Source organism: Alosa pseudoharengus, unplaced genomic scaffold, assembly GCF_046254945.1.
Source record: "Alosa pseudoharengus isolate Yale_2024_CS ecotype anadromous, Long Island Sound unplaced genomic scaffold, YU_APseudo_1.1 YU_APseudo_1.1_scf_8, whole genome shotgun sequence".
Lineage (NCBI taxonomy): Eukaryota > Metazoa > Chordata > Actinopteri > Clupeiformes > Clupeidae > Alosa > Alosa pseudoharengus.
Genome location: NW_027468870.1, coordinates 13,939,430 through 14,074,185, shown reverse-complemented (window position 1 = coordinate 14,074,185; position 134,756 = coordinate 13,939,430). Strand labels below are relative to the sequence as shown.

General features: G+C 40.9%; 2 protein-coding genes across 3 annotated transcripts; one reads left to right on the top strand and one right to left on the bottom strand.

The window, feature by feature from the left end:
- Window positions 1-13,255: 13,255 nt before the first annotated feature.
- On the bottom strand, window positions 13,256-99,394 carry rad50 (RAD50 homolog, double strand break repair protein). 2 transcript variants are annotated; one of them, XM_076273483.1, is made up of 26 exons: window positions 99,337-99,394; window positions 97,956-98,117; window positions 96,711-96,794; window positions 95,914-96,065; window positions 94,743-94,928; window positions 93,010-93,214; window positions 92,610-92,738; window positions 91,436-91,601; window positions 90,844-91,037; window positions 90,175-90,381; window positions 89,768-89,950; window positions 89,249-89,406; window positions 85,579-85,754; window positions 84,804-85,047; window positions 80,016-80,205; window positions 67,713-67,839; window positions 64,009-64,202; window positions 58,122-58,232; window positions 57,861-57,953; window positions 57,659-57,772; window positions 57,044-57,171; window positions 53,929-54,153; window positions 20,643-20,728; window positions 14,310-14,452; window positions 13,956-14,089; window positions 13,256-13,633 (listed from the first exon to the last, which is right to left on the bottom strand). In XM_076273483.1, the coding sequence occupies exons 2-26, from the start codon at window positions 98,082-98,084 to the stop codon at window positions 13,447-13,449; spliced, it is 3,945 nt and encodes a 1,314-aa protein (XP_076129598.1). In that variant the 5' UTR covers window positions 98,085-98,117; window positions 99,337-99,394; the 3' UTR covers window positions 13,256-13,446. The 2 variants fall into 2 exon arrangements, with proteins under 2 accessions (XP_076129598.1, XP_076129599.1); XM_076273484.1 differs by lacking the exon at window positions 99,337-99,394 and adding an exon at window positions 98,964-99,057.
- Window positions 99,395-112,951: 13,557 nt separating this feature from the next.
- drd1b (dopamine receptor D1b) lies at window positions 112,952-114,331 on the top strand. Its single transcript, XM_076274083.1, has one exon. It carries the CDS (start codon window positions 112,955-112,957, stop codon window positions 114,329-114,331), a length of 1,377 nt encoding a protein of 458 aa, XP_076130198.1. The 5' UTR covers window positions 112,952-112,954.
- The last annotated feature ends 20,425 nt before the right edge of the window (window positions 114,332-134,756 follow it).

Genomic DNA, 134,756 nt, shown 5'->3' with positions numbered 1-134,756 from the left:
CGGCAGGATGCGGCGGGACGCTGCCCGACCACGCGGAGCGTTGAACGGAGATGCAGGGGAGAAGACGGGGGGGGGGAGGCAGATGCACCCGTGGAGACCTGTTGAGGCATCCGGCAGGAGCGTATGGCGCACAGAAAGCACCTCCAGCACAGCACCCCCATGCCCTCCGGAACACCCCGGGGCAAGAAGCCTTGAGTTGCAAATAACAGCGAGAACAGAGGGCTCTGCCAGACAAGGAGGCCACAGAGGTGGGGGTTGCCAAAACAAAGTGCCCGCACTCAAAGTGTGTATGAGCTTGTGTGTATGTATGTCTGTGTACTGTGTGTGTGTGTGTGTGTGTGTGTGTGTGTGTGTGTGTGTGAGAGAGAGAGAGAAATCTTGAGATATTAGGGAACCAGGAAAGCGGATAAGTTCAAAGTGGGGCTACCTCGCAGTGCCTGAGGCCAACAGATAATTTGCATTCACTTCAGTGGTCTCTGGAGAGAGGTGAAGTGATATTTCACATATACCCAACAGCACCAGCCCAGTCTGCCACATGCCTTCTGACTTCACCACAGCTACGCAATTCGCAATTTTTAACCTACATATAAACATACACTGAATGTACTGTACACGTTCAGCATTTGTTAATAAATCATGTTCACTTACTGTAAGTTTAGAGAAACAGTCATACATGTTTATGATGTAAATATGACTTGACAGAAATGTATTGACAAAATGAGTGAGGGTCTGATAAAAACATCCATCCATAAAATCAAATAGTGCCCTTATCTGTCATAAAATTATTAATTCATGTAATTAATTATTAAACAATGCTAAATTATTCATACATAGAGAATAATTATAATTTAATTGTTAGAGTTAGTCAGCGTGGCAATGAAGTAAAATGACAGATAAACAGTTCATGGGGGCCTGCCCTCAACACACTTATGTTTACAATATATGTTAATGCTTTAAACACATTTTATTCAGCATTCCCTGTAATTCAGATAAACCACAGCTGAGATTTGACCACTAACAGCTTCAATAAAAAAACAATTCACTAAAAAGTTGATTTTCTGCATGTACCATTGTGCTTTTACATCTCTGTCAACAGAATACACATGGATACATTTGCTCGTCAAATACTTACTGAAACAATTATTGAGTATAAAAATATGAATATTCTGTCAGAGGAATCAAATGTATAATACAGTCATTTGAGTGAATATTACAGTGCTACATCATTAAACATCACTGACTTTACACTCCAGTGTACATTAATCATTTCCATACTTTCTATGGTTAGGGCTGTGCGATTTGGGGAAAATATCTAATTGTGATTTTATTGTGATTTTTCTGACATATACTGTATAGTGATATGATTTTTGAATGTCAATGAATTGATTCAGTTCACTATTCCAAATATATCTTTAATTTGTGCCACCCCTGATTGGTGAGCACGCCCGCTATATAAGAAGCACAGCACCCCTGACCGACTGAAGCTCATCAATCAGAATTTCTATGCCCTTCACACACTATGTACACCCACCAACATGTAGTGGCAAAGTCAAGGAGGACGAAATAAATATGTGACAAAATTAACCGTGCACGATTATTTGTAGCTTTTGCAATTAGGTAATTGCGTCGGTTTTAGGTAATTGCGATTACGAATTGCGATAATTGTGCAGCCTTAGATACCACTATTAATACCCAACAATAAAGTCCATGGAGGACTGTGTTAAGGAGGCCTGCAGGGTGGAGAGTGAGATGCAGGCCTGTGAAGGTGGGCTGCAGAAGGCCAAGGTCAGTGAAATCAGCATTAGGCGGTACTGAAGAAAGGAGGCTGTCATTTTTCTAACAGTTCCGAGGGTGCAGATCAAGCTGCGCTCGTGTTAGGCACAACCAAAGACCATTTAAGGCCTCTCATAGGACTACCAGGGGCAGTGCAGAGACCTTTGAAGGGGCAGGGGCTCAAATTTAAAAAAAGGGCACATGGAACAACATTTTCAGAAAACATGTTAACTTTATTTAAAACTTAATTTTGATTACAACCCAATAGAGAATACATAGGCTACATGCAAATTATATCAAAATAAAACATTCCCTAGCTAGCCTATAAAGCTTTAATCATCTGAACCTGAGCTGGACATTTTTCAGTTCTGAAAATTCAATAGGAGTGCATGTACTGTAGGCCTACTGTAGCCAGGGCACAGACATGTCTTTTCAGTTTTCATTAGGCTATTTAAACATGTTGCTTGTTTTTTAAAAAATATATATATTATTACATTGTGTGATCAATATGCCAGATTAAATGCACAGGGGTGCAAATAGCATACACTGATATTTGTACCAGACGAGGTACTAATAGAACACATTGCTGTGTGCACCGGGGTACGAATAGCATACATGGATATTTGTACCAGACGAGGTACTAATAGAACACATTGCTGTGTGCACCGGGGTACGAATAGCATACATTGATATTTGTACCAGATGGGGTACTAATAGGACACATTGCTGTGTGCACCGGGGTACGAATAGAATTCACTTCTTATTGCACCAGGGTACGAATAGCATACACTGCTAATTGTACCAGGGGTGCAAATAGCCTTACCCTTTCAGTTTTCATTAGGCTATTGTCTACACAGAGATCATAGGCTATAAGGCTACATCTTATTGATTACATTCAAAGCTAATTTTAATAGCCTAGAAATCTAGACGCACCCTAGCGGCAGCCAATATGTTATTGCCTAGTCTGGCTTGTCAGGCTATAATTTTAATGTTTATCACAGTGAACTACCACCATTAGCAAGCTGGTGTCTTGCAGATTCACGTAATTCACGTGTGCGTGTGGCCACTGAGTGAAATAACGCGCAATGTAGCCTACTGTAAACAGAGAACGACGTGTGGAGTTGGGTTAGTTAAACAACTACAGTAGCCTATGTCGTCGGCTTATGACAATTTAGAAAAGGTTTGCCTACCCTGTTTTATGAACTAGGTCTACTAACCTAAGCTACTATAACATAGTAACCTAAACAGAATATGTTGAACGTTCAGCCTTAGATTTTCGAAGCTGCCAGGTTATTGAAATGGATGGACTATGACATGGTTAAAACGGGTTTGATAGCCTACTTCATTAAACACGAACAACTTTAAACATTTTATTCTCTATCTCTAAGCTGAATACTATTGCATGTTCAGATAGGCTAACTGCCAAGTGACCTTACCGTGCTCCCAAACGTCTCCTGCAGCACTGTGCCCTGCTGTCCCTGCGTGCACCTTCTGAGAGTTCACTGAATGTATGACGTCACGGATTGGTGGCCGCGAGGCATTTCAATTAACACAGAAAATTGTTATTTTTGTAAATTTCTAATTTCACAAACTATTAATGTGACATTTTAGCGAATATTCACGTTGGAACTAGCGGAAGTATTAACAATTTTAAAAAGTAAAAAACGGGTCTTGTCAAAAGGGCACTTGGACATCAAAGGGGCAAAAGGGCAGGTGCTAGAGCCCCTGTAGCCCCCCTTCTCTGCACGTGCCTGAGGACTACCATCACAACACTCCAAAAAGCTGCAGAGAGATTATAAAACATGTGCCATAAGTATTTCTCAGAGGAAGAGAGCGACATCCTCAGGAAGTCATAGGCCCACCGTGAGATGTGACTGCAAAAAGTTAATGGTTTATGGATGGGAAATATAAGAGGCGTAGTTGTTGTAGCATCTGCATTTTTTTACACAGTGGTCTGTTGGCGAAATGGGAGCTCTGAGAGGGACAGAAAGAGGCTAAATAAGCTGGTTAAGAACACTGGCTCTGTTATTGGCTGGGTGAGAGGAGGATGTTGGACAAACTTGCATCCATCCGTCACATGAAAAACATTAATAGACCCTTTCAAGAGAGTTCCATTATCAGCATTATAGTTGGCCCCACAAGGCTTCCGTTTTAACATTCCTTATGTTATCTTAATGCAGAGGAAGTAGATTGGGAACCAAATAGAACGTTCAAGCATTGTTTTTGTTTTTATTGTTGAAAGGGTCTATTCTTATCTTACACAATAAAGTAAGGCATTTTTCACCACTTTTATTAAACCTTGCGTCCAGGGGTGTGGCAATTAACGACATAAGGTGTGGTCTGGCAAATGATTAAAAAAATCTCTAGGCTATCAAAAATCATTACACCACTGACCAAGAAAAACCTGTCAAGGCGCATATAAAGCACAGCTAAAGATGCCACTCTCACAAGATGTAAGCAGCAACTCCTCTGAAGGATAAATATCCTTAGGATTTATTTTCAGTCAATGGAACATTATTGGGGTGTAAAAGTGTTACTTTTTTCAGGCTAATGGTTTCGATGGTAACCCCTTGTCAGTCAATAGTGAAACAAATTAACTGTGTAGAAATGTTTTTTCATTGAGACCACAGTGAAGTTACATTGCGTATGAGTTTAAATAATAGGCGAGTGCAGATGTATGTAGGCTATATTTTGCTAGTCACAAACAGGTTTCATAGAGTTTCACGTGCAAGCAGAATCCTTCAAATGCGGCGCTGACTATACTGATGCTCTATTTGAAGTTGCGCTGCTTGCTGTTAAAGGGAATGACAGATGTCATTCTCATTGGTTTAAAGGATGTTACACCCAAAACACACCCATGACTGATTAAGAAACATAAGAACCCTTTTGCGCCCGTGCCCACATCACATTATCACGTCATTAAATCACACAGTTAAATTTCTGATCACCAAGATAGGGCCCTATATCTGAAACTGGGTGTGTAAAATTAGACTAACACTAGGGAGCGGTGTTGAGCAAAAAGTCTGCTGCTGAGGCTTGTGCAATGAGCTCAGGTATCAACGCTTGAGGGAGACGGTGAGTTTTCAAATCAGTGGGTTAGGAAAGCAGGGTGACTTCACTGAAGTTTTTTAGGGTGGGTCGCCAGACAAAAGGTTAAAGAACCGCTGGTCTTGGCTGGTAGCAGCCTCTTCAACTGACATTTCCAACATGGGTATTTCCATAAGATCATCACTCAATGCAAAATCAAATCTGTTATTAGGCTAACTGAAATAAAACCATGTCAATCTCTAGGTATGGTGAAGGGTATGTGATGATGTGGGGCTATTTTAATTCCAAAGGCCAAGGGAACTTTCAGGATGCATAGTATCTTGGATCCATTAAATAACTGACCATGATGGGGGTGAGTGCGACTGGACGGAAGTCGTTAAGGCTTGTTGCAGTGTAGTGTTTTGTTACTGGCATACGCCATAACACTCTACTGCAACAAGCCTTAATGACTTCCGTCCAGTCGCACTCACCCCAATCATCATTAAGTGCTTTGAGAGGCTGGTCCTCGCCCACCTCAAGACCTGTTCCAAATAAAAATCTGCCTGCCTCTATGGGAATTTAACATAGGGGTATGTATACTTATGAGCCTCTGTATTTTAAGGAAAAACATTTATTTATTTACGGTACATTATTCATTCACATTTCTAATTTTTTAAGGCATTAAGAATTTCCAAAAGATCTCTCTTTTTAGTCAACTTCAGCATGTGTATGCTAAGTGTATGTGAACTTCTAGTTTCAACTGTATTCATACCAAATAAATCTCACATTTATGGGTAATTTCACAATCAGGGTGAGCGCTTTGTTTCAAAACGGTCAAAAATTAAATCTACAATGTACAAATGTATTTTTTTTTGTTTTACACATTCAATATATGTCTGTAGAAAGATAAAAAAAAGTTGTTTCAAGGCATAGGCGCATGGATAAACACTCAAACACTCAAGAAGGGATGATATCGGGGAAAAAATTATTAGATTGTCTGTCTACATAAGGAAATAAACCCTACTCATGGGTAGTACACAGTCTGTCCTGCAATAAATATTAGTATTTTATATGTGAATTTGGCGTACCTTATGCATAATTAAGGTTTTTGTGGCAAATACACCCATTTTTTTAAAAAAATATTCTTGTGTAATTTGTTTTGCACTGAATAGCCATACCACTTTTAAATGATTACTTGTCTCTCATTTGAAAGCATCTGATGTTGTTAGACAACTGTAAAACAAATTGGATATATCTTGATTGAGCTGTGTCTGATGGACTGCCAAATATTTTGAGTTGGAGGTTGGAGTAGACATTTTAGTGGACAATTTTTTTGGATAAAATTAGGGTATCACTGTGCATGTTTTCACAGGTGCATAATTATGCTATTTCAATTGCATTTGTAATCACAATTGTAAGTTCAATCAACTGTGCCTCACCCTCTGCGGTAAGAAGGTAAATAGAATCAAATGGGTTTCAATTTCATTAATGAGCCTTTACATTGACTAAAAACCCTGAAAGTGTCAGGTTCAACTGAGGGATTGAACAAAACCACAATCACCTGTGAATTCCATGACAAAACCCCATGATCAAAGCAGACAGGGCAGTGTAAGTGCATAATCTAAAGAAGAGAAATCCCTCCAAATATGAACAAATGGCTAAAAGGGACAGAGATAAGGGTCACCAACGTAAGGGTCTTATGATATGAAAACATGACTGTTGATTCTAATCTTTTGAGGGGTATATAGCTTGCCTGCCTGGTAAGCCAAACTCATTCATGAGTGAATAGTCTGGTCACTCACGATTGGGAATCCTTTACAATGCTAGCATGGTGATGGGCGTAGAAATATCATAAACTTTGAAATAATTGGTCAATCACATTGATCAGAGTCACCTAAACTTTACAAACTATAAACAGAATAGGCAGTCAGGAAACAATGTATGTGAGCTTACTTTTGGTGTAAATACATTCCTGCATTTTTCCAACTACAATTTTTTATGTTTGCAGTTTTGCAGGCATTGCTTCTACCATTTACCACAGTCAGTTTTGATTTTGTCATCCCCTCTCGTTGTTGATTGGCATGACATTTTTTTGTTTGACGGAAACTGACTAGACTAGACTAGACTGTTCCAGACTAGTATCTCCCTGAAAGGAGAAAGGTGGGCGTGGCCAGGCTAGTCTATAGCACCACCTAGTAAAATATGTTTGTTAACTGCATGATAGCATTACACAAGATAACTTCATTCTGATGTTCAAATTGGTTCTGGGCATGTTGTTGGGAGGTTGTTGCTTGGTATGAAGTATAGCAAAGGTATACCCTCTGCCAAATGGGGTCAGTCTGTTGAGCTCTTTCTAAGACTAATGTCAAATTTTTGTTGGACGGAATTGTTACCTTTACTTACAACACCCACTATGTCTGTTAACATTATGTGTTCACTAAACTCAAGGCCGTATGTCATGATGTCAACATTGGGGGGGGGACCAAATCTGTAGTGGGGCCTGGGGGATCCCCAAACAGAACTTCAACACAGAAGTTCACTGAAAAAAAAAAACAGCAAAGTAAATCCACCAGTGTGCGGTGATCCTTTCCCTTTTTTGAATCTTATTTACGACTGCACCTCACCAGCACCTGAAAGGCTGTGCATTGCTTTATCCTTTTTAGAATTTCAATACAATTCCTGCCATGCAAAAATATTATTAAAAATCACAAACAAGTCATTAGTTAAGTCTGTCAATTAGGGTATGCCAAACTTTTGACGGACATAGGCATGGATGGATTATGAACCCCTGGGCACAGATGCTAAAAGGGGTACGGGGGCATGCTCCCCCGGAAGATTAAAAAAAAAAAAAGACCTTTTAAATGATGACTTCTGGTGAGTTTTGAGGAAATAAAAGAGAAGGGTGGAGAAGAAGCGACTTCACGCAGAGGCTTGGGCATCAGGGCCCCCTGAGCTCTTGGGCCCAGTAGGCCCATTCAGTAATCCATCCCTGTATAGACACATACCCTGTGGTATGACTCCATTTGTCTCCAAAATGTATATTTTAAAATAAACTACAAACTAGAGTATCTTTGTTAACCTCTATATTACACAGAATGCAATAGCTCTTTGACTAATTACTTACACGTGAGTTGTTTTTATTATTATTAACTAAGGCTTAGACTCAGGTTTGGAACTATAGCCTAAAAAGATTTTGTATTTTGATTTTATTATGCTGGCTGCTAATCAGTTTTGAAAGGGACAGAATAGGCTACTAAGACAGGCACCTCTTCTGTCTGACTCACCCATAGATATACAGTCTATGGACTCACCTAACGTTACCCCATGCATTATAGCTTGGTTTCTGACAGAAATTACATTTTGTGGCAACATGTAGAAACACTACTACAGCCTTTATTTGGTGAATGGAGGTGCAAATTCCTTTCTTTGGTTATTGTCCGTGATTCACATTAACTGTAGGCTATCAACGCCAGTGCATTGTAAAAAAAAATTCCCCAAGTTGTGTGCCGTCGCCACATTTGAGTCTTAAGTTTTGCCTGCATGGTTGCGCGATTGAGTGCGCCTCTACAGTAAATGTAACATGCAAGATGCATCAACGATTTCTAAGAGGTCTATATATTGGAGCAGCCGTGGCCTACTGGTTAGCACTTCGGACCTGTAACCGGAGGGTTGCCGGTTCGAACCCTGACCAGTAGGCACGGCTGAGGTGCCCTTGAGCAAGGCACCTAACCCCTCACTGCTCCCCGAGCGCCGCTGTTGATGCAGGCAGCTCACTGCGCCGGGATTAGTGTGTGCTTCACCTCACTGTGTGTACACTGTGTGCTGTGGGTGTTTCACTAATTCACGGATTGGGATAAATGCAGAGACCAAATTTCCCTCACGGGATCAAAAGAGTATATATACTTATACTTATAAACAGGTTCATTTCTGACATATAGTAGGGGGGCCTATGTGTCTAATTTGGGGGCTTGTGGGATTCGCATGTTAATTTTTGGAGAGTATTACATCTTTGTTCTAGGGGTTCTTAAGAGTAAAAGAAAATGTCTCCATTTTTTTGAAGGTTTTGAAGGACCCAAATCAAAGGTCAAATTCAGAAAAGGTCAAATTTGGTGTTTTGTCCATAAACCTCACATTGCTGGTATTATGGCATAGGGTTTGGTGCCAAAAAGCAAAGATATTCTACAAGGTAGTGTGCAAAAGTGGACCACATAAACAATACAACATTATATAACATTTTCAGGCTGATGATTGATCTCTTTAACAAGAAATTGTGCCTAAAATGCTCAAAATTATCCGCTTAAAAAAATAATACTTCAATATCAATGCATGCCTATTAGTGTGCTTGAGTGTAGGCCTAGCCTGCTCTGCCAGTTCTTGTCTACACCCATTCAGTGCACAAAGTGCAGAAATCTCTGTTAATTCAAGTTTAATAGACTTTTACATAGCTAGTACCTGCTGAAGTCTGTAAGGTCTTCCATAGCCTATGTAAGTGTGAAGAAAAGAAAGGGTAAAAGGATCAGATAGACAAACAGACAGGTGAGTGTGTGCGTGTGTGTGTAAGAGAGAAAAAGAAAGAGAGACACTAGCAGTGACAGTTGGCTGTTGATAGCTGGCAGTTATAGAATTTAGAATATTAAATAATCTGAAGCACATAGTGTTCTGTTCTTCATGGTTGGTGATATTAGTGAGTGAGCCTAGCCTTCTACATTTGAGCAAGCACATTTTCATAGTTCATGGTGGCACAGTCTAGTTAGGTTATATTCTGAGGTGTGTCTTTCTGTTAGGTGATGGCACACATATTCTCTACACCAAAAGAAACAGATTTTGGGCTATATAACCACTGGCAGATATGTGAGGACTGCACCATGGTGAATGACCCATCACTAGAGACATATGCCAAATTTCTTGTTTTTGTCCATGAGAGAGTATGTAGATGGTGATCACAGATCAGCCAATGATTACAACATTACAGTGCAGTTATTTATAACAGAACAAAGCAGTTTGGCACAGGAACTGCTACAAATCCACCTGTAACAGTGAGCATCTGGAGCATGCTAAGATTCGCTACTAGAAATCATGTGAAGCAGGCAGGACTCAATGTCTTCAGAAAAGACGTGGTAGACCATGTTCTGAACCTGCAGCAACACCTGCAACTGCATCAAGTCCATCTAGAGGGACTTTGTACACTTGTTCAGCAGCAGCTGCTGCCAGCATAGATAAGTGCTTCTTCTGTCAGAATCAGACAAAAGAGCGTCTTCATAAGGTGTCCTCTTTCAATGCAGGCAACCAACCAAGAGATATAAGTAATATTTTGAAGTCAATGACTTTTAACAGGTAGCCAGTGTAAAGATGCTAGGATGGGGGAAATATGTTCATATTTTTTGTGTGTGTGAGCAGCTGCATTTTGTATAAGCTGTAAGCTCTTTAGACAGGTATTATTACAGCCAGTGTATAGAGCATTGCAATAGTCTATCCTTGAGGGGACAAAAGCATGGATTCATTTCTCGGCATCTGGTAAGGATAAGGACTTCCTTATCTCTGAAATGTTCCTTAAATGGTAAAATGTTTTGGTGATCTGTTTTATGTGATTATTTAGTGCTAGGTCCTGGTCAATTATAACTCCTAGGTTTTTAACACTTGTGGATGAGGTCAGTGGAAGATCACTATATGTAGCCTGTGATGTGGATAGGATATCCCTCATCTTTTTAGAACCTAAAACCATGACTTCTGTTTTATCGGAGTTCAAAAGCAGGAAATTATTCGTCATCAATGTCTTTATATCTCTTATACATGTGTCAAGTTTGGCTAACAGGGTTAATTCATCAGGTTTTATGGAGAGGTATAGTTGTGTATCATCTGCATAAGAATAATAAAAGCAACAGGGGCCTCAGTACTGAGCCTTGAGGCACTCCATATTTTACCATAGTCTGGATAGATGGTTTATTATGGACCTGTACAAATTGTTGACGGTTAGGAAGGTATGATCTAAACCAATCGAATGCTGAGTCTTTGATGCCTAAGTAGTATGTCATGGTCTATGGTGTCAAAGGCAGCGCTGAGGTCCAGGAGGACCAGTATTGATACAAGGCTAGGTTTTTTGAGGGATGGCTTAATAACAGATGTCTTAAACGATTGCTTTCACATGTCATTTGTAAGATGTTACAAAATGGCCTGATGCGGTCAAATTTTCTGTCCATAGTATAGTTTTACCATTCTTTTTTCCAGTTATCAAGGTGCTCCTAAGTCTAGCCATTAATAATAACATATAATGTTGGAATATTATGACATTTTTAGGGGTACACAGGCCTGTGTTTGAAAAATGTCAAGCGCGCACCCTGATTGTAAAATTACCCTTGTAACATTTATCTGTGTCATTAAATCAAATAAAAAAAACATTTCCTTACAAAGAACATTTGGAATAATATTGTATTGGTGTAAAAAATGTTAACAGGAATACATAAATACACATATCTCAATATATTGTTAAAATAAAAATATTTCTAATAAATTAAAAGACCAAAACGAAATTGCACATTTTGTTTCACAAATGGCATTAAATATCAAGAAAGCCTAAGATGACAGTTGTTAATGTAGCTGGGCAAAACTTTTGGAGATTTTGGGACAGCCGTGATACAAATTCCGGACACACTCGCCTAAATCCTCCAGAAAACCGTTCAGCGTTTTCTCGTCAGTCTGATCCTTAAGCGTTGTACCGTGACAAGTTCCCTGTGAAATAAAACATTAAGCCACACACCATTAGCATCTAATGGATAAGATAAATGCAACACTAACAAAGCAACTGAATTGATACACTACTCGTGCACTTAACTGTCAATTAGAACAATATCTGCCCTGTATGAGCTCTCCATCACTGAACTTAATGGAAGTTAATAGCTGGGCAGTAACATTTTTGGGGATCCTGTGATTTCTCTAAGTATTAGTGTCTAATAGTAACTATTAGTCAGAAAAGGTAGGCCATGGGGATATCCTAATATATACGGTATGTCCTGGTACAACACACAAAAAAAGAGATATGAGGAAATCAACTCTTACATTGTGATGTACACTGTAGGCATTCAAAGCCCGTGTCACATTTGAAACCCCCTGTGTGTGACTCAGGATCACCTTGGCTTTGCATAAAGTTGCAATCTGTGAAAGAAAAGAATTCATGTTCATTGACGAGCAAAAAATAAACACAACTTTTTAGCTTGAAGCGCAAAAAAGTGAACAAGCTGATTGAAAAGACTGGTTCTGTGTTTGGAAGTACTCTGGAGCCGCTAGAGTTGCTTGTTGAGAGAACAATATGGCACAAATTGCTCAGCAATATGAATACTTCCATTGCACATATTGTCCAGACAGTGGTGTTTTCAGCAGAAGGCTCCTTCAAGGATAGTGCTGACTACTGGCTATGAACCAAATTGCTCCAAGGGGATATTAAAGACTATACTATACTAAAAAAAAAACTGTTGTAATAAGGACTGCTAGAGTCAGCCATTCCTGGCTGCCCATTGCTATAACAATATATTACGATATAGATATATACAATGACTCCCCATATGCTGGGAGATAAGTTATCTTCTGAGACAATGCAATGGATATGTTAATAGTTGCAGCTGTAACACCATAATTTCCCTTTGGGGATGAATTAAGTATCTAATTATCTAAAGTGTCTCACCTTGCAGTGCCCCTCATGCTCATTCTGCTCTTTTAGCTCCATGACAAACACTGTATTCAGGTTTAACTGTAAAGCCAACAGAAAAGGAAGAAAGAAACACAAGACAAACATGAGATCTTTACTAAAGCAATATTACTACACAACCACTTCTGTGCCACAGGTGCCTACAGGAAATAAAGACAAAACTCACCGCTGTGTCATTCTTGCTCTCTGCCACCTTGTCATAGATTTGTCTCAACAGTTTACACTCTGTCATAGAGGCAGGAGCTCCACTGGCAAAGGCAGCAAGCAGGCTGAGGAGCACGGCGGTTAGCATCTTAAGTTCTGGCTGTCAAGCTACAGTTGTGCTAAGTGTTTTGTATCCGGGTTTTGCTTTAGCTAAGTGCACAGCTGTCTACTTTCTGGCCTCCATCTGCCCTCTTTTTATATACTGATGAGGAGGAGAATTCTGCAGGTTCAGCCCTTATGTAGAGCATCCTCTTAGCTGTGAGAGCACTAAGGATCTTGATGGAGATCTGGTTTGATAATTGTACATCAAAGAGACAACACCAAGAAGTCTTTTTCTCTGAATACCGGATTAGAGTTATGAGAATGACCACACTTTTCCTTTTCCTTTTAAGTTTAATTATTGGTTTTCATTAAACTGTACAGACACTTTATGCAATATGTGACTGGTGACCTACTGAAATCATGGCTAAATATATCCACGCTTACTTCTTGTAGTCCAAAATAGATGCAAAATCTATTTGAAGTAGATCTTCAAGGAAATTAACGAAATCACACAATCAAAGTTTTTGTTTTAATTCTGTTCATATTTTCCATGGCAAGGCCACTTCTTATTATGGTATAAGACACTTCCACAAATACTTCATTCAATAACATCGACAAGTGAATCATTAGTTTCACATTAAGTGCAAAAAGGAACATGAACTGCAGCTAAACGGCTAACTACACAACCTCAGAGTCTTTTTTTAGTGCAGGTAAGTATTGACAGAGTTGATATCACACTTGGTGATCTCTGAGCACTGCTCAATATTTTTCTTTATTCTGTAGAAATACTGCATGTAATTTGAGCGACCCAGCAGCTCCACAAAGTCTTCATCATGAGTGATGATGAGCAGCTGGAAGTTGCGTTGCTTCTGTCGAATCTTTGTGATTCTGTTGTAAAGCAGAAACAGAATTATGAAAGGAACTGAACCCCAGACCAGCAACGGGCTTGTGAATAACATGAGTGAACCTCACAACCTAATTACAAAGTTGAGATAGTAAATAACGATTGTTATCTATCCATAGTTTTGATTTCACACATTGCTCTCCCTCCTGGATCCTTCCTCTAAAACATGAACAAGTTCTGTCTAGCTCGCTTGAAAAAAGCACTGTGCAACTATTCTTTACATCTCTGAACTCAAAAGGTACACATTGATATTCCAAGACCTGAATGAAGGAGATTAGTGTTGATGTCAGGGTGCTCTATACTCACTCTATAAGTGCATGAGCAAGAGACTCAATGTTCTCACGGTCCAGGTTTGTGGTAGGCTCATCCAGGGCCAGGATGCCACAGTTGAGGCAGAAGGTTTCTGCCAGAGCCAGCCGGATAATGAGTGAAGCCAAGACCTGGGGGTTTATGCATTGTATTTGTTACATTATTATATATTACAAGGGTCAGTGTCCTAGAGCAACTTGGGGTTAAGTGCTTTGCTCAAGGGCACAACTACATGCTAGCCCATTAGCAAAATACAGTAATGTGAGGAAGTAACACCTATGCACTGTGTTGCCCAGATATTAAACCTGGTGTTAAGGTCAGTTGTTGCTTGCATACAGTTTCTTCAAGTACCTTCTGTCCAGCACTGCAGCGACCTCTCATGTCGAGCGCAGCATCCCCCTTAACCATCACCACGCGGTATTTGTAGATCCTCCTTTTGTTCTTGGCAGACTCACTCTCATCCATGTCTGAGCGGATCTCCACATACTCAATATCTGCAAGAGTAGATGCTACGTTTCAGAAGTTGCTGAGATTGGCAACAGCAATCCAAAACAATTTAGCCTATTTTTTTTTTTTTATAATGGTCTGCTAGTCTATGACATTTTGCTGTGCTGTGAGTGGGATCCAGAATCTACTACATTTCACATAATTACAAAATAAATCTTAAAGGTATACTATGCAGTTTTAGGTTTCCCCCTAGAGTGACGAGTTAACAACAGAAAAGGGTGTGTAGTGTATACACTACACATTAGTACTTCAGCTGAATTACTTCATAAGAATAGAGTGCTTTACAGAGTGAACTCTGTAAAACTCTGTAAAGTGCCATGAGATATGTGTAATGTTTTGGCGCTCTATAAGTGAAATTAAATTAAATTAAAAAGAATATGCTGTATAATAAAGCTACTAGGCAGTAATTACACATTAATTAAAGCATCTATGTTACCCCCCTACCCCACCCAACATTCTAAATAATTTGTATACATCATATTGTTATGTAGCATAGCCTTATTATACACTATCAATACATAACAACTTTTTTTCATGTAAAATATGTGTAGTGCTTCACATGATTCACGAATTTATCTTACTACTATGTCTCAATTCAAAATGGCTGATGGCCCTACCCCCTTGGTGCTTCCCTACCCTCTTGCCCTTGTGTATATCCTTAGGAATATGTAGATGTTGCATAATGGGTCTTGAAATGTCCACAAGAACCCATATAAATGGAATACCCATGTCATTTCATCCAATATAAGTTGTGTAGACGTATAGCTCTTCTTATACACACCAATTGAATTTAAATAGCAAAGATTTATATGTTTGTGTAATTATTCCATATTTAGTGTAATCATTCCATATCAGAGACCATGACATAGAATCCAAATGCAATCATGAAACTTCATTGTGTTACCTTTCATTTGAGACCAAAATGATGCTTCTACACAAAGGGGTTCATATTCAGTAAGCCTTTGATTGTCAGTATGCATTTTGGGCAACCAAAAGTCCTATGGGGAGTTTCCATTAGGCATTTTACAAAACGCATGAGCATACCTTTGCAAACAATGGTCTAAAGTACTCATACTTTCGTTCTATATTGATCTACTTTTACACACCTGGGGGGTATTCCATCAACCTCGCTAAATGCCAAACCTGGCTTATTTCGATAAGTTTCGCTTAGGGCTGCATGATTATGGCCAAAATGATAATCACGATTATTTTGATCAATATTGAGATCACGATTATTTATCACAATTATGAATTAATTTTAGTCACAAAAAAAAAAAAACATATTGGACTTGCTATCTGGCTCACCCAAATTCTTCCCCTCGCATTTACTCCCCAAAATTACTGCAAATATAGATTGACTGCGACTTCCAAACAATTTTTTTGTGCGTGCTACTTTGTTAATATTTGGGGAAACGTTAACGGCAACACAGTAATTACAACAAAGTTATTTTGTTGTAGAAAATTAATTTCTTAATCTTCTTAAGAAATACTGTTTGTGCTGTCACTTTAACCCTTAGAACCCTAAGCTTTTTTTAGGGCATTTTCACTACATTTATTCATAAGGATTTATTCTGGTCATTGTATGTGCATTGTTTTTTTTTTTAGCAGAGTCTAGGCTATCCATTTCATGTATTAGTACTAGCATTGATTTTATTTAGATTTTTAAAGAATTAAAATATAAAAAGCGTATTATAAAAATTCTTATATTTTGAAAAAAAGGTGTTTCTTTGTTGAACAAATTGGGATGCAATGTGAGCCTTGAATTGGATGCCATGCAGGAATTTGCTAGGATCTCAAAACCGGATTATAAACATGCTTTGCCATAGAGAAACACACGATAGCGTTGGATTATAAACATGCTTTGCCACAAAAACAGACAAAAACGTGGGGTAAGTCCAGCTATATGAAGTTATTATTTTGCTGTCACTTCGTCTGTTTTATAATCCAGAAGGATGTACTTGGTATCAAATAATAGCTCTGTGTCTCCTCTTTCATCTGACATGCGTGGCATATTTATCCGATCACTGGTTCGCGAGTAATTCAAACGAGAGTAATGGGTGCGCAGGTGAACGCAGAGAAGTATAGACTATAAATATGATGCAATTTGATTAAATTTCATGATTTTTTACATTTTCATACTTGATCGTACAGACAAGTGTGTAGTCTCGTTGGAAAGCCCCACTTCTGCTCTGTCACGCAATAAAGGTTTCATCTCACTGCGATGAACAGTTATGGAGCAATGTAACATAGAAGAAAGGGTGTGTTTTTTGACGCACTTTGCGTCAATCGGGTTCTAAGGGTTAAGACCCTTTGCCAGCTTCACTCAAATAGCCTATGGCTAGTGCTGTGCCTAAGGCTGTGCCCTCTTGCAGTTTATAAATTGTCAGTAGTGGAAACTGTTGCCATTGCACTCTCTCCCTCTCGTGCACGCTCAAATGCGTTCCCAATTAAATGGAGTAGCATAACGTAGTTGGATCGGCTGCAATGGAGATAATATGTATCTCGATGTAACAAGCTGTTTTGACATTGACATTGTAAATGTTCTTTAGGAAGAGTGTAAAGCAGTTTGCAGTAGCCTAAAGTTAACCTAATTAAATGCTTGGCAGGCCGGATTAAAGTGTGGCGGGCCGGATCTATGATAAACTAATAAATGCTAAGATATGACTGACGTGTAGGCTACATTTTCATTATTGTTCACTCGTTTTGAGTAGGCTGTCTTGAAACGCATACATTGTAGGTTGCACATGTAGCTTATAAAATACTTGAATAAAATTCACTGATCCCGTCGTTAGCTTATAGCCTATATCGGAGGAAGCAAACAAGGACTAAAAGTTAACGTGATAAAAAGACATGTGTGGTTTATGTCATGTGATGTGTTTCACGGTATGAGTGGAGAGCCCTGCTTTGCTTATGTTTTTGGTTAACTTCACTTGCCTGAAATCCGAAATATTTTCGAACAACGGATGATCCGTTTCGAGGGACAAGCTCTTGGCCTTATGCTGTGCCACACATTTGATTTTTGATCGTCGTTTTTTTGTATAGTCTAACTAGCCTACTAATAGTTAACATAATGCTTCTAGTCCACAGTGCATCCGGCTGAGCAGTGCAGGGAACAGCTGTCATTGGTAGGCTGCATGTATGGTCAGACGGGTTTAAGGAGCGCTTGATTTGTTTTGTAGCGGAGCATTCTATGGGTTGCCAGGTTGGTTCTATGGGTAGAGCACACATTTTTAATATCGCTCGATCACGCAAATTTGATCGTGGGAAGCCAAAATCGTGATCGTGATTAAAATTTGATCAATTGTGCAGCCCTAGTCTCGCTAATTTTAGTGAGAATTCCGTTCCATTAATAAGGTTAACGTGAATCCCAGCTTGGTAACTATGGGAATTTATGCCACAGAACTAACCTACTCTGTGGCAGGTTAACTTTCAAGCTAAATTAAGCTGTGTTCAATCAGTCGGAAAACGAGTCCAAAAAGATGGTTCCGTCAACCTGTGCTTTCGTCACCTGTAGCCTACAACTTCAAAAATAGAAGTAGGCCTAGAAGTCTAATGTTTTTTCCGACAGTGTCACCAAGCATGGATTTACACATCCACTTGCTCCAAAGAATTTATGAAGATTATGCGACTTAAAATGTTTTAACTTCTTGTGCATGTGGTTCTAGGGATCTTGCTACTCTACGTCATTTACGTTCGGTGGTGGTGTAACGTGCAGCGAGACGACACAGCAAAGGAGTTACATTCTTGCGTGTTCACAGGTTCGCTTCCCATACGAAGTATTAAGGCTATATAGCTTATCACCTTGATAATGACATTTTTAGTTATACTCTTTAATGAAAGACATATACTGTTGATAAAGGGTCATGCACATTTGGTAGGCTGTTCATTGACAGTAATATGCTTTGCCAGTGGGCTATATTATATCTGATGCAAGCCAAAGGATGATTCTGTAGCCTGTAGGCCTATAGGCAGCTAATAATTAAAACTGCTTCATGTGTCGACGATTGTTCATGAATGTCAAATCAACTGTGTGCTACACAGATTAAATACTAGGCATAAATGACAAATTGAAAGCCATATTGCATTTCAGATAATTATATTTCAAACACTTTGGGACCTATTGGGAGACAATACTATTATGTTGATACTAATTTATTTTATGACCACCTACACCTAGATAATAATTTGGAGTGAACTCTTTTACAGTAATCTAAGAATGTAGGCTATAGATAGTTTTGAATATCCATATGCCAAAGTTGTTTTTAGTTTATACTATTTATTCATTCACTCGTTTTGTTCAAGCATAGACTGTATGACTGTATAGAGTGAAGCTAATCAAACTTGCAATTTATTTCAAACCATTAGCATTGTTGTTTTAAATGTAGGCCTATGCTTTCATTATTCTCAAATTTATGTAGGCAACTATCATTTTTTTTTCTCTCAATGTTAAATTTGATGACTTTCGAAGGAAAATCCTGTAGATGGCGCTTGGCAAATCGAACAGAAATCGTCTAGTATTGTCTTAATTTTACGACATATATTCTCTTTTCGTCAATCTACTGTTTTGGTCTACTGTTCTACCTTGTGCACGAGCAGAGATAAAGCTGAACTAAACCTCGCTTGAATAAACGAGGCCAAGATGCCGCTAACTTCAGTTAATGGAACGGCTTCAGCCCCAAGTGAAAGTCTACGCTAGTTCAAGCCAGGCTATTTCTGTTAAGCGCCGCCTTTATTAGCAAGGTTGATGGAATACCCCCCTGGTGCTAGGGCTCAGTTGTGTTTCTAAGTCATATCAAGTGACTTAGAGGGCTGTAATGTGGTCAGAAAATAACAATAAAATACAATATTCTAGCCTCTGTAACTCTGTGTCAGTACATCACACGGCAATTCTGATTGTTTCCCAAGAAACTAGTATCTCAGCATTCCAAAGAGGTCAAGCATTTGATTACAGGCCAAACTAAGTGGGAACAGTGGCCTCTGAAGCAGGAGCTGTGCAATTTCAGGCACAAAACTTGAAAATTGGTATTGAGAACCAAGTGGTTAAAGCAACACTATGCAGGTTAAGGTATTTTTGGCGACTGTAGAGCTCCCTGTAGAGCTTTATATGTTTCTCTGCTATTGTAAATAGCAAACTTCCCATGACTTATCCTCCCTGTACACAATCCAGATGCTTTTGTTGTGGAGGTGAAGGATTAAGAGGTTTTTCCTTGCCACTGTTGCCATATGGCATGCTTTTAGGGGGTTAAGGCTGCCAGTCTTCCGGTCATGTTGTGTTCCTTAAACGTCTGTATATAAAGTCATATAATCACAACACATACTAAGAACATACTAAAGCTAACCGCTTAAGAGTCCACATCAATGGGGCCTAAGCATTTATTAGCCTAAGCATTTGTTAGCAAAGCCTATAAATATATATACTGTATACTACTAAGTATTTCTGAAACAGCCAAAGCAATGAAGAGGAATGACTGATTCTTTTCCATAATTGTGTTACATGTTCCAAATATAAAGGTCTTTGAACTGCATTCTGTGTATGATAGGTGCTATACAAATAAATCTTCTTCTTCTTCTTCTTCTTATTATTATTATAACAACAGGCAACAACGATCTCCTAGGAGCTACAGTATATCTACTGACAAGGTAATGTTTCACGGTTCTCGGGAGATTTGGTGGTCTGCCGTTCTTGGAAGTTGCATGGCTGGTTTTCTCGGTAGGGACTTGCTACGTCTATGCTCTATAGCGGTGCTAAGTGAACGATTCACCTATAAAAGTTTGTTTACCATAAAATTGGCTTCGTAAAGGTGAAAATCTTGCATAATGTACCTTTAAAATACAAAATCATTATTTATGTTACATATGTTCATCATTATTTTATTTTTTTTAAAGTGGGGTTAAGCTGTTGGGGAGTTGCATGGCACATTGTAGCAGAAATCAGACGAGTCATGAGTACAATAACGGAAGTTGACTTGAAAAGAAAGTTTGATGTCTTTATAGAAGTTTCCTGGAATGAACTAATCATGCCATTAATTTGGGCATATCGGTAGGAAAACATTGCGCATTATGTGCCATACAAATGAGAGTTTGGGAATTTCCCCTTGGGGATCAATAAAGTATCTATCTATCTATCTAGAGCGCGATGTCTCTCATCATGACATGTATGTTTGTGTGCAGCAAAACCTTGTCCTCGGTAGGTGTTTCTCCACAGGTCCCGAATTATCTTGTTTATTTCCTCCATCTTCTTGCTATGGAACTTCATAATTGTCCTGTGGACCCAAAAATGCAAGTATGTAAAACACTGACACCAGCAACAGGCCTGGCAGCTCAAGTCACATCAGAAAGAAGTTTGAATCCCTCTAGCTGCAATGCCAGTTGTGAAAAGAAACTTAACCAAACCACATCATTAATCTGACACTTTTTATTTTGTCATGTCAACAATTTGTGCAATCAAAGCTGCTCCCTGATGGTTCACAGCAACAAAACTATTCATGATATAAATTCTCTTTTTTTCAACACTCAAGGAAACTTGCACATGGTCATTAGGCTGAGCTGAGGCTTCATATTTTACTTACTGGGTTGTGGGTTGTGCACAATTCAAACTGCAATTCTGCTTCCTGTTTGCTACCTCAATTGAAATGCAAGTGAAATTCAAGAATTGAATTGGAATTTAACACCTCACAACCGCGTATAAACTTCTGTTCAATATTTGAACCTGAAGCATAGACGGTGGCGCAGTAATATCAACGTGCAATGAGTCTTCCAACAGAAATCAATGGGATTTTACAAAATGCCAAATAAAACACGACAGAAACTGTATTTCGCTACGCTACTTGTTTTGGAACATCAACGAACACCACTAACCATTCAAAACTGTGAGTTGCACAGTTTTGAAAACAAACATTAAGGGTTGTTTTAGGACATGTTTGAGTATGCCTGTTGGCAGCCACTCTAAGTAGTCAAAGGCGTTTCAAAACGAGTCAGAAAAGTCGAGACAGGACCAATTGTCAAAATTTCGGTGTCCACCACTCTAAAATGAAGAGGAAGCACTGGGAAGAAAGTTAATGTTTTAAATAGGCCACATCAATACAATTTATAATATATGAAGTGAAACTGGACGAGCCAACAACCTCTAACTAGTTTTAGGCCTACTCATTGTTAAATTGCAATGTGAGCGGCAGCCAGCGGGGGAGGATACGTTGGCAGGATTGTTTAAAAAGCAACCACAACTACATTGTGCGTCTGCCCTGATTCTGATACCGTGGCGGTAGTAATTTTGCCATGGTGGGCCGCCATGCTAAAATCAACGTAGAGAAAACACTGATGTGTGCTCCAACATGTCACTTTCTTGGTGTTTATCTACCGGACATGAGAACAACTTTGGAGTTGTTTGGAGCTAATAGTGGACTACAGGAGGCTGCAGTGTTGAAAGTCAGCTGCTTCAGATTCCTTGGAGTTAACATCAGCGAGGATATGAGCTGGTCACACCATATATAGGTGTGGTCACCAAGGTGGCAAGACAGCGGCTCTTCTTTCCTCGTCGGCTATGGAGGTTGGGTATGGACGGTGAGACACTGACCAACTTTTGTACCATTGAGAGTATCCTGACTGACAGCATCACAGCATGGTATAGTAACATCATATCACGACATCGCTACAAATACAGTATGCGATTAAAATCAGCGAACATCAATGTATAGGCTACGTAGATAAATAGATAGATTGATAGATAGTTTATTGATCCTTTATTGATTGTTTCAGTGACGCTTGGTGAAACAGCAGGGAGTGGATGTTTTCGGTTTAGATGCTTGTTCCCTTCCTTTTTGAGTATGTAATGATACCAAAACTTTACTTGAAAACTTTAGACATTCTCTGCCATTTATGGACATCTTGACTCCGCCATCGCACCAACTAAATTCAGAATGTATCACACGCTAGTGGTGTGCTTCCTGAACAATGGTCCGTGTGGAAAAATCAGATCCCTGCACGTATAGTGCGCGGAATTTAACGAAGCTTCGAAGCAGTTTTTGCCTCGAGTAATTCTTGTAATCGAGTTATTCGAGTAACTTGATGAATCGTTTCAGCCCTACATACAATTAAGTGGTAGTATGAGCGTTCATTCAATGCATGCACGTCTGCGCGAGAGAAACTCGATAACGTTGGTAGCAAAGCGCTGCTTCAACCTGTTTGAAGGCTATTTAATTATGTAACAACATTTAATAGAACGACGTGGAATCTTGCAACTTCCATAAAAACAGAGCAGAGACATAATACACTGTCTAGTATTGAGTATTGTATAGTCAAATTTAAATATAACGTGGCCAAATCATAATTAGTCTTCCTGTTAAAGATCTCCAGATCAGTGATTTCACCTCTACTCCACAAAGCTGGTTTCTCCTTACATTCAGGCATTCGAATGAAATTTCATTAAAAAGCATGTCAATATGTTTTCCATTTGCCTACCAGTGTATGATGCTTGCATTAGGGAAACATCCCAAAACAATGGCACCAATATAATTGCTGTTGTTTTGAGAAGTATTTCTCATGCAAGCATTACGCAACCATGGAAAAGCATACAATGCAACTATTGTAATTATATTTTACATTAGTAAAGCAGTCCTCTAATGTGCATGTTTTCACAATTTTTTGTGAACAATGTTAGCACTTTAAACATTAACTGCTTTGAAGTGCATGTATAACAATATAGCATAACAATAATATTTGTGATAATAATGATAATAATAATGATAATTAAAGCAACAATAAGGGAATGCTGTCCCCTCAATGCTAATGTAAACCCTGGTTGGATAAGGATTCAAAATTGGATATGAAGATGAAATCTGACGCATAGTTTCAGTGTTAAAACTGATAAAATAATTGCTGTGGTTCTGTATGGGCTGTGGCAACAATTTTGGAAAATAATAGCTCGCAGCAACATATGGAAAAAAATAACTATGAACCAATTCATTTTTTGGAACTGTGAACTTAGTTTAAAAAAATTAATTATGAACTATAAACTGAACTAGTTCATTTTAAAATGTATGAACTGAACTTTGAACTAGTTCATGTAGAAAGTGAACTTTCCCAACACTGCATGTAGCCAAGTCATCCTATCAGACATCTATGAAACATTGTTCGTACCTCCTCGCACAATCACGTTTGTCCATGGTTCATGTTATTAGGACCAATCTCGCATGCTATTTATTTAAGAAGTAAATAGGAAATTTAGCTAATTTTACACAGAATTCAGTGCTTCATTACAAGTAGACTGTTAGACCTATTTGTTTCAGGTTGCTTTCTCACCAGCGGGACTACACCAGAGTTTGCTATATGATGCGGAATGAGACCACCTCTTTTTGGATGTCTCAGACCAATTAATTTAGTGTGCACTTGAGTGTGATTGTTGAGGTTCTTTCACTGCAGAGTTTGGTATGAACTGGCAAAGATACATCCCACTTGTTGTAACTTGTTCTAACAGAGACAGCCCAGTGACAGGTAAGATTATGTAAAACTAATGTCCACAGCACTTTTGTACACACCCCATCTATATGCCCAGCACTTTTGTAAACAATCAGCACAACCATAATAATTTTATATATAAAGAAAAAGGTCACCACTGTAAAGGGTTGAACTGGAGTTAGCTCAAGCTAAAAATAGCTCACAAAACAAGAGCATACTTGCAAAACACAACATGTCAAAATAATAACTGTTACATGCAGTTAATTATGCTTACATGCAGTCATAACTGAAGTTAAAATTCAAATAACTGCACAGGCCTAGAAAAAGTATCTCTCAGTTTGCCTTGGGCGGAAGCTATGCTAAGTGACATCTGCCTTGACCTAACCTGTTGAAAACGGCAGAGATCTACAACCAATGATTCTCACACTGCTAATTTCCTTGATTCTTGGGTGTATAGTTGTCATAATCTCAAACGACTGCAGTGCTACAGATACGGTCAGAAACCACCTCGGTGGAGGCGACAGGATGATGACAATCTACCCCAGTTCCATTATGGTGCTGTAAGCAGTTACTTCCTTTGAGAATGCTTCTTGCTGAGCCAATGAGTCATATAATTTTGATGACGCATAACTAAAAGTACAGTCCATGATTCTAATGAAAGCTTGTTGAGCTCTGAGCTCAAAAGCCAATCAAATTTCTCCCCTCACCTCCGTACTCCTGAAGTAATGTTTTAATTGCCTTGAATAGTGTGCGGCTGAGTCCAAGTCACTTTATTCCCTATTAACAGAGCCAGGATTCTATATAAACACTAGTTTTTTTACTACATACACAGAAATAAAAAAGCTAGAAAATCCAAAGGAGTTATTCACTTCATATCACAAAAGTACATTGGATTTACATAAGGCTACATGATTATAGGCAAAATGACAATTAGATTATTTTCATAAATATTGACATCAAATGATATTTTATGACAAAAAGTAACTGCTGTAAGTTGATATTTAGCCTAGGGCATGTTCAAAAGGTAATCCATCCACCATTGCATTGATTAGGACCGCAGTGCTAGCAAAGCGTTAAAAAGGTTTAATCTTTTTTTTTTCTTCCAGATTTTTTTTTCTTCAGTAATTTTGTGTCAACGATTCCCGGGACACTGAAAGACCAGGCTGCGCACTAAACTGGGTGGGCATGTAGCCCAACAAGGATGACAAGGAACCATTGGTTTGATCTGCCACACCCGGCCCCCCGAAAAGAGGGTGGGCAAGACACAGTTTTCTGTGAATATCCCGAGACCCGTAGGGCCAAGGATGACCAACTTTTTTTGTATGTTGGCCTCAAGGGGCCATGTCAACCCATCCCATATCCACTCATTTGAGGCACGCCACCTAGTTAAAAATGATAAAGCAAAAACGAGGCGTTGTAATGGCAGGTATCTTTGGCTGACATGCTCAAAACTGCACAGAATTTGAAGTGTAGGATCATTATAACACCCTCTGAGTGCATGCCAGGTTTCGGGGAATTCTGTTCATGGGGGGCCATATCAGCTACACACATGCATGCACCTCCCCCCCCCCACGCACGCACGCACACACACACACACAAATTTGTGGATGCCCGCATCAAGGGCTTGTGGTTTGTATGGTTATGTTGCTGTGGATCATAAACGGCCAGAATAATGAAGAGGAATGACTGGAAAGTTTGTTGATATTTGTTGCTAGAGAACTCATCATACGTTGGGAGGGGGTGGGTCTGAAATGGCAGACACCGCTGTTGAGCCTTCTAGAGGTGTTGTGGACCTAATTCACCAAAACATAGATGAAGGAAGGTGTGTGGATCATAACCCCAGTGAAATGCTCTTGAATGTTACTCTGTTGGTGATGTTTGCTTTGCTCTCAAGGGTTGCTTTGTTGGTGAGTTTGCTTTTGATGGTAAATAGGCTTGGTTGTTGATTGGCCGGCAGTGGGTAATCCCCTATCTATAGCACTAGGAATTAAATGCCTCTCTTGTTTAAATCCAAAACTGGGTCCTTTGAATCACTTTCTTTTACCTGCTCTGGTGGTTGGCTGTTCACTAGCCTGGCTAGCGCCACCACTTCTCAATGAGACGTGGTCTGGGAACCAAACGTTAATTTTCTCGTATTTGAAAAAAATGCCCAGATCCGTTTATTGGGTGCCACGGATGTCTATCAAATGCGTCTGTGCATAGCTCATCATCGTCTTGCTTTCCCCCTTGTTCTGTGATTGGTCCCCTATCTCAGGCGAAAATTTGCTCCATGGTCTCCAGGCTGCCTTAGCAGCGTGAATCAAATCGCGCGCAAGGCAGCATGGGAACACCCAGGCTAGCTGTTCACAGATCTTATCTGTAAACCAATGATTTAAAGGGTACTTTGTAAAAGTTCAGACCTAGAGAAGAAATTGGAAGTTTAATTACATGTATGTTTTCAATATGCATTGCTGGGGGGCATTTAAATGTTATAAATGTCTAAAAGTAATACATGTAATCAACATTGTTTGTTGACAATATTCTTGAAAAAAATGTGTAATGTCTAAAGTCTGATGGAAGAACCCTTCACTTAGTCATATATTTACTCATTCACTCACTGGATTACATCACTCAGTGTAAAGCCACAGAGACCCTGAGAGGAAGTGTCTGTCAGAGCTGACGAAACGCACTGACAAGACAAACAGGTTTTCCACTCTTTGGTCTCTACGGTCCATATTTGGGAAAGCGCACGGACATCCTGATGAATTAGCTTACACACTTACATGACTATATGACTATAAAATGCAGAGACGGTGAGAAGAGCAGATGAAATGCCTGGCTAAACCTTATTAGAATACTTAATGACATACATGTTTTTTGGGAGAAAGACAGCTTGTCATCACCGATAGAACTATAAATTCTTCACTATGTCAGGAACATCTGCAGGGGAATATCAGGTTGTGTCAATGAGCTGAAACTCAACAGAGGGTTACTTTGGAAGGAGAATAGTATGCTGTAGCACTGAATGATTAAGGCAGAGGAAGGTTCAAGATTCAAGAGATTTATTTGTGACCTTATTGGCAGCTATATTTGGGGGTCAAGCAGCGAAGCAGCGAGGCACCATTAGTGATTCTACGTATTCTTATTATTATTATAACGAAACGCTAATTTGCCATTGAACCATACAGTAAAAAGTTGGGAAATTTGGCACATTCATTCGGTACGGTCATATGATTAATTTCACTAAGTTTCATGTCAAGTGCTCTAGCGCCACCAATGTGTCCAATATTGCATTACATCTATGCGCTTAATGTTTCAACCTTACACATTGAGGTATATTTGGAATCCTTGGATGAGGCCGAACTAAGAGCTCTTATTGCATTTTGAATCAATTTCAGCTTATTTATTGTCTTAAATGGCCTATGAAAATACCATTACAGTAATTGACCCTTGAGACATGAGACTCCTTAGTCAATCCTAAGGGGAGGAGAGCAGTATCTGGAGAGGGGTTTATATCTTTCAATGTCCTGTGACACACCTGAGGAAGTTTGTGCAAAAGTGTGTACATACATACTGTGCACAAAAATACATATTTGTAATAAAAGTAATATTTTCATGCCCACAATATTGCATTTCCTGCATATTAGGCTAACTGCAATTAATTCCTCCAGTTTTGATATGCAGAGAACTGCAGTTTTGTCATTTGAAGTTGTTCAGTTGTTAGGGCTACCTGAAGTTGACTAGATAAAAATTATAGTCTGTTTTCTGATGAGTTTGCAAAACTTTGATTAATCGTAATCATGATTCACAAAATGGATTAATCATATAAAGGGTTCAGATGCAAAAAACAGTAAAAATCCACACTTCATTGGTAGACTTCCGAGGGCCCTGACATTTAAAACGAGACATTGATAACTTTGAAAAAGCACTGGTAGTTTATTTACAACACGATTTATACAGACAATACCTTCAGGAAGTTTACCGTTCGCCGCCTTGAATTTAGTCATGATAAGTCGAGCAACGAGTACGAATGGACAGGTATGATAAGGGATCAGATTCCAAAAATAATTCAGTAGAAATGCATGGATTCTAGTTGCTTCCAACTGGAATCCATGCATTTCCACTGAATTATTCTTGTAAATAAAGTACCAGTGCTTTTTCAAAGTTCTCAATGTCTCGTTTTAAATGTCAGGGCCCTGAAAGTCTACCAATGAAGTGTGGAGCTACTTTGAGCCAAGTAAATGGTGTAAAACAGTGATTTATTTGCATGGCTAGGCCGATGCCCGAGGCACCCCCATCGAAAAACTTGTTGATAGCATCGGCTAACTAGCGCCAGATTTCGGAGTGCAGGGGACAAGCTGAGATGAGCTATGTGACAAAAGTTCACACTCGGTATCATGTTTCAACACACTTTAGGTCAATATCACACCGAACTTCTCCTTTAACCCCAAGTTGCTCCTGGGACAATATGATCTCTTGTAATATAGCTGACATATGTAAGTCACTTTGGTCAAGAAGTGTCTGCTAAATGTAATTTACATGTACACGCTTTTGCAAGAACCATTTTCATGGTCGCCACAAAATCCAGGATACATGGGCGTCCACCAAGTATGAAATTGTTGAGTGTCTGGATGGAACTGGCACACACTATAAGATCAGGCTGTATGGCAAGAGGGCCCCCTTAAGACCATGCATCGCTCTGAGCTTTTTTTCTTAAACCTGTTCCCACCGGTCAAGATTCATCCAGCCCACCAGCACTGGCTGCTCCACAGCCTCATGGGGGTATCGGGAGGGAGCCTGGCCTCGGTAACCCTGCAGTTGGAGACCCGTTGAGGGTAGCCATAGTCCACACCAGGACTAGTGTTTAGCATCACAGTGACCAAGATGGTGTTAACTTTAGCCTTGACCAACTGTCCCAGGCTCATTTTGGAGAGCGTACCAGATGTCCAACCCCCCACAAACTCCGACGTTCTACTCATAATACTGCCGGACAGCATTCAAACCCCTTCCACCTCCCACAGTCTGATGAGTTCTCTGCCAGTGTAGCAGAAGTAAATGTTTCCCCCGTCCCCTTCAGGCCTTGGCAGTAGATAGGTATGCTACCAGGACGGTGGTGAACTTTAAAGCCAGTATGTGTAAAGGCAGACCTGCAGCGCTGGCGCACACACGCCCACCCGTGGGTGGTGATCATATATGTAGCTTCCTCTCTGGGAGAACAATGAACATTTGAATTGTTTGGGGCATGGGTGCTTGTGGTTGTTGTCGTTGGAAGAACATGGCTTTATTCTTCATTCTAAGACTTCATTGCTTCTCTCGCACGCCCGGCCTGTTGGCTGTGTCTGACCAATGTTTTCCCTCGAGTTATTTGTTTTTTTGTATTAGTTCAGGCTGTGAGAGGGCCATCCGTGGTTTGTCTGACTGTTTGTTTGTAACTTATATCTGTGGTTTGTCTGTTTGTTTGTAACTTATATTGTTTTGTTTGTTAATTTTGCCTACTGCTACTTAACTATAACCTGACTCTCGCCAGATGAATTTCGTTCCGCCGAGCTCCACTCACATCCATCTGGGATCGCTTCCGTTGAGAATGATTTCGGCACCAGATTTTATGGTAGAGCCAATCAGGACACAGGGCGGGAGTTTCATAGATGTGACGTAGCGTAGAAGCGACTGTGAGACTGTTCTCAGTGTCACGGGTTGGCTTCGATGTGAGTGGTTGAAGTAGCACGTCAATAGATGACGAACAAGTGGCTTATCCAATCATATGCAAGGATTTTTGATAAGGCCAAGCCTTCTGAAACACCACTCCAATGGATCAATCCCAGATGGATGAGTGGAGCTAGGCGGAACGAAAGAGAGTCAGGTTAACTTAAACTACCCATGCCTATGACAGCTAGTGGTGTACTGTGTTGCCTGTACTATTATAGATTATATAAGACAAATTTCTCTTCAAGCAACACCAAAGCACTTTTCCTCTGTCGCACGCATGCTATTTGTTTATCCAGCAGTAGATGTCCACAGACAAGGTAGAGTATGTTGGATGATTTTATGAAAGTATGATGTATTGCGATCTGGCAAACTTACATAGTGCGGTTATAGCCGATAGAGGGCCGCGAAGTGCAGAAGTGCCATTCACCCTTAGCCTAGAAATCTAGACGCACCCTAGCGGCGGCAAATTAATTTGCTCAGCTTGTACGTCTAGTATCGAACCATAGGAATTTCTATTGGCTTAACACCGTGGATGACGGCCAATCACAGCGCTCTATTTCGTTAGAGAGTCTTAAGGCGGGCTTAACAGGATAACGACATCCTGCGACGGTGAACAACAAGGAAGGTGGCTATGGCAAACGAAGAGCGGTTGTTTAAATCGGTGTTAGCGTCAACTTTGGAGGAGTTGGACTTGTGCTTTTCTTTGAAAGTAGATCAACACAATGCACTTAAGTCATTCCTTTCGAAGAAGGATGTATTTGCCGTTTTGCCGACCGGATACGGATATGGTCGTAGCGCTGGCCTATTGCATGCCTAGGCAGTTTGAAAGACAATTCTCTGCCCGCCCCTTGGATTAAGCGAGGTGAATGATTCGATGCCAGACTATACATGTCAATGATATAGGATGGCCCGCCAGGCTAATTCACCCTGTTACGAGTTGATGAACCACTGAAACGATTTTAGAAACATTATTTTAAGGTACAAAAAACTCTTTGGTGTTGCTTTAAGGTACTGTAGACAATAGAATGACATGGCAGGTCAAGGAAAGCATCAAGAAAGCAAAGATTAAGAAATCATTTTTGACATAGGCAACAAGGGAGGTGGTGTTTTTACTCTTTTAAGACACTCAAAGTTTGAAAACTATAGATATTGTTTTAGAACCAACAACCTTTCTACATTATCTGAGGGTTTTGTGTGCAAAAGGTGGAATTGATTGTCAAAAAATTTGAACATGTGAAAATCACTTTTCGGACTAGATATCAGGGTTTCCGTTGTCCGGTAATTACCGGACATTGGCCGGAAAAAAAATGAAATGTCCGACAAAATTAAATCTCTCCGGTCAAATTGTCCGATTAAAATTGGCTAATAATCCCGTCCCCTGACGCAATCTGAATTTGAGAATAAGCCTTAGCCTAATATGTAAGCCTATATTATACGTCCTCTGGCTATGTTTTTAAATAAACAGGCTCTACCGTTTAAAAAGTAAGCTATTAAACAACACGTAGCCTATGCAGCATTTCAAATAGGAAGAGCACGCTTAAAACGTCCAAATTAAACAACAAACAAATGAGTGAGGCGGTTTAAACATGGCCAGGCCCAGGCAGACTAGCCTTAAACGTTTTTTCAGAGGCCAGACGTGATGGATGATGATAAATTGGTAACATCTGAAGCCTCAGATGTCCGGTCAACTCCACCACCACCAGATAAAAAGCAGAAGTGTCGGGCGTATCTATCGGAATCAGTGACATTGGGAGTTGCGGGGGGTGCGGCCGCTCCAAGACACTGTCATTCTCCGTGTACACTGGACATGCAAAGTGTTCTTTACCCAAAGCATACAGTAGGCCTATGCGTTCTCTGTCTATGATCTGCAGGGTTAGGGCCTCCTCGACGAGGAGATTGCTGGTCCGCGGATAATTTCTGGCACAATTAAACGCTATCATTGAACCGCGGCCAAAAGAAAAAGAAACTAAACATTTCCCAGAATAGGAAACATTTCTTAATTTATTGTTATCAAATAAAGAAGCATAGCATTAGGGGGTAGTGGTGTGAGCGCTCATTCTTGTGTGTGCACATCTGTCAGGGGCGTAGCAAGCGTGGGGGATGTGGGTGTTATAACGTACACACTTTTCCTGGAACACGATTCTATCCCCCACACTTTTTGTCAGATTAAAACGAAAGTAAAATATGGAAATAAACGCTCACGTAAAGAGTTGGAACCGTATGTCTAATAAGGGTGGGCTCTGATAACGCACACACAGAGAGACACAAGGTCTGTTGATTTGATTGAACGGTCATCCAGCCAATCACATCAAGTTAGCGTCAGTGAATAACCCGAGCCGCTCTGATCAAATTCAAAGTGTGCGTCTTTCAAGGCTGCTTGAGTCTGCATTATAAAGTCTGCAGTGATCAGATTTGAGGTAGAATTGAAATGATAATTGTTACCACATTATTAGTAAACCAAAATTCACTGTCTGTCTGACAGTTTTTGTCACAATGTAGAAATGCACGACTCAAAGTGAAAGCGGGGGTGCGCGCACCAAGGCCCTTGGCTACTGTTCTCATTATTCTCTGTCTATGATCTGCAGCTTTTCTCAAAATATGGGCCTCCTCAACAATTAGCTTACTGGTCCACGTAGCCGCAAAATTAAGTTATGCCTGGTGCTTCACGTCTGATAATTTGCCGCAAGATTGAATGGTATGGAACAGCGGACTGAAAGAAAGATAGGCTAAAAAGATAGCCTTTCTTATTAATTTAGTGTCATCAAATATATAGACATAGCCCAGCCAGGCCAGCACATATACGTCTCCAAGACGCTTGGAAAAGATCTGAACAGCTTACATCGCGTTCCATTTAGAACATCTTATTTGATCTTACAAACGTCGGCGGCATTTCACTGTCAATGTGTGTCGTTCTACATCTACTGGAGATCTCAATGTCTTAAATACGATCGCGTTCCATTTAGAACATCTTATTTTGATTTTACAAACAGCGGCGTCAAGACACATTTGAGTTCTACATCTGAGAACTAGGATTTCCAGCATGTAGAACACAAAGAACGCTTATGAGCGCTCATGCAATGTGTGCGTCCCTGCAGCAAGTGAAAGGTAACGTGGGCTACAACACTAGTTTAAACAACAATGTGGCTTCCTGTAACTATTATTGAAAACAGCATAGAAACTGCTAATCATAATCTTTAAACTGACATTAATTAAGCTGGCTATATGCAACACAATTTATTTGTATTCTCTTTGCATATGTTTGGGTAGACTTAAAACGTTTTTTAATTTGAGCTTACAGTTCTGTCATTATTCTGTGTCCTTTACATTTATACATAGGTATTATATTAATAGTCCAGTGATACCTCGAAATTAGGCTGTTGTCTGTTAGGCAAATTATTGTAGCCTGCTAACCATATGCACAAAACGTAATTTCTGAAATGATTTCTTCATTTATAACATGAGATATGTCTCCATGTAGGGTAGTAGTGTCAAATAGTGAAGTGATAGCAGGTAGATAATGTAGGCCATGTCACATGAGTCACACAAATGAGGGGCGCTGCTTGTTCTGTCCCTCCCAAACCGCATTAAAATGGTGTATTTATTTAGCAATCAGAATTTCAAAAAAAAGTTTCGGGGGAGAAACTCCCGGATACATGCCAATATAGTCCGCACCCCTCTCAGAAAATACTTACAACGTCCCTGTAGGGAGTTATTTATAATTTGGCCGGATTTACCTCGATTTAGGCTACTTGGGTAGGCTATGGCTTGACTACATGGTGGTAACGGAAATCGAAATTTGCTGTCTACATTATTGTCAGTGTTGGGTTAACGCAACTACGCAAATCAAAACAGTGGTCTGATAATTGAGCCAGTAGAGAAATAACTGTTCAGAATTCATCTGTAGCCTTGGGTAGGCTTCTGCGACGTTTTTAAAAGGCTACGCTATAGAGGCTTAGACAACTATGACCCACGTTTTGGTTTCGTAAATTAATCTGCCCTACTTCTTGACTGCAATGTAGTCAACTGACTGCTTGACATGTCATTTTTATTTTTCTGTACAATAAACAAATACATCTGCTTTATGCCGCAGAATTACATTCATATTTGGAACTTACATAGTCCAATGCATCGTTACACTACGTTAGTGTTTCCCAAAACCATAGTAGCAACGAACGTTCGCAACCACTATCGTAAAGTTGTGTAGTTACAACTACACCTCTCGACCTGTGGTAGAATGCTAGTAGAAGCATAGTTCCAGGGATCTTCATGTCAAAGACGTCACTGACGCCAGTTATTTGTTTGCAAATTAATAATTATAAATATATTTAGGTTTCTAATTGATATTTACACTTCTAACCACCATACATCCATATTTTAAAATGCCCAAGGCATAAAATACATAAATTAAAAGTCAATTTGCAGCCATGTGCACGTAAGTAAAAGTCACACACCTGCAGATAATAATAAGGTGGTATTTTGATAACATGATCTGCACAAAAGATAAACTTAGGTAAACAACGATGTCAATATTGTTGTCCAAATCTTAACCCAGATTCGAACTCTTGGACAGGAGACTGGTAACTGCTGTGCAACGGCGGCTGTCATCTGCCAGCCTTAACGCAATGCGCCAGAAGTATACAGGTGCCCGTTCACGTGCTACTAAACGTCATTAACCACCTTAGTCCAGACTACTGAAGTTTGGAAACTATCATGGTCCAAACTTACAGTACTATGTAAGTACGACAGTTTTGGGAAACAGTCGTAACTTACATGTTGGTTAGTTGAACGATGCATCCTGTTAGTAAAAAGCTAACCTCCGTAGTTGTACGGGAAACGCACCCCAGATCAGCTTGTAGGCCATTAGCAATCTGTTTATTTTATTTTATGAAGCCTACACAGTAGATCACATGCCACATTCTCACTTTCAATAGACCGATGCAATAGCCATTGGTCAAGTATTGAGTATAAAGCAATTAAGATAGTACCCTATACAAAAAGTACTTTATACTATCATAAAAATTCGTTAAAACGAATAGCATTTTGCAACTTGACAAAACACTGGATTAAATATCGTAGGCACAGGAGAAAACTTGTACATCCATTGGCCCGTGGGGAGATCACATGCCAGTTGCCTCTCCCTTCAGTGCTATGACTCGTTCGGCTGTGAGCTTGTTTCGCCAAAAAAAACTATTGCAGATATCAATGCGTCTTTGTTCATGGGTTTGGCCTCACAGCAGAGGCTTAGACAACTATGACCCACGTTTTGGTTTCGTAATTTGCCCTACTTATTGACTGCAATGTAGTCAATTGACTGCTTGACAGGTTATTTTTATTTTTCTGTACAATAAACAAATACATCTGCTTTATGCCGCAGAATTACGCACTTGGCCAGCCTATAGAACGGGCACATTTTGGAGAGAATAGAGAATGTACGCACGCAAGAATCTGTAGGCTATTTGTGGCTGGTTACAAGCAAACAATGTTTAATGCATTAACTCAAGACGTCAAACATTTTCTAAACAATACAAACAGAAAGGATGCAGCAGGCAGCAAATGGAGTCATTTCCAGTGGAAGAACAAAATGCTGAATGAAGCCCAAAGATATGAAGGCATATCTGGCAAGTTGTTATTTTTTGAAGACGTAAATGGTTGGGCTATAGGCCTAGTTTGCAAGGAGACATAAAGCGTGAGCATGACACACTATCCACAGCTGTGGTAGCGGGGGGTAGGAGCAGGGTGCGATTTGTGTAAAAACCAGAGGGGGGGATGATTGATAAGTTTGTAAACCCCCCCCCCCCCCACCCCAAAAAAAAAAAATGAACAACAATTCATAGCCTAGTAATGTCATGGCTAATAATACCCTATATTATTTTTGCCACCTTTGTAACATTTTAGTTTTAGTTTACCGTGGTGTATGACTAAACAGCGAGTGTGCTTGGTATGATGATCAGCTCCTCTAATGCAGGGTATGACTACGTTTTGACAAGCATACAAATTCACCTTGTTCTTGCCCCATCTGAAATGACTTCTCTACTTTTGTTGCCTCCATCCTTTCTGTATTTGTTGTGTAAAAAATGTATATGATGGCACTGAAGTCTTAAGTTAGTGAATTGGCTAACAGTGTTAGTTGGTAACCAAATAGCCTACACATTGCGCTACACGCTGCGTAGGCTACGTGCATTCTCTCTCCTGCTGATTTGCGTTCAGTAGCCAAGTGCGTAATATTGCAAAAGTTGAAAAAATAAATGTGTTTATTGTAGAAAATAAATAGCCTATCATACTGTCAGTTAATTGCCTACAGTGCAGTGAAGAGTTTGGAGAGTAAAGTTATAGGGCAACTTGAAGTTTTATGAAAATAATTTACGAACCATAACATAAAGACCATGAAGCTTCTATTTCTTGCAGCTGTTAAAACACCCGCTAGATAGTTTAAATACCCACCAACATTCGTTTTTGCAGTACAGATTATTTCTAAAAGTTATTTGTCTACTACTGGCTGATTTATCAAACGAGTGCTTCTCGTTCGTCCTCCGCAAACTACAGGTGTTTCGGTAGAGAGCCATTGAATAAGCGATGCCAAGCAATTTCTGTAACACTTTTTGTGACATTCAGCCCATAGTGGGGGTTTTGGGAGAGACTGAGGCAGGGCCCTTTTTCTTGCAGCTGGTGCGCGATCACCTTGTTGCGCTTTCAAATGAGTTTGAACGTTACTTCCCATCCTCCAAAGATCCACGGCAAACCAATGAGTGGGTCCGCAACCCATTTGTCAATATCCCGAATAGTCCTAACTTGTCAGCGCAGGAGGAAGAGCAGTTGATCGAAATTGCAAATGACGGTGGTGTGTATAAGGAAACCTCTCTGGCGGGTTTTTGGATCAAAACCAAAGCAGAATATCCCGAGATAGCCGTAAAAGCACTGGATACGTTGCTACCATTTCCCACCACGTATCTATGCGAGGCCGGGTTTTCGGCAATGACTGCAACTAAGACCAAATTGCGCAATCGACTGGACATTTCAAACACACTGAGGGTGTCACTGTCTTCCATCACGCCCAGATGGAACCTTCTTGTTGCAGGGAAACAAGCACAGGGCACAGAGTGATTATATTCGTAATGCACGTTTAGTTCCCATGTTTTGTTCCCATGTTTTGTTAAGCATGTTCACACTTATAGATGTAGCTTCAAGTTATTCAATATTCATAGTTCATATTGTTCAATTTTCACTTCTTCAAGTTCACGTTTTTCACATGTTTAAGAGATCGTTACCTTCACTGTTCATACATAACTGGAGGTAGTTCTTCTTTTCAAGTAATGCATGCACAACACATATGGAACATGAAACCCCCCGCCGGTCCGTGAAAAAAAAAATTGAAAAACAAACCGGTCCATGGTACATAAAAGTTTGGGCACCTCTGCTCTAGACTTCTTTTCAGCTGTCTCAGAGGTGGAAAGTTGCGTTCGTTGGGGGCAGGGCCCAGCCAACGTGAATCGGGCGGTCAGTTAATAGGCCTATCGTGAAGATTTGTATTGCCATTACGAGCGCATCTGTGAGGCCAAGCCTCACCAAGTAGCCCGTTTGTTTACAACTAACATTACATTTAATTAAACTGTTTATAGGCTATGCCGAAATAGTTTCAACATTTTGAATATCAGTTTCGGGTGAATTAGGAAATGCCGTATGGCTGAAAGCTGCTTGGGATCCCCCCTTTCAAGCAATAACCATACAAAAAGTTAAAAACAGATGACATGATGCGCGTCACTCAGGGCCGGAGTGGGGCCACTTTTCAGCCCGGGAGTTTCAGGCCCAAGACCGGCCCATGTTTTCCATAGTGGTGGAAATTGGATAAATGAAGCAACATTTCAGCTTTTACTATCCTGTAGTTTTTATTACTACCATGGTTCAACAAATGTGTAAAGGTTATAATTCACTTCAACTGAGAAGTTAACAAAAAATATTCCACTATTCCACAAGTTAACAAAAACAGAAAGAAAGAAAAAAGAAAGAAAGAAAGAAAGAAAAAAAGAAAGAAAGAAAGCCTTTGAAATGTAGCCTATCCCACGCTTCCCACAAAGAGGCATATTGAACTAATGTTTAGGCTATGTTTTTGCATGGGTAGGCTATAATGTTGTTTGGTGATTTAGCCTACTCCTTTACTACACCCTCTTCTGAGCAAACAAGGCATATATGTTTATCATGTAGCATAATTGCTCTTTCTTACATTAAATAACTATAAATTATCCTCTATACTTGTCCCTGTAGTCATGGCCTCCTCATCACTAATTTCGGGCTCATCATTTTCAGTGGTCGACTGGTTGATCTGCTGCTCAGAGGCTACAATTTTTATTGCATAGGCCTACACAGATCATGCTTCAGTTTTGCTATCAATATTTGCATACTGCAAAGTCTATGAATCGGATACAAAAGGCTAATTTTAAAGTAATTTTTTTGTTGCTTGCGAATAGCTTGACAAACGTCCAATATTAGCCCAATAATTACATTGTCAATAGGCTAATCATTGCCTATAGGCTATCTCTCTTTACAGTTGCCACTTTTGTCTGTAATCTGGAAGCTTGGCACATTTAGCAGCATTCTACCTGGCCGTTTCATCCCTCCTGCCCAGCTAACAATTTATGGTTTCCAAAACGTTCTGGGAACCATAGTTTTTGGTTTCGGAAACGTTAGTTTTTGGTTCCCAAAAGTTCCCCGAAGGTTAGTTTTTGAGTAGGTTTGGTTCCCATGGAAAGTTTGCTGAATGTTCCGGAAACGTTAGTTCTTGGTTATATAACCTTTATGCCTTGGTTATGCAACCTTTAGAGAACCTTCCCCTAACGTTCCCCAACCGTTATCTCGCGGTTGCATCCATTACAAACAAACATGCAATGTGAACGTCTAGGATTGGGGAGAGCACTAAATGCTCTTCTGAATAAGCACGAAGTCAAGCCTTTATCTTTAATAATCAAAGAAATAAACGCTAATGAAGTAAACTTGTGACCATCAAAAATAGTTTATCACCTGTAATTCCGTGATAACAGGACGTAACAGGAAGGCATTTGGCTGAGCAACGGAGGTTAATACGCTCTATATTTTGTCCAAATGATGTCTGTCTATCATCGTTGCACTCGGAGAAAACCAGAATGTTTAATTTGTCCTGCGTTTCTTCTACTGCTGCAAACGGGATTTACTCGCCGTTAACCAAATATTTCTTTATTAGGGCAGGGCAGGCATATTTCTGGCTATTAAATTATTTCTAAACCAGTCTGCTAAAGTCTGAGTGAAGTCTGTGTAGGGTTTTCCAGCTCCATTTCTTTTTACGAGACACCCTGCTCACTTGAGACCTCTGCCGGTTGTTGCAGCATCGTTGCAGCGTCACTGGAAAAATACAAATTAAAGTCGCGTGATGCCGCGTGCGGACCGCGAGGGAAGCTGGCCAAGTCGAAGCACTGCCCACTGTACATAGCCTGTCTCCAGTTTTCCTCAATTTGACTAAGAAGCGATAATAGGATATTTGACCGGCATATCATCAAAATGTCCGGAAAACGAAACCTCTGCCGGTCACTTTGACCGGCACCATTTTTGTCTAGCGGAAACTCTGCTAGATATAATCGCTTATTTTAAAACATACAGATAAAAACAGTAAAGATGGATCATAAAAATTTGAAGACAAAAAAAATCTTGTTCCTTAGACTCTAAATTAGCAAAATATGCAAAAAAAAAATCAATTTTCACATAAAAATCCAGCGGGAGCCTATTTTCCAAACACAGCGTACAGTACTATTGTTACTGCTAGATAACTTGTGATGCTGCTTTAAAATAGGTTACTTGGCATGGGCTCACGACTCTAGTGGGCTGTAGAGTTTATGTTATCTAACTGTATCTGGCTATGTGGTGCTATCAGAGCAAGACGTTAGAGATGGTGCAAGGCGCATATACTTCAAATTCACGTTGTTATTCGATGTCGTTACTACCGTTTGCGTCGGCGCCGTTGCCATATTAGAACTGGGTTTCGTTGCTCAACCCTAGTATTGTTGCTAGTTTTTAAATCACTGCATGGAACCCGGCTTGACTATCTTGCAGACACACTCCATCACTATATGCCCGCTAGACCACTTAAATCGCAGGAGGGACTTTTACTGGTCGAACCAACTGTTAAAACAAAGTGTGGTGAAGCTGCTTTTAGCTATTATGCAGTCAGATTATGGAACCAACAGGATTACTATATCAAAAGTGCCCCGACAACCGACAGCTTCAAGACCAGATTAAAAACGTATTCTCTATTTCATTTTCTAAGCTGATCTAGTGTATTTTTATAGTTTTTTTTATTTAAATTTGCATTTTACTTTTTATTTATTTATTTATGTTTTATCTTTTTATTTATTTTTCCTACATTACTATTTTTCCTTCATTTTTAGATTAAATTAGATTAGATTCAAGTATTGTTAGCAGAGTACAGGTACAGAGCCAATGAACTGCAGTTGACATCCAACCAACCAGAAGTGCAAAGAAGCATTAAATACCAAGTGCAGGTTGAGTACGGTATTCTGTGCAGTTGTGTAGACAATAGAGATTAATAATGTACAGTGTATAGTTGGATAAATACAGGTTTTCTAGATGACATGTCTACAGCTTGGAATAAGCTACAGTATAGCGACCAAATCAGAGTTTGTGAGGGAAACTTAGGTTTAGTTTCAACTGCGGGTAACTGAATAAAGCTGCAACTCCTCAGACTGTATCTTATGTCCGTCTACTCTGTTGCGCACAACCTGCTGCAGCAGAAATGAAAGGAGTTAGCCCCGAAGGTTTTAATAACTTATTATGATGACCTGTCTGGAACTGAAGCACGAATGGTTAGCAAATTTCTAGGTAATAATACAAAACCCAAGCTAAAGTAATGCAAATATAATACTAAAACACAACTTAGAACTAGGCCTACTTATGTACTCGTCCCACTAACGAGTTTGTTTATTTGTTTCCCCGACCAGCGCGGTAAAGTGCAAACACACCAGCACAAGACGGCTCTAGATATAGTCCGGTGGACAGCCCATAGAGCCCCATTGTGGACCCGGAAATGTTGAGTACACCAAAGTTTTATGATGGAAATATATAGTATGGGTTCCCAGCATGCAGAAACTGCCGGATGCTTATTTGCATATGTTGGCCAATTTGTGTAATTGAGCTAATTAGCATAAATTAGCATAATAGCCTATATTAATCATATTATAAGAGCTGCTTGGCCAAAATGGACAATGTTAGTATGTTTTTAGGGGTTACTGGAGATGCTGAGTCCATATCTGACATTTTCAAGATTCAAAATCACTATTTAAACATGGTTTGGTCACATTTTACTCTCATTAAGCTGTAGGGATATACAGTAGGGCTGTAACGATACACCAACCTAACAATTCGATTCGTATCACGATTTTTGACCCACGGTTTGATACGAACCTCGATTTTACTTTTTGTGGAGGGGGGCTAGACATTTCAATAGCCTACCTTAGAGTACCAGAGGATTACAATGTAATATATCTGTATTATTTTATATCCTGATATAAAAAGAGAGAATACTGAATGTCTATTTATGACAGCACACTTTATGCAGATTAGCCTATAGCTTAGGCCTACTATTTCTATTACAACTTTACCACATTCAGCTGTCTGGTTGAAGTTGGAAATATTGTAAACAAAGTAGCATAGTTGGCTAGCTTATCCTAGTCTACCGATTGGACTGTTCAGTTTTCTCATGTGTGTTTAAGGTAATACTGTTCTCCTTGGGATAAGCCTTTTGGGAAACATTGGTATTGAGATGATCATTCAGTTCTCCCAGAATCCCCAAAACGAAACATTGTGGGAATCTCAAGCACAGTCCAGCACGTTGGCGTTGCAAAGCTCCCCCAACAAGCCATTGCCATCCTCGGCGCGGGCGTTCCCCCATTCAGTCCAGTAATTAGTCTCTGGCACTGCCACACAGCAGGTGGGGTGCACACACCACAAGAGCCCTACTCACCCTGGGGAACCACAACCACCAGCGGCCCAATGCTGTTGTTAGCAGTCACCTGGTCTGTTGCCTCTCGTCCTCAGCTCCCTTCAGAGAACGCCCTCAGGTTGCACTTTCGCAGTGTGCACCACCGCAACGTTCCTCCAACACCTGGCGGGGCCTAGCCTCCACTGCCACAGACTCCCCGGCGCTGAGCACCGTAACTGGCACTGCACCTCCGATGCTCCACTCCGTCGTCTCGCCAGTCGGGGCAGCAGACTCCAGTTCCATCGCAGCCGGACCACGCTGCGCACAGCTACAGCTACCGACGTTGGCGTCCCTCCTCTGCTTTCTTGTCGCAGAGCTGTCCTCCGCTGTTTCGGCCACTCTACACCGCCACGATCGCGCCAAGGCCTAGACCTTCTCTCTGGCTTGTGCTTGTTTTAATTTGTTTGATGTGATTTCCTGTATTCTGGTGCATTTTGGGGATGGCCAATACTAAATTCAGTCAGATTCATAGCCTACATCCTGATGTGTTGATATTGAGGCAATGATTTCATGCAAAGGCTTGGGCTTCAGGGTTCCCTGACCCCTTGGGCCCCTGGGCCGGGCCCGGTAGGCCCGTGCAGTAATTTATCCCTGGCAGTGAGATCTCCAACTCCCGGCTCCTCCAGCACTGAAGACACTGTCTCCTACAGAACGCAACTTGCTCCTCCATGGAAAATGTGCCCATCTACAGGTGCTGCTTTGGAAAGCAGCAGACCATCCTGATCCACCGTCTGTGGATATAACCGCGTTTGGAGGGAGTTAGAAGACAGGTATGAAGAAAGGAGAGGAACTTGCCCACCCTCGATTCAAGTCCTGTTGCTCATCCTGATTTTTTAGATGTTATCAGCTGTAACTGCAAAACTGGGTATACATGTATCTGGAAAGTGCAGCTGTAGGCCTGGCCTGTACTAATTATTGTTTCTGTAAAGGCAGTGATGTTACATGTGGCAATATATTTACACAGCAAAAACAGCAGAAGGACAGGGATGAAGAGTCTGGAGAAGATGGCGACAGGACAACGGATGAGGACAGTGAGGAGTAGTAGAGGCTAGTTCTTCCCTTTGTTACTCAATTGTGAGTCACAGCAGAGGGCCAGTGAATAGCTATTTCCAAAATGATTGTGGAATTCAGAAATAACTTGAGGATCCAAATTATTCCTAAACACTGAACATTTTTATCCTCCAAAAATCTGTCTTAATCGCCCCCAAAAACTCAGCAAAATCAAAAAGTAAAAATGTGACCAAACCAAGTTTAAAAAGTGATTTTGAATCTTGAAAATGTCAGATATGGACTCAGCATCTCCAGTAACCCCTAAAAACATACTAACATGGTCCATTTTGGCCAAGCAGCTCTTATAATATGATCAATATAGGTGATTATGCTAATTTATGCTAATTAGCTCAATTACACAAATTGCCCAACATATGCAAATTAGCATCCGGCAGTTTCTGCATGCTGGGAACCCTTACTATATATTTCCATCATAAAACTTTGGTGTACTCACCTTTCTGTCCACTGGACTAATAGGGCTGAGCTCCGCTCTGTTAAGGTTAAATGGCGGATCATTCACGAGAGGATTTTGAGATGCACAGATTCCCAAATGAACGCATATCCACAGATTTTGTTAGAGTGGTGAAATACATTCACACCGCTGACATTATATTGAGGAAAAAGTATAGCCAACCAAGCTCAAGTAGCTCAGTGTAGCCAGACGGACCTTACGTAGGCCTAAATTAGGACTTTAAAAAATATCGGCGCAAATTATCGGCCATAATTCTGTTATCGGACCGATAATAATATTTTAATTTTTTCACTTATCGGCTAATAATATATCGGCCACCGATATATCGTGCATCCCTAATATACATGTAATATATATGTACAGTATATTGCACAGGTTTATGGGCAGTTTTTGGTTTTTGGAATATAAAAATATATATATCTATAATGTATAGTATGGGGTGTTAGCAATGCAAGGGCATAGGTGAAACAGTGTAGGAGTAAATGTAAACAGGTAAACAGTGCAATGCAGTCAATGTAAACAGGTAAACAGGGCAGTAGTAAAAAGTAAACAGGTAAACTAGTAACAGCTAAAGTGCAAATGCCAGACAGGAGGTGTAGTTTTGTTCAGCAGTGTTACAGCCTCTGGAAAGAAGCTGTACCTGAGCCTGCTGGTGTGGAAGGGCAGGCTCCTGAGCGCCTGCCAGATGGGAGTACACCAAAAAGGTTTAGCGTTTATGATATGTGTTGTGGATGGAGGGAAGTTGGGAGCCAATAGTCCTTTGGGCAGATTTCACTGCTCTTTGTAGTGCCTTGCGATCAGCAGTGCTGCAGTTGCCGTACCATACAGAGATGCAGTTAGTGAGTATGCTCTCAATAATACAACGGTAGAAGTCTGTTAGAATCCTAGGACATCGGTGAGCTTTCTTCAGGGTTCATAGAAAGTGAAGGCAAAAATATACAGTAGGAAAAGCTGTAAAATGAATTTTTATTCATTTTACTGCTTTTACTATATTTTAATGGTTCTTTTTACTTATTTTACTACATTTACTTTATTTATTGTTTTAAATGTTTACTTTAATTTAATTTATATCTTATTCTTTTTTTATTCATTTTACTGCTTTTACTATATTTTAATGGTTCTTTTTACTTATTTTACTACATTTACTTTATTTATTGTTTTAAATGTTTACTTTAATTTAATTAGTGGGTTTGATCCAGCAAGCCCACTATTGTTCTTCTTAAGTTTACTTATTAGTGGGTTTGATCCAGCAAGCCCACTATTGTTCTTCTTAAGTTTACTTATTAGTGGGTTTGATCCAGCAAGCCCACTATTGTTAGTGGGTTTGATCCAGCAAGCCCACTATTGTTCTTCTTAAGTTTACTTATTATTAGTGGGTTTGATCCAGCAAGACCACAGCATGGCAAAGCCATGCTGTGGGCTTGCGGAACAAGCCCACTATTGTTCTTCTTAAGTTTTCTTATTAGTGGGTTTGATCCAGCAAGCCCACTATTGTTCTTCTTAAGTTTACTTTATTAGTGGGTTTGATCCAGCAAGACCACAGCATGGCTGAAAGCCATGCTGTGGGCTTGCGGAGCAAGCCCACTATTGTTCTTCTTAAGTTTTCTTTATTAGTGGGTTTGATCCAGCAAGACCACTATTGTTCTTCTTAAGTTTTCTTTATTTCTTTATTTATTATTCCCGTTCACCCACTTTTTGGCCGAACTACTGCTCCTAGACCGTTTGAGCTATCGACGCGGTTCGAACTCCAAAAATTCAGGCCCGAACCGGTGTAACTTGCTTGTTGATTTCGTGTCGCTGGCCCTTGTCGTTTTCGCGGTATTCCCGTTTTTCTGCGTTTTTTGGGCCCATTGAAATGAATGGCGGAATGTTCAGAATTCAAATTTCGATTGTGACATCACAGCTCTAATTGCTTAAGCTTGCACCTGGAAGAGTTCTAAGCCACCTGGCAGAGCTCTAATGGGCTGGGCTGGGCTGTCTGTGTATATGAAGGTGTGTGCATGTAACTTTTGACCCGTATGTCCGATTTTCATGAATGAGGTACCGTTGGAATCCTTGAATGAAGCCCAGTTCAATGCCTTGCCAGCACTAAGTGTAAAGGTCATGCGAAGCGCTGTCTCCTCTTTTTTTTTAAGCCAAACCATGTTCATATAGGTCATTAAAAAAATAAATAAATAAAGTATTTCACCAATCCATTCAGCCCAGTCCTATACCCAGCTAGCTCCATTTGAACTTAGTCATGTGTACAGTTGTATAGATTATTACATTGAGAAACACACTTTCATACAGATATCATGCATATCCACGCAGCATTACTAATCAAGTTACTCATCGTTGCCCAGCAAGAAGTCCACAATCAATTCAATTGTCTTGCCACGATCTGTGGAGCTTACAGACAACGTTATATTACTATTGGTTCTGTATGCTATTTAAAGCCGACCTAACGCTGAGTCCCTTCTAGACGGTGTGTTGCAATGCATTCTGGGTGCTGTGCTGTGATTCGACGGCTCGTCACCTGACCCACCAAACAACAACTCTCTGGGATGTGGCAAATATCGCGTAAAAACCTTGTTGCCGGAACAACAGGGAAAAGGCAACAGGATAGCAGCACGAAAGATACACAGGATACACACGGAATTTTGATGGACGTCCTTATCAGTCTATGGTCTAACTTATAAACGTGTCGGGTCAACGTCAACGATAAGTAAGTTAGGCTAACGTAAACGTTAGCTATTTGCTGTTGTCATATGCTAGTGCTATATGCTTTAGGCTACGTGATGGCCATTTATCACACTAATTTTAGGTACTACTTTTACGAGGTCTGTAGTTCTGTCAAAATGTATCTTATCGTTGAACAGACTACAAGGTTATCTTCCTTAGACTTCGTAGATGTAGTTACTACAATTTGGAAGCGAATTTCGAAGTGTAAATATGGTTTTAGTGTGAAAACAGACCAACCGCGATTTTGCAATTAAGTGAATGGAGCCTTTTATGTAGGGCTATAGGCTACTTTCACGAAGTCTGTAGTTCTGTCAATTTATCTTATCTATGAACAGACTACATGGTTATCTTCTTTAGACTTCGTAGATGTAGTTATTACAGTTTGGAAGCGAAATTCGAAGTGCAAATATGGTTTAAATGTGTAAACAAGACGCCTGATGTTTAATATATGTTAATGAATGGGCACAGTATTATTGTGTACAGTAATGGGCTATCAGTAGTATGAACAGTTCATGTGTTATGTGATTTACATAAACTAGTAAACAACAGAAATTTTAAAAGCTGGTATTGTGTTTCCTGAATTCTTACATTCAGGCATTCAAATGAAATGTAATTAAATAGCATATATATACTCTATCAGTGTATGATGCTTGCATGAGGGAAACATCCCAAAACAACGGCACCCATATAATTGCTGTTGTTTTGAGAAGTATTTCTCATGCAAGCATCATGCAACAATGCAAAAACAAAGAAACTAGTGTAGGCCTAATTATATTTTACATTAGTAAAGCCAGGGGCATAGCCAGGATTATTTTATAGGGGGGGCCAGCTGGGTCCAGACTTTTTATTGGGGTGGCACTTGGGAATCAAAACTACAATATGAAAACTACTCAAAAAGTTTTGAAGATTAGGATACCCTGTTTTAATAATGGCAATGAATTGTGTAAAGCCAACTGATACACAGGTCCATTCACAGACAACCTGAACAGTTTGTTGTCCACTCCAACACATTTTCCATAAATAGGCCAATGCTATAAAAAGTACATTATGATAATGCACCTTACTTAATCAGTCATATTCAAATGATGTTAACTCAAAGAACAATAATAAATACTACAAATATGGTATGCAGATATTTAATCTTATACTGATGGCAAAACTATATTTCTTTCTGTTATCCACTCCAAGTACTTGGCTGTAAGTAACATGGCTCTGAATCAAGACATTAACCCTTAGAACCCTAGACTGTTTTAAGGGCTTTTTCACTACATTTAGTTAGAAGCATTTATCCTAGTCATTGTAAGTGCCATACACAAACAAGAACAATGAGCCATGAACAAAGTGAAGGGAAAAAGGTGTTTCTTTGTCGAATAAATTGGGATGCAATGTGAGTCTTGAATTGGATGCCATGTAGGAATTTGCTAGGATCTCAAAACCGGATTATGAACATGCTATGCCATAGAGAAACACATTATAGCGTTGGATTATGAACATGCTTTGCCACCACAACAACACACAAAAACGTGGGGTAAGTAAGTCGAGCTATATGAAGTTATTATTTTGATGTCCCTTCGTCTGTTTTATAACCCAGAAGGATGTACTTGGTATCAAATGATAGCTCTGTGTCTCCTCTTTCATCTGACATGCGTGGCATAGGCTATCTATCCGATCACGGGTTCGTGAGTAGGGCCTAATTCAAACGAGAGTAATGGCTGTGAAGCGTTGGTTTTTGTACATGATGTTATTTTGCAGTCACGTTGTCTGTTTTTATAGCCCAGAAGGATTGATATACTTGGTACCAATGGATAGCCCTGTGCCTCCTCTTTCTTCTGATATGCCATATCTATGCGATCACGGGTTCGCGAGTAGCCTAATTCAAACAAGAGTGTGGGTGCGTAGGTAAACTAAATATGATGCAATTTGATTTAATTTCATGATTTTTTGTATTTTCATACTTGATCGCACAGACAAGTGTTTAGTCTCGTTGGAAAGCCCCACTTCTGCTCTGTCATGCAGTTAAGGTTTCATCTCGTTGCAATTACCGGAGCAATGTAACAAAGAACTCAGGCAACGCAGCAGCCTGCCTCTGCCTGACCAGCTATGGCAAGAACCACACGCAGTCAGCAAATTATGTTTTTATAAAGTAGCCTAGGCTAGACACTATTAGCCTACTTTTATTGGAGCCATCCGGAGATATGTGCCTAATATGCTTGCATTTCACCCGAATATTATCAAAATATTTTTGTAACAGAGTTACCGCGGGCATCCGCTTATTTTTGATCAGCCTCACACGTCAATGTCAGAGCCTACCTAACAAGAACAGCCCAACGCAGCTCACTTTGCTATGATTAGTGTCACATTTTAACATTAATGTTCCAAGTCATCATCAACTCACCTGTTGTCACTGAGGTTAAGTAAGTAGTAGTCCACTGTCAAGTGTTTTTAACAGATGACTTGAATTGTCCCCTGCTGCTGCTGCACTAGGCCTACTCACGATTTGATTAGAACCGTAGGCTACACTTCCTTTCAAAGTAGGCTACCGTTGAAAACGGCAGCAATCTTTTTTTTTTACTTTTCACTGAACGGAGCTGGGGGGGCCAGCAGGGTGGCCAAGCTTTGACCAGTGGTGGCCGTGGCCCCCCCTGGCCACCACGTAGCTCCGCCCCTGAGTAAAGCAGTACTCTGATGTGCATGCTTTCACAAACTTTTGTGAACAATCTTAGCACTTTAAACATTGACTGTTTTAAAGTGCATGTATAGCAATATAGTATAAAAATAATAATTGTGATATCATTACAATTTGATAGGGGTTGGGAGGAGGGGGTGGGTTCATGTAGGTGGGCCCTATGACCCCAAAGTATGCCTTGACTGGGCCTCAGGTCAAAGAAGTTTGAGAAATGCTGATGTAGACAACAAAGCAGCAAGGAGGCGTCGTGTGATCATTTAAACAAGTTTTATGACAAGGTCGATGAGGGTGGGAAAAATCGTACATTTCTGTGCAAACTTTGCCCGCACTTCAGTCACATTGTCTTTTAAGAAAATGCAGTCCTTTTTTCGGTTTCAGCAGTCAACAACCTCAGAACTGACCCTTCAGGCCTCTCAGGAGGCACTGGCCTTCTAACCTAGCGACCACCTGAGCAACCAGCATGATTGCCCTAGCAACCAGCATAGCAACCACGTTATTTATGCGTTTTAGCTTATTGGATGTTGCGTTGATGCAGATAACTTTTGATCCGTGTGCCCGATTTTCATAAATTGGATGAGGCCGAGTTCCGTGCCCCAGATCAAACCCACTCTTGCAGTTCCTCGGAACCGCAATTCTAGTTTATATCTTATTCTTTTTTTTTTCATTTTACTACTTTTACTATATTTTAAATGTTGTGATTTGCTTGCTGTGTTCTACTGATGATTTAAAGCACATTGAACTGCCTTGGTAAGAAATGCGCTATATAAATAAAATTGCCTTGTCTTGCCTTCATGAGCCAGAGTGAAGCACTGCAGCTGCCTGGCAGCTCTAGCTGTTGGCTGCAGCAACTCGAGCTAGGCAGAACCGTTCCCGTTCCAGTGTTTTACAGGCCTCTCCTCTAAACGGTTACTGGTTAAACCATATAGAAGAATGGTTAATATCATTCTTTTAAAATTACATCGCCTTTACAAATTGATTGACAGGCGGCACAATAGTCTATTTTTGTTTCTGCACAACAGCCGTAAGGCTTAAATAAAAGCACAGAAGATATCAAGACTGTAACTGTTCAGGTACTGTGCCTGAATTCAGGTGTGAGCAAGAGCGTTTAAGATAGGAAAATAGCCAATTAGCCTCTATATATGACATCTTCATAAATGTTTGATAACAGAAATGGTCATTGCCCTTTAAAAAAACCTAATCGAACTGTTGCTGCCAATTGCTAGACACTGATATTTTCTTAGTATTTCTGTTTTCTTAGTAGATTATTTCATACACACGCCTCTAACGCCACAATTTTAAGGTCACCTTTTAATCGCTCTCCATATACATTCCGTGTCTGAGCTATTGACAGAGTATGGACCGGGAATGACAGTATTGGGCGGAACAGTAGCCCTACTTTAAAAAAAAAAACTCTATGGGTCTATTCTAGGGGTGTCACGATTCTCTAAATCCTCGATTCGATGTAATTTTCGATTTTAAAGTCACGATTCGATTCGATTTTCGATCTTTTTAAAATATTACTATTAATGCATTCCTTATATGTTATTTACTCTTTTTGGCCTTTTCCTTTTCTGTTTCGGGGGGCTTTTACTTTGAAACCGCTTTGAAACCGTTCCAACCGCGAGGTTGTAATGTAAACAGAACTAACATTAGGCTAAAACAGACGTGAACATATGAAATGAAACAACACAGAATGTTAATTTGATTGTTTCAGCACACTCCAAGGAGACCCAAGGTTAGTGTTCATGGAATATGTACTTATCAATGTGCATTTTAAGCCGTAAAGTAACTTTGGACTGTAATTAGATCATCCTTTCACTTGCTAAGTTGAGTAGGCTAAGTTATTTTTAATTGACGTGAATGAACAAATACTTCCACACCGGTGATTTCAAAGTAGCAGGGGCTTTGATTTCGGTAGGTTGATGTGTAGGCCTATATTTTAACTGGCTGTAGCCTAAAATTAGAGGAGTGACGCTGCAGTTCAGCGGGTGCATGTGTGTTTGTGCGTCTTGGCATACATGGACGTGACATTGGGGGTGTGGCTGCATCGTCGATTCTACTTTTAAGTTCGAAGTTCGAGATTGAGATGTAATTTCGATCGATTTCGAAATAAAATCGAAATCGTGACACCCTTAGTCTATTCTCTTAATTTTTCGTTGCCTGTTTTGTCGCGTTTATTTCCTTTATCCATTGCTGATTCTCTGGTGCTCAGGTCGCCAATCAGAGGCAAAGACCCACCACATCTCTGTCTCTGGTTTAGACCACGATAGTCCAAGGATATATGGATGCAATTTATTATATTTTCTGAATTACATTGTTAGATAACGGGATAGTTACCTAGAAGGAATGCTCCCCAGATGTAAAACTTTGCCAATAGGTTGCTTAGCTTATTTCGGAAATGTAATTAAACCCAACAGTAGGCCTAAATTAACTAAATTACCTAGCCTAGGTAGGTTAGCAATTAGGGCTGTCAATCGAAAAAAAAAAAATCTAATTAATTACATACTCTGTGATTAATTAATCTAAATGAATGGCATATATAATTTTTGCTGTGAAAGTATTTTAAATATTTAAATTCAAATGAATCATTGAATAATCAGCATTAGTGACATTAAAGTTCAAAAACTCTTTTATTATTATTTTCACTGTTCAAATAATGGCCATAATAATCTATTATATGACCTAATATGCTGAGGAAATAAATTCAAAAGTGCTTCGGGAAGAAGTTTTTTGTTTCACATACAAGGCATTTTAGGCCACAGATATAACCTAGGGCAGTGTTTCCCAAACTTTTTTTCAGGGGACCCACTTTTTAAAAATGACAGACTATCGCAACCCAACTCGTGACTGTGGTAGTTAACAAACTAGATCCTAATAGAAAGCTGTTAGCTTTCATAAGCTATATAAGGTATAAGCTAGGGGTATTACACAACATAAATTGTCACTAGGCTATGCTGGCGACCCAAATAAAATCTCCTACGACCCACCTGTGGGTCGCGACCCAGTCTTTGGGAACCAATGACCTAGGGGACACAATGAAAATAAATTAACACTCCCATCAATGTCTTTTTTCTTTGCATTCACTTATTTCTTTCTATTGATGTGCGACTATAGAGTTGATGAACTCCGGTGATATGCAAATTCTTTGCTGCAGATATTGCAGAGGACTTTATTTTCAACACTTTATTTTTATCAACACCATCAGGCCGTTTTTTAAAAGTAAATGTTCCAATCAATGATCCAGGCAGCACGTTTTCTTCTCTCTTCTTCATTTTACAGTCTAATTTTTACTGACTAGAACGGCTCGGGGTCAAAGGTCATACGGAATCGATTAATCTGCACTATTTTTTTTCTTTTTTTTCTCAAATTAATTAATCGAAATTAATCAGTTATTTTGACAGCCCTATTAGCAACACAAACTTGAGTCAGCAAATCAACTTAACATTAGCCTATTCATTGCTGCATCACTTAAACTAGCAGCCATGACAGCTGCATGTTGAAAGCTGCGTGTGTGTATGAGGAGAAAATTCACGTAGGCTACGAGAAGCACTAAGCATGCTTTGCGCACACTAACATGAAATATGTTTGTTATTGCAAAACAAAACTTCTTAAAAGTATCAATGCTAACACAATAAGATATTGTTACATTTCTTATTTCAGGGTATTGCAATACTTTTGCAGTGCAACATTAGTCAAAGGAGAACAAACGCTTAGTTTGTGGAGAGACCGCAGATGCGAGGAAAGTGTAGGCACTCACCCTTATTACGTTAGGTGCACCAGTGCGACCAAGGAAAAAATTTTAGTCGCACCCTTATGCATGCGACCAAATTGGTCACACTCTGGAGCCTTGTAGTGTTAGACAGGAAATCCATCTTACCAACTCGTAGTAGCCTTTTATGCAGGGCTATATGCAAACTCACACAATCGGACTTAATTTAAGCTGTGGGTCAAAGAGAACACTACATGGGCAGATCAGATTTAATGACTAAGTTTTGAATATTATTTCAAGAGAAGTTAATTGGAACAATACACAGGTTATTAACTGCTTATCCAAAATTAAAAAAAAAAAAAAAAAAAAAAAAACATTTTCACCATGGAGAAAGTGAAGTTAGTTTTGTTCCGATACACCAACCGCACGATTCGGTTTGTATCACGATTTTTGACCCACGGTTCAGATATAATATATATAATCAATATCAATATATAATATATCTGTATTATTTTATATCCTGATATAAAAGGATTTTACTGAATGTCTGATATTTATGACAGCACACTTTATGCAGATTAGCCTATAGCCTAGGCCTACTATTTTTATTACAACTCTTTAAATCAGCTGTCTGGTTGAAGCCTGGAAATATTGTAAACAAAGTAGCATAGTTGGCTAGCTTATCATAGTCTACTGATTGGACTGTTCAGTTTTCCCATGTGTGTTTAAGTTTCAAGGTAATACTTGTTCTCCTTGGGACAGGCCCTATTTCAGTCAACTTGAATGCAAGTTTTAAACAAATATGTGCAGCATGCTAATGATGCTAAGCGGATTTAATAGTAGGCTAATTTAGCTAGTCGTCTTCTATGAGTCCTTGCTTTCACGATTGTGAATGTTTTATTTGGATTGTGTTGGCCAAGTCGCGCGTGTTCATTGAGCAGGAGAGGGAGGGAGCGCGAGAGAGAGCGGGGCAAGGAGAGGGGGTTTACTTTTATACTGTTTGGTAAACACATAGTCTACAATGAAAGCAACGAGAGGTATGAAATTATTTATTTCTTTTTGGACAACGTAGGCTATTAGTAGGTTAAGTAAAGCGGAAGATGTGTATTGCTTATGCGGTGGCGTAAGCTGCAAAGCACTGCGTGAAACACTAGAAAGGGTGTGTCACGGTTCTGCCTTTTTACACTGCGACACAGTATCGTGGATATGAATGTCGCGATTTCGGTTTCGAATCGCATATCGTTACAGCCCTAGTGCATCCTAAAATTTTCTTCATTTCCAGGTTTTGTTTTTATTCTGAGGGTTGCCGGTTTGATCCCCGACCAGTAGAAACGGCTGAAGTGCCTTTGGGCAAGGTACCTAACCCATCACTGCTCCCCGAGCACCGCTGTAGCAAGGCAGTTCACTGCTCCGGGTTAGTGTGTGCTTCACCTCACTGTGTGCTCACTAATTCATGGATGGGTTAATATGCAGACCAAATTCCTTGTATACGCAAGTATACTTGGCCCAGAAACCTGATTTACATTACATTACATTACATTACATTTTTTACATTCTGAACCATATCTAATCCCTGCTACAGTAAAATATTAAGTCCTTTCCACACCTGTACAGGTACCAGGAAGACATTCACATCAGTGGATACAAAGGCGTTAAATCTGTACTCACTGATCTAGGGCCTTGTAGTAGATATCCAGATCTTTGTTGATGAGCTCAGTGGTTCTCATTACAATCATCTTGTCCCTGAAGCGGTCCACGGCGTGGCGGTACTGGTCTTCTCGCAGCTCCTTTTGGCAGCGGAGGATCTCCTCCTTGAAGCCGTTCTGTCTTCCCAGCGCCACACTACGTTTCCTCTTCAACTCTTCCAGTTTGTCCTCAAGATCTTTCCGTTGTCTATCACAGAGCAGATTGAGAGGGGAAAAGATGGAGTTTATAAGCCAGGGAGAGAGATTTTGGATGACAGTTCAATATTGACAATTAACTGGGTCTGGTATTGGTGATAATGGGGCCAATCTGTTCAAACTATTCAAATCTGTGTATTTTATTCCATGTTAATGCATATGTGCACATACAGTATATACTGATTTTGCTTCAAGGAGAGCTAACAATTCATGGAGGGAGCTAAAAACATAGGGTCAGCAATTTAGAGATATTGCAAGCTAGCTGCAGCAGTCCTGAAATTCCATGACCTACTTGGAATGAATCATAGGCCTACAATAGCCGCGTAGCATTCAATAATCTGCATTGAATAATTAAAGTTAGGCTAACCACAACTACTCAAGCAAGCAGTAAAGCTAATTACCAGATATATATCAATTCTGCGTGGACATATATTTGCATTAATGTATTTTGGCAAGTACATTTTAACCTGCTACTACAAAATTCCCTGATATTCTATGACCTTGCCCCACAAATGATAAAATTCCATGACTTTCCATGCCTGGAATGGACTCTATCAAATTTCCATGATATTCCATGACCCGTGGGAACCCTGTCCAGGTCTCATCATCCGGACTGAAAAAGTTGGATTGACACATCCCTAGAGTAGACCAAACTCTTTGAATTATATGGCAAGCATAAAGAGCCCTAGGATAGCTAAAATAATATTAGAATACAGCTGGGTTTATTGATATACAGTAAGCATGCTTTAATGTTTCAGAGGTGCTTGTAAATGCTCATGCAACCTACTATTAGACATTAACACTGAGGGCGCAACGCGACTTGGCGCGACGCAACTCTTGGTGCTAGATTACACTGGCGCAATGATAATCAGTGACGTCACTAGGATTAAAAGACAGGGGGGGTGTAGCAAAGGGAGAGAGCAGTCTGTGGAGAGTAAGCTAGCGGGGGCAGCGGAAATGGGCACTGAATGCAGTTTCTTACCCCAAAAACCAAAAAAAAGAAAGAAAACGTATTACTTTCACAACGAATGGGAGGAGGAGTTCTCTTTTACGACTTGCGTTTGTTTCATTTGCGGGACAACTGCGGCGACGGCAAAGCGGCACAGTGTGGAGAGACACTTCACTACGTGTCACAAAAGCTACCATGATAGGCTAACTACCCACCGGGAAGTGCACTACGGCCAGAAAAAGCCTGTGAGCTAAAGGCAGCTTTGGGTAAGCAACAGTCTTTTTTCACAAGGCCGGCGAAAAAGTCACAAAAAGCAACCGAAGCCTCGTTTGGAGCTACACATTTTCTGATCAAGAAGAAGAAGGCATTTTCAGGCGGAGAAGTTGTCAAAACACTGTACTTAGACGAGAAACATGGAACCGATCTAATCTCCACTTTCTCCGACATCCAACTGGGTGCATTTACGATGCCTAGACGAGTCTCAGCTATGTCTGGTAGTTTGCTGGTAGTTTGTCTGGTTATTTCCATGAAGTTGTATCACTGAAAACTATTGTTTCTGAAAACTTTGGGCAAAGTTGAGATGTGGTAAAACTCATGGTTTCTCTTTGGCCGATAACAATACATTTTTTTGATATACCTTTGCTGGCAAAAAAAGTATTCAAAATACATTTAAAAAAAATTTCAACTAGAAAATTAGAAGAGAGAGCAGGGCTTAAAATAAATTTTTCAAAATGGGGGGAGTTCCCCCCTTAGGTTCTTCATGTAGGGGTGGCCAGTGGCCATCCTAGATTCTGCTTGACTCTCTCCAAACACACACAAACACACATGGAAAATCATGGCTTGTGTCGTATGTTTCTATTTAATATATTTTGATATTCATATAAACTGTATTTAGTTAATAATGTATAGCGTCTCTTTTATTGAACAATGCGCTCAGGGGTGTAGCAATTAACAACCTAAGGTATGGTGTGGCGCTTGATCTAAAAATCGATATCGTACACTATCTAAAAAGCATTGCGCCACTGACCAAGAAAAACCTGGTCTATAGCGAGGCGCATATGGAGCACAGCTGAAGACGCACTGTCACAAGATAAGCAGCAACTCCGCTGCAGGATAAATGTCCTTAGGATTTTTATTCAGTCATTCGAACATTATTTAGGTAAGTGTTGCTTTTTTCAGATGGTTTTCGATGGTAACCCATTGTCAGTCAATGGGTTATGCTACCCATTGTCAGTCAGTCGTGATATGCTGCCAGGGTTTTGTGTTTTTCCACATCCAGAAGGAGGTCACTGACCTTCTTTAGGCTTGCTGTTTAGTTTGAGAAAGTTAGTGGACATCCAGGTTTTTATTTCTTGCATGCAGTGGTGCAAGTGGTGGGTGGGAGCTGGGTAGAAGGTTTGGTGCTGATGTAAAGCTGAGTGTCATCAGCATAGCAGTGGAAGCTGAGTCCATGAGATAATATACCATCTCTGTTTAGTGTGTGTAGTGTGGTGTTGTGTGCATACTGTACTGTATATTGGTGAACCAAGTATATTTTTATTCTTTAGATGTGATTTAACATGTTTTGAGAGACGTTCCACCTTCCTCCATACTTTGGTTAGTCATGCACAATACATAGTGCTGTGTCGTATATTTGTAAACCAAGCTCCGCAGACCAGCAGTCTCTTAATTTGTCCGCAGCCCAGAGTTTGCCCAGTTTGCAGAGTATATACTCTCTAGATGTAATTCAACATACATTGAATCATGAATCTCCCACCTTCGTCCATACCTTTGGTTAGTCATGCACAATACATACTGCTGTATAGCCTATTTAGAGCTAAATAGGCTAAATATTTGAATAATTACGTAACATATTATTATCATTATTATCATCAGTAGGATTATTACATATGGGCCAAAATAGTTTCTTGCAACACTCAAGGTGAAATCTTACTGGCGGAGCTCCAGGACTCTCATGTTGCCCATTTCCTTCAGAAGAGCTTCTCGCTGTTTTGAAACATCTTTGAGTTGCTCACTGCGCTTCCTGAAGGTGAGATTATCTTGCAGCAAGCGTTCCTGGACCTAAACGAGTTTAAAAAGGCAAAAACAAATGTTCTTATGAAGCATTTTCACTGTCATATTCACAGGTTTACAATTTTTGTATGTGTACTTGACAATAGTAGAAGTTTAACAAACAATCACACTTTTTTAACTCTTTTTCCCACAATAGTAAAAAAAAAAAAAAAACCTTGTCTGCATACTAATCCATGCTAGATTATTTAATAAAAAGCTGAGCTTTCTGTAATCTGACCATTATCAGGGCATAACAAACATTTCACATTATTTACACACACACATAATTCAGTTTTTGCTTGTTTCTAGCACCTTTGATCGTGAGTGGGGTGTACTTTTTTTGATGTTACACCTTTTCCCCAAACCAATACCATCCTCAGTAGCTCAGTTTTAGCAAACAAGGAGAGATTCTGGACGAGGTACAGTAAAGAGAGAAAGGGAATGCATGGGATGTTGTTGTTGGTCTTCCTTGGTACAATCTGTTTTTTTCATTTACCTTTTGTGTGTCTATGTCTTGCCTGATGCTGGCCATTTCTTTATTGATCTTCTCTCGTAGTGTTTCTGCTTCATAAAGTTTTCTGTTCGTCTCCTGAAGTTCTGCTTCTTTTTGCTTAAGAAATGTAAAAAATTTTTACAAGCTTTACAAAGTTAAAGCCTTGATTTAAATAAGGTTAAAGTTTGATAAAGTGACTAATTACCTCTTTATACTCATCTTTTCCTTCATCAACGTACTTCTTGATTTCCCGTTCAAGTGTCATAATATTTTTCACTTTGTCCTTTATGGCATTGATCTACAAGGGAAGGTTAAAGGGAAGTAAGAGAGATACGTTTTGACTTGTGTGTGTTTGTCCGTATTTGTGTGTGTGTGTGTGTGTAGGTGTGAGCAAAAGAGAGAGAGAGAGGAGATGTTAAGTATCATTAAGAGTGTGCATGTGTGTGAGGTAGATTTAGAAGAACACCTTTTCTTGGCCCTCGTTCTGTTTCTGTGAGCGACGAACCATTAGCTCCTGCTTCTCCTGCTGCAGGTTCTCCAGAGTGGCAGCTAGTGGTGACACCTGCTCCCTAGCTTCCTGTGACCACACAAATACACACAACCCAATTAACACAGTGCCTGCTGGTATATTGTGTGTCTATTTAGTTAGTTAGTTAGTCAGCAGCAAAACAAAAATGCAGAAAGCTTGTGCATGTCTCAGGCTGCACCACCTAGTGCAGGGGTGGGCAAACTTTTTGGCTCAAGGGCCACACTGGGTTTTGAAAATTGGCCGGCGGGCCGCACAACCCCCCCCCCCCCCCCCCCCCCCACGACACACACATAAAAAAAATACATTTTTTATAGCCTATAATTTACTATGAAAAGTATTTCTTTTGAAATATTAATGGCTTAAAAATACTGCTAATTTTATGCTGTTTAACAAATGTATAAATTGTGCACTGTCGCTTTAAGACAGTCGCTTTAATTCACGTTTATTTCTCAATGATCTTCTGCCTGCTACGGTATGGCCCTCTCACACTTTTTAAATGGTCAATAGTGGGAACTACTGGTGCCTTCATGATTTCCTTTTAAAAGTTTCTTATAAGAAGGAGATATCAATTATCAACAATGACAAGCCAGCTGGAACCTGCGGCTCTGATCTGATCTCGAGTGCAGACGCGTTCCCAATTAAATGGATCGCATGTTCACGTTAGATCTGCTGCAAAGGAGATACCTAAGAGTTAACTTAGTTTAACATGATGTTATCTCTATTAAACATAATGTTTTGACATTGACATTGTAAACGTTCTCTAAGGAGAGTGAAAAGCAGTTTGCAGTAAAGCTAACCAACGTCGTCTCTATCGCAGGAAAAAAATAGCGAGCAGCCTGATAACCAAAATGAAATGCTCAGCGGGCCGGATGAAAGTGCGTGGCGGGCGGGAACCGGCCCGCGGGCCGCAGTTTGCCCACCCCTGACCTAGTGTCATACAGTCTCTCCCCTGAGCTATCTGCAACAGCCTGAAGTGTGTAAGATGTAAACAGTACAATCCGTTCCGCGAAAATAAATCACACTAATCAATGTCTCCATCTTTTACTCCACCCCCCACTCTTGAAACTTTTGTGTATGCTTGTTTGCCATGCCTGTGTGTGTGTGTGCGGCTGCACAGAAAGTAGCCTACTGGCGCTGAAAAGGGTGAATAGATTGTAGAATAGCCAAAGAAGTTGTAGCATTGTTATAAAACCTTTAAAATCTCTAAACAATCACAAGTAGGGCAGTTCATCACAGTTCATCCATTGCAACTGGATTGATGAAAGGTCACTTATACCTGTAGGCTACATTGCATTTGGGAAAAGCAAAAGGTATCAGCATAATGTTATATTTTTATTTATTTATTTATTTATTTATTAATAAACAAAAACATCTCTGTCAGTTCCATGCTGTTTTCAACAGCTATCAAAAAACAAAGGTCATTTTTGGATGGATGGATTTTTTGTGAATGTTTCTTTTTCTACATAAGATTTTAGTCATCTTTAGTTCATGTGATACTTTATTGTCAATGCAAAAATTAAGTAACAGTAGTCTGAAATGAAATGCTGTTTTACATCTAACCAGTGGTGCAAATAACTGACATGTCCAAATTGGCCTTGATGAAATGCGTCGCTAGACTGTTCATACACATTTGAACAGGCCAAAGTTGAAGAGCTGTTGTCCGTTATTGTTCGTGCAAATATAGGCTGATTCATGTTCCCTTGCATTGTGTAACTGAGGTCCATGGCTTGTCTGGCTTTCACCAGACCAAGCTCAATCTTTTAAGAAATCAAAAAATAAATAGCGGGCAGATCAGGCTGGGTTCACCCAGCCTAGTCCATAGGCGCCCGATATTGTTTAATTTTCCGATTGAGATATCCACGCTCTGGCTATTCTAAATGCAAAATGTAACTAACAAACTAGATCCTAATAGAAAGCTGTTAGCTTCCCTAAGCTACAGGTAGGCCTATAAGGTAGGCCTATTTACAACATAAATTGTCAATAGGCTATGCTGGCGACACAAATAAAATCTCCTTTGGAAACCAATGGCTTACGCCTTACAGTATCAAGCGGACTTAAACTGCCATATCGTGGCGAAAAGTTGTAATAAAATTCACGCAGCTCCATGAGTCAAGGAAAGCGCGAATGAAGTAGCCACTTCTAAATGGGACCCACTACACAGTAGCTTAAGGTGTGTTGCTAAAGCAGCCATAATGAAATGAAGGTGTCATTGTTTGGATACTTCACACACACATGCTTTTTAATATCACAGACTACAACTACCAAGCTGGAATCAAAGCACATCGATTCCCCTCTCACACCCTGCACGCACTTAAAACAAATAAACAGGCGTCTCAGTCTCACGCATGTATAGGCAAAACTTTATCAGACCGGTGTAACGTTGGTAAATCTTCCATTGCACAGAATGATTTTTGTAGCACATGCAACAAATGACAGTTGAAAGATACAATTACAGTGCTGCTATCAATTTGCTTGGTATAACCGCATTTATAGTTTTCTACAAATGCAATCAAATTGGCCTCCATCACTCAACCAACGCTAAAGGTAACATTATTGTACCTAGGTCCTTATTAATATTATAAGATTAACGTACCTGCAGTAAAAACCAAGCATGTCCGATAAACATTCTCAGATTTATTTCGGCTTCAAGAAGAAATGGGAATTACATTTCATGTGAACATCGTCCTATCCTTATTAGACGTTCTCTGCGGTAAACTACAGTACTTGTAGGAAGCGTCCATTGTTTTTCCAACCCACTTTTAACTTCCAACAAAATTACGTCTCACTGCAACGATGCGCCATCTAGTGGACAAACGACTCTGTATCGCCAATACTGGAAATGCAGCCATGGTGATGATGATGAATATTTGGCTCTTTTAATCCTACTGAATTTGTAATTATGTATCGGCCGTTCTAATACCGATAGTATGTGCGTGCCTGTGTGTGTGCGCATGTGTATATGTGTGCACCGCCATCTACAGGCCAATGAGTGTACAGTCACTAAATGTACACATAATTTAAATTTTTTTAGACCCCCCCATGGATGAAATTCTACAAAACTTGGCATACCCCCAGAGAATGCCAGGTCAATCATACACATAAAATTTGGTGCAGTTCTGAATATCTTAACTGAAGATAGGGGCGATTAAATCAGATTGATATTGCATTTTCATTTTTTACCGGGGGGGGGGGGGGGGAGGTGCAAATCACAAATGAGTGATTATGGGCCAGGTTGATGTGGGCCCTTGAGACCAACATACCATAAAAGATTCTTCATCCTCAGTGCCACCGTTCAGGTAGTTATTTAGGAAAAACTGCTTTTTTTGCGGTATGTAGCCCCACTAGACTTTTACGGAAAAATTTCGTTTCTTCCCCGGGGGCCACTCCCATTCCCCAGCACGGGGGGGAATGGGAGTGGCCCCCGGGGAAGAAACGAAATTTTTCCGTAAAAGTCTAGTGGGGCTACATACCCACCAAATTTCATGTGCACCGGTGTTTCGGTGTCCCGGGTATCGTTGACCAAAAATTCAGGAAGTAGATGACTTTGACAATCATTATATGACCGCTTCGCTAGCGGCGGTCATAAATAGCTGAAAATAGGCCTACAGCATCTCTTATTTCTGAAAGTGCAAATTACATAGAATAATACATCCGTGTTTAGTTGTATATGGAAGGGTCTACAATTTGCCTCAATATTTTTCAGTGTGTACAGTAATAATCTACTAACTGTGAAAATATCACACTATTTTGCCTTCTTTTTAAAAAAACAAAATTGCTCCTTTCATTTCATAAACAGACTACAACTAGAAGTCACGTGACTTTACCCTTCGACGTTAACTCACCGTAGCATGATTTGTTTATTAGCCTGGTTAGCATTGACACTTTCTTTTACTGTCTATGCACTTAACACTGCCAGCTCTTCATGTGAGAAGTTACAAGTTACCCTAACATAAAGGTAATTACCACGCGATTTACAAAGATTTCTGTCATTACAAAATAATTTTAAGCCATAGGTTTTGGCCCTATTTGTATGTGTATCCAAAGGCTGGTGAAGCGCAGGGGAAGTTTTTTTTTTTCTCGTTTCAGTGATTGGTAGCCTACATCATCTGGGTGATGGCGTTGAATATGTGTAGCATGTTCAATATATTTCCACTCACATAACATCACCCAACAACTGCTAAACCACCACTCTCTTGCCTGTACAACTTTAACTGAAGTTCTCAAACTTGCGATCTTAAAGAGACCAGCCAGAGGGTCCTCTAACTCTTGTGGGTCGCCACCACTCGCTTAGTGCTGCTATCTCTGACTGACTGACTCGACCGACGACCTGACAAAAAAATAACATAGGCGCCACTCAGAGCTTCAGAGCTAAGGTGAGGCTACAGATTAGTGTTAGGTGTCGCTAAAGAACTCTCGGAACTCTCGTATTTAACAGTAATTCCGCTTTACATTAATTAATCCGCACGCGAGTTTTATGTATTTTTATACCTTGTATTCTCTGTGTAAATTCATGCACCGAACCGTGACGCCCGTACCGTTTCGGTTCAATACGAATACATGTACCGTTACACCCCTAATATATATAAATAATTTTTAGAAAGTGAATCTTTCATTATTCTAGATTCCTTAGATATAAAGTGAAATATTTCAAGCCATTTTTTGTTTTAATCTTGATGATTACGGCTTACAGCAGTGTGTGTGGATGTGTGTGTATGTGTGTGTGCATGCGTGTGTGTGTGTGTCTGTGTGGATGTGTGTGCTTGTGTCTGTGCGTGTGTCTGTGCATGTGCATGTGGATGTGTGTGTCTGTGCATGTGCATGTGCATGTGAATGTGTGTGTGTGTCTGTACGTGTGGATGTGAGTGTGTGTGCATGTGTGTGTGCGCGGGTGTGTTTATTAGGGCTGTCACATTTTATTCGATATTCGAATATGCATTCGAACATGACATGAAATATCCCTAGTCAAACTATAAATAAACTATTTGTTTTTTAGTGCCATGTGTAGCACATTTTTACAGTCTACAATTAGCTTGTTTTTTATTTTATTGTTTACCATCTCATCCAGTAGCGGGTGCTCTAAACGTATTGTAGCGTTGGCCCATGAACAAATCAAGCCAATAATAGCCAATAGCCAGTAGCCACAACAATGACTGGAGCCAGAGCCCTCAATAGCCGCACAGAACGGCCAGCCTGAGCGTCCCCAACTCATCTAAAAAGTGGTGTCTGGAAATACTTTGGATTCTACATCGTAGATGGTAAAGTAACCGTTAAAGATAATGTAGTTTGCCGACTCTGCAAAAAAGAGTTTTAGGTTTGGTTTGGGATTTAATTTACTTTTGGACTGTTTTATTATATAGCTAAATGTTGAGACTGATGAGCACTTAAATGTAGGCAACAATTAAATGTAGCACTGCTTCAGCCTCTGGCAAGCTCAAAAGGGGGCGCTAGTGACAGGTAGCTTGAGAGTGACGTTTTGGAGACCCATGGTGTAAAACGAGACAAGGGCTGCAACAAATACTCACTTCTCTCAACATTGACGCGCTCCGAACATGTGTTTTCCACCGTGAGGAACATCATCAATATACCATAAAAATGTTGCATAAAAAGGCCTGACAGACTTTAAAATGGTTATTTGTTTCAATAAATATTGTTGTTTCCATAACGATTAACAACAAAGTAAACAAATTAAGAAAAAAATATTGGTATCGGTTATCGGTAAATTTGTTATTTTATACATTGGTGATCTATATTGGCCCAGAATTTCACAATCAGTGCATCCCTAAAAAGTGATGAAATAATAATTAATTTTTTGCTACAGTCATACCTTTATTTCTCTGGTGAGGGCTTGGACCTCAGTGGTGAACTCCACACACTGCTCCTCTAACTGCTTCTGTTTCTGCATGTTGCTGCTGATTTGGAGCTTCTCGGCCCTGACCTCGTTCATGTTGCTCTTCAGTGTGTGGATCTGCTCCTGCTGGTCCTGGATCAGCTTGCGCTTCAGCTCCATCTTACTTGACGCTTTGGCAAAATGGAAAGAAAAAGAGAGAAATTTGATTCACAAAGCTCCATGACACACTCATCATGGACAAAGTGTACAGCCCCAATTCCGAAAAAGTTGGAATGCTGTGTAAATTGTAAATAAAAACAGAATGTTATAATTTACAAATCATGTTAACCCTATATCTAATTGAGAATAGGTCAAAGATAACATATGAACTGTTGAAGGAGAAAGGTTTTTTGGGAAACAATCGCTCCACCTCTTAATTTAACCCTTAGAACTCCAGCCATTTTTTGCAGGTTTTTGCATTACTATGATTTAATGACTTTATAGAGGTCTCAGGAAAGTGCAATACTGACTATCTTATATCATTTTTTAAGCACGATCTAAGCAATGTGATTAAAGTAGTTTAATTTTATTTTAACAAACTATATACAAAAACATGAGCAAAAAACATCAAAATATGTATTTATTTATTTATTTTTAAAGAAATTATTAGCAAAGAACACAAATACGTAGATTAAACTTTTTTTACTAATTAAAATCATACACACACTTATTCTGAAATAAATACCATTGACATTTTTACTACAACTATTATAGTCAGCAAGATATCCCTCCTCAAAGTCATGTTGACACTACTTTCTATAATGCAAGTCAATGGGTGGATTACGGTCTATGGATTGATGGCGCTGCTGCTGATCTACAGTAGTTAATCTACCCATCCCTGGATAGGAAATGACTTCCATACAAACGTCCCATGGTCATTTCAGTTTGCTTCCTGGTTGGTTTGATGGTCAAAAAAACGATAAAACGATGTTTTGTGAGTTTTTCCCCCACTATTATATTTTCACAACGTCTTTGACACATTCCGGTCGCGGTAAAAAATTACATGTTTTTAAAATGATAAATGATGACGTTGGTTCTACTCAATTATCTTAGTGTAATCCCTGAACCCTCCTCTTAGACATCACTGGCACCTCTGGACAACGAGGGTAAGTCTATTAAAGTTAGTCATTTCCGAAGGGTGCGTCAGCGGCACGCTGGCATGCCGCTGGAGTTCTGAGGGTTAACAACATCCTGTAAATGTTTGGGAATTGAGTGGTCCCGCTGCTAGAGCTGGGAATGACATTAAGAATGAAATGTCCCATTTGTGTCTGTTTTAGGACTTCCGTTGCTCAACAGTCTGGGGTCTTCTTAACCATGTTTCTCATTCCATGATGCACCCAGTGTGACAGGTCTGGTCTGTACAGGCCATGTTAGCACCTGGACCCTTCTATTATGAAGCCATACTTTTATAATATGTGCAGAATGAAGTTTGGCATTGTTTCCCTGGAGTATTTAAGGTCTTCCCTGAAAAAGATGTGGTCTGGATGACAGTATATGTTGTTCAAAACCTGTGTACATCACTCACAATTATTTGTGCCTTGCCAGATGTGAAAGATGCCCACGCCATAAGCACTAATACACCTTCATACCATCACCTCTTTATCCCAGATGAGTGCATGATATCCAAAAAGAATCACACATTTTGATTGGTCTAACCACAGAACTGTTTTCCACTTTACCTCAGTCCATTTTAAAGGAGCTCAGCTTTTTGTATCATGTCTAAATACAATTTATTCTTTGCATGGTACAGTTTACACTAGAATTTGTGATTGGAGCATTAAACTGCTCATAGACAATGGTTATGAGGTTTTCCTGAGCCCATACAATGAAACAGGTCTGGTTTTAATGCAGCGCCATCTGAGAACCAAAAGACCAATAGTAGGCTACTGTAACACAGCTATGCTAGCTGGCATCCGTTCTTTAGAAAGGCACTAACATCTTAAAGGAGAATTCCGGTGTGATATTGACCTAAAGTGTGTTGAAACATGATACCAAGTGTGAACGTATGTCTCATAGCCCATCTCGGCTTGTCCCCTGCACTCCAAAATCTGGCGCTAGTTAGCCGATGCTACCAACAGCTTTTTCAATTGTGGTGCTTCGGCATCGGGCTAGCTATGCAAATAAATCACTGTTTTACACCATTTACGAGGCTCAATGTATCTCCACACTTCATTGGTAGACTACCGAAGGCCCTGACATTTAAAACGAGACATTGAGAACTTTTAAAAAGCACTGGTAGTTTACTTACAAGACGATTTATACAGACAGTATCTTCACGAAGTTTAGCGTTTGCAGCCATCTTGAATTTAGTCACGATAAGTCGAGCGACGAGTAAGAATGAACAGGTATGATAAGGGATCAGATTCCAAAAATAATTCAGTGGAAATGCATGGATTCCAGTTTCTTCCAGTAGCAGCAACTGGAATCCATGCATTTCCACAGAATTATTTTTGTTCTCAATGTCTCGTTTTAAATGTCAGGGCCTTCGGTAGTCTACCAATGAAGTGTGGAGATACATTGAGCCTCGTAAATGGTGTAAAACAGTGATTTATTTGCATAGCTAGCCCGATGCCGAAGCACCACAATTGAAAAAGCTGTTGGTAGCATCGGCTAACTAGCGCCAGATTTTGGAGTGCAGGGGACAAGCCGAGATGGGCTATGAGACATACGTTCACACTCGGTATCATGTTTCAACACACTTTAGGTCAATATCACACTGGAATTCTCCTTTAAGTAGCCTAGTGGAGTCCTCTTCCTTCTGTCCGAGTTTCCACAACGGAGAAGCAGGAAATAATTTAACCCACATAGGCCTAAACGACAATATCCATCAATTAGGCTGCTTAAAACCCGTTTTTTAATGCTGCCTAACACAATATCCAGCTCAACAATAACTCTGTACAACCGCAAACGCACCTCTCATCCCGCTCGCTCTCAAATAGAGCTTTCAAAACATGTCCCATGCCACATTTGTTTGCGTCGTGACCCGTGGGTCCTGCGGGATATTAGGCAAAATTATCATGCATGAACTAATGCCATCATGTTGCCTGTGGTTTCTTTATAACCCACACCCGAAATTGTTTCCTGTTTGGAAGTTGAGCGTGTCTATTCTCACTATCATGTGGCCTGAGACAGCTTTTAGCTGCCCCACTGCTAATTGTGCTTAGGACAGTGTTTCCCATACATTGACTTATTTGTGGCGGCCCACCACAATATCAACATTGACCACCACACAATGATTGTCCTGGTTGCACTAAATTGTGCTTAAATCTGGTTAGAATCATAACCACACTGCACTAATTTGTTAAAAACTGTTGCATTCAGGTTAATTCTGCAAACCTACCACCACAAATAGAATTCAATTCTCTGGGAAACACTGTAGGATCTTTCTTATGGTACATTTACAAATAGATTTTGCGTAGTTGTTAAGCAAGCTTTAGTTAGCTTTTATATTTTGCACTTTGTCCAGCATTTACTGTAAATAAGGGCCCACTGACTTAGCCAGGTTTAGATAAGAGCATTTCACCAGTCACATAGCCTACTAAAAGAAAGCTACAAGTATGCAGAGAAATCAGACAAAAGCAAAACTAAAAAAATGCTGCGGAAATGTAGCGCCAGAGACACGTGTGAACTGCTGGCCTTACTGGTGTCCAGTCGGTGCTGTGTCTCCTGTTTCTCCTGGCTGACCTGCTGCATGGTGCGGCTCAGGTCCACTCCATGCAGCTTGGCAGCGTGCTGAGCTATCTTCCTTTCCACGTCCTTCAGGTCCATCTGTAAGCCAGTAAAATATTTGGAAATACTTTCTAATAACATGTACATACTCCACAAGCAAACAAACATCAGTATATCAAAATCAATCAATTAAAAAAAACAATAAAAAGTACTTTGCTTACAAAATATGCCGAAATAACCCAATTCCTTGATCCTGACAGATAAAAGGGATCTTTTAAGACAAGGGCTCAAAGGGCCCTATGATTTCCATGTTGCAAAAAATGCTGTCGGAATCACATAATTCAGTACGTAAACAGTGGGGCAATGTCCCCTTAATCGGCATTTGACGATGTGTACAGTACATTGCGATGGACGATGATATTGTCAGTGGGTGGGGGATAGTAAACACTAATTAATTACCATGTGTCCGTACAAAAAATATAAATGTTTAATTTTCTACATAAAAAATATTAAATATTATGTAGCCTATATGAACGTGGACAGCTAAGAGACATACTGACTAGGCTACCGAAGTTGTGTGGAAGATCTGCTCTAAGAAAATCCTAAAAGACGGATAGACACTTGTGCACCAACCAGTGGAATATTCCACATTGCCAGCCTTCGCTGGGCCTAGCAGAAAAGCTACTTAAGACTATATTGCGGTCACTTATCTAAAATCTTAAGTAGCCCAGTCTGTAACCTCACATGCTACGCATCTCATGTTATTAGGCTAGTGGCATGCCGACTATGAGGGCAGTGGAAAGTGTGAGTTACTGTAAGAGGCTGCGATTGCACAGTCCAGGCTAGGAGGACAAAGTAAGCAACTTTTACAAATAACAAATCCCGATTACCACTCTTCTGTTGTCTGGGGCTTTTGCTAAATGCAAATACAAGCCTTACATTGAAAGACGTATATTTTCTGATCCTATAACGATAACAAAATAAATTGTTTATTTTAACTCGGTGGAGAAGGACGCATTTGGCACTTCAGTGCTGTAGCCTCACAAAAATATTAGAGCTAGAATTTCCAGCTTTGAGATTGTTGGACTTTTATTTTGACAAGTTGACGTCGTTCTGTCTTCCACATTCATAGATAGATAGATAGATGGATAGGATTCATGAAAGGTTTGGTATGAATGTTGAGTCATGTCTCATGAAACAGTCATGAATGCTTTATATGCAGTTTATGACAGCTGCTATGAATGTGTTATGAACTCACCTGTCAAGTAAAGTGTTACCACTACATTTATAGTTTTAATTTAGTGAAACATTGCCCATTTGTAAGGTTCATCTCTTGTTGTGTTGTTACAAGGGAGGCCGCCGTGGTTGGAGAGCATGATTGTGACGTCAAGTCGGGTACATCAGGGCACAAGATTTCCCAACGAGTCTCTGTGCATAAAATCCGATCAGACTTTGCGTTCAAGTCATTTTACCATGGCCAGAAGTCAGGTTTTCCGAATAGCCAACGTGTCATGAAAGTGGCATTAAATGCAGAATCGCATGGAATTGGACATTTCATTATGACAGGAGAGAGATGCAGTGCCTATGAAAAGTCTTCAGCACCAGGCTAAAGTTGACTAAAAAGAGGAATAAAAAAAATCATCTTTTGGAAATGGATCTTAATGCCTTAATTAAAAAATGAGGAAAAATCCAACCTTTAAGGACACCAATTTTCTTTGTGAATTTATAATGTATTATTGTAAATAAATTAATGTTCTTCATTAAAATACAGGGTGCATTAGTATTCATACACCTGTTAAACCTATGTTGAATTCCCATAGAGGCAGGCAGATTTGTATTTTTAAAGGCCAGTTACAGGGATTAAAGTGAAAAAAAATCGTTTGACTGAACTTTTTTCAGGCCATAAGTCATACGTTGTTCATATCTACCTATAGAGATAGCACCCCTTTTGCGGTCGCGACCTATTGGTTTTTAATGTACAAAAAGATGCAAACAGCAAAGTAAAGGGAGACGTCCCATTTCCTCATCAAAGTAACGAATCAGAACATTCTAGATATTGTTCATATTTCCATTTGTTGCCTCATCCGCATTTAATGAAAACATGGTAATTTTGAGTTTTACAGACAACTCAGTTTTCCAATGAGCAGTCTCTCAGTCTGTGTGTGCTCATGCAGGTCTGCGCATTTGATAACGACAATCTGGAGACGGTGCTTTTGTCTTCAGCAACAGATTGTATAAGGTTGACAAGAGGTTGCGATATGGTGAGGGACAGGTCGTGTTGCGCTATGAAAGAACATGCATAGCCTACTTTCTAAACGTAAAAACGGTCAGCCATAGATACACGTAGCCTACCTCTGTCGTGGTGGCTAGTTGCACCAGGTAGGGAAGATGTCCTGAAGTGCACAAATGTTAACCTTATGGCGGTCTTCTGATTGGTGGCGTGCTAAAACGTTTTCCTATTGCATCCATAAACAATTTTCTTGCAGCGAACCGCGCAAAAGCAAACCCCTGGCACTTTAATTTCTTTACACCATGGCTTGTTAGTTCTCCCCCGTTTCCAACAGCTGCCCATCTCCATTTATTTTTTAACTTTTGACACCTGCCTTGCCTTCCTTTAGCAACAACGCATCCATGACAGCTATGGCCTTGCCAAATAGACGCACACAAATCATGACGCTAATATGCGAGGTTCTGGTAGGCCTACTGGTTATGGTTTTGTGCTATAAACTAATAATATTTTATAGCAACGTTTTAAGTTGACTATTTTAATTGTATGGTTATTTTTTGTCAACATACACTCACAACCTACTGTCGTTAAAAGTGAGGCCTAAGCAAAATAGGCTACAAGGCTGTCTGTGCGTCACAAACAGACTGACCCCCTTACTCAACAGTTCGCGATGATGACAGTGATATATATATATTTTTGTATGCCAACACGCTCAGTCAAAACCTTCCGTCGCAAATTGTGAAAAACATTGTTGTACATGTCATAACAGACGGGATAATAAATTGCATAGGCTACGGTTTATATTGCGTTGCTTTATAATGTTAGTTGCATTGATTAAAAACTGTAACAACTAGATGTACCGCAGAGCGGTACAAAATATGACCGCCGCCCAGTCCAGCACATTTTTTCCACAAAAAGAAATCACGCTGAAAGGCCTATATGATTCTAACTGTCTCACTAAATTGCATTATCCACACTCAATTCTCACTGGTATCTGCTAGACAACAAGTACCAAAACATGATTAGTTCATAGATTTCACATGTAAAATTCATTTTATACAACCCCACCTCCATCTTGCCTGTTCATAATTATGAGAAATTCTTGATTGTTTGTGTTATGTTTATGTTATGTGTGTGGGTGTGTGTGTGTGTGTGAGTGTGTGTGTGTGTGTGTGTGTGTGTGTGTGTGTGTGTGTGTGTGTGTGCGTGCTTGTGTGTGTGTGTGTGTGTGTGTGTGTGTGTGTGTGTGTGTGTGTGTGTGTGCGCGTGCCTGCGTATGTGCCTGTGCATGGAAGCGTACATATGTCTACTGTGTGAGTATGTGTCATGATTACTGTGAATGTGTGTGTGTGTGTGTATCTGTTTGTGCACATGTGTGCACATGAACTGGATTAACATGACCCCTGGAGGCAAATATACGGAAAAAATGGTCATCCTAGGCCCTACAGTTCTCAAGATATTCACAGAGAACTGTGTCTGGCCTACCCTCCTTTCGGGGGGTCCAGTCCAGCGGGGGGGCTACAGATCAAAACGAAAAATGACAGTTCCATGCTATCCATGTGGGGGTACATGCCCACCAAGTTTTGTGTACCCCGGTCTTTCAGTGTCCCGGGAATCCTTGTTGGTGTACGTCACTAAATGTACACATAAATTGTTTTATTGTAAGGCCCCCCATGAACGAAAGTACACAAAACTTGGCATGCATTCGCAGGGTGTCATAATGATTCTACACTTTCAATTTCGTGCAGTTTTGACCATGTCAGCCAGAGATATTGTGATGAAAACACCTAATTTTTTGCTTTTTAATTTATAACTAGGTGGCGCTATACATGAAATAAGTGGTAATGGGATGGGTTGACATGGCCCCTTGAGATCAACATACAAAAAAAAGGTGGACCTCCTAGGCCCTACGGTTCTCGAGATATTCACAGAAAACTGTCTCCGGCCACCTACAGGCCAGTTGGTGTATAGTAACATAAATTAATTTATTGTGTGGCCCCCCATGAACGGAATTCCACGAAACTTGGCGTGCATTCAGAGGGTGTCATAATGATCCTACACTTCCAATTTCGTGCAGTTTTGACTATGTTAGGTCACAGATACCTGCGATTACAACACCTCATTTTTACTTTTTTGTGTTTAACTAGGTGGCGCTATACATGAAATGAGTGGTTATGGAATGGGTTGACATGGCCCCTTGAGATCAACATACAAAAAAAAAATGGTCCTCCTAAACCTTACGGTTCTCGAGATATTCACAGAAAACTGTGTCTGCCCTACCCTCCTTTCGGGGGGTGCAGTCCAGCGGGGGGGCTACAGATCAAAACGAAAAACAATGGTTCCATGCTATCCATATGGGGTTACATGCCCACCAAGTTTCGTCTACCCCGGTCTTTCAGTGTCCCGGGAATCATTGACAGAAATTTGGACATGCGAAAAAGAAAAAAAAAAAAAAAAAAAAAAAAAATCTGACTAAACCTATATGACCGCCGCTTCGCTGCGCGGCGGTCATAATAATAGTAGCCTACATCGGGTGGCATAGCAGGCTATCTGTTCAAGTCATAGGTGACACCCAAAATTAATGACCTCCCCTGACAAGAGTTTGCGATAAGAAATTGTCTACATTGATGCACGGAAAGAACACAGCCTAAGCTTCTTCTCCGAATTCGCACATAGAGCTCACAATATCATATCCAAAAAAGTTAAACGGATTGGCCAACCTCATCAGCTGTCTCTAATGTGTCACTATAATCCAACTTTTAGACCGTTATAGTCCTCCATACGTGTTCTTTTTTTTAAGCAAACGCCCGAGACAAGTGTGTGTAGCTAGGCTACAACATAAACAAAGCGAAACTCATGGCTGACGTAGGCTATCTTCTTGAGCGGTCACTGATTGAGACACAGAAAGTTCTCAAGAACACTATTAGGTCTTTAAACATTTACCATCACACACATTAATTCATCGGACCTAATATTTGTAGTTGCCTTAAAAAAGGAAAAGCAAAGGTGATAGTCCCCCCCCCCTCCTATTTTTTTTCTCATCGGATCTGCATCGATCTCAAATATGACATTTCTAAAATCAAATTGACGGAAATCCGTCCTACGACGGAGAACTTTAATCCTTGCAGTTATTTAATGATCCAGGATACTATACTGTACATCCTGATATAGTTCCCTTGGCTTTTGGAATTAAAATAACATCACATACCCTTTACTTTTAGTGCCTTTCTAAAGAACGGATACCCTAATCATCGCATACCCTTTACCATATCTCACGACTGGCATGGGGTACTTTCCATAAGATCATCTCAATGCAAATCAAACTAGCTATTAGGCTAACTGAAATAAAACCATCCCAATCTCTAGGTATGTTGAAGGGTATATGGTATGTTAATTCCAAAGGCCAAGGGAACCCTAGTACCCTGGATCCATGAAATCACTGGCCTTTAAAAATAAAAATCTGCCTGCTTCTATGGTAATTTAACTTGGGTATGAATACTTATGTACCCTGTATTTTAATGAAGAACATATATTTATTTATGATACATTATTCATTCACAAAGAAAACTGGTGTCCTTAAAGGTTGGATTTTCCCTCAAAAGATGTTTTTTTTTATCCCTCTTTTTAGTCAACTTTAGCATGGGGCTGAAGACTTTTTATATGCACTGTACAGTATATTCCATGTCATTATGGGAAAAATTCTTACTTTTAACCTCCTGCGTTTGGTTGTTTTTAAAAATGTTTAATTATAAATTTCACTTTATGATTAATCTGAAAAGCAATGCCACTTTCGGGGGTTATGCATTGCTTTTTAAACAAACACGTAAATTACCCAAATGCTGTATGCAACACGGCGTAATGTCAACTCCTCAAGCTAAAATACAACATTACAACAAGTCTGTCAACTCCTCAAGCTAAAATACAACAATACAAGTCTATCACCTACTGTTTATATATGTTTCTCACCCCAAGAGAAGAAAAACTTTTTTCTAATTGGCTGGTGTGGTGTCTCTTAATTCTGAATAACGGGACACCTATGAAGTAGAACTGGTAAAAAAAGTCTTATTATCGTTCCATATCAATGCTTATGAATGGTAACATCTCGCAACACTTTGCAACAATGGAATTAACTGTAAACAAGTTAACTTGAACAAACTTGAACAAACTGAACAAGTCTTCTTTTTAAACAGAACCACTTGTTTCCTTTGCATGCTATAAAGGCATGACTATTGCCAGAGACTTTCTAATGTGGAGACACAGCACTCAAAAAATACAAAACGTCGACATGTGAATACATTGAGCCAATCATGTGGTGTGATGTGTATACATTGAGCCAATCATATGGTGTGTTGTGAAGACATCGTGCCAATCATGTGTTGTGAGCTCGCCGCTGGAGCAAGATTGGTGTCATGAAGCCTTGCGCACGCGCAGTTCGACCCAAAGACTGTGCCCGATGAGTGCCCATAAAACGTTGGTATATGGCCGCCGAGTGGAGGGACTTGCCTAAAAGGACTTTGCTATAGAGCTGCACAGTCCCGCCCACAGCCGATGCCGGATGTAAAAATTCAATGCAATTTCTCCATTGACAATTGCGGTGTAAGCCATAAAAACTTAACTGCACGTGGTAGACTTAAAACCAGCTACGGTTGTACTAAGCGATTGTATATGCTCCTATAGACACCAAGAGTTCGTGGGGCACTAACCTTGTTTTGAGATAAATGCATTTTATTCGCGATCTCTTGGATAAGTACTTCATTACTTACAATCCTGAACAATCCCACAATCCCACAGTGATGCCTCTGATTGGTGGAAAGGCCGTTATGGTCATAGTTTGAAACTTTCTCAGTGGAAAAATATTGACAAACATGGCGGAGTTTTTTACTGCCTATGGCGAAAATCTTAATGTGATTAAAAACTTTCTTGACGAATATTGGTACTTGTATCAACAAGGATTGGGATTTATACATCACACGAACTTAGTCAGGGCCAATACACTATCAAATAGACCACTGTAAATGTTAGTTTAAACACTCAAACTTTTCAGGTAGGCTAGCACTAGCCGACAGGCTAACCTTTAGCATTTCCGACATTGTATGTCATTACATAATGCAGCTAACATTAGCCTACATGCTGCAACACAGGTATGAAATATATTATGTTTTAGTGAGTGTCCAAAGGGGTGAAAGCCACTTTAAATCGGGTCACATTATTGACTGTTGTGTGTCCGAGAGTCAGTTTGTGGGTTTTGTAAGGGTCAGCAGCATGAGGGACAAGACCTACAAAGTTGTGGTGAGTTAAGCAGGGAGGTTGGTAATGTTAATGCTGCTAGCAGTGCTAGTTAACATTAGCTAGGCTACTGTAGCCTTCATACTGTATGATTCATATCAATCATTAACCTAGGAATACTTCGTGCATTTAATGAACATTTTGTGTAATAATTCACGGCAAATTAATAAACTGAATATGGTGGTCCAAGAGCAGACCATGCACCAGTCCATGCATCAGCCCGACTGAGCAGTGATGACAGCATAGGATGAGTCAGGTAACGTTACGAAGCACTGCCGTTAACGTTAACCGCTTTCACACACACGATATAAAATATACGATGATAAATATAACATTCAATATCAAAACACTATTATTTACACGATTACTCCTGAAATAACTGCTATTAACTGCACATTTACTATATAAAAATCACTGTTTGGAGGAAAGGGTTCGCGTGCTGTAGCCGGTTTTGAAATGATTTCGCGCGGTTCGTGCATTGCTTATATATTATTCAGTGAGGAGCGGTGGTTTATGGGATGAGTAGTTCCTTTGCTCGGAAATGAAAATATGTACACAGTCTTGTACCTTTGACTTTTTTTGGATTTTCTCTTCGTTTTTTCACTCGAAATGATATGTTGTATGCTTATGAGTTATGCCGTAGCTGGTTAGCCTAAGACATGCTGTAAAACTCTTTAGATACAGATTTTTCCAAACGTCAATGGGACAAATGAATGGGAATCTTACATCCGGCACCTAACCGCGTTTTGGCTGTGGGCGGGACTGTGCAGCTCTATTGCCTATAGTGGCAACCGGGTGATAAGCGGGATAACTCGAGGTGTCCCGTTTTACGCTGCGCGTCAGGGTTTTTTTTGCCTCCCCCGTTGCCTCGCCCAGTAGGCCCATACAACAGGACACCACGGCGATCATTATCCCTTACAAAAACCACACTAGCCTATGATCTAAATACAAATTTTGCACTTATACAAGTTTTGATTGAACATACAGTATGATTTCACGACAGTCAAATTAAGAAAAAAATAATCTAGAAAATAAAACGGAAATCTAAGAGAAAATAAAATATAATTAGGCAAAAAATATATGGCCTTTCACAGGGCCCTAGGCAGATGTGACTACTTATGTTGTTTCAGGATTTGGATATGGTGTAAAGAAGCTCCATGAGAAAATACTCATTGCTAATTGTGAAGTATGAAAAACTGAATTTATTAAAATTGATTGCTTACTTGATATAATTTTATTTTCGATGTTTAAAACATCACGAAACAAAACAAAATCAACTGCTAGTACTGATATCCGGTAAAAACGAAAAAGGCAAAACCAAAAAACTGTATGATGTGTCAAAATGCTTCACTGAGCTGTGCCGTTTATCTTTTGCTGACACATTTAAATTAAATACTAAACAGACTCAGTGCACTGAATAACTTCATCATTAATCTCAGTGTTGTATTTTCTGATTTTCTGATCAAAGATTATACACAATGAAACACAGAGGGCCTAACAAAATACCAAAGACAGGAGGCGACTTGAAAACCCTCAACGATTGCTCATATAATGACTAATCCTGGTACATTCCCTAAGACAAAGAAAAAAATGCAGACGTGCAGACATGCACATCTCTATCTGGAAAATGTATTAGGCGAGGTTTATACATTGACTTTGCAAAATTTCTTTAGCTATGAGACACAGGGGCAGTTAATATGGTATTAATATGGTTTTCAACTTGCATAAAACACTGTCCTGCGGTTTATACACAATGCGGCTAATACACCAGAAATTACTGTATCTGTCCCTGGATTATACGTGCTCTGCCACATGATGTTCAGTTAGTTGCAATCATAACAGTAACAATCAGGCTATTTCATGCACAGAGCAAGCATCTATCTGCTGAAGTCATATCAGATGATCCTCCTAAACATATTAGTCAGCCTAAAAGACACCTAATCTCAAAAATAGCTACAATAGAAAATAACCTTTAAACTCTTGACTCATCTTATCAGCTCTTACTGTGCCCTTTCCAAAATGTCAGAAGTTAATAAGTACAACCCCAAAACAAAACCCCAAAATCTGCAAATCTCTTAAACTCATATTTAGTTGCAAAAAGAACACAGACATCATATCAAATGTTGAAAATGACAAAATTGACTATTTTGTGGAAAATATATGCTAATTTTAAATTTGATACCAGCAACATGTTGGGAGTTGGGAAGGGGTACTAAAATGCTGGAAAAGTTGTGTAATGATAAAGAAAACAAAAGGAAGAATGTTTCACAACTAATTAGGGTAAGTGGCAACACAATTGGGTATGAAAAAGAGCATCCTAGAGAGGCAGGTACTCTTAGAAGTAAAGATGTAGGGGTATTCATCACTATGTGTAAACCTGCATGCACAAATGATGAAACAATGTCATTTTAATGCTTCTTAACATGTAATTGTGAAGTATTTGAGGAGTTAATCATCTACAGGACATAATATTATTAAAACATTAGGAGAATCCAGAGAAATCTTTGCAAACAAGGGAAAGAGCTGAAAAGCACATTGGATGGCCGATGTCTTTTGGACCTCAGATGGCACTGCATCGATACCAGACCTGTTAACAGACCTGTCATTGTATGGGCTCAGGAAAATCTCTGATAACCTTTGTCTATGTGCACAGTTTAATATTAATTCAAAAACCGCAGCCAACATTGTAACAGCTAAAATTCTATTGAGACATGATACAGAAAATACCACCCTCTTATCTGGGCCTGAGGTTGTTAAAATGGACTGAGGTAACGTGGAAAAAGGTCCTGTGGTTAGACCAATCAAAGTTTGCCATTCTTTTTGGAAATCAAGGACTCATCTGGGCTAAAGAGGAGAGGGCCTATCCAAGTATCCAACCTATCCAACTTCAGCATCAAATTCAAAATTAACATATACTTTCCATGAAATAGTCCAAATTTTCATTTTCAACATTTGATATGTTGTCTATGTCCTTTATGCTGCTAAATATGGGTTTACGAGACTTGTATATTATGACATTCTGTTTTTATTTGCATTTTACACAACGTCCTCATTTTTTCTGTTTTGGGGTTGTATAAGTATAAGTATAAGTATAAATCCTCTTTTGTGGGGGAAATTTGGTCTCTGCATTTATCCCAATCCGTGAATTAGTGAAACACACTCAGCACACAGTGAACACACAGTGAGGTGAAGCAAACACTAATCCCGGCGCAGTGAGCTGCCTGCAACAACAGCGGCGCTCGGGGAGCAGTGAGGGGTTAGGTGCCTTGTTCAAGGGCACTTCAGCCGTGCCTACTGGTCGGGGTTTGAACCGGCAACCCTTCGGTTACAAGTCCGAATCGCTAACCAGTAGGCCACGGCTGCAGCTGAAATGACTCAAAGTCAATCACTGGCATCAAACTCCCTGGAATCTTAGCAAACAAATGGGTGTAATGAGCATGAGGCGATAGCACCTACCCTGGATCCATGAAATAACTGGCATTTAAAAATAAAAATCTGCCTGCTTCTATGGGGATTTAACATAGGGGTATGAATACTTATGCACCCTCTATTTTAATGAAGAACATGTATTGATTTACGATATGTTATTCGTTCACAAAGTAAATTGGTGTCCTTAAGTTGGATTGTGGAAGACAGAACGACGCCAACTTGTCAAAATAAAAGTCCAACAATCGCAAAGCAGCATTGCCGTTTTTGTTCCAAACCTCTTACCTGATCATGTCACATCTGAGTCAATGGGCTACTCCAGTGCCAAAAAGACAAAATAATCAAGCAAATCATTTTTGTTTCATAAAAATGTATTTGTTTTATGATATAACCTTTGCAGATGATTTCTCAACTTTTGCTACTGGGAATGTCCAACTGTTCCAGGTTACACAAATACGGGTCAGCTGAATGTAGGCTAGTTTACCTCCCAGTGTTGAACTCGGTGATTACAAATACTTCACAACTTGTATAGTAAAGTGACATTCGACGTAGACTTCATAAGATATTCATGAAATATTTACAAAGGCTGGAGAGATTAAATGAATGGTATCCAGGTTACACAAATACGGGTCAGTTGAATGTAGGCTAGTTTACCTTTGCGATTGTTGGACTTTATTTTGACAAGTTGTTGTCGTTCTGTCTTCCACATTCATAAAAAGTTTGGTATGAATGTTGAGTTATGTCTTATGAAACAGTCATGAATGCTTTATGTGCAGTTTATGACAGCTTCTATGAATGTGTTATGAACTCACCTGTAAAGTAAAGTGTTACCACGTTATCTATGATGAGTAGGGTTGGGTATACGTCCTGTCCGTAAAACCTGCTGTTATAAACATGGTGAAGCAGCTTTTTGCTGCTATGTGGTTCAGCTCTGGAACCAACCTAAGACCACATTTTTCTTCTCAGATGCCTTCTGCTAACTGCACTGAGTTCTGTATCTGTCTTACAACTATTCGACCTTGTGTCTTTTATGTTTTCTTGTTAATTATATTTAAACGATTTTACCGTGTGTGTTTTACGTTTTCTTTTCATTTTTTTATTATGATCTTTACTTTTTATAACTTTTCTTTGACTGTTGGCCTTCTATGTTTTTACCTGCTATTCCTGTTTTGTTTATGTAAAGCACATTGCATGACCTCTAAACTTGACTTGACTTGACTTATTTCCTTTAAAAAAAATGTGCTAAAGTTACTCCTACTGCATCAACCTTGTTGTGTGTTCATCTGCTTCCATTTCCTTGGTTTAGTTTAGGTTCAATGTTTAACCTGTCACTTACCAGGTAGCGGTCCATCAGCGAGATATCGGACTGACATGCCTTGGCTGTGTCCTCTTTGGACATGAGCAGAGACAACTGCGTCTCCTGCTCCTCGATGTCCCCCTTCAGGCGCTCAATGTCCCGGTTGATGCTCTGGAGTTTGTTCCGCAGCGTGGGAAGGTCCTTCTCCTGCAGGTCAGTAATGGTCTCCCTGAGGATACATGGGAATAAATAAATAATATAAATTAATATAAATAATAAATAAAAGTTGTACAACTTTTAAGGATCCATGAGGAGCCAGCCATTAATAACCTTCCCCAGCAGAATAGGCAGTTTCTGCAAGCAGATTTTGCCACCAAACTAGGGCCCTATGTCTTTGACATATATCTTTGACATGAAACATGTGCATATTTATCAGACAAAAAAAGATACATCTATGTAGACATAAATAGGCTGACTACACAACTCACCAGTATTTTTTACAGCTTGCTATAATGTAGTCTAATTTAGTAAAGCCCATTCTGTTTTAACATTACACACAGCGCACATAGTGAAATGCCTAAGGACAGTTTTGCCATCTAGTGGCGACACTGTAATAGGTCCAGGGTATCTACACATTGTTGACTTTTAAGACCTTTTTTGACTTTTAAGATCTTTTTTTAAGACCTCTAAAGGTAAAAATACCTCTAAAGTGGAGGACAGGAACAGGTTCAATAAGCTGAAAAGAAAAGCAGGTTCCATCATTGGCGCATGCCCAAGTTCTGTGGAGGAAATCCTGGAGCAGAGAGTGATGAAGATGAGGAGTGTGCCGTCAAAGGATGACCACCCCTTGTACAGCATGTTCACTAAAAGTGGTACAGTAGGAGCCACTGGTGGTCTTTCTACCTAGGTGCTCCACAGAGAGATTCAGGAGGTCCTTTGTTCCTACAGACTTTTTAATAAGAGCTGCTGACTATCATTGCTGTTATGATTTATGTTGCAGAGATTGCTGTGATTATTGTGTCCTGTGTCAGTGCATATCTATTTATGTGTTGTTGTAGTGTGTGTTTTACTGTGCCTGTGTCTTAAAGCCCGTGTTGCAGGTTAATCACCACTGTCGATTAATCGGTACATAAACCACTCAAGACATGTATACCACTTAAAAATGTCTCCAAATGGTGTTAAATGCCAGTTTTTGTCGTTTTGGTATTAGCGGGGTTTTTCAATGCAATTCGGTATTGACGTAACGTTGGGGGGCTACATGACCAGCACTTCATTAATTTCAATGCATTCCAATAGACATCGCGGTTACACTTTCAACATAAAGTTTGTATATTTAGACTTCGAATTTTATATCACAGCTACCCTATGATCTACCAAAGGTAATAACGTCTGATCTCAATTTAGTAATTTTTTTCTGATTTTCAGGAGGTCTCGTTTTGGAGGGTATGTTTTATGTTTATTCCTATGGGAAACAGTCGCAAACATAAAGATTGTATATTTACACTTCGAATTTCGTTACAGCATTTATATCACAACTACCCTATGGTCTAACAAAGATTTTTCCGATTTTAGTTTAATGCAATTTTCTGAATTTGAGAAGTCTCGTTACAAGGCTACATTATGTGCCTATTCAGTTCAATGCATTCCTTATACCAGGGGTTCCCAAACTTCTCCATGACAAGGCCCCCCAAATACCACTAGGTTCTGGCCAAGGGACCCCCTTGATGTGTTATTAAACCCATCGACAATACTACGGCAAATGTAAAAATACATTAAGCTAATCCTAATAATTATTTTAGCACACTTCGCGATGGAGCATACAGTGTGTAAAAATTGCATTTGGGGATTTTTGCTATATGAGAGCTATCACTCTACTATTATTCCCAGTCATTATCATGGAGAATATAATGTTCAGATATGAACAAATTATTATTATAATGGCATTGTATAACAACCCTCATAGTAATAGGTATATTTTACATTTTTCAAATGTATTTATTTGTTGCTTTTATTTTTCCTTCAAACTTGCTAAGGCTCCCCTGGCACCCCCCAACGGCCCCCCAGGCCCCTTTGAAAACCACTGCCTTACAGTATACAACACTTTTCTTTGTTTAGCCTTAACTGTCAGTGAACAGCACAGAGTGAAAGTCAACATTTTCTTTATATCTAGTGATAGTGATCATGTCGAAAGTGCAGTAGGCATTGCGAAAGCTAAAAAGAAAATTCCCAACAATTTTACGCAACGGAAACAGCTGTTTCAATCGGTTGCTGTGCTGCTGGTGTTTTGCCAAAAAATGGAGGGCAACGCGATCAACCTGTGCGACATGAGAGAGACGAGTAATAAGCCCTAATAACTTGAGGAGTTCGATATGGAAGCACTTCAGGTTTTGGGGTAGATCAAACTATGGAGAAAGTGGTATGCAAACTGTGCAGTCGTGAGTTCCTATGTAGGCTAGGCGAAATTTGTTTGACATTTCTAATCGTACACACGTTGAAGCCTGCAGTAATGTTTTTACTTATATTATGGCAGTCCACTCTGCTTATTTTTTTTTGTGAATGTTGCACTACTGTTTGTCATTGTGCACCAAACTAGGGGTGGGCGATATGGACAAAAAATAATATCTCGATATTTTTTGTGATTTTGACGATAACGATAATTAGTCGATATCCTTTTTAAAAAAAAATTTGTAAAAAGTCTGAGTCGCTTTACAGCTCATTATTTATAAGTAGCATCAATACAATACTAATAACCTAACCTGTGACTTTTTAACCAAATCAACCAATGCATTGTCACTCTGACACATTCCAATTCTGCCCCCACTAGAGTGTGTGGCAATGACATGAGAAAGTCTGAAGCTGAAGTTCCTTTCAAAAACCTTTACTTAGGATTCACTGTAAAATGAAGCAGACCAACAGAGTGCATCTCAGTTATTTCCTTCGATGTTTAGTTTAAGAGCAATCATGTAGGTTAGCATTCCAAGTTACAGAATAGAAACTAATGCGTTAGCTTATGGCTAATGTATATGAGAAATCCCATAGAGATGCTAACGGTTAGCATAATCGATAAACGTAAATATTTAGACCAAACTTCAGTCCATTTACAAAAGGGTTACATGAGAAGAGTTCTTTGCTTACAACTGACTATTAAAGTACTCAAAGGCCTCCATATAATACCATGTAGGAAAAAACGTGACTGTCTCATCAATGCTACTTTAACAGAAGTAGCCGCACAAAATCCCAAGTAGTCTAGCTGCACAAAATAAACATTAGGCGTGCGTGTGACAACGTGGACCCACTAGTGATCATGTGACACTTGCTCTGCAGCAGCCAGGGGCTTCTCTCATACACCTACTGGATTTAGTGAATGTATGAGGTTTCAATGCCTGATTTCGGGTGTTATTTCCCCATAAGTAATTTAAATACTCGATAATGTAAATTTGCACATCGTTAAAACAACAATCACGATATTATCGCAGACGATATATATCGCCCACCCCTACACCAAACTTCACACCAATAAATCATCAGAAATATTGCTGGCTGGTGCGTATTCAAGTGCCCTCTCTACGTTCCTCCTAATGCCTGTTAGTTGTCCGTGGATTGGCCTGTATTTGCCGTTGAAAATGGAAACATCTTTAGACATGGAAAATCGATTTTACAATTGATTCAATGAACACTTATGTCTCAAAAATCGAACAGATTTTTTTTTTCACAAAAGTGACAGCCCTACTATCTATCTACCTGTCTATATATCTATCTATGCTATCAATATCTATTTATCTATAATCTGCGCTATCTACTGCTGAACACTCCCTTACTCGTCTCTCTTTATTTCTCTCTCGTTACTCTCAAGGGTCTCAAGGTGGGCTTTGGTCTAGTGTTGACGAACTGACCGATGTATCGGTTAATTAACCCGGTTCGTGTCACTGAGCCGGGAGAATCGAGTGCCAAACGTCAATAAACCGGCTCAGTGTTCCGAACGTCATTCGTTTTCACATACAGCGCAACACTGGCTTGATTTAATTGGCTGTGCTCGAGTGTTCTAGTCTTCTGCTACTCTTTCGTTTTATCGCGCATTAGCGCCTCTACTGGAGTGGTAGTATAATCAGTCAAACTATGATGAGCCTGTACGGCTCTGGGCCTCGTAACCGTGGCTGCCACACGAGTCAAACAGTTCGCTAGGTTCTTCTGGGCCTCTTAACCGTGGCTGCCACACAAGTCAAACAGCTCGCTAGGTTCTCGGCAAGTTCCAGTAATCAACCGATCACATAAGCCTTTCTAGTGCATAAAGTAGATGATTATGTTCATGGAAATTCATATCACACCTACAAATATACATAGTGTTATCTTGGTAGTTATGTTAAATAAATGCTTAGAAGTGAATGACTGTAGGCTGCAGGCTGTCACAAGGAGACTGAATAATACCGAATGTAACCGTGCAACCGCTCTGTAGCCTAATCATGTCTTGTTCTCGGCAAGTTTGATTCATTAACCAAGCCTTGTTAGTGCATGATTGTTCATGGCATTTCAATTCATACATTATTGATGAGGAAGTACATCTCATAGGCTACTAACAGCCTACATGTCATGTAATCTTAAAGTTATAAAGTTAAATGTTAGAGAAGTGAATGCTGGCTTAGTAGCATAGTCACGAAGAGAGCGCGCCAGGCTACTAAACGAGACTGTAACCGAGGGTGAGTCTAATGTCATCAAACGGTCTAGGTTCTCGGCAAGTTAACCAAGCCTTATTCTAGTAGGCCACTGCATGGACATCCAACGCCCTCACACACAAGAAACGTGCAGCGGGGGCTGATGGCTCACTCCTACCTGACGGGCTTCAGGGCCATCATATCGTCGCGTCTCCGCTCCTTCCTCCTCAGGTCCTGCTCAGTGTTCCGGAGCTTGTCAGGCACCAGGCGCAGCTTGGACTGCATGTCGTTGATCACCTCCTGCAGGTCACTGTCGGTGGAGAATATGCGCTGGCACACAGGGCAGCAGGGCTCGCCCTCCTCCGGTTGCGTCAGCTGACTGATGAACTGAGTGTACACGGCTGTGGCGCCTGCCAGCATGGCTGTTCCCACACACACACACACACATCATTAGGCTCATTTGTTTATGTGTAGTATGCACAAGCACACTGTGAAAAATGGGCCTTGCAGTCCACACAGGATGGAGCGACAAGGACTCACTGGCAGCTTGCAGTGAGGCTGTGTAGTCTAAGTATTGAATCGTATTGCAATTTTATTGAATAACTTGTGAAATAAAAATGTGAATTTTGTTTGGAATCTTTCACACACACACATATATTAACAAAAAAAATGCCAGTGCAGATACATAGACAAAACGGAATATAAGGAGAAGCCTTTTAGTTTGTACTTTTAAGCACACCCACTCTCTCAAGAAAAAGTCTCTCTCTCACACACACACACACAGGCAGACAAACACAAACAGGCCAAACGCCACATATACTACACATAGTCCCTTTGTGTGCTTGTTCTACCATAGCCATCTAGTAGTATTACAAACCAGTCACCTAGCACCTAGCATAGTGCTTATACAGCTTCAGCAGTGCGGTTGCTTTGGGCCAGCAGAGCTGGCGTACCTCTCTGCTTGGAGTTCTTCTCAATGTCCTCCTGGAGTTTGCTCAGGTCCGATTGCAGGTCTTGGCTGCCACATACACTGAAGAGCCTCTCCTCATAACTGGCCAGCTGCTGCTCCTTCTGGCGAATCTCGGCCGCACAGTTGTTCCTGTTCTGCTCTCCCGAGGCCAAGTCCTTACTGCACACACACACACACATCAGGAACACTCAAGCAAGGGAATCCAACACAGTTTCACAATCCTTTCTATAGAAGTTGTCAAGGTTTTTTAATATCATCTCATCTAGGAAACATCAATTCAATTCAAGGGGCGTGGGAAGGTGGGTACTGGGGGCGCTCCAACTAGCAAACGTTAACACTACCCTGTTTGATTATATTGCTAAATGTTAGGACTGATAAGCACTGAAACCTGGGGGGTATTTGATGGTTCACTATTAAAGGTGCTCTAAGCGATGCCAACATCTAGGCTAAAACATTTTATGTCTCTTACTGCAAACATCACCTAACCAACCGCTAGCTGTCTGTGTCCTGAATACACTGTAAAAAAACGCGATCTCTGTGGACAGCCCAGGCTCCAAAAACGGCAACAAAAACAACCTGGGCAAACCTAGCCCATAAAAACATAAACTGCTCCAGCAAATCACAGACGAGATGCGCGTTGAGGGGAGTTTCAATTGCACGGGAGCAGCACGGGAGGGAGGGGGAGGAAGTAACACAGGGTTTCCCACAGAATTGGATTCAATTTGTGGCGGTAGCTGACTTGGACAAGGGGGGGGGGGGGGCATCGTTTTGGTGTATTGTATAGGTCTAATTGAGTGCCTGTCACTTTAAACGTTCGTGAGGGAACCCTTGCAAATTGCAATTGTAACACAGTTTAAAGGCTGCTGATGTGTGGATGCAACTCATAACGTTTTCTACATAGTTAAAATAAAGGTTCGTACTTCTCCTTGGGACAACCACTTTTGAATTTTGGAAAACACTTTTCCACTTACATTGGGGTTTTGCAAACATTCAGTGTCAGAGTCAATAAAATGAGCCCTTCAACGAAATTGACAAGCAGCTGTAAGTAGGCTAAGCATGCTAAATTCGACATCCAAACAGTATTCTAACGTTAGCTTTGAGATACTGCTTGATTGCATAACTTAACTTAGTTTAGTCTCTTCAATGTAGCCTACTATGTTGTGATAAGATCTTAGCAGAGTTATCTTCAATGCAGCAGTTTTAAACAAATTTGTGCAGCATGGTCACGATGCTAAGCGGATTTAATAGCAATTTAGCCAGACGTCTTCTATGCAATGCTTCTATGTGGCAACAACAATCCTTGGCAACAACTGTGAATTTTGTTAAATGCACATGCAGAGGAGGGGCAGCGGGCTACGAGAGAGAGCGGGGCGGGGCAAGGAAATGCTGCGTGCATAAAAAGCGCAGCTCAATGGCAATGCAAGGATTTGATCTTATATTTAATTTAAATTAAATTAAACATAGAATATTTATGTGTGGCGGCCGATTTTTATTTTGTGGCGCCCCGCCACAGATTAGTCAATGTATGGAAAACACTGTAACAAGCTAGCTCTCTGTTTTGTTTGAAAGTCAACAGATGTGACATTACCCAGCATCGCTTAGAGCACATTTAAGTTTCATGTAGTTGAAAGTGTGTCGGGATTTCCACCCGCTGTTTATTGCGAGACAAGGCAACCGCTTTCATTCATTCATTGAACGTGTGCTGTGCTGTAATGGAAATCTTATTGCATAGCCAAGTAGCCTAATTATTATTATTTTTTAATTATGCATGATTTACTTTTTATTAAATTCGTAGGCTGGAATGCCTCACGGCAACAATTGTGTTTAAATGTAGTACTGCTTCAGCCTCTGGCAAACTCAGAAGGGACAGAGCCCGTCTACGGAGAGCCTGGCCACTCCGTATTAAGTCCCATTGTACTGAATTTTTTGTTGCCGTTCCACCAGAGTTCCACTGGGGGCAATCGCCATGAGTGCAAAATGAATGGGAGTCAATGGAGCTAGACGGCTAAATTTGTCTCTTTCACCTGATTGTCGTTGACAAATCTCAGATTTGATTGTAGTTTGTATAACTTCAACCTGGGTTATTGGTCAAAAGTTGAATGAACGAGTACTTATGTCCTTTTGATTTCTTACAGGTTGGGTCGTTGTTGCCCATAACACGCTAGCATTGTGCTAATGAATGGCGTCATCGACACGTTTGAAAGGCTTTTTAGAACAATTAAGTGACTTAAAAAAATATAATACTCAACCAAGTATATTTTCTTTGCCTCCCCTTTCGAATACAATGTTGAAATTACTTGGAAAAAAAGTGGATTTTGAGGGGTACAGCTCCATAGACCTCCATTAATTCTGCACTCGTGGACGAGCGCCCTTGCCCTCATGTGGAACCACAAAAGGAACTGCAACCAGTTCAGAAACCAGAAGTTTTCCGAGAGTGGCAGTTCTCCCCTTATTAGACAGTCTCTGGAAGGGAGCAGCAAGTAACTGGTAGCTAGAGGGCGACATGTTGGAGACCCATGGTGTAGGACAATTTTTCATTGGCAACAGTATTAAACCAACCAACAATAGAAAATATTAATAAGGGCTCTTATTTCATAGAGTTAAATTGAAACAAAGTCTTCTAGTGCTCATGGACTGACTCATGGACATGCCCTACTGGTAGCCAATTATTACCCCGGCTTGTATTTGGGGGCCGGCCTTTATTTGTCCGAATCGACCATGCGCCCAGCTATTATCCAAGCCCACATTTTTTGTATGTCAAATAGGCAAACAGCAAAAAAGGTTATGGATAGCTTAGAATATAGCCTATTTAAGATTAAATGTTGTAGAGCAAATGTTATAGAGAAGTAAGTAAGTAAGTAAGTATATACTCTTTTGATCCCGTGAGGGAAATTTGGTCTCTGCATTTATCCCAATCCGTGAATTAGTGAAACACACTCAGCACACAGTGAACACAAGTGAGGTGAAGCACACACTAATCCCGGCGCAGTGAGCTGCCTGCAACAACAGCGGCGCTCAGGGAGCAGTGAGGGTTTAGGTTGCCTTGCTCAAGGGCACTTCAGCTGGTCGGGGTTCGAACCGGCAACCCTCCGGTAACAAGTCCGAAGGGCTAACCAGTAGGCCCAACTGCCCCAACAAGTCAAAGTGAAAGTGACGTGACTCACTGAGGAGAGACGTTGCAAGCAGACTAGTTGACTGTAGTTTCAAGTCGCAGAAAAGAAGGTTACAGAAAAGAATAAACTTTTTTCTCCAAGCAGTAAAGACAGTAGATTCACTTGCAGTTTCATTTTAAATATGTTTAAAATGTAAATGTCACCTAAAGGTAGGCTAACTATGCATATGACCATCCAAAGGAGGCTGGTGATCTGTCAAAAATGAGGAAGATTGGCCCCATCTGTGGCGCAACTGGCTGGGGCACCTGCACCTGATTGTGAAAAAACTCATTGATGAGACAGAGACTGAGTGGCAAGTGCTGGGCATAGTTGCTGAACAGTGGAATGTGGCTACCCAGAGCATTTTAAAACTTCTTACTCTTACTCATACACGTTGCTGAAATGACGAAGCATTTCACAAACACACACACACACACACACACACAGAAACACGCACACACACAAACACACACACGCACACACACACACACTTGGACTCACTTAAGTTTGCCCAGTTTCTCTCGGGTAGAGTTGATCTCCCTAGAGTTGGAGAAGATCCAGTCCTCCAGCTCTCTCTTGTTGGGGAAGTGTCCCATTAGGGACACCAGGTCCTCGCTGTGCCTGGCTTTAACCTTCCGCACCTGCTCTTCCTTTTCCACCTGAGAAATACACGCAGTGTACACCAAACATGATACGGCTGTTGACTCTGTAAAGCGTCCCTGAGTTTGAGAAAGGCGCTATATAAATTATTATTGTTATTGTTATTATTACTATTATTTTTGCTGCTGCAGTGGTTCAGAGGAAATGTTTTTATCAACAGCCTACTAGTTTTGGTAGTTTTAAATAATCCATATCTAATTCTGTAATTTGCCTGATACACTGTAGTAACAGTTGGGAAAATACAGATCATATTGGAGTTAAACTATAGCATAATTCAAACTATAAAATAATACATTTTAAAAATGCAAACAACTAAAGTGATAGAGGCCTGACAAATTGGAGGACTGGACGTGGGCCCACCTTATCTTTCTTGAGCATGTCCATCTGAGTGCGAGCGGTGGTGTGTGTGTTGAGGCTGCTCATCTCTTGGTCCAGCTGCCTCTGCTTGCGGTCAAGGTCGTCCTTCTCTCTCTTAAGCTCATCCAGCTCTGCTCGCATGCTGTCCACCGAGGAGTTACGCGTCGCACTCTCAAGCTCATGCTCCTAGCACACACACACACAAACACGCACGCATGCATGGATAAGGTGCAAACACAAATAAACATTCATGCACACACATTCAAAGGGATGAATGTGTGTACATAGGCTCACACATACACTCAAATTGCTGTTGGATCCGTGCATCCCTACATATCACTACATCCACTGTGAACTCTGCTGAGAGTCAAGCGGCCTGGCTCCCTTACTGGGGAGAAGGGTCGTCTCACCACTTTGGCCAACTGGGCCTCCAGCTCGTGCAGGCGCCCGGACGAGCCCTCCAGTCGCTGCAGCTCCTGGTTGACGGCACGCAGCTCCTGCTGCTTCTTGCTCTGGAGGTCACGCTTCAGCTCGATGGTGCGCTCCAGGCCCGTGCGCTTGTCTCGCATCTCGTCTAGGCTCTGCTGCTTCTGGGTCTCCCGCTCTTGCAGATCCCTCTAAAAGAGAGGAGAGAGAAGAGAGCAGCACGCAGGCAGATGTCACAATAAGTAAGTAAGTATATATACTCTTTTGATCCCGTGAGGTCTCTGCATTTATCCCAATCTGTGAATTAGTGAAACACACTGAGGTAAAGCACACACTTCAGCCGTGCCTACTGGTTGGGGTTCGAACCGGCAACCCTCCGAAGTCCGAAGCGCTAACCAGTAGGCCACGGCTGCTCCCTACATAATGATGTAGATTTTCACAATAAATACAAAATAAATGACCACAGGTTCTTCCATGGCTCTTGTTACACTCCTCCACCAGTTTTCTTGGGAATTGGACTGCTAGTAGTCTTTTTGTGTAATCCTGCGGACGGACTTGGCCAAGGTCATTTCCCTAACCGAACTCTGTAATGGGTTGTGGCCCTCTGGGAGTGCTGAGAGTGGAGCTAACGTTCGGTGGTTTCCCAACCTTACCATGACCAGTCGGAGCGCCTGGGCTTCCTGCTCTAGCCTCTCCTCCACCTGCTGGTAGAAGCTCTGGATCTGCGGGCGGCTGAAAGGCGCTCGCTCGTAACCCTCCAGCTCCAGTGACGAGGCCAGCGAGCGCACCTGGGCGTCACGGTTCTTCAGGCTCTGGCCATGGCGGTCAGCCTCCAGCTGAAGGCGACCTTGGAGAGGAGAAACACAGAGAATGGGTGAAAAAAAAAAACCCCGGAAAACTTCTAAATGAATGTGAAAGTGGAAAAACACAAATATAATAAATACACATAAAAAACAAAAACTGTTAGACTGATAAACTTTTGAAGAGTTTCCTACTGTCAAGTAACATATCAACTCTAAAATAAGGAGTAAACTAAAATATACCTAATTTGTGTTTCACCTAAAATGCTAATTAAGTGATTAAAGGTGAATAATATAACAATATCACAAAGCTGACTGATCCCTCTTGTGGTAACACATGCTGTTCGGCTAAAGATCATGTGACTAAAACTGTGCTCTAGCTGAAACAAAAATGCTGTTCAGGGCTTCTCCTATCTGTGAAACATGCAGAGGTGTTTCTGAGTACCCTGCTCGACCAGCAGCTCCGACTTGGTGTTGGTGAGCCTCTGGCACTCGCGCCCTGCCCGGTGCAGCTCATTCTGCTGCTCAGTCAGACGCCGCTCCTTCTCATTCACCAGCCGCTGGTGATTCTCATACATGTCCTGCAGCTCTCTGTCCGACCCCTCGAACAGCTGCCAACATTTTACACACACACGCGCACACACACACACACAAACAAACAATGTATAAGATAATACCTTTTTCTTTGTCTTGAGCTGTAAATAAGGATTTGGACAGGCCTCATTGGACCACGGCATTCTCAAGTTTGGGAATGGCTGTTGAACACAAATGATCCATAGTACCACCATGGTTACTGTGTTACCCTCCTGACATTTGGAGATGACTCTACATTCATTGGACTCATCCATGATGGTGACAGCAGTTCCAGCAATACACAGAAAAGAGGTAGAGAGCTGTTGGAGCTTGATGTACCTAAGCTATAATATATCTGCATATTGTGCGCTGTCATAAATAAATATCAGAAAAATCAGAAACAGTATTTTTTCCTTTTATATCAGTAGTTAGAAATATAATATAAGAAAATAATAATATAATAATAATAATAACAATAATATATATTAGAATAATATTATAGGCTACATAGCCCAATTTTGTCCACATTTTGTATCTTTTAAGGCAAACAAAGCAATGTTTAAACTATTTTTTGTTCAAAAAGAGAGCCTAAAAGATAGCCTAGAAATCTAGACACACCCTAGCGGCAGCAAATGTAATTTGCAGCCAGGGTAGTCTAGCGACTCCGTTGGCTTGCGAGCTGGAAAAATTAAACTTCTATCAGGCGAATCACATCGTGTATAGAGTCGGCGACGGTGCCTGCTACTTAAAAACAAAGAAGATGGATGCTGCTGCTGGCGAACAGTGGTCTTTGAATCGCGACACGACTTAAGCTTTTTTTAAATTGGCAAAAGTTTGATCAAATAGCCAACTAGCTCTGCTGGTGTGAAAATGCATAGGACTCATGAGTTGTAGCGCTATCCTATTGCGTGCAGAGGAAATTTGAAAGACAACCGTTTATCCCGCCCCTCGGATTGAGCACTGCCAATGGTAAGTTCCCAGACCCTACATCTTGATGTGGGTCTGGCTTGTCAGGCTACCTAAATGAGCCTTCACGGTAGCATTACCTGCTCCATCTTCTCCTCCAGCTCTTTGTTGTCCTCCTCCATCTGTTTCTTTCTGCTCTCCAAGGCCTTGATGTTGTTATCCAGGGTCACCACTTTGCCTAGCTTTTCATCATTCTCCAGCAGCTGGTTCTGATAGTAAATTTGAAAGAACAAAATGTCATATTTTGCTATTGCATATTAGACCTAAGGTCAGAGATAAGTTTATTTGCATTTTAGTAGGTGCAGATAGATTCTGAATACTGAGATAGCTAGCATTACTGGTAAGAACTCAGAAAAATAAATCCATATAATCAATACACTGCAGGGTTCGCCATTCCTCACCCACATACAGTTGGCAATGCACGCACGCCACGCACGCACGCGTGCCACGCACGCACGCACGCACGCACGCAGGCCTCACCTCTAGAGGAGTGATCTGGCCGGCTATGCGCTCCACGCTGTCTTTGGAAGTAGCCAGCTGCTCCTCCTTGTTGGCCAGCAGGTCACTGATCTCCTGGGCTTTCTCCTTGTTCTGCTTCAGGTACTGGAGCTCCGTCTGGCACTCACGGACCACCGAGCTCTGCTTCAGACGCAGCTGTCTCAGTGTCTCCAGCACTTTTATGTACCTGTAGGAGTGAGGGCACATTAATCAACAAGGTTAACGCAATGACGTAAAAACTGACTTACACACAACTACCAAAATAAAACAAAAATGATCAGTGTATGCTTTTGAGAGACTTGCTATCTGTGCCTGTTACCAGGCTTGGAATTTCACCATTCTGGGGGCAAGGCCACTTGGCCTTCAGTTGGGCATATTTGGTGGGGGGCACAAAGGCCACATGTCAGGGCACCAAGGCCAAAGTTAACTATACAGTAGTAGGCTATAAAAATGATCAAAGTTGTATTTAGCCTATTCACTGCAGTAGACCTGCATCACTGTATGAAACATTACAAAAACATGAAACATGACATATTACATATAACTGTAAATCATCTGATCATCTAATAAAAACAGATATCTAGGCTATATATAAAATGTATTTTATATTTGGCCTGCTATGAAATCATGTATTGAACAATTTAAATGTAGCACAGCTCAGCTTTAAGAAACTCAAATAGCCTAGATGCATGCTTAGCATTTTGTGATCATTAAGGCTACTTTCACAAACTCTTAGTCAGCTGTCCTCTGATTTACCAATATCTAGGCGATATTTGTAACATTTATTTTGTATTTGGCCCTTTATGAAATCATGTGGAACAATTTAAACACATTGTAAAACTTAAAGCCCAAATTTGGGCTTTCCATGCATGTCGAAATTTACTGCAAATTCAAAACTGGATTACTCTGGAACGGCTAACTGTACAGGGGACTGCTTTACACCTTTGTGTTCGGTAAGGTCTGCTGTTTATTCTGATATGTGGTTTGTCATGTGTTAAAAGAAGGGTTCGTGAAGTATTCCACCGAGATGAATGGGTAGGGAGATCATGGACGCAAAACCTTCAGTAGAATGTATGATTAAATTGAATTATATTATTTACTTTTCTCGCGAACCGTTTAACACATCAATTTTCGGCTAACATCGTTTAAAAGCTGAGAAAAAGCTCTTTCATGTGATACTTGTGATGTCTGTGTGATGAATAGGCTACTTCGCAAGTAGTTCAACTGAGAAGAATGGGTGAATTTGGACGCACTTTCTTGCGCTGTTACTTTCTCCACTGCGTAAAAGACTAAATTAATTTGCGCTGTGAATGCTAAGATTATTTTGACAGGCCACAGGCTAAATAAAAATCGCTATTAGTAGGACAAAGCAGAATATTAGTAGGACAATGCAGAATATTGAAAGAAGGGGGCACCAAGGCCACGCCATGGCCGTCGTGGCCGCCGTGAAATTCCTACCCTGCCTGTTACTGATAAAACACAAATAATCAAAATTCATGAAGGCATCCTCCAAGAGAGTGCATTTGTGCTGACTAAATACTTTAACAATTGGTCAGCTGATAAATGATGATGATGATGATGAAACTGATAAAGATGTGTCAAGCAACATGCTGTGATCCAAATCATAGCCTATTGCCCACATCCCATCTTATCTGGGTTTTGAAAATGACTCGGATATCCTGCAGAGTCAGCTAATTGCACTGTAGACAGCATACTTAGTAGCTGCAAAAATGTCATCAAACTTCTGCTTCAGGGCCTTCCCTTCGCTGAGCGGCCAGTTGGAGTCCTCTTGATGGCAGAAAATGACATTGGTAAGGATGGCCTTGGAGACGCCAAGACCCGCGACCATCTCACGGTCGATCTCAGCACACTTCGAGCTGATGCTTACTTTTTCTCCATGCCTGAGGAGGATGAACAGAAACAGACAGGTTAATGTGAGAACAAGAAAGGAAAGGGGTGATGGCATTACTTAACCTAGTACTATTAGAAACTAGCCTGACGCAGCCAGTCTCAACACTATTCAGAATTTGAGTTTGGTACTGCACCATTGGGATAATGGGGCGTGTTTCAACCAATACAGGGGGAAAAAGCCTCTGCCTGCAATTGGATAGACCGATCAGAGAAACAAATGAGTCCTGTAGGGGGAATAGCCAACACATGCTTCTTCTCGTCAAATGCCTTGAACTGCTCTGGTTAGGACATAGATCTGGGCACACCAGTTTTTCCCCATACATTGACTTATTTGTGGCGTCCCACCACAATATCAACATTGACCACCACACAATGATTTTCCACGTTGTACTATTTCAATTGGATGGAATTCTTTGTAGAGCTATGTGCACCTTTGTAAAGCCTCTCCTTGTTTCTCTGTCTCTCAACGAACCTATATGCATGTTTAAAGGCAACATTAACAATCCTGCATGGAATAGAAGACAACTAGAAGGCTAAATTGTGCTTAAATCTGGTTAGCATCATACTGTAACCCCGCTGCACTAATTTGTTAACAACTTTTGCATTCAAGTTAATTCTGCAAACCTACCAACACAAATAGAATTAAATTCTGTGGGAAACACTGCATACTGTAGATCCAGTGTGTATCATTGTCAAACTTGAGTAACTTGTTTCACATGAATGATTGGTAAATATTTGTTTATTAATTATCATTTGTGATCCCTGTGCCCCTTTCAAGCTGAAAGCAAATACTGAAAGTTGGACAAAGGGCTTCTTCATCAAAATGCTTAACAAAATTATTTAGAACTTCATAGGCCCCCAGATTTAAAATGAAATGAAAGGACCCTAGATTTTCACAGAATGTGACCAAAGGTTTAAAGGATTATAACCCAGGACCAAGAGACAGTACACAAGCTGTGACTGCTCTAAACTCACTTCATCCTGGTGATCACTCCCTCCAGGGTCTTGAACTCCACCTTCTTCCGTCTCTGCGAGCACTGCATGGACCGATGCACGGCCACAAACTCACCATTCACATCTCGGAACTGCAGACGGATCTGAGCACGCACATCCGTCTCCTGGGCATCCTACAACACAGAAATAACAACAAACTAAACCTGATGGACAGGATAAGAATCTTGCACAGGTATGCATCTGATCTCCTCATTTACCAGACATTTACTGATGTTGAATTGCATATTTTATATTGCAATGATTTACTTGTTTTTCATGAGTAAATTAATGTCTCTATTTCTTTGAGCATACATTTAGCGTAGACTTAATGGCAATGAAAGTTTTATGCCTGTATCTGCAACAACTATGCCATCAGAATATGAACGAATCTAGTACAGGAGAGACCATTAAAGGAAATAAAAAAATGCTATGCATATTAGTATCGGCATCACCAATCGGCCAAAATGAGTTTGAAAATACCGGCAGAAATACAGCATTCCAGGCCCCAGCTGTGGCTCAACTGGCTGGGTCACCTGCACTATACGCCGGCGACCCGGGTTTGATTCCCGTCCCGTGGTCCTTTCCGGATCCCACCCCTGCTCTCTCTCCCATTCACTTCCTGTCACTCTCCACTATCCTATCATTAAAGGCATAAAAAGCCCAAAAAATATACTTAAAAAAAAAAAAAAAAATACAGCATTCCGCATCTCTATTTTAAAATATGAAAAAAGAAAAAATGCTACATGCTACATGGCTCACAGAGCTTCTCGTCATCTTACCTTGGGATCATGAACAAAATTTGCACCCTTGGCCCCTGGGGGAAAGTCACCCGAAGTGATGTACTTCAAACATTCGATGATGGTCTGAGGGAAAAGGTGAAAATGAAATATGGTTTTTGGCCTGTTGACTACATATAACTCAAAGAATTTGGGAGTTATTAGTTATTGATTGCCCATTTAGTGGCCCTAAACTCTAGGACTAGTAAGCAAGTGAGCTAGCAGATATACAAAGGCCACCATGGAAATACAAAGGACAGAAGGTAAGAAGAAAATACTACATTAGCATTATGGTACTCATCATTAACACCTCAACAATATATGGCCCTCTGTAAAGATTTCCAAAATGAAAATATACATCAGCATTTACATGAGAAACTCTCATAAAAAAAAAAATCTGGACCTCTATTTACAAACATATACTGTATTTATATACTAAACATATCTAAGAGATGCAACACAGGTTCACACTCCAAAGTCTTGGGGGAAAACGTTAGTGATGTTACGATTGATACTGAGGCTCTGAAGCGTGTGTCGAGAATGTCAAGCCATTCCCAGCAAAGCCCTGTATGGAGGCTTGAGTTGTATTGGTGATATAAGTATAAGTATAAGTATATATACTCTTTTGATCCTGTGAGGGAAATTTGGTCTCTGCATTTATCCCAATCTGTGAATTAGTGAAACACAATCAGCACACAGTGAGGTGAAGCACACACTAATCCCGGAGCAGTGAGCTGCATCAGCACACAGTGAGGTGAAGCACACACTAATCCCGGAGCAGTGAGCTGCATGCTACAACAGCGGCGCTCGGGGAGCAGTGAGGGTGCTAAAGGGCACTTCAGCCGTGCCTACTGGTCGGGGTTTGAACCGGCAACCCTCCGGTTACAAGTCCGAAGCGCTAACCAGTAGGCCACGGCTGCCCCCTGACGTCAGACGTGACGTTCGAAGCCTTGTTCGACTCCACTGCATCGACTTCTGTTTCACTTTAGGCGGGACACTCTGACTACAAAGATGTCCCATACTTGGAAGTATTGTGGGTTGTTGTGGGTTGTTGTCAGTCGTTGGTTGATTGTACTTTCACTGCCCTCTGTTCATGAAAAACACTCAGTTACATAAACACTTTGCTCTCTTCTCTAAGTCATTTTTACCCAACGCTGGCCTACAATTCAATGTAGATTTTCTTAAATGGTTAGTCACTGTAGTATAGGACACTGGATAAGGTGTTGCACTAGAAATCTTGCGACGTACCGTTTTGCCTGCTCCATTGGGTCCAACCAGAACGGTCATGGGCGTGAAGAACGTGATCACCTGCTTGTCTTTGTCCTGCACTCCAAAACTCCTGACACCCAGGATGCTCATCTTCTCAATCTTGGACATCTTTGGATGTTTGCTCACCCCCCCTTCAGGCTGCTGTGTAGGGTGACAAAATCACAGCTTTTTACATTTCCGCCAGCAAAACAAACAGCAGGGTCATACTTCCAATTATATTCAAGAATGTTACCATACAGTGTTAATGTCATGTGTTTTAAATGCAAATTGCAGTCTATATATTATTTTTTAGGCTACAGCTGTCACTTATCTGTCACTTTGCCTTTGCGCCCATCCATCAACTGTATTCTGAAATTTGACTGACACCTGGAGGTCAACTCCCTGCCCATAACCTCATTCTGCAGTTCTCTTATGAAGAACTTCTAAAAAACTCCCCATTTTGATTAATGGCCCAGGCATTTAGAGATTGAGGACCTTTAATAGACATGGTTACGAGTCCAGGTAGCCTAATACGTATGGTCCTTATTAAAGGGATCACTTAAGTCCTAATACTGGTGCGGGAGAATAGAGGAATAAAATAAAACCATCGTCATCGTTTATTTCCACAGAAAAAATGTCTGGCCGTAGTCTACCATGTCTGTCTGGGATACACGGATTGACAGAGCACCAGGCATAACCCCAACACTGTCCTCACGTAGATAGTGTACTTGCGATTCGTAACGTGGACAAGCAAATATTAGTCAGGGCGTCGGTGTGTACAGTGATCACTAACCTATAAAGTTGACAAACCTCAAGACCGCGTTACCCAAGAGCTAATTTAACCACTGTACAATGTTGAGTGACTAAGGTGAACAGTAAGTTGGGTGACTAGGTGTCAGTCTTTTTCCTAACTATTTTCTGGGTAACTTACTTCTAATGCTACGGTCGCTGAAGTGAAACCAAACGCAAGGTTAGCAAACTGCTAGCAATTGCTGACTGACAACTTACTTTCTTCTTAGCAGATAGTTCTAACTTCAATAGCTTCCAAGCTAACGTGGAATTTACAACATATGGAACATGTAGCTGCTAACGTTATTGGAGAAGCTTAACGAACTGCTCGACTGATCATGGGTTAACTGTGATTTGCACGCCAGCTCTACGTTAACGTTACATTGTCAGCACTGGTTTTAGTGGCACCTCACTAGCCGGGTAGCATTTAGCTTCAGCGTAGCTGCGAAATCTTTGATGTGGTAAACGCAATTAAATCTTTGGAATATTTCTAACGTTACTCATGCGTATAAGCCACATGCTGACTCTGAAACTTGCTTTTTGTCAATAGCCTACCCGCTCCGGACCGAAGACAAGAATTTCAGGAACTTACATGATGTTACAAGACTACTTGGCGCGTACTGAGTGAAACCAGTGACGGAAAACATTGCGCAAGCGTATAAAATGAGGGGGCGGGATAGGATAGGTTAACCTTCGAGGCAAAATTTGAAGACAGGTCCGCGGCAGATTAAAGTTCTGAAGGTAACCATCTGAAGGTAACTTTGACACATCACGTTTTGACACTTTGTTCATACATGTCATGTTTTATTCTGTAGTTAGTAATAGTTGGAAATTGGCTGCCTTTGAAAAACATTATTCTCACCTATGCCAGGAAATCCCCGTTCCCATACCATCCATCCTAAACAGGTCTTGCACATTAGAGGCTCAACATGTTGAAACACTTAGTGGTCCTTCTGGCACTCTTCCACTTTTCAAAAACTGACGACACAATTAAAGAAATAATTATCCATCTAAGAGACCTTCGAGATCAGCAGCATCTCCTCACCTTTGTGAGTAAGCGATTTTATATGGTTATAATATGGATTGAGTGTAAATAGGCCTAAACCAATAGACACGCAATGTGGCATGCAATCTGATCCATAGACATACTAAGACTTGATGCATCTTAATTTTCCATGCTCCATGATATTTGCATAAATGGCTAATAAGGATTAGCCTATATGAAATAACCTATGTTTACATAAAGCAAGTGGGTAAAGCAATGTTTTGTTTTGTCCCTCATGTCTGAAGGTTTTAGAGAGCCCCTACTACCCTGGCATAAGAATCCACTGGAATGTGGTAATGGCAGTTTCAAGACAGTCTGTGTTCAAACAATACATTTAATATGCTTCTTGATGGTAAATGGTAAAATTAAATAGATTTATGTTGAGTCTAGATTGTGCAAAGTGCAACTTAGAAAATTAGTCAATGCTGACAAATGCATAGCCTGCATTATTTTTGACCAATGACTTCGCCTTTTCTCTGACAGTTCCAGTGCAAAAAGGTCATTGCTCACGAACTGTTGCGAGCATTAGACCATGTTAAAATAATATCTTCTCATAACACTCATCGACTTCAGGAAACTGTGAATAAACTGCAAATCAATATTGAAGGATTGATTGCAGGAGAGCAATTTAAAAGCACTATTACAGTAAGTATCTTTAACAACATCCCTGTTATTGCTTAATAGTCCTGATCCATTGTTATATAGCTTCTTCTAATACATGTTTTTTTTTCTTTTCTAGGCAGAGGAGGACTGTGCCAAAGACAAAATCATGTTTGTTAAGATCAACAGCATGGCAAACTCAGCATTTATAGATTGTTATATAAGGTTCTTCCAAGACTGGCTTTCAAATATATCATGAGCATCCATTATCCTAACCCACTCAGCTAAAATAATGTATTTGAACATTGGATGCATTTCAATGGCAAATCAGGGATCAATGTATTGCCAACAAATAAATTTTCCCAATGTCTTGAATTATTTCTCAAGTAAGATGTAAGGTTGATGTATGGTGTATTACATTTACATTTATTCATTAAGCTGACACTTTTATCTTACAGCAAGAGAATGAATGTAACTAATGAACGAGTGTATGACTAAGTGTGATGAAAGTTTTTATTGTGTTTAGTTGCTTTTTCATTTCTGCCAATTTTACACCTTTGTTACGTATTTTTCGAACTTTTGTTCAGTTTTTGGTGACCCTTATCTAAAGCCTTATGACACCTCATGGGTCTCCATGATGGAGTCAAGCATGTGCCTCTTTTCTTTTAATCAGACAAGTGTATGAACTAGACAAACAGATAACTAAATCATAAATTATGTAATTTGTCAGTTTCCAAGTGTTTTACTTTTTTGTTGTATATTGGTTTTGTTTTAGAACTGATCAGTATTTATTTACAGTAAAAAATGGTTACATGAAAGTTTCATATGCATTTTTTTTTTACCGAAGGGATTCATCTGACCAGAGTGAAAGGTTGGTCTTGAATCTCAAATGTCATGGCAGAGTTGAATTCTCAGAGTGGTGCCTTTGACATGTGTGCCTATCACCCACTTGATGCTTACGTGAGATTATTGGGTTGCACTTGTCACAATTCACTACTTGAGATGCTGAATTATGTGGTTATAAGAGAGAAACCAACAGGGGGCAGCATTAATCTAATTCAGGTAGAAAGGCAAACACATATTTATTTTTTAGTTTCCATTTTTCAATGGTAAGGAAGTAAATCACAAAGCAATACTTATACATATTTGGTCATCATTATGAAAAAAGTGTTTATACAAAATGTTTGTCTAACAGTTTTGATGCAGCAATTTCCCGATTGCAAAATTCAGCTTGAGTGTGCAGAAGATTGAGAAAGTTATGTAGGTAGGCTACTGCTTACAGTCCCTATTCATATCTCTGTGTATACTTTTGATCCCTCTAATATCACATTCTCTCATGCACACCTTATGTTATTTATTTCACATTTTCTGTGTGCAGATGACAAACAAAAAATCATCACTGTCACCATGATACTGCCACCTGCCACTGTCATGATTTGTAAGGGGATATTCTGGCATTTGTTAAACCTTGTGCTTCAGCTACTGTAGTTGCTGTAATTTTTTAACATCTGAAATGGATGTGAAATCACTTGACAGACAAATCGATTGAAATGGGATCAGACGTGGTTGTTGTTCTCCCTCAAGGGAATGGTCTGTCGGCTACCAAAGATCACAATTTCTAGCTTCAGTCAACAAGTGAAACAACGTTGTTAGAGGAGACAGCACCATAAACATTAGTGATGTGGTCAGTCATTTATTAGTATATTCACTCAGTCAGTGCCTCTCTCTTCACAAAAATTGTTTGAAAAAGCCAATATCAAAGTTGAGCCAAAGCAAACAATTATAATTATATGGTTTTGTGTGAAGCATAGATGGATCAGGCATTGTTGGACTGCTAGAAGCTTCTCACTCATAGATATGATTTACTGAGTTTTCCTTGGGAACTAACCTTAACACTCACAAATTGCCCTGATGTTGTGTTAGCCTATACTATCATTTCCATAGACTGTATATACACACTGTCCAGTTCTATACAGTCTATGATCATTTCATATGTGCTGTGTAGCATTACCGCTGAATGTCAGTGGATGTCAGCCAGACAATGGCATGCTATCCATTCCATGTAAATGCATCCATTTGTATAGGTTTTAGGATCATTCAAGTCTGATGTGCACAAGAAAATAAGCAATGATGAAAGGTAGCAAGTGAATAAGAAAACAGAGGAAGCAAGAGGAGGTATCAGTGCATTGACCTGCATATACCGCTGGCCTATGCCCTCATGAGCACTTATCAATAACAACATACTAGCTAGCTTCATAGCCCTGTATGATTGTTGGACAGCTTTTCACAATCTGTGAAAGCCTTTATGTTAACTGAAAAAAGGATTAAATGAATATTATTTAACCTATGTACTGTATTCCCTAGAATTGGTTGGAAAAGAGAAATGGTTTGTATTTGTATACAAATGGTGATTTGGCAATATCTTGACAATGTCAAAGGAATGAACTGATTTTATTCGAACCCCTGAATTGGATCTTCATTTCCCCCATGGTTTTCCAGTCCTGGCTCCTCTTTCTACTTTGTTTATCTTAATGTATTTGTTTGACCTTGTTTGAATGTATGAACTGTGAATGGATCATGACTCCTCTCCAAGCTGTCACAGCAGCACTAGGGCGCTCCCACCTCCAGTCAAAGGCTTCTTTCAGTGGCGTGATGAGAAATGAGAAGCTCAATGTAGGGATGGGGGGTGGGGGGGAGGCATTCTCCTGAGAGTGACCTGGATAAAAGGACATCGACTTTCTGCCAAAGAGGTCATGGCTCTTATCCATTTCTGCCCTGATTTGCCCTCTTATCCATTTCTGCCCTGATAATCCTATTGGATGCTCTCTTATGTTTTTCAAACCATTTTCTCCCACTTTTGTTATCAGTAAGCAAAAAATGTGTGAGCCGTAATACATTGAATTGGAAGTGGCAAATAAGGTCATGCTCACCATCCTGGTCTGTCCAAAGGCCGTACGTACTCAACATCTCCAGCCCCATTCAGATCTGATTGTGAGGAGAGGAGAGGGGACATGGGTCGTAGAGAGGTAAGGTGAGGTGAGGTGAGAGGAGGATATAGCAATGCTAAGCTAGAATCGATGCTATGGTCAGATGATGTTTAATTTTCAAAAATGTCAAGTGTCAAATGTCAAATTTCGTTTAGTAACTGCATCACCCTCATACTCTTATTCCTTCATTGGGTCATAAAATTAGTCTTGCGCAAAAAAGAAGCCATGCATTATAATATTGACCCACGTGTCCAGAACACATATTTGCTCTTTTGTCGACACATTCTACTGCACGGTCTGTTTGAAGAGTGTTGTCACATCTACAGTGAAAAGGCTGAAAAACATGCAACAGGGGTGATATTAGTACTGACAGATATTGAGCTATTTACTGAGCATATAGCCCATATGTCAGGTCTATTGCTCTGAAGGGTGGCTCAGAGCAAACACCTCCTTGACAGCATGATTTGTTAGCAATCTCGTGTTCACCGCCAGCAATTCTGATAAATGAAGTGAAAAAGTTTATTTTGCTTCAGGGCAAACTCTTATCTCAACCTGTCCTTATTTATATGTTGGCTGTGCAGGTGTTTGTGGGCTACTTTTAAGTAGTGTCTTTTCATCTCAAAGATAAAAAGGACACAAGTGAGCACAAGGTAATTAACGTAAAGTAACATTACATGTATTCATAATGTGCATTTAAAAAGTTCAGTTTTATTATTTATGGTGTATGATACTAGCCCTGGAAGCAAATGTAATTAGCTGCGGCTAGGGTGCGTCTAGATTTCTAGGCTAGTATGATACAGTTAAGAACAAAATTATATTCAAAATGCTAAAAAAGATAAAAACGCTTATTTTTTTGATTCCATGTTTCTACCACATTGTCTTACAACCTTTTGGCATGTGGCAGTGTCATTTTCAGTCAGAACAAACATATTGGTCAAGAGAAAATCAACATTACATCAATATTTGCCAGGGGTATGAATAATTTTGTTCTTAACTGTACATCTTAAGGATGTTTCGAGCAGACAAATGATAGATTTCAAAGTGTGGTTGTCCAATAGTCAAGGTCCACTCCAACTGACATCCACTATCCTGGAATAGGCCTACACCACATTCCATGTGAATGTTTGGTGTCTACTGTGTAGAGACTGTACCAAGAGGTCATTTGTGATGCGAGACTTGAAACTGACAGTGCAACCACAGGTTTAAGTCAGTGGTTCTTAAGCTTTTTGACTGGCATTCCTCAAAAAAACATGGGTCAAGTCTCTGGACCCCTTTCTTTCCAATTATTGAAATTTGGTTTCAAAATGTTGTGAGATGGGCATTGGAAGCAGAGGCAGAAAATGCTTTCTCTCATAGGTAGGCTATGTCAACACCAAAGGCATTAATGTTATTGCCAGCCTTTGACAATCTGATTTATTACATCCAAAGTATAAAAAGCACTCATCCCATATATAACTGGTGGCAAAAAAGACTGCATAGAGTTTCGTCATTGGTAAGCTTACATACAGCATCTTCGAGCTCATCATTCTAAGAGGCACAGGTACTGTAGATATTTGAGTATCCACATTCTGAGGAACATTATGGAAACACTGTGAATTGGAAGCCTACATCTAGGGCTACTGATTATCCCAGTTTTTAAAAACAGATTGATCTAAAAAACCTTTAGGAAAATGTCTTTAATTCAGACTGCAAATCATTTTGCGACCCCTCCGATATGTTTGGCGACCCCCAGTTTAAGAACCACTGGTTTAAGTCACTGTTCATGATTCTAAAATGGGAGAATGTCGCCTGGATGCTGTGTGCCACACTGGACTAAAACGGTAGTAAATATGCAACTTTGGTTAAATATGCCTACTGGAGTTCTGGATAGTGCCTACATACATGATTTATATTTAACTCAATAGTATCTCAACTATTATGTAACTCAAAAGGTATCATGCAATGGTAAATTGATGAAAAATTGCTGCTGTGCTTGCCCCATTGCATTCACTTGCCATTTAACCTCTGTAATTATACAGATAAGACATTCAATTTACACCTCTTTGCTCCAATAACAGTTAAGAGGGATTGTATGAATAACAATGTCTATATGTCTGTATGCCTGTATATAGACGCTCTATATTACCATGTGCATTACCGTGTATTGTTTTAATCAGTCTCCATTATCAAATAATTTAAATCACATAAGCCCTTAAACGGAGTATGCTTTCTATGGGTGATTTGTTGTCTTGACTTCCAAAATCGGAGATAAATATTAAGAAGTCCATGAAAAATAATCAAAATGTATCTACAGGTATTAAGTGAGACAAATTTGCATTGATGAACCATTCATATCCCAAATTACAAAATTATGTCTGCAGGCTTGTGCATCTTTCACAGAATAGATTTGTCATGGCTGACCTATTTCAAGGATTTATGTCTTCTGAGATAAATAATGTTGAAAATTAACTGAAAGGAACTGCAAGTGATAAATTAAATGAATTCCATTTACATGCAACTAGGGTTGGGTTTTATGTGTTTCCCACCCTGGTCCTCCTAACAATCAGGGGCAGGAGGGCGGAAGCATTAACAAAGAATTTTGTAGTAAAAGTTAAACAAAGCCTGGAAAGATGGATAAGGGCCTATATGCCTGTGGTAAATCAGTGCTGAGGCAAAATGGATACATTTTTGTCCCTCTGTCTCAGAAGACCCAGATGAGAGAGAGAGAGAGAGAGAGAGATTAAGCTGTTAAAGACGTCCCAAGTGTCCATTTCATGATAGTTACATTGTCTAATTGTCTAGCATTATCTAAATTTATACAGTTAAAAGGACATCGTTGAAATGCAAGTCCTGGTGCTCCTAAAAGAAGACTTTTATTTGACTGGGAGAGGCTAAAGTGAATGGACATAATGTCACCGTATATTGTGGATTTATTATGATGGTTGCCTTCACCTAATTAAATAATGATTGCTTTAGAAGGTTATTGCATGCTTACACAATATATGCCCATGCTTTTAATATCTCCCTCTGAGACACAGAGAATGTGCCAACTGCAGTTATCGTCTCACTCTGCGTAATGGAACCACATTGAATATACTTTGCACTGCATTAAGATTCTAACTGTTTGAAAATTAGCCCACGTCAAGTCTCGAAAACATGAACTGATTATGACCTCCTGATGTGACTCTGGAAGTGGAGGACAGGTCGAAAATTATCTGCCTGAGCCATGGGAGGCAGGAATTGTAAAAACAAAAATAATGATTTTTTTAAATATGTATGTTTTGTTATTATAATGTATGATGTTCCGTAAGCAATGCTCTACAGCAGGGATGGGCACCTTTGATGATAGAGAGGGCCACAAATATTTTCTTGTAGCTGTCAAAGGGCCAGATGTGACCGTGCACATCCACCACTGGGATAAGAAGGACATCAGAAATCAGGAGAATTAAATATATGTATACAGTATGTCTGTAATGTGCATTAAACCAACATGCATTCATTTAATATGGTCTATGCTCAAATGTATTTGTAAAATTGCTTCTATTTATTAAAGAACTTTTAACATCAACAAAAAATATTGCACGTTCACAATAAACCTTTTTTCCACTGCAATGGGTAATAGTGGCTCAGGTAATTAAGGCCCTGTTGTTAGTGTATAGTGTACCAAGTTTCCCACTCAAATGTAAAATTCCATGACTTTTTCCTGACAAATATCCTGAATTTCCATGACCATTTGGGAATTGAAAAAATGGGCATTGAAAAAACAGGTAGGGCTAACCACAACCACTCAAGCAAGTAGTAGGACAGACAGGTCGAGGTATGCGGGGGGTAGAGTTGCTCAGCAACCGGCCGGTCACTACCTTGAGCCCAGTTCCTCCTGACCATTTCAAAGTGGCCTTGAGCATGATACTGAACCACCAGCTGCTCCAGATGGGCAGGTTAGGACCCTGCGTGGCAGACTTTGCTATCGGTATGTGTGAACATGTGTGTGAATGGGGAAACTGTGAGGTATTAATCTGACTGAATTTACAAAAAAAATGTAAAACATGTACAGTACCTACATGTTTGTACTGTGTGACCATTAAAAAAAGACAGACTGTGGAGAGACAGATAGGAGTAATTCACATTGCAAAATTGTAGCAGCTTGAATTATATTGAATGTTATATAGCCCTATCTAAGAAGTTAATATGAACTATCATTCAGTCTGTTCCAATTTTGTAGAAGGCACTAATAAAGTATATAATACTACAAGGCCGTAGTCATGATGTCAACATTGGGGGGGACCAAATCTGTGGTGGGGTCTGAGGGACCCCCAAACAGAATGCGCCCCCCACCCGTGAAAAGAGAAGGGTGGAGAAGAAGCAACTGGTCCATCCCTGGACCCGTGACTCCATTTGTGTTCAAAATGTATACTTTAAAAGAAATTACAAACTACAGTATCTTTTGATAACCTCTACATAACACAGAATGTGGTTCTTTGACTTATTACTTACACCTGAAGATTTTTTTAAACTAAGGCTTAGACTCATGTTTGGAGCCTAATAAGATTTTGTCTTTTAATTTAGATTTTATTATGCTGGCGGCTAATCACACAATTTTAACATAGTTTGAAAGGGACAGGATTCAGGAAAAGGCTACTGAGACAGGCCCCTCTTCTGTCTGACTCACCTCATGTACCCCTGTATGCATTAGACTGGCTTCTGACAGAAATGACGTTTTGTGCCAACATGTAGAAACACTAGGTCTACTACAGCCTTTAATTGGTGAATGGAGGTGCAAATTCCTTTCTTTGGTTATTTCCGCGATTCACATTAACTGCTATCACGTATTGTCGCCACATTTGATCACGTTTTGCCTGCATGGATGCGCGATTGAGTGCGCATCTAAATATAATATGCAAGATGCAACAATCATTTCTAAGAGGCCTATACACGGTAATTTCTGGCATTACTACTAGCATATGAATGCATTATTTATGTTGAAAGACGTGAAAGAAATGACACAGGCTTGCACAAATTCATCATTTAAAATAAAACGTTTCACTTTCGCTATCATTGCGAGAATAGGCTACAATATGGAAAATGTTCCCTTTCAGTCTGATCGGCTCCAAACATGTATGGGATTTCCTTAGCCTGTGCTACACCTTTCCAAGAAGTTTTGTGAAAATTGTTCCGGTAGCTTTTGCGATATTGTTGACAGCCCTACCTCACCGCAGTAGGGTGCAGTAAATGGAAGCTTTTGATAGCGAACGCCACTAACGAAAAACGGAAAATCACCAGGACAAACCACTCAGGGGTGTAGACTACCCTGGAACCATAGGTCACTAATTTGTGCGTTATTTACGTTTGATTACATTTCAGATACGTGTTGGTTTCCTGTAGGCCTAGTATAGCGCTTTATTCTTTCTTTATTTTTCTATGTCCGAATATTGGGGGGGACATTTTGGTCATATTTGAATATTGGGGGGGACACGTCCCCCTCAATGTCTATGGTGACTACGGCCCTGTAATACTATACACTATGAAATCTCTCTCTCTCTCTTTCTCTCTCTCTCTCTCTCTCTCTTATGGCCCACCTCAAGATGAAATTATATATATATATTACCGGTCAAAACCACATTGTGTGAAAATCAAAGTGTTCACATTGATGCTTTCTGCAATAGCCCTGGGGATAGGAAGGGAACCATTCTGACAATGTATAATGAGAGAGCCACCCAAGAGAGCTTACCTCAGAACACACTATCACCTTGATTACCTTTGTGGCACTTCACTTCAGACCCGCACACACACTTATCTGAGCCTTGGGAAACCAGTCAAGGACAATGTCATAAAGAAAAACCCATCATAACAGCCAATCTTCTTAAAAATAATAATTAAAAACAGATATTCTAATCTGCTTTTTCAGTGAACTAACTCTCTGTTGGTGGTTATGCTATGTGCAAAGGCATTGCATTACGTTTATTCACAATGTTTGTTTTAGAAGTAATTTGCACATGCAGGGAGCTAGATTGTCTTAGTATAGAAAGTAGTATAGAAATTGATAGTATAGAAATTCATAAACCACAAAATTAGAACCTAGTCATACTATCGATGATACTAGAAGTCTATATCACAACAAATGTGTCAGCCTGTAGAAATGGGTTTTGAATTCAAAAGATTTTTTTTTTCTGCAGGCTTGTTAAGAAATACACAAAGGACTCTGGTAGTGGACTGATAGATACCTGTTAAAAGCTCAAAATGTCAACAAGATGCTGGAGCCTTTTGTGTCCATTAATCTCAGAGAGAGAAGGGTATTGTGTGTCCAATAATCTCAACCATTATAAAGATTTGGCCAATACACAGTCTAGCTCTAGCTCAAACAAATGCTGAATCTGGGTGATGATGCACATTACTGCATTATAAGACATATCATACAGTCTGAGAAGATTAATTCTAATGACTGTAGAAATGAACAGTCTATTCTTTTATATCCAAACTGGTGAAATTGGATTATTTTTTACCTGAAAATCTAACATACATACATCTAAAAATCTGTTCAAAAGGACATTGCTAGGAGACTGGTTCATCCAGCACCCTGGACAGCGACAACTCAACAGCTTGGCTGTTCCATTCCAGCACATTCCAGTGTTGTGTAGAGGTTGAATCTGAACCTCCAGATATGCTGACAATCTTGTCTTTGCCCATAGTTCTTTATTCAAAGCCTGCTGGTTGCTTCATTTGGCACACTTTACCCTAAAAAAATCCAGTTGTTCATTGTGGTATCTTTGTATCTGTACTCTTTTCCAAAGTCTATCTCTCTGTCACACACACACACACACACACACACTTGCACATTCGCACACATGTGCAAACTTACATACACACCTTCTTTGTCACTGGCTCAATGTATTTGGAAAGTCTTTGCCTGACAGTAAGAGGCGTTGAGCATTCTACTCAGTATGTAGTGAGAAAGCCTGCTGGGTCACGACACAAAAAAATGTCATTCCTCCAAACACCAATGCACTTTAATCTCCTGTGCTCTGAAAACAAGCCCTCACGGGTGGCCACCCCCTCTGCTCCCCTGTCTTCCTGCAGCAGCCCAAGGCATGGTGTCTACCACAGTGACTACATCTCTGACAGGAAGCTAAAGAAAATGTGCAAGAGCTCTTCACACGGGTGTGTGGAGCCTATGTGTGGGTTTCTCTTTTGAGCACAATGTCTTCTTATCTCTCATGGACAAAGACTCTCACAAAAGTGGTTGATACCAGCAAAGTAATTATGTCATTGATTTGCGTGAAGCGTATCAATTTAGCTCAGAACTGCTTCAGTGTAATTTTATTGTCTTGAAGTCAAAAGGGGGACTCATGACTTTCCCCAGAGATTATGTCTACTGTTCTTCTTCCTTGGAAGCTTGGAAGGTCTGCAAAGCAACATCTGGTGCTCCTAGTGTTACAAGCAAGTTTCAGGAGCTATAATAACATTAGGAAATGGAGATTAGGTGGAGGATGATTGTCAAACCACTGAATTGCTCATTCAATTAGGTCGGCTGAGCAGAGGGCACCTCTGTCAGTGCAAGAAGATCTGCCGCCACACGGCTTAGGGTTCACCTCTGACCGGTCCCTCTGTCATGAGCAGACAGCGTATGCTGTGAGGAGACATGCCCGATCACGCTGCCTGCTAGGACTCCCGCACAAAGATGTCTAAATGAATTACTTACACACATGCACACGCAAACACACACACACACACACACACACACACACAGAGAGAGAGCAAGATTGGTTGAGGACCTACATGAGGAAGCATGCTAATGAATATATACGTCTCTTGAAATGCTATGAACAACATTAATGAAATAAGAACACATATCACATGTTCACGTGATTGCCTTTGGATTCAAGTCTCCTGTGATGATTTACCCAGTAGATGGCCTCACTGAGCCTGTTTATATGCAACTCTTGTTCTCTGTCATCATATTTGATAAATGATAATGTTGTAAAAGCTGTTATCTTGTTTTAAATTGGAAACTGGAGAGTAGGTTTGAAATATGTCTGTAATATAACGGAAGAGTCTCCAAACCTGAACCAATAACCAGTAAATGATTCAACGCTTGTAGAGTGAAGCAACCACCCAGCATGTTAGTGCGTGAATAACAAAATGAAATGGACACAGATGAGGTTGTGTTTTGTTTTTTTTTTGTTCACAACACACTTCATCCGACTACAAGCAAGGAGAGAGAGATGAATAGGAAGCGTTTGAGAGAGAGCTAGTGGGAGGGAGATAGGGAGAGAAGGCAAATTCTTTAGACAGCCTTGTTATGATGACAGTCCCATTTCTGTAATGTTAGAAGTGCACACGTCTGCACCGAGTGTACACCACTATGCGTCAACTTAAAAACGGGTAACATAAAGCACAGTCCTCGTGGAGCACGCCGTAGTTTTGAGAACTGGACAGCTTCCGTTATGTGTTGACATTAATAGCGACGCTTCAAGAACAGTGTAAACTTGAGCGAATGTATGGATGAGAGGATTTGGAAAGTGAGTCATAAAACCGACAGGAAAGGCTGCAGCATCTTAGAGCGTGTCAGCAGGGAAGGATTGCGAAGCACGTTCCTTTTCTTGTCTAGGAGACGAACACAAGACAACAACTGAAACAGTTATCTAAAAGTACACAATTTCTGGGATAAATATTGGTATCGGCACGTGGTCTTTGTTGAATGTTGATTCGTCAAAAAAGGAGATATTTGAAGAAAACATGGGACGAAAAAGGACTTATGGCATGGACACACACTATCGGCATATGCAAGTCTCCGAACCATAAAGATGCTGGTAACGTGCTTCTTTCAATATGGAACGTACCATCATTCTGATCATAGTTCAATCGAAGGCAGCGTCTCTCCTCAGAAGTAAGGTGCTCTGCTTGGACATGGTCCAATCGGTTGACTTGTTGATTTATGTAGGCTAATTGCGAAAGCTACATAACTAAAAAAAAGTATCAACATGGTATAGTTGGCAATGCCTGTATGTCGTGCTGTGTTCAGTGTGTTTGTTTTGAGCCTGCTCGTAAAAGCGCTTGTCCTGGGTTTTATATCAGCTAGATAAGGACAGAAGCGCACGGACACGCCTCGTCGGTCATGAACGAGAACAAATCAGACCAACACAGCACACATATGATCAATAGACTATATTGATTGACTCATATATAAGGCTAGCGATCGTTCTTTCCTATGTTTGTTTGACGCGCATGGAAGAATGTGTTGGGAAAGTTCACTTACCCGCCGTTTGGGTTTAGAGCACCGGGCATAAATTCTGATGACAAAATACGGCAAACATTTGGGATTTCTTAGGAACTTAAAAGCTTTGAAAGTTTGCCAGCTTTGGAGACATGTGGCCTAAAATGGGTGATTTTCCCACCGTCTGCTTTATGAATAAAGAGCTTCTGCTTTAAAGTTGATGAGGACATTTTTGCATGATGATCACCACATTGAGGATGGTGAGAGTGCATTCAAATCAGCGAAGTGCACGGTGGATGGCTGCAGAACATTTTTACATCTAGCTGCTTTTTCGCCAGAAAGGGGAAACTATGGGGTGATTCTTGCTTTTGACAGCAGGCTGTAAATCATGGATGTGAATTTCTCCACTGTTCTGGATAGCAACGTGTCGGAGAGAGACTCGTCTAAGCGCGTGCTCACAGGCTGCTTCCTTTCTCTCCTCATTCTCACCACTCTGCTGGGGAATACACTGGTGTGTGCGGCCGTCACCAAGTTCCGCCACCTGCGCACCAAGGTAACCAACTTTTTTGTCATCTCGCTGGCTATCTCTGATCTGCTGGTGGCTATCCTGGTAATGCCATGGAAGGCAGCGACAGAAATCGTTGGCTTTTGGCCCTTTGGTGCCTTCTGTAATGTCTGGGTGGCATTTGACATCATGTGCTCCACTGCCTCCATCCTTAACCTTTGTGTCATCAGTGTGGATCGTTACTGGGCGATATCCAGCCCGTTCCGCTATGAGAGGAAGATGACTCCGAAGGTGGCGTTTGTGATGATCAGTGTGGCATGGACGCTCTCCGTGCTCATCTCCTTCATACCCGTGCAGCTCAACTGGCACAAGGCGCAGACCACCAGCTACAGCGAGCTCAATGGCACCTACGTCGACATCCCACCTGACAACTGCGACTCCAGCCTCAACCGGACGTACGCCATCTCTTCGTCGCTCATCAGCTTCTACATCCCCGTGGCCATCATGATTGTCACCTACACCCGCATCTATCGCATCGCCCAGGTGCAGATCCGCCGCATCTCGGCGCTGGAACGGGCGGCAGAGAGTGCCAAGAACCGCCACAGCGGCACGGGCAACAGCGTCGCTGCTGAGTCTGAGAGCTCCTTCAAGATGTCCTTCAAGCGCGAGACCAAAGTCCTCAAGACCTTGTCGGTGATCATGGGTGTGTTCGTGTGCTGCTGGTTGCCCTTCTTCATCCTCAACTGCATGGTGCCATTCTGCGAACCCGACAACGAGGGCGGCAGCGACTTCCCCTGCATCAGCTCCACCACCTTCGACGTGTTCGTGTGGTTCGGCTGGGCCAACTCCTCGCTCAACCCCATCATCTACGCCTTCAATGCTGACTTCCGCAAGGCGTTCTCCATCCTGCTGGGCTGCCACCGCCTCTGCCCCAGCGGCAGCAACGCCGTCGAGATCCTCAGCATCAACAACAACGGGGCGGCGGTGCCGCCACCACCACCGGCGGCCATTTGCAACCAGTATCAGCCCAAGGGGCTCATCCCGAAGGAGCCCAACAGCAACAGTGGTAGTTACGTCATGCCCCACAGCACCCTGTGCCCTGAGGACGAGGCCCAGTGCAAGGAGGAGGAGACTGGGATTAAGGAGTTTGAGAAACTCTCGCCCTCCATGTCCGCGAACTTGGAGAGCGACACGGACGTCTCGCTGGAGAAGATCAATCCCATCACACAGAATGGCCAGCACAAATCCCTCGCCTGTTGAGCCTCATATTTCATTCATGTGGCGTTATTACGTGCAACAGAAGACAATTACGAAAAAAAAAACATTCAAGTTTGTGCAATTGAGAATAACTAGCTGAGGGTTGGAGAGGGACCAGAATCACAGTTTGGGGAATCTAAGCTGAGCTTCACTGAAGACCTTAAATACTGTTACTCTGAAATGTGGGAATCAAAAGAATGTCAAATATTTGATGGCACTTTAACCTGGATAACTATCTGCAAAACGCTCTCAGCATTTATTAACGACACTGACAGGTTTGTTGATAAATGCCTCAACTTGAAGTAAGCAAAATAAGATACAAAAAATTGTTTCACGTGCATGTGTGTATACATGTACGTGGTTTTATAAAATGAGATTGATAATGTTCCAGAAGCCAATGAAACATAATGAGATACTTAGAGTATTAGTCGATTACCTTGTAGGTGAGTGCTTTACTTCCACTTGTACAGGTCAAAGGCAATTAGGAGTCTTTGGTTCAATCTACTTGATGTCAACGATGTTGTGTACATAGTTTCCACTGTTTATCAAAGTTGGTTAAACTAACCTCTCAATACACCGCTATTTGTGCTAACTAAGAGGAATCAAATAGATGCAAGTGTGGTCATCTGACAGTTTTAATGTGAGTATGTGGCCATCTACTCCTTCCTCTGTGTTCTTGTTGATGGTGATTAGGGGGAGTGTCAAGCCACCGGGTCTTTTGTGATATTTCCATTTTTCAGATTTGCACTCATTGATAACAAGAGAATTATTATTTGTCTTTTTTAAAATTAGTTTACTTCTGGGAAAGGACCTAAGAACAGAGAGAAACAGAGACAGAGATGAAAGAGAGAACAAGGAGTACAGTGCCAGTTCATGGAGGTTATACTCACATTGTCAGACTGAATATGAATGAACAAATGTCATGTTTATTTTGTCATGGCCCCTCATGGAAAAAGAACAATAGGATTGTTAACAATGTACGGAAGGCCTTTCTAACAGGCTATTTTGAGAATTTTGAAGGGGTTAGATGACAGATACCTCTGTCTGCTATTATCAAATGGAACTCCCAGGCCAACGCCAGGATTTCAAACAGGCCATTTTGCCTCCACATTCCATTGGAACTCGATAGTATCTCGCAGCCAAATTCCTTTATAAAGTTATCGTTAGTGCAGCAGCTGGCCTCCACCCCCACCCGTCCTCTGGTCGGAGCCGAGTGTAGTGACAATTTCCAGTATGGGCTGAACTAGCCATCCGCTCAGGGGCCTCAGGGGACAGTAACCTCTCTCACCCTCGCTGAAGGACAACGGCCTGTTTCCACTGGTACCCTGCAACAGTATTGTGCCGTAAAAGGTCTCAGTGAAATTGCAAAATGTCGCCGATGCATAATTTAAATGCAATTACAGTACAGTACTTTGTGCAATGATAACAATGACAAAAGATACTGTAAGATAGGAAGGACATATGGCACGTTGTGACCTCTCATGAATAACTCAGACTTTGAAATTGAGAGTCACCAAGGGTTTGGCTGTGTGGCTGGAAAAATATATGCCTCACTGTAATCATCTCATTATGTGAGTCAGTGGCCCATTCAAAAACAAGCAAATCACTTGATTGTGTGGTTTTTAAAATTGAATTGTTTGTAAATGTTGATGTTATACTGGCCTAACAGGATTCCCAGTTGGTGATTTCATCTCTTAAAGTGTCATATTATAGATGGTATTGTAGTGTTCTTTTTTGGCCTGTATTTACAGTAATGTTGACATCTCTGCCTTGGTCTCTTAGATATAAACAGTCACAACCGCAGCTGCCCTAAGATGTCAGGCCTGTGCATGGTTGGAGAAAAGCTTTCTAAATCAGAATGACTGCAGTGTTTTCAATGGTTGAAATAGTTTAGCTCTACGGTACCATAAGTGCAGTCCCTTGAACACATTTAGACATGCATACTCAAGCATTTTATTCAGTATTTTCAAAGCCAAGATCTGGGTGGATTTTTGCAACTGGCAATTTTTTTTGCCACCTTGTTGATGGCAAGGGCACTCTCTCTCTCCAGCTACATCGACATTGAATCGTTCAGCATGTTTAGTGTGTATTTCGACGGTCTGGAGAGTCATTGTACTGTTGTATGAGTCAATGTGACAAGCCCTTCGCTATGAGCTGAGGACCAAAGTCCACAGCTCCAAATGCTGTCTCCACTCTCTACAGCAGGTGTTATAATGAAGGCTGGAACAGAGCAGAATTGAACTGATAGTGAATCAATACAAGCAGTGAGAAAGTGATGCAATATAACTCCCCTTAATCTGTATCGGAAACCCATTTAGCTTTATTTCAGCCATCTGATCCAAGATAATCTCTGAGTCTAGGGAGCAGTACCTAAGAGGCTCATTGGCATTAATTATCCCTCTCACACACACCCTATTCTGCAGTTCTCCAAATTGATCTAAATAAGTGCATTTTTTTCCACAATTAAGCATGATCTCTTGAAAATCCCATAGGCTTTTGGGAGATATCATGCTTATTTACCTGAACAATGCTGGTCAGGGTTGTAATGACCCTAAGGGTTGGTTACTAGTGCTTCCAGATCTTTCTCTAAAATGAGGCAAATACTGTAAAATCTAAGGGAGACCCAGGTGCAGGCTTTATCGCTGAACCACCTCTGCCTTGGCTAAGGGATCATCTCTTTAATCTTAATTAAAATGAAAATAATTAATAATGTTCTCTAGTTTAATGGCCTTCTGTTCAATGTTTTGACCATTCACAGAGAGATCTCAGTCATTAGTATGATCTGATGAGTAAATGTTGCTGCCAACTAAACCCATCCACTCTCATACTAAAGTTAAATAGAAAGAAAGCTTATTTTAACTGTTGAGCAAAAATAACCGCCAATGAATAACTGTTGTCAAGGTAAAGTGTTAATTTGTCTGTTACAGATTATTTGTAAGCCATCTTTAAGAATAAGATGGGTGGATGTCAAATTGAGCCACTGCAGATTTTGTTGTTTTGAGTTATATGAGTTATATAATGAGTTATAGAAAAAAAAAAAGAACATTTTTTGATGAATTTGTTTTGAAAAAATCACCCCCTACCTCGGTATTGAACAACAAAGTGTAACATACAGTGAGTGAAACAAACAAACATACAAAAAAAGAAAATGTATTGTATTATGTTAAAATGTAGACGTGAACACAAGTGCTTTTTATCTGGGGAAAAAATCCTTAATTGTGAGTAGATAACTGTGCTGTTTGTCAAATGTGGGCTTGTGGAACACAAAGAGACGCCAGTAAGATTAAAAAATGTTGTGCTGCTGTTGTACAGAACGTTTCAAGGGTAAGCCCTCAAATTTATTACAGTATCTAGTTTACAGTTTGTATAAAATGTGCCCTTTGTATTTGCTAAATAAAAGTGTATGTATTTTTTTTTTAATTTGTCACTGACTCACTCACTGAAGATGCTGTCTTTCTGCCTCACCATACATTCATTAGAAAAGGAGAACGGCTTCCCAGAAATGTGTTATGTTTACACAAAGGTAAGCATTTACCCCTTTGTTACTACCATTATTCTTTCTTGCAAGATAATTCATAAGAAAGGTGTTAATTGAGATGACAAACAGTAGCTTCCGTTTATATTATCATCTAAATTCTGCTACAGAACAGCACATCCATGGAGTACTTTTTTTATAAAATGAATGTAAAATATACTATTTTTAGTAGATGAAAACGGAAACTATACCCTATAAGTACCAACTATTCCCATCCCATGCATACTTTTAGCAGTTTTTACCTTCTCCTGCCTAAGTTATGTTGGTTGATGATTTAAAAAACAGTAGATGAAATATGGTAAGCTTTAGTCTTGCTTTCAGCTACATAGACGCAATGATTGTGTGTCTTCCAACACTGAGTAAATAACAAAAGTGGAATAACAAAAGTAAAAAAGCTAAAACCCACAACTGAACACATGCTAGCTTGTGTGACGTCAGCCCCTAAAATGGCATAATTCACACCGGGCCATATAGGTCTATGCAGTATATGGATTCAGTAGTTTCAGTATAATCAGCTCTTGGTGGGGGATCGATTGCCATTGATTACACGGACAGCAATGCATTTTTTTTCTCGCTGCTTTGAAAAGCCAATTTACATAATGCGTCTGTGTGTTCAGTGAGAGATTCAAATAACCACAATGTTAAGCCTAAACTGTAGTGCCAGTAATAGCCACAAGATAGAAAAATACAACACAGCTCCAAGTTAATTCAAGCAGCCTGATAAATCCTTGCCAGGAGTATGTGGTCTGACTTCACTTTAGCACTGTGGCCCATAATTCATCATCTGAAGCACCACTTCACACATGGATTTTCTGTTTGGCAAGGCCCTCAGTCTATTTACGTCCCAGAAGAAAACTATGCTCACTCATTTGCAGAATCATAAATAGAAGCATTTTTGGTGTCAGGAGTATATTGTTGATAACAACATTATTTTTTGCCAAATGCTATTCCCAAAAATAAAATAAAAGCCAATGACTCTCTATGAGGCAATATGATATATGGATATATTTTTTGTCTGTGCACCAGTTCAGCTTGACAGCGACGATGTGCAAGATGTCAAAGCCTGTGATTTTAACCCAATTTGTGAATCTGTTGAAAGCTTGAAATATCTGTTGCTGCTTCTCTCCTCCGCCTTCCCTGATTCCACTGATCCTCTGCTTCCACTGCCCTCCCCGCACCCCTCTTTTCCCTCCTCCATACATGGACAGTATGTCCCTCATCCAGGTAATGCGAGTGAACAGGGCCATTTAGAGCAGTGCGGAAATGAAGAGGGAAAGCCCCCGACAAGACCAAAACACACCCAGGCTCTCAGCCTGCTGGCGTACTTACTCCGGCAGAGGGAGGAGAATAAAAGCATTTCGGAAGTGTTTTTTTTTTTCAACGGCCCTATCTTCAGCTGTTGTGACAGGCTCACCACCTGGAAACCAACTGCAGAACGTGCTCTGCTATTATCCGACGGACACCATGTGTGCGGAATACATGAACGTGTGCATCGGAGGCAACCAGCTGAGCTGTGGAAAGGTTCTAAATGGAGATATCTTATGCGTGAACGACTGACCTACTGTTTATTCCTGTCACACAGATGAAAACCTACATCCCCTGCCTTCCCTCATTCTCTCTTTATCTCTCTCCCTGGTTTCTAAACATATGTACAAAACATGCACAACAAGTAAAGACACAAAAATGTGTACACATACACACCCTCTGCATAAAAATACACATGCATATGTATACACACTTCTATATCTACATATACAGTAAATACACACCCCTGTGTCACATATATGAACATACACACATCTCACACACACAGAAAAAAAGAATTGATAATTAAACTGAGAGACAGACAGAAAGAGAAATGGAAAGTGAGAAATGGGAGAAAGACAGAGAGATAAGAGAGAAAGAGAGATAATATATATATATATATATATATATATATATATATATATATATATGTATATATATATATATATAGAGAGAGAGAGAGAGAGAGAGAGAGAGAGAGAAGGTTAATAAGGGACCTGGGGCAGTGCAGAGCTGGCCAGGGCAGGAGGCGGTGGCTGTAAGCATTGTTAAATGTGCTTATATAACTCCGCTCGCCTCCTGACTCCCACATCATCACACACAGGGCCAGGCCCGACGCCCTCTCCTCCCTCGTTAAATATCATCACCACCCAGGCTCCCCGCCAGCCTGCACCAGGCCAAATAATATTGTTGATGTTGTTTTGTTGTTGTTGTTTTGATTGTAGCGGTGGCGGTGTTGGTCTGGGGCTCCCTATCCTCTTCTCTATCCTTTTTTCGCCCCCTTTCAAGTGCAGGACTAATTATGATAGAGGCCAAATAAAGCCCAAGCCAATCACTGGAACTAACAAGACAAAAAAGGGCAACAAAAACAAAACAGTGCATAATCGTCATTAGGGTGAGTGCATGGAGGGAGGCGCTGGATGGGTTTTCAGGATTAAAAAAATAAAAAATAAAAAAAATAAAAACAGGCTGCAGCCAAAACCAAGGCCCCCCTTGTGGCTGGATGTGCTGATGATTAGCAATAGGAAGTGTTTCACAGCAGTGAGATGAATGCACAGTGTGTGTACTGTAAGTGTGTGGATTGCTGTGCTTGCACTCTTATCTTATCATTTTCTCAGTTTGTCACATACTCAATGTAATCTCTCTCTCTCTCTCTCTCTCACACACACACACACACACACACACACACTCACTGTGTGTGTGTGTGTGTGTGTGTGTGTGTGTTTGTGTGTGTGTGTGTGTGTGTGTTAGAGACAAAGATACACAGGGAGTAGTGCACCATCCGTCACCATTGACATTGTATACAGTACACATACAGCTGTGTACTCTGTGGTGTGTGGGTGTATGATGGCCTGCCCTAACCAACAGTGTCGAATGAAAAAATAAGGTCATAACAAACTTGTGCAGAGAAGTAATTACACAAGGCAAACAGCTCTACAACATCCCGAAGCACTACGTTAGTGCTGCTCCACAATCCTCAGTGGGGTGTGATGGACCCTGGGCAACCTCTCTGGTCATTAAAATGACTGCGGGGAAGAAGACAGGGAGAGCTAGTCTGCATGCAGGCTTCATGCGATGGTGTAACTGCTGTCTGGACAAACACTGAGGTGCTGTAAATGACACACACACACACACACACACACACACACTCACTCACACAACCTAATTACACAAATGAATGTGTACACTCTTTCACTCTCATTATCTCTGTCGGTCTCTCACTTAAGCATACACCACACACACACACACACACACACACAAACACTGAGAGAGTCAGTGCTCCAGGGAGGCAGCAACTGAACTTTAGGAGACCACAGACTGGCTGACAATGTGTCTGGTCAGTCGGTGTGTTCTTGTCATAAATGCTTGCGGGTGTGTGTACCACTACTGCTTCAGTAATGTTCTCTCTCTCCAACCTTCACATCCCATAGATGTGGCCATATATGTCACAAGATGGCTGTGCAGACATATATTGTAAAAAAATCACACAAGTTATGTTTGTTATATAGCATGTATGAAATGTAATTTAAAACTAAAAAAAATCCAAAAAAACAATTTATTTTAATGTCAGGTGCTGCGAATACGACTCATGCATATAGATGCAAGAGGACCATCAGTGTTATGTTATATGCAACTGAGCAATTAATCACTGTTCCTGTCCCTCAGGCCAAACTGCTACTCACAGCATCAACTGGCTTCACAATCACAAATGCAGTAACAACAGGCATATGACTTGTCTCTGGTCTCTTATTCAGATGGACAGGTCATGGAAATTAATTGCTGTGGTAAATACAGTATGGTAGTCTACATAAATGCTTCAAAAGTTTCATTATCAGATTTTGTTTGCTTTTCCTCATCATAATCTCCAGTTTTTCTAATATGTGTTTCTGTGCATCAGGTTTCATGTGCCATTACGTTTTTTAGCTCAGTGAGCTGGCACACATTTCTTCAGACATTACACTATTTGCCTCCAGATGAAAGCTGTCATTCCACCGGCAACATATCTGATTACGAAAGGAACATTCAAGTCTTGTGTACAGCTACATTTACCACTGCTTAAGTGCACAGCCTAAACAGGATATGCCATATATCACACATATTCAGATGCCAGACAACAGGCCACTGAAAAGTAGGCTACCACAATAAGGAGTGAACTATCATACATATACATATATGTATATATTCAGGATATATCAAACCCGAGAGTAGAATATACCCTAAAGGGCATCACAATCAGGTGTGATTTATCCTGCGGATCACACCTGATTGTGGTGACTTATTTTTCAGTGGTCTGTTGTCTTGCTTGAAGAGATTCGAAGATTGTATTTTAATGGCATCTGCGGCGCAGAGAGGAAAAGCACTGAGCATGAACATCGCCGCCTCTGCCACTCCAGTAGCTTGCCGGTGCACTTTTACTGCCTTTTGTGTCCCAAAGGGAAGTCGTACCTGCAAAAGGTCTAACCCTATAAATAAAGCTCCTTGCCCAAGCCAGGGCCAGACTATTTTTTCTCAGCGGCAATAAAAAGGTCCAAATGGCACTCAGTATTCAGAATTCCAGCCTTGCGTGCCAGCGGCAACTTATCTGTGTCTGTGTATCGGAAATGTGGGTGTCAAAAAAACAACATCAACATCAACAACGGCCAATTGCACAAAACTAGGATAAGGGATTAAGCCGGGATATCTTGGTTATCCTGGCTCAATTTATCCGTGATCCAGTTGCACAAAAGCGGGATAGGGGGCAGCAGGATATGTTGGTATAAGTTACCATGGCGATTTATTCTGTGGAGCTAGCCTGCTCCAGACCAGGCTATGTTCCAGGATCTATTTAATCTCATCCCTTATCTCAGTCAGCAGTCACCACAAACGGAAACCAATAATTTTTCCACTGCCCACTACACATTGTTATCACATATACATAGACCCACTGTCATTATTTAAACGTTTGTGATCATTAAATAACTTTTACATACTCGCCATTCCCGACCTGTCATGCGACAATGTGACGTCACGGGAGTGCCTAACCATTTCGCGTGTGGTGGTCGCGGAACTAATTGCAATATTCTCCTAAACAGAGGTGTTGCGGTTTTTGCTGTTGTGAAAAGGCTATCGCTACCTACTTCACACCATAGAAGAAGCAATGAAGCCGCTCTAGTTGCCATTGTGAATCAGTGAATCTGTGATCGGTGGCGGGGTCTATTTGAGGGATCCGTGAGCGCGCACTTATCCAGGATAGGTTTCACCTGGCTTGATGAATCCGTGTCTGCTCATCCTGCTTGCTCGTTGTGCAACCAATTAAGCCTGTACGCACTTGTTTTGGATTCATTGAGCGCAGCTCAGTAACTTATCCCGGATGTCTTAATTCTGCTTTTGTGCAACAGGCCCCAGGTGCTGGGCAAAGTCAACAAAGTTTCTTGCCAGAAATGCCGATCTGCTGGACAGTGAAAGCCTACGCCTTCTAGCCAACTGCCTAGTTCAGTGTAATTTTGATTACGGCAGCGTAGCATGGGCAGCAGGTCTGTCAACCTCACTAAAAAGAAAATTGCAGGTCACCCAGAATAAGTTAGTGAGGGTTGTGATGGGGCTGGGCCCTCGAGAACACATTGGAAGGAGGCACTTCCAGGAGCTCAACTGGTTATCAGTTCAGACCAGAGTGACCCAGCTGAGGCTCAATATGGTACACAAGGTCATTAACAACAGGGCCCCAGTGTACCTAAATTGCCATTTTTCCAGATCTGGGGAATCTCATAATCATAGGACTAGGGCTAGCGTAGCCAACCTGCACCCTCCGAGGTGTAGAACCAGAATGGGGCAATGCTCATTTGCTTATATAGGAGCACTGGAGTGGAACTGTTAGGATGGACGGCAGTGGAGGCAGCAAGGATGGTAGCAGACCAAGAGTAGGAGGGCCCAAAATGGGAGATTTATTATTCCCAAAATTCCAGAGGTGCAAACAATATTTACAGTGACTAAATAATAACAAAAATAAAGAAAAACTTTTCAAAAACAAGAAAATAAACCTAAGTGCAGCGATGCACTAATATGTGCAGGTAAATTGGCAATACCAAAATTCACTGGCCCAACACACAGCACAGAGCACAGAGAATGTTCTCTCTCTCATAGCCCAGAACATACTCAACACAAGTTCCATTCTGCCCCTATAAATAGGCCAAAACCCCACCCCTAGGCTATACCAACACATAATTCAATCAATTAACAATATAACACATGAGAAGTGACCAAAATATACAAAATACATTGCAACACATTCCCCGTGACAAATTCATACTATCATAAGCTTTAAATGAATCAAGGAAATGTACTACTTAATAACATTCCCGTAGCACATTATTTCCCCCCTGTGGCTCTCTTATGCAATGGTAGTCAACCGTACCCCACTACCTGAAATAGGGGAGCGATTGCACCACTTCCTGTTTGCCAGTGGGACAGCGTGAACCCCTTCTACAGGTTGGCTACCTTTCTATTGAAATTACTGTCCACCACATACATTCCACCAATACAATAAACACATACTTTTAGATGTAGCATGTTATGCGTGTCGTGATGTTAATTACACTGTTACATTGCCGGTAGGCCTTTCCCGACAAACATTAACAAACATCTTAACAAACGAACGAACAAACGTCAAACAGCACAACTACGCACATAACAAACAGAACAAACAACATATCAACTCAGACAGCTTATTCCATATCATGTTGTAATTATGCCGGCATATGTGTGGAACAATGATGAATGAAAGTTGTGAATGTTGCGGGTTACGTTTGTCAGTTTATTGATGTGCATGCGTAACGTTCGTGATATCAAAGGTGTCCACCGGCACGGACTCGCTCCGTGACATTTCCCCCCTCTTCTCCAGGCGCCCCTTGAGGCGTCCTAGAAAGGAAGTCCGCAGTGCAGTTCTGTGCTCCTGATCGATACAGAACTTCAAAGTCAAAAGGTTGGATGGCTAAAAACCACCTAGTAATCCGTGCATTGGTATCCCTCATGCGCCCCAGCCAAGAGAGGGCACGATGGTCTGTCTCTAAAACAAACCTCCTCCCAAGCAGGTAATAGCGGAATGAATCCAATGCCCACTTTATGGCCAGGCACTCTTTCTCGACTGTGGAGTACCTGGTCTCTCTTGGCAAGAGCTTCCGGCTGATGTAGGCAACTGGCTTTAGATGTCCTGGCTCCCCCTGCAAAAGCACAGCACCCAAGCCATGCTCTGAAGCATCTGTCTGCACTGTGAACAGATCAGAAAAGTCAGGGCTCTGTAGCACAGGCTCCCTACACAGAGAGTCTTTCAAATCTTGAAAAGCAGCCTCACATTTAACAGTCCAGTTAACTTTGGTAGGCTGGTCCTTTTTGGTGAGGGCTGTTAGCACCACCGCTCGATCAGAAAAGTTCGGAATGAACCGGCGGTACCAGCCCACTAGTCCTAAGAAAGACCTCACCTCTTTTTTGGTTCTTGGTCTCTCTGCGGTCTTAATGGCCTCAACTTTTCCCACCTGAGGCCGGATCACACCATGACCCAGGACAAACCCCAGATACTGCGTCTCAGAGTTGGCCAGGGTGCATTTGTCTGGTCGGATGGTCAAACCGGCGGCCTTTATCCTGGTCAGCACCTCATGTAGATGTCCCAAGTGGTCGTCCCAGGAATGGCTGAAGATTATTATATCGTCCAAATAAGCAGCAGCAAAGCTTTCTGTTCCCCGCAGGACACAGTCCATCAGCCTTTGGAAGGTTGCTGGAGCTCCATGGAGCCCAAAAGGAAGTACCTTGAAATGGTAGTGGCCAAACGGTGTTTTGAAGGCCGTCAGCTCTTTGCTCTCCGGTGTCAGCGGGACCTGCCAGTATCCTTTACATAAATCCAGGGTACTGAGAAACTTTGCCTTCCCCAACTTCTCAATGAGGTCATCTACCCGTGGCATAGGATAGGGGTCAAACTTGCTGACACTGTTGAGTTTCCTAAAATCCAAACAGAACCGGAGGCTGCCATCTTTCTTGGGCACCAGGATCACCGGACTGCTCCATTCGCTAGTAGACGGCTCGATCACCCCAAGGTCCTGCATGGTCTCCAGCTCATCCTTCAGCACTGGCAGCAGGCGTTCAGGAACCCGGTACACTGCCTGTCGTATGGGCCTTGGATCATTCAGCACAATATGATGCTGGACAATATCAGTCCGCCCAGGTCTGTCCATAAAGAGATGATCTGGTAAAATCTCCAGAAGCTGCTCTCTCTTCCTCCCTGCCAGGTGGTCCAGGCTTAGGCCACTCCCCTCAGCTGCACCAGGGAAGAACTGCTCCTCAACTTCCTCCTCTTCCTCCACTGCTCTCACCAGACAGGATTGCCCAGCTGGCAAAGCATGAACAACAGACTCAAGCTGCGGTGCTGGCTCCGGGCGGGCATACCACCTCTTCAGCATGTTGATGTGGAATGTCTGTAGAGGCCGTCTCCTTGCTGGCATGTAGACCTCATATGTGACTGGACCCATCTTCCGCCTGACTTTGAACGGCCCCTGCCACTTTGCCAACAGCTTATTCTCTGACGTGGGCAGCAGCAGCAGGACGTCGTCCCCAGGCTCAAAGCTACGGGACCTCACTGATTGGTCATACCACCGCTTTTGCTTGTCTTGTGACTTGCGCAGATTCTCCCGGGCCAAGGCTGTAGTCTTCTCCAGCTGCTGACGCATCTTCATCACGTACGCCACCACGTTCATCCCCTCAGGTCTGTCCGTGGCTTCCCAGCTCTCCTTCAGGACGTCAAGGGGCCCGCGAACTTGATGAGCGTAGAGCAGCTCAAACGGAGAGAACCCCGTTGATGCTTGTGGCACCTCTCTGTAAGCGAAGAGCAGGAACGGTAGCCACTTGTCCCAGTCCTTGCCTGTTTCAGAGACAAACTTGCGCAACATTGACTTCAAGGTCTGGTTGAAACGCTCAACCAAGCCATCCGTCTGAGGGTGGTAAGGGGTGGTTCTCACACGTTTAATCCCTAATAGTGTATAAACATGTTTCAGTGTGCGGCTCATGAAATTTGGGCCTTGGTCAGTTAGAACCTCTCTTGGTATCCCAACCTGGGAAAAGAACCTAAGGAGGGCTGTAGCTATGTGTTTGGCTGTAACATCTCTCATGGGGTAAGCCTCAGGATATCTAGTGGCATAATCACAAATCACAAGAATGAACCTGTTCCCTGTCTGGCTTCTCTCCAGAGGACCTACAATGTCCACTCCAATTCTTTCAAAAGGGGTTTCTATGACAGGGAGGGGAATGAGAGGTGCCGGTGCAGAGCCACGGCCTATCGTAAGCTGACACTCTGTACATGTTTTGCAGTACTCCTTTACATCTGTATACATCTTTGGCCAGTGAAATCTTTTAGCAATACGAGTCAGTGTCTTCATGAATGCTAAGTGGCCAGCCCAGGGGATAGAGTGCCCTAAATGCAACACCTCCTGTCTACAACTCTCTGGCAACAAAAGTTGGACCCCATCTTGACTTTTCCTGTAAAGCAGCTGATTATCAATGAAATACATTTCTCCAGTCAACCCAGACAAACCCTTGTCCCCTTCTACCTTCCTGAAACAGTCAGCTAGGGAAGGGTCTTCTCTCTGTAATGTGGCTAGATTGAATGGGAGAACTACATCAGTGTGTGCTAGCTCTGGTAGTTGTGCCTCTGGTGTTGCCTGCACATCTGTGTGTTCTGCTAATTCCAGTATCTCTTCTCTACGTCTTAAACACCTCTCTTCTTTTGTGGGCTTAGGCTCAACCTCTATGTCCTTCACATTCAAGAAAGGCAGTGAGTCTAGTTCTGACTGAGAAGTATGCTTGGCCTGTGAGTGCTCCTGTGCCCTGGCTCTAGTCACCACCCCACACCATGCTGAGTGTTGTAGTAGATCCGGCAAAATAGGCATGTCAGTCCCTAGCAGGATAGGATAAGGCAACTCCTTAGCAACACCCACCCTCATGAGAAAAGCCTGGTTAGCTACTTCAATATAAACCTCTGCTGTGGGAAGATCTGACCGATCCCCATGAACACAGAAAACTGCTACTGTCTCCTGCTTAGTCCATGCATCTGCAGGGATGAATGTGGCCTGGACTAATGTCTGAGAACAGCCTGTATCCACCAACGCTGACAGGGGCCTACCATTTAATAGAACCGTAACAACTGGCTCATCCTGCCCTATCTTAACAGACTTAGGTTTGAGGGTAAAACAGAGACTAGTGGACTTGGGCTTTTTTAGTGGACAGAACGGAGAGGTGTGTCCTGGCTCACCACAGTTAAAGCAAATAATCTCAGCTTTATCTCTAGTAGGGGGTCTAGAGGAAGTGGGCTTAAAAGTAAGGGGTCTAAGGACTTTGGACTGGCTATGTGTGTGAGTGCTAGAACCACCACCCTTGGGCCACACATCAGACTTACTTCTAGCTGCTGGCAGGGTCCCTGCGTAGTAGTAGGCCCCTCCTCTCTGATGTGCTGCGGTGAAGCTCTCCACCAGCTTTGCAGCTTCTGCAGCTGTAGCAGGGTCTCGTTCCTTAACCCATGTCCTTACTTCGGGGTACAGCACCCGCAAGTACTGCTCCAGCACCAGGGTCTCCATTATGGCCTCTTTCCCCCTCGATTCATATTTCACCCACTTGCAGAATAAGTCCTTCAGCCTTGTATACAGCTCCTGTGGTGACTCGTCCGAAGGCGTCTCCAAAGCCCGAAATCTCTGCCGGTAAGTCTCTGCACTGATATGGTATTTCCTCAGGACAGCCTCTTTGACCATATCATAGCTGTTTGTCTGGCTGGGGCTCATTGCCACAAATGCACTACGGGCCTTACCAGTCAATAGCGGCACCAGCCGAACAGCCCATTCGTCTCTCGGCCACTCATATGCTACCGCCAGCCTTTCAAATGTTGTCAAATAATGTTCAATGTCATCAGTCTCTGTTAACTTAGCCATGGATGTCTCTAGGCCTACAATCCGCCTTGGCCTCATCGGTTCCGTTGGTTCATTTCTGGTGTGCTCCAAGTCCATTTGCAGTTGATTGACCTGGTGGGTGAGGACTTTAACATTCTGTTCTCGCCGCAGAGCTTCCCTCTCCTGCCGCTCATCTCTTTCCTTCTGGAAATTCATGAAGCTCTCAAACATCTTCGCCAATGTGAGAAGCGCTGGGTCACCATCGGTCACTGGTCCCACTGCTGGTGAAGTGGACCTGACTGGAGCTGCTGTCCCACCTTCCGCACCTTCAGATTGTTCTCCCTCCTGTGTCTGTTGCTGCGCTTTCTTCGGAGCCATTGCTGCAGGATCGTCTCGCTGTCAAGCCGTCGCCTTGAACACTTCTGACACCACTTGTTAGGATGGACGGCAGTGGAGGCAGCAAGGATGGTAGCAGACCAAGAGTAGGAGGGCCCAAAATGGGAGATTTATTATTCCCAAAATTCCAGAGGTGCAAACAATATTTACAGTGACTAAATAATAACAAAAATAAAGGAAAACTTTTCAAAAACAAGAAAATAAACCTAAGTGCAGCGATGCACTAATATGTGCAGGTAAATTGGCAATACCAAAATTCACTGGCCCAACACACAGCACAGAGCACAGAGAATGTTCTCTCTCTCATAGCCCAGAACATACTCAACACAAGTTCCATTCTGCCCCTATAAATAGGCCAAAACCCCACCCCTAGGCTATACCAACACATAATTCAATCAATTAACAATATAACACATGAGAAGTGACCAAAATATACAAAATACATTGCAACACATTCCCCGTGACAAATTCATACTATCATAAGCTTTAAATAAATCAAGGAAAGGTACTACTTAATAACATTCCCGTAGCACATTATTTCCCCCCTGTGGCTCTCTTATGCAATGGTAGTCAACCGTACCCCACTACCTGAAATAGGGGAGCGATTGCACCACTTCCTGTTTGCCAGTGGGACAGCGTGAACCCCTTCTACAGGTTGGCTACCTTTCTATTGAAATTACTGTCCACCACATACATTCCACCAATACAATAAACACATACTTTTAGATGTAGCATGTTATGCGTGTCGTGATGTTAATTACACTGTTACGTTGCCGGTAGGCCTTTCCCGACAAACATTAACAAACATCTTAACAAACGAACGAACAAACGTCAAACAGCACAACTACGCACATAACAAACAGAACAAACAACATATCAACTCAGACAGCTTATTCCATATCATGTTGTAATTATGCCGGCATATGTGTGGAACAATGATGAATGAAAGTTGTGAATGTTGCGGGTTACGTTTGTCAGTTTATTGATGTGCATGCGTAACGTTCGTGATATCAAAGGTGTCCACCGGCACGGACTCGCTCCGTGACAGGAACAATCTGCATTTATTTATCAAACAGAACACAAGCCCATACAGTTTTAAGGGAATGTCAGGAAATGGCTTTTAGCTAAAATCCAAGAATAGGTAGGCTGGTGGGTGGGTAGGTAGGGGTGGGAGGGTTTGTTGAGTTGGAGTAATTTGTCATGTAGTTTTATGAGTTTGTGATATGTGTTTTAAGTGTTGTGTTGTGCTATGTGTTTTAAGTGTTGTATATGTACGTTAAGATCAAGGACCACAATGGAAATAAGTCTATGACTTTTTGTGCTATCCTTGACACTGTTTTAATGCATGATTTGTACCGATATGTATTTCAATGGTTTGTCAAATAAACTAAACTAAACTGAACTAAACAACAACTAATGTGAGTGTGTGCAAACATGACAGACGGAAGCTCTCATCCAGATCATTCATCTAAATCAGGGATGTCAAAGTCAAATACATTAGAGGGCCTAAAAAACAAATTTGCTACAAGCCGAGGGCTGGACTGGTTCAATGTTTGTTAAAACATATTAAAATGACTGCACGTAACCTATTGAACCAAGACGTGTACTGTATTTTATTTAATGATTAAATTAATAATGACTGTGACTGAAGTGCAGGCAAAGTTTGCACAGAAATGTACGATTTTTCCCATCCTCACCGACCTTGTCATAAAACTTGTTTAAATGATCATACGATGCCTCCTTGCTGCTTTGTCGTCTACATCAGCCTTTCTCAAACTTCTTTGACCTGAGGCCCAGTCAAGGCATTAGGGCTGGGCGATATGGCTGAAAACTGTATCACGATATAAGTATTTCATATCAGTCGATATCGATAATTATTGATTTTAAAAAAAATAAACAAAAATCTATCTCAGATAAGGACCAGAAGAAAAAAAAGTTCAATTTAAACACTTTTATTTAAAAATTAACCTTTCTATGATTTTAATCACCTCAGTTATCAATCAAAGCAAACAGGGAAAAGAAATAGCAACACAACCATGAAAAACACTCAAATAAATAAATGTGCACATAAGTCTGAATGAAAAGCAGCACTGGTTGAAGCCTGGAAATATTGTAAACAAAGTAGCTTAATTTGCTAGTTTATCATAGTCTACTGGTTAGACTGTTCAGTTTCCCCACGTGTGTTTTAGTTTCAAATGAATACTTTTTCTCCTTCTTGAGACAGGCCCGTTTGAGTCTTGGAAAATACTTTTCCATTTGCATCGGGATTGAGATGATTAGAACTTAGCAGTCAATTTGAATGCAACAGTTTTGAACAAATTCGTGCAGCGTGCTAATGATGATAACCAGATTTAATAGCAATATAGCCAGTCGTCTTGCATGATTGTGAATGTTTGGATTACATGTGCATGCTGAGGAGGGATGCGCCTGTTGAGAGGGAGAGAGAGTGTGCACGGGGCAAGGACTCATTGATAGTCTGTGTTGAGGTAGGCCTACTTCTATTGCCTACTCTGGTAGAGTTGCTATACTAGCTAACAATGCAAGATATATTTAGCCTATTTATTTATGGACAACGTAAGGCGGAGATATCGAACGTATTTTTTTATTGATATTGATTACATGTCTATTGCGATACATATCGCTATCGTTTTATCGCCCAGCCCTACAAGGCATACTTTGGGGTCATAGGCCCACCTACATGATCCCACCCCCTATCAAATTATCATAATGATATCACAATTATTATTATTTTTATACTATATTGCTATAAATGCACTTCAAAACAGTCAATGTTTAAAGTGCTAAGATTGTTCACAAAAGTTTGTGAAAACATGCACATCAGAGTACTGCTTTACTAATGTAAAATATAATTAGGCCTACAATAGTTTCATTGTTTTTGCATTGTTGCATGATGCTTGCATGAGAAATACTTCTCAAAACAACAGCAGTTATATGGGTGCCATTGTTCTGGGATGTTTCCCTCATGCAAGCATCATACACTGATAGAATATTTATATGCTAATTACATTTCATTTGAATGCCTGAATGTAAGGATTCAGGAAACACAATAGCCTACCATCTTTTGTGAATGGTAAATGGCGGATCAGATCATGCGTAAATCACTGATCTGGAGATCTTTAACTATCTTTAACTAAGACTAATTAATAGCTTTTGGCTGACTTTAATATTTAATGCAAAACAGTGTTTTATATAGTCTGTGCTCTGTTTTTTATGGAAGTTGCATAAATCCACATCGTTCTATTAAATGTCGTTTCATAATTAACTAGCCTTCCAATAGGTTGAAGCTTAGCTTTGCTACCAACATGCACACGCATGCATTGAATAAACGCCCATACCACGACTTAATTCTATGCCTCTATGTTTGATGACACCAAACAAGTATTTCCTACTAATTGCAGAAATGTTTGTTTTCTTTTTCTGTCCGCGGCTGTCAATTGCGCAGCAAATTATCAGACGATGGCCCGGGAATAATTTCACTCTGCAGACCGCGGCCCATAGTTTGACAAATGGTGACCTGCATGCTGCCATATTAAGGCCTTTTTACGGTGTGTTTTAGCCGGGTTTTCGCGTGGAAGGCTCTGTAGAAATCTGACACCCTATTCAACGAAGTTAAACTGAAAGAGCGTGCCGTTCACAGACACCTGAATGAACGAGTTCACAGTAACGTTCATCAGGCAGTAGTAGGCTAATACAGTACGTTCAGTTCACGTTCGCTCAAAATATGAACGAGTTCATGAACTTTTGTTCAATGAACGTGTTCAGGCACAACACTGCAGGGGGTAGCTGAAAGTTGACATCTGCCCTGACTGAATACTGATGAATAATGAAGCCGAGGCCCACTTGCGGCGCAGCAGTGAGTTCGTGGGTTACCGTTGCATGGTGGGAAATGGAGTATTGGTGCGTGCAAAACAGCAGCCGGCGGCTTGGCCTGCGGGCCGGTTCTAATACTAATCAAATATCATCCCGGGGGCCGTAGATAATTCATTCGCGGGCCGGATCCGGCCCGAGGGCCTTGACTTTGACATGTCTGATCTAAATGGAGCGATGGTGTGTCCCCTTGGTGCCCCCTGCTCAATGCAACGGCCACGAGTGCCTCATTTGAATGGGTGACGGCCCTCCCCTTGAATGTGGGTCAGAAGCTGTGGCTGATTAATTAATACCAAAGTTGGGATAGGGCCTAATTGGGGTCGGAGGTGGGGGGTGGGTTGCTGTCCCCAGTCCAGCTAACGAGACATACAGGCAATAGGGAGTCACATGTGCACGTGTGTGTATGTATGTTCGAGGAAGAGGAAGCGAGATAGAAACAGCGAGAGAGAGATAAGAGAGGGAAGGAAAGTGTATGCATGCGTGGGTGCATGCGTTAGTGAATGTGTGTGTGTGCGTGCATGAGTGTGTATGTGTGCGTGTGTGTGTGGTTCCAAAACATCACAAACAATTCTGTTACTGCGTGGCAATAACTCTTCAGAATCAATGATGGCTCTTATGAACTGCTCCCCCCGTCGTTCAACGTCCTGTCATTGCCTGACACGATCACATTTTTAACATTACAGCAAAGTTTCAGAGCAAAGCACAATACACAATACACACACAATTCACTGTACAAATAAACATGTTTCCCACTCACAATGTCCTAACAATACAAACACTTTAAAAGAAAATCACCAAATAGCCCTTATATTGTTGTTGTTAATGAAATCTCAAAAAACATTATAATTTGTTATATACATAGTTTGTTATAGTATATTTACAAGTCCATGTCAGCTGTGTGTCAGCTTACTTAGCCAAATGCTTAATGGCACTGAAGCCTGATGAACGTGCAAGGAAACTGAAGGTGGTGCCTGCAAGAAACAAGTGCAAAAAGTCTGATAAGGACACATGTATATTTATATGGGACATTGCACCCAAATACACACACATACACACAGAGAAAGAGAGAGAGACAGAGAGAAAGAGAGAGAGAAAGAGAGGGAGAGAGAGAGAGGTACCCTGTGGATTCTCTGGCTCAGCTTGCTGTCTTGTTCAGAGCAGCTATAGCACTCCAGTGATCCACAACCAACAGGGCTTTCACATGCTCCATTTTTGAGACCCAGAGACATCGGCTCTTCTTGAGCAAAGAGATATGTCCTGACGTACCTCTGACACACAGACACATATGTCACCCTGGAGTATGTCTGCTCGACCCATTCTGGGACAAGATCAGGCTTGCCACACCTAAACACCACATGTTCAGGGTCAGAGTGGTGTCACCACTGATAGATCTTACCGGAGTAACGGTCAGATGTGCGGATTTCATGTCAGGTTCCCAGGGTCCAGGGGCATGTGTTTTGCTACTCAGAAAAAAACGAGATGGTCAAGGCACGTACATTGTGCTTTCTGTGTCATTCCAAACACAAGCTGAAAACATTCTGTCACAGGTTTTCACTTTTGGGGAATGTCCTTATGATGGCTGAAGGTTTCACACACACACACACAGACACGCACAGACACACACACATGCATACACTGTCAGTATGTAATGGGAATTTGATGAGACATTAAATTTCCGCGAGCTGAA

Coding starts and splice junctions, on each gene's coding strand:
- rad50 (XM_076273483.1), bottom strand. CDS start 98,084: ATGTCCAAGATTGAGAAGATGAGCATCCTGGGTGTCAGGAGTTTTGGA. Junction 54,154..57,043: donor AGAGTCCTGGAGCTCCGCCA/GTAAGATTTCAC, acceptor GCTCTGTGATAG/ACAACGGAAAGATCTTGAGG. Junction 14,090..14,309: donor GCTGCAGTGCTGGACAGAAG/GTACTTGAAGAA, acceptor ATAAACCCCCAG/GTCTTGGCTTCACTCATTAT.
- drd1b (XM_076274083.1), top strand. CDS start 112,955: ATGGATGTGAATTTCTCCACTGTTCTGGATAGCAACGTGTCGGAGAGA.